The sequence below is a fragment of the Schistocerca gregaria genome, chromosome 10 (genome assembly GCF_023897955.1).
Source record: "Schistocerca gregaria isolate iqSchGreg1 chromosome 10, iqSchGreg1.2, whole genome shotgun sequence".
NCBI classification, from domain to species: Eukaryota; Metazoa; Arthropoda; class Insecta; order Orthoptera; family Acrididae; genus Schistocerca; species Schistocerca gregaria.
The window spans coordinates 142,424,549-142,546,444 of record NC_064929.1 but is presented as its reverse complement, the minus strand read 5'-3'; the positions used below and the strand labels follow the sequence as shown (position 1 = coordinate 142,546,444).

Here is a 121,896-nt window from a genome sequence, read left to right as displayed (position 1 = left end):
ATGTCCTTAGGTTAGTTAGGTTTAAGTAGTTGTAAGTTCTAGGGGACTGATAACCTCAGAAGTAAAGTCCCATAGTGCTCAGAGCCAAACAGATACTTTAAGATAGATGTAAACTATCCCAAGAAAGTTTCAAGAACAGGCTTTAAGTTATGACTCTAGGAATAAATGCTTTCTCTGAGAATTAGTTTGAACAATTTGTTCATGAGCCCACACGAATTGTAAACGGTTGCGAAAACACACTTGACCTCTGAGCCACATATAATCCTGATCTGATACAGATCGTCATGACGGATACAGGGATTAGTGAACGCAAGGTCAGTGTGGCGAGGCTCCAAACCATATCTACCAAAACCACTAAAAATAAACGCAAAAAATAACTATTTAAAGCTGCAGATAAAAATTCGCTTGATGCCTTCCTAAGAGTTCCCATTCCTTCCAAGCTAAGTGTAGATCAGATATGGCTCAAATTAAGATACAGTATCGACAGCAATAGATGGTCATACCGCTTAAGTTAGTAAAGAGACGGTACTAATCCACCATGACCGAGCGAGGTGGCGCAGTGGTTAGCACACTGGACTCACATTCGGGAGGACGACGGTTCAATCCCGTCTCCGGCCATCCTGATTTAGGTTTTCCGTGATTTCCCTAAATCGTTTCAGGCAAATGCCGGGATCGTTCCTTTGAAAGGGCACGGCCGATTTCCTTCCCAATCCTTCCCTAACCCGAGCTTGCGCTCCGTCTCTAATGACCTCGTTGTCGACGGGACGTTAAACACTAACCACCACCACCACCACTAATCCACCATGGTACAAAAAACACGTCAGAACACGGAAGCAACGAAAAAACCGTCTAGTAAAATCATCAGACGATCAACTCCATTTACAAAGACAGAATTTCTGTATGGTTCGAAAAGTGGCAGTTGGTCTACATATCCACATGCGTACAAAGAGAAATCCGATAACTTGTGGGTATGCGATAAATCGCACAAATCTAAGGGCTGTCAATTCGACTAAATGGCTCTGATCACTATGGAACATAACTTCTGTCCCCTAGAACTTAGAACTACTTAAACCTAACTAACCTAAGGATATCACACGCATCCATGCCCGAGGCAGGATTCGAACCTGCGACCGTAGCAGTCACGCGGTTCCAGACTGTAGCGCCTAGTACCGCTCGGCCAAACTGGCCGGCTTCGATTGAAAACTTCGGAATCACAATTACGAGCAATTTAAATTGGAAATACCACATAGATAATACTGTGGGGAAGGCAGAACACTTAGAAGATGCGACAGACGCACTAAAGAGACAGCCTACATTACACTTGACTGTCCTCTGTTGGAATATTGCTGCGCGGTGTTGGATCCTTAGCGGATAGGTGACGTAGGACATCGAAAAAGAGCAAATAAGGAAGGCTCGTTTCGTGTTATCGTGCAAATGGGGTGGGAGTGTCACTGATATGATACGCGAGATGGGATGGCACTCACTGAAACAAAGGCGGTTTTCCTTGCGGCGAGACCTATTTACGAAATTTCAATCACAAACTTTCTCTTCCGAGCCCGAAAATATTTTGTTGACACCCATCAACGTAGGGACAGATGATCATCATAATAAACTAAGAGAAATCAGAGCTCGAACGGAAAGATTTAGGCTTTCCTTTTTCCCACGCGCCATTCGAGAATGGAATGGTTAGAGAAGTACACTACTGGCCATTAAAATTGCTATACCAAGAAGGCGAAGTGCTACAAACGCGACATTCAACAGACGCGAAGAACATGCTGTGATATGCAAATGATTAGCTTTTCAGAGCATTCATACAAGATTGGCGCCGGCGACGACACCTACAACTTTGATCAAGGTCGGATTGTAGCCTATCGCGATTGCGGTTTATCGCATCGCGACATTGCTGCTCGCGATGGTCGAGATCCAATGACTGTTAGCAGAATATGGAATCGGTGGGTTCAGGAGGGTAATACGGAACGCCGTGCTGGATCCCAACGGCCTCGTATAACTAGCAGTCGAGATGACAGGCATCTTATCCGCATGGCCGTAACGCATCGTGCAGCCACGTCCCGATCCCTGACCAACACATGGCTACGGTTACCCTTGATGCTACATCACAGACAGGAGCGCGTACGATGGTGTACTCAACCACGAACCTGGGTGCACGAATGGCAAAACGTCATTCTTTCGGATGAATCCAAGTTCTGTTTACAGCATCACAATGGTCGCATACGTGTTCGGCGACATCGCAGTGAACGCACATTGGAAGCGTGTATTCGTCGTCGCCATACTGGCGTATCACCCGGCGTGATGGTACGGGGTGCCATTGGTTACACGTCTCGGTCACCTCTTGTTCGCACTGACGGCACTTTAAACAGTGGACGTTACATTTCAGATATGTTACGACCCGTGGCTCTACCCTTCACTCGATCTCTGCGAAACCCTACATTTCAGCAGGATAATGCACGACCGTATGTTGCAGGTCCTGTACGGGCCTTTTCTGGATACAGAAAATGTTCGACGGCTGCTCTGGCCAGCAAATTCTCCAGATCTCTCACTAACTGAAAACGTCTGGTGAATGGTGGCCGAGCAACTGGCTCCTCACTATACGCCAGTCACTACTCTTGATGAACTGTGGTATCGTGTGGAAGCTGCATGGGCGGCTGTACCTGTACACGCGACCCAAGCTCTGTTTGACTCAATGCCCAGGCGTATCAAGGCCGTTATTACGGCCAGAGGAGGTTGTTCTGGGTACTGATTTCTTAGGATCTATGCACCCAAACTGCGTGAATCACATGTCAGTTCTAGTATAATATATTTGTCCCAATGAGTCCCCGTTTATCATCTGCACTTCTTCTTGGTGTAGCACTTTTAATGGCCAGTAGTGTAGTTCGATGGTTCGATGAACCCTCTGCCAGGCACTTAATTGTGAATTACAGACTAACGATGTAGAATAAACTTCATCCCGCTACATATCGCTCCCGTTGGGATCTTGAAGCACAGAGGCATTTAAACAATCATTCTTCGCACGCTCCTTAGTAAGTGAATGGAACGGGAAAAGTTATTAATACAGTCGGACGTACCCTCCGATACCCACTTCACAGTGGTTTGTTAGCTGTAGATATAAATACTATTAGTGGTACAAGGTGCGCTCCGCCGTAGAACACTGTCATCTGCGGAGTATATATATGTAGGTCTTGATCACATGACTATTTTTTTTAGCTACATGCACAGTAGTAAGGCGCTTCGTTCACTTCACATATTTCGTAGTGTACGGCTATGGTGTAGAGAAGAGTAACGAAAACGTCACGAACAGCCGACGGTCACGTCTGTTCTGCGCGTGCGTCGTTTACCGAATGTCTCACTGCGCACGCGCCAAGTTGCTACAGCGCTTCGCTTCAATCCGCGTAAGATTAGTTTAGCCGTTGCGGGCGAGGCGGAAGGACGTAGAAGCTATCTGCCTTGGCCCTGTTGCGCTTCATTTCGGTAGAGCATTATCGCACGCGGACCTCATTTTTGCTGTGGTCTCAGACGGGCTTTCAGTTCTTGAGGCATGGAAAGGACAACAAATCACGTTACAGACATTTGGATTTAGTTGACAACAGCCATACGTCCCATAGGATGGGATTGCGTTTGTGTAACCTTCTCCGAGCAACTCGCTAAACACTGCGCATCCTGACGGATTAAGTTTTTACTACTGCAAGTGGGAGCTTTTTGAGGTGGGTCTGCCTTTAATATCGTCTAGTTCAATTTCTCAAAATTTTTCTGTAGCTAAGATTGTTGTGCGCTGCTCTTCTGCGTTTGCATCTATACTATGCAAACAACTTCAGTGTGTGGCAGTGTGTATTTCCCATTACACTACTTGTCAAAGCTTTTTTTCGCTCCACTCGCACATGGACCGCAGCAATAATAGTTACTTAAGTGCCTACCTGCGCGCTGTAACTGACCTAACCATGTCTTTGCGATATCTTCCGCAGAGTTCGTGGACAGTTGTTGTGTTTTCCTACATTCCTCACTTATAACTGGTTAATGAAATTTTATAACTGTGCTTTCGCGGCATAGTCTCCATTTCAGTATCTGAGTGGCACCCCTCCATGGTCAAACAAACCTTTGCCATTCGTATAGCCCGCCGCTGTGGCTGAGCGGTTCTAGCCGCTTTAGTCTGGAACCGCGCAACCCATGCCTCGGGCATGGATGTGTGTGATGTCCTTAGGTTAGTTAGTTTTACGTAGTTCTAAGTTCTAGGGGACTGATGACCTCAGATGTTAAGTCCCATAGTGCTCAGAGCCATTTGGACCATTCGTATATCCTTTTTTGTTTACATACAACATATACTTCTGTGTCGTATTTCTTACGGGCTCCCTCACGCTTGAACAATATTCTAGGACGGATCCGAGGAATGTTCTATAAGCGGTCTCCTTTGTGGACTGATTCCATTTCTTTAGTATTTTGCCTATGAATAGTAATCACTAACTAAAACAAAGATGTCATTTTTATTAACAAGTTTCCATCCAGGATTTGTACACTAAAATATTCATTGGAGAAGGAATGTAGAGCATAAAGTTAAAAAAGTTACTACTTACGAGAATCTAAGCACGGACTTGGCGGTTATAAACCTTACACTGTACGCAGGCACGTACAAGGTATTGTTGTTGATCAGTCGGTAATTGTGTACTTAACAGCGCTTGGCAATCTTAAGATTTTAAAAGCTTAATTTTTGGAGATCTTTTATTTATTTTTGAGAACTGCGTCACACTGCTGTAGGAAATCGATGTCCAGATAGTAACCTTCAAAAATGCTATAATTTGCATAAAAGCATTGCGAGAGAATGCGGTCAAGGGATCCACTTAAACATTTTCGAGGTGTCTTGAACACATTTTTGTTACTCTAGTATATCCTCAAGGTTTTCGACTTACGTCATTATTAAAGCTCGTAAAAAAAACAGACAAAACTGGTATTAATAGAAGTACAAGATATGTTACATTTTCTCCATTAAGTGTAACCATAATATGGAATGAAAAATATGGTATAAACCTCAGTAGAAACTTATCCAAAGGCTACATGGTGTCTTGTTAACATTCCTTAACAACAGGAAAATGCGATCTGCCTACAAGGATGAAAAAATTATACAAGTGGAATAAATTGAATTGCGGTGCTAAGGTCATGGTTTGCTGAGGCAATTATTTGTTACCAAGAATGTGTGTTTAACCAATTTCATCTTATAAATAATGGCATCAGTGAAGAGTACAGGAAGTTAACTATATAATTTTACAAGAAGTATTTTTAAAAATTAAATTGAAGTAATTATTGCGAATAAGAGGTGCCCCTGTACTTGTATGTCTGCTATTAAGAGTAAACTTTAATGAAACAGCGAACAAGTGAGTTAGTTTTATGTAGGAAAGCAATGGCTCAAAGCAAAATTGCTCCCCAAAAATAGACGCGAAATTTGAAAACGCCATACATCAATTTAACCAATAGTAAAGTAACAGGCATGCAGATAACGTTTTACAAAACTATTGCGAAATTAATAAATGACAATAATTGCACCATCACATTTGTACAACCTATCGTAATTGGTTTACATTTCTATACGTTACGTATTTTCAGTTTCATGGAATCTGGGCCGGCCGTTGTGACCGAGCGGTTCTAGGCGCTTCAGTCCGGAACCGAGCTGCTGCTACGGTCGCAGGTTCGAATCCTGCCTTTGGCATGGGTGTGTGTTATGTCCTTAGGTTAGTTAGGTTTAAGTAATTCTAAGTTCTAGGGGACTGTTGATCTCAGATGTTAAGTCCCATAGTGCTTAGAGCCATTTGAACATTTTTTTTTTTTCAATCATGGAATCAGAGCTGATCCGTAAAGATTAAAAACAAAAGTATAATGAAATATACCTTGGAATCATACGTATGATATGATAAATTATTATGTTATGTATCAAAACATAAGGGGGGGGGGGTTGGTGGAGTTGCGGTGAGGGGGACATGCCATCTCGGAATAATAAAACAATAAAATTGTTGTACAGACTTTTCAAAGTGTTTAAAATTTCAAAATGCTAAACTATGAAGGAAATCAGAGCGTCAGTCAATAAAGTGCCGTTGTTATTATAGGTAGATTGCGATCTAGTAGCGTAGGCGGCAGATGACTCACAGGCAACTGTATGGCGACACGATTCATATCGAATCCTGCTTTCTGAAATTATTTTCATTTTTACTGAGTTAATTTGTCCGTAAAACACAAAATTAATATACCGAACAGTACGATTTCTTCCGCTCTAAAAGTGCGCAGCATGTGGTTTCATTACCACTTAATATCCAGTCTATCGGCTACCATCTGCATCCTGCGTGGGAGAGAGCCTCGAGTCTCTAGATGTATCCATACAGGGTTGAGATCACTACGCCTTCGTTTTCGGAAAAAAAAACGATGTCAAAGGTTATGTTTGAGCGCTTTGCTACTTTCAATTGGTGTGTTGGAGCGGCGATTTGAGCAACTGTTTACCGAGCACGGAACGCGAGCGCAAAGCACCCTACTTAAATTTTTGTATTTTTCACGTAGATGTAAAACTAGTATAATAAAACTGTAAATTAACTTTAATTTGTGCAATACTTACACAACATCATAAATATAGGTAGGAATGATGCAGTATGCGATTATAGATAAAGATAACGCACTTGTTTTGTATTATCGTTCAGGCAGTCTCTTACCAGTAACTAATTACGTCGATACGAATTTTGATGGATACAATGCAAGTCACTTTCCCGGCGATTCTTATGCGAAAGAAATGTGAATGCCCTTTATTCAGTGTAGCTGACGTAGAGGATTTGTGTGTTTCGACTGATTTTACGACGAAACGCACTATCGAGACGGAGCTAACGAAGAGACTGCCTCAGTGATAACACACTCATGAGCCAGTAAATAACGACTTCTTGCTTAATAAGATGTTGGCCCATCTTTGGAACGGAAAAGCGCACCGATTCTGTGTGACGTGGATTCGAGAAGTCCTCAGCAGATTTCCAGAGGTAAGTGGGACCAGGCTACTAGACACAGGCCACCCAATTCACCTAAGATAGGGAATTCTCAGTCTATAGTCTCTCAGGCGTGTTTCACTCACCGGTTTCATATCAGGCGAATTCCATGCCCAAGACTTCAACGAGAGACCACTGTCTTTCTTCTCAAATCAATGCAGCACTATTCTAAACTTGTGAAGTGGGCAGTTATCCTGCTGGAACATGCCATCGAAGTTTGGCAAGGCATCTACATCGGTATTTACATATATACACTCACCAAAGACACGGTACGGTGCATGGAGGAGGGTACCTGATACCAGTATTTGTCATATGCTTTCACATCTTACTCTAGATTGGACCGGTTGATAACGACTGTCTACAGTGTGATTCGGTTACCCATAGGTTTTATGCAACCCGCAACGCCTTCAAACTTCACATAAGAGACTATAGAGGGTGGTCCATTGATCGTGACGGGCCAAATAACTCACGAAATAAGCGTCAAACGAAAATACTACAACGAACGAAACTCGTCTAGCTCGAAGGGGGAAACCAGATGGCGCTGTGGTTGGCCCGCTAGATGGAGCTGCCATAGCTCAACGGCATATCAACTGCGTTAAAAAAAAACCTCATTTTTAATACATATTCGTGTAGAACGTAAAGAAATATGAATGTTTTAGTTGGACCACTTTTTCATTTGGTGATAGATGGCGCTCTAATAGTCACAAACATTTGGCTCACAATTTTATACGAACAGCTGGTAACAGGTAGCTTTTTAAATTAACATGCAGAACGTAGGTAAGTTTGCTCATTTTATTTCGGTTGTTCCTATGTGATACATGTACCTTTGTGAACTTATCATTTCTGAGAACGCATGCTGTTATAGCGTGATTACCTGTAAATACCACATTAATGCAATAAATGCTCAAAATGATGTCCGTCAACCTCAATGCATAAGGCACTACGTGTAACGACATTCCTCTCCATAGTGAGTAGTTCGCCTTCCGTAAAGTTCGCACATGCATTGACAATGCGCTGACACATGTTGTCAGGCGTTGTCGGTGGATCACGATAGCAAATATCCTTCAACTTTCCCCACAGAAAGAAATCCTGGGACGTCGGATCCGGAGAACGTGCCGGCCATGGTATGGTGCTTCGACGACCAATCGACCTGTCATGAAATATGCTATTCAATACCGCTTCAACCGCACGCGAGCTGTGTGTCGGACATCCATCATGTCGGAAGCACCTCGCCATTCTGCCATGCAGTGAAACATCTTGTAGTAACATCGGTAGAACATTACGTAGGAAATCAGCATACATTGCACCATTTAGACTGCCATCGATAAAATGTGGGCCAATTATCCTTCCTCCCACATGGACATTAACCCGCCAAGGTCGCTGATGTTCCACTTGTCGCACCCATCGTGGATTTTCCGTGGCCCAATAGTGCATATTATGCCGGATTAAGGTACCGCTATTGGTGAATGACGCTTCGTTGCTAAATAGAACGCATGCAAAAAATCTGTCATCGTCCCGTAATTTCTCTTGTGCCTAGTAGCAGAACTGTACACGACGTTCAAAGTCGTAGCCATGCAATTCCTTGTACATAGAAATATGGTACGGGTGCAATCGCTGTTGATGTAACATTTTCAACACCGACATTTTTGAAATTCCCGATTCTCGCGAAATTTGTCTGCTACTGATGTGCGGATTAGCCGCGACAGCAGCTATAACACCTACATTGGCATCAACACGTGTTGCCCGTCATGGTTGACGTTTCACACGTGGCTGAACAGTTCATGTATCCGGCGAACGGTCTGGGCACTTGGATGATGTCGTCCTGGATACCGAGCAGCATACATAGCACAAGCCCGTGGGCATTTTGATCACAATGGCAATACATCGACTTTTTCCGCAATTGGTAAACGGTCCATTTTAACACGGGAAATGTATCACCAAGCAAATACCGTCCACTGGCGGAATGTTACGTGATACCACGTACTTATACGTTTGTGACTATTACAGCGCCATCTTTCACAAAGCGAAGTAAGTGGTACAACTAAAACATTCATATTTCTTTACGTACTATACGAATATCTAATAGAAAATGTTGTCCCTTTTTTTAAAAAACGCAGTTTATATACGTTTCACCTATTGCAGCGCCACCTAGCGGGCCAACCATAGCGCCATCTGGTTTCCCCCTTCAAGTTAGACGAGTTTCGTACTTTGTAGTTTTTTCGTTTGACGCTTATTTCTTTTGGCCCATCACGATCAATGGACCACCCTGTATATTCTCTTGCTCAGTACGTGCAAACTATTTGCCCTACAGAAAAAATGAACGGAACGTTTCTTTAGGAAATTTAATGTAGTAAAGTTTTCTACTGCGATAGCTTTTCACTAGAGGCCGCGGTTTCCGAATTATTCAAGGAAAATGTACGAAGGTGATCTTCAAACGCGGCTTTCTTGAATAACTCGAAAACCGTGGCCTCCAGGGAAAACGTATCCCAGACCGAAATTTAACTAAATTAAAATTTCTTTTAATAACGTCGTTTTCATTCTTTCTGTGCGAATAATAGCTTACGCCTTGAGGGTTGCATAAAACCCAGACGCAGGCGCAACTGAATCAACGTTGGCGGCTGTAGAATAACTCTACAAGAGTTGCAAGTGTCTGTTTTCCAAACTTTATGAATAATGTTTCGCGAAAAGAATGTCAACTAACCTCCAGAGATTCCTCTCAGAACTATTAATTTTAAAAATCAACAGCCCCAGTTGAACAGATTATCTAGATTTACTTAGGTTTCACTGGGGATAACCCAACCTTCTTCAGAATAAAAGTAAATACCGTTTGCACACAGTGGACATCGTCAAACTAAAACTGAAAACTATAAATTATCGTCAGACTGTAAAAACTTGTAGTTTTAGCTTGATGATGTTCACTATGGACAAACGGTAGTTACTTTATTCTGAAGAAGGTTGGGTAATCCCGGCTGAAACCTAGGTAATTCCAGGTAATTTGTGCAACTGAGGCTATTAATTTTTAAAATAAAAATTAATATTTATACAGTTGCTGACAGGGCCGCAAAATGTTGAAAATATTTAAATTCCTGTCTGAGTTCATGAACCATCTCCATAATAGTGGCGTATTGATCGAACCAGCCAGTAACAAGTCTGGCATCACGCATCTGAATTCGTAATGTCTTCTTTTAGTTCGACTTGGTGAGTATTCCAAGAACAAGAGCACTACACAAGAATGGGTTGCACAAGTGTTATGTATAAGGTCTCATTTGCGTATGAGCTACACAATGCTAAAACTTTCCCACTAAGCTAAAGTCAACCATTCGTCTTTCCCACTAGCCGACCGTTGTGGCCGAAGCGGTTCTAGGCGCTTCAGTCCGGAACCACGCGGCTGCTACGGTCGCAGGTTCGAATCCTGCCTCGGGCATGGATGTGTGTGGTTTCCTTAGATTAGTTAGGTTTAAGTAGTTCAAAGTTCTAGGGGACTGATGACCTCAGATGTTAAGTCCCATAGTTGTTAGGGCCGTTTGAACCATCTTTCCTAGTACCGTCCTTGTGCTCTCGTTCCATTTCATGTAAGTTTGAAACGTTACGCCTAGATATTTAATAGGCTTGGTCGTGTCAGACAGCACACCATTAACTCTGCATTCGAATACTGTTGTTGTTGTTGTGGTCTTCAGTCCAGCTCTCCATGCTACTCTATCCTGTGAAAGCTTCTTCATCTCCCAGTACCTACTGCAACCTACACCCATCTGAATCTATTTAGTGTATCAATCTCTTGCTCTCCCTCTACGATTATTACCCTCCACTCTGCCCCCCAATACTAAACTGGTGATCCCTTGATGCCTCAGAACATGTCCTACCAACCGATCCCTTCTTCTAGTCAAGTTGTGCCACAAACTCCTCCCCATTTCTATTCAATACCTCCTCGTTAGTTATGTGATCTACCCATCTAATCTTCAGCATCCTTCTGTAGCACCACATTTCGAAAGCTTCTATTCTCTTCTTGTCCAGACTACTTATCGTCCACGCTTCACTTCCATACATGGCTACACTCCATACAAATACTTTCGGAAACGACGTCCTGACACTTAAATCTATACTCGATGTTAGCAAATTTCTCTTCTTCAGAAACGCTTTCCTTGCCATTGCCAGTCTACATTTTATATCCTCTCTACTTCGACCATCACCAGTTACTTTGCTCCCCAAATAGCAAAACTCCTTTACTACTTCAAGTGTCTCATTTCCTAATCTAATACCCTCAGCATCACCCGATTTAATTCGGCTACATTCTATTATCTTCGTTTTGCTTTTGTTGATGTTCATCTTATTTCCTATTTTCAAGGCACTGTCCATTCGAATATTATACGATTGTTTTTCATACTCAGGTACATTAACTTTCATTTTTTCAAAGTTAGAGCAAGCTGCAATTCATTACACCAAACAGAAATTCCGTGCAAGTCACCCTGTATTGGTCTACATCAAGCAAGAAAGGATGCGGCTGGTGCTCAAAAACGTTAGCAGAGTTCGTAGCCGTCACGATGCCTTCGATTAGTACGACAGACGCCACGGAAGCCCAGGTGAATGTCCCACGTGCATTCTTCTCGCACCAGGTCGATAGCAATATCCGGATACGACGCCATCCAGGTGAACTGCTGCTAGAAACTTCTGCCTCAAACGCAGCCCAGTGCATTCAGTATTATGCAATGGCGGACATTCACCTGGGCTGCCATGAAAGCTGCGGTAGTAATCGAAGGCCCAATCAAAATAAATGCCGTGTGGCTACGGCCTCCCGCCGGGTGCAAGTCTTTCGATTTGACGCCACTTCGGCGACTTGTCCGTCGATGGGGATGAAATGATGATCAGGACAACACAACACCCAGTCCCTGAGCGGAGAAAATTTCCAACCCAGGCGGGGATCGAACCCGGGCCCTCAGGATTGACATTCTGCGGCGCTGACCACTTTTTTTTTTAATCTCATTATGTTCGCTTTTGTTCGTTGCATCTGCTCGGGGCGGACGTCGTAAGACATCCATTTATGTTCGTTTTCTTGATCGATTGACTAAGTTTTTTTATTACAGAGGGCGCGTAACCCTCTGACCGAACACGCTGAGCTACTGTGCCGGCTGCCACTCAGCTACCGGGGCCGAGCGGGAGATAAAATGGAATGATCACATAGTCTCAGTCGTGAGTAAAGCTTGTGGCAGAGTTCGGTTTGTTGGTAGAACTCTGGGGAAGTGCAATCGGTTTACAGAGGTGATTGCTTACAAAACTTTCGTGTGGGCCGTTCTAGAATACTGCTCAAGTGTGTGGGACCTGTCCCAAATAGGACCAGCAGGGGATATTAAACGTGAACAGAGAAAGGTGGCACAAAGTGTCATAGATTTGCCTGACCCGTGGGAGAACGAACTGGTAGATCCTTGAAAATAGATGTAAACTATCCCCAGAAAGGCTGTTTAGAAAGTTTCAAGAACAAGCTTTAAAAAATGTCTCTGAGCACTATGGGTGTTAACGTCTGAGGTCATCAGCCCCCTAGAATTTTGAACTACTTAAAACTATCTAAGGGGGCGGACGAAGGCCCAATGATAGCCGTGGACTAGGTCACTATTTTCGTGGACCACCTGCATCCCTTGATCACTTGACGTTTACCCCGCCAACGATGGGATATTTTACCAGGGTAACTGTTCGTGTCACTAGAACGGAATTCTGCTACTGTGATTTGAAGAGCATGATAGTGAAACAATGCCGGGCCACCAATTCTGAACTGACCCTTATGGAACCCAGCTGATACGCTGTCGGACAGCAGCAGCCGCCCAAAAGCTACCAGATCATAATTTGCGTGAATTGTCCTACCTGTGCGTAAAGACATCCGGCACGTCATACCTCCGGAAACCTACCAAACACTTGTCGAATCTGTGCGACGCAGTCGTTCCGAAGGTGGAACCCCCACCAACACACACACACACACACACACACACACACACACACACACTAAAATCAGGCCAGGTGTGAGTAGGATTCGTGCACTGAGGGTGCCAAACAAACTTAATGGTATATACTGAAGAGCCAAGGAAACTGGTATAGGCCTGCGTAGTCGAATACAGAGATATACAGGGTGTTTCAAAAATGACCGGTATATTTGAAACGGCAATACAAACTAAACGAGCATCGATAGAATTACACCGTTTGTTGCAATATGCTGGGGACAACAGTACATTTTCAGGCAGACAAACTTTCGAAATTACAGTAGTTACAATTGTCAACAACAGATGGCGCTGCGGTCTGGGAAACTCTATAGTACGATATTTTCCACATATCCACCATGCGTAGCAATAATATGGCGTAGTCTCTGAATGAAATTACCCGAAACCTTTGACAACGTGTCTAGCGGAATGGCTTCACATGCAGATGAGATGTACTGCTTCAGCTGTTCAATTGTTTCTGGATTCTGGCGGTACACCTGGTCTTTCAAGTGTCCCCACAGAAAGAAGTCACAGGAGTTCATGTCTGGCGAATAGGGAGGCCAATCCACGTCGCCTCCTGTGTGTTTCGGATAGCCCAAAGCAATCACACGGTCATCGAAATATTCATTCAGGAAATTAAAGACGTCGGCCGTGCGATGTGGCCGGGCAACAACTTGCATAAACCACGAGGTGTTCGCAGTGCCGTCTAAGGCAGTTTGTACCGCCACAAATTCACGAAGAATGTCCAGATAGCGTGATGCAGTAATCGTTTCGGATCGGAAAAATGGGCCAATGATTCCTTTGAAAGAAATGGCGGCCCAGACCAGTACTTTTTGAGGATGCAGGGACGATGGGACTGTAACATGGGGCTTTTCGGTTCCCCATATGCGCCAGTTCTGTTTATTGACGAAGCCGTCCAGGTAAAAATCAGCTTCGTCAGTAAACCAAATGCTGCCCACATGCATATCGCCGTCATCAATCCTGTGCACTATATCGTTAGCGGATGTGTCTCGTGCAGCAATGGTAGCGGCGCTGAGGGGTTGCCGCGTTTGAATTTTGTATGGATAGAGGTGTAAACTCTGGCGCATGAGACGATACTTGGACGTTGGCGTCATTTGGACCGCAGCTGCAACACGGCGAACGGAAACCCGAGGCCGCTGTTGGATCACCTGCTGCATTAGCTGCGCGTTGCCCTCTGTGGTTGCCGTATGCGGTCGCCCTACCTTTCCAGCATGTTCATCCGTCACGTTCCCAGTCTGTTGAAATTTTTTAAACAGATTATTTATTGTATCGCTTTTCGGTCCTTTGGTTACATTAAACCTCCGTTGAAAACTTCGTCTTGTTGCAACAACACTGTGTTCTAGGCGGTGGAATTCCAACACCAGAAAAATCCTCTGTTCTAAGGAATAAACCATGTTGTCCACAGCACACTTGCACGTTGTGAACAGCACACGCTTACAACAGAAAGACGAAATACAGAATGGCGCACCCACAGACTGCGTCGTCTTCTATATCTTTCACATCACTTGCGCCATCTGTTGTTGAAAATTGTAACTACTGTAATTTCGAAAGTTTGTCCGCCTGAAAATGTACTGTTGTCCCAAGCATATTGCAACAGACGGTGTATTTCTATCGCTGCTCGTTTAGTTTTTATTGCCGTTTCAAATATACCGGTCATTTTTAAACACCCTGTAGCTACACCTTCCAGGTACTCCTCTACATAGTCACCGCTCCGACGTAGACAGGTACAGGTACAGCTGCCCATGCAGCTTCAATACGATACCACAATTCAAGAGTAGTGACTGGCGTATTGTGACGAGCCAGTTGCTCGGCCACCATTCACCAGACGTTTTCAATTGGTGAGACATCTGGAGAATGTGCTGGCCAGGGCAGCTGTCGAACATTTTCTGTATAGAGAAAGGCCCGTACAGAACCTACAACATGCGGTCGTGCATTATACTGCTGAAATGTAGGATTTCGCAGGGATCGAATAAACGGTAGAGCCACGGATCGTAACACATCTGAAATGTAACGTCCACTGTTCTAAGTGCCGTTAATGCGAACAAGAGGTGACCGAGAAGTGTAACCAGTGGCACCCCATACCATCTCACCGGGTGATACGTCAGTATGGCGATGACGAACACATGCTTCCAATGTACGATTCACAGCGATGTCGCCAAACACTGATGCGACCATCATGATACTGTAAACAGAACCTGGATATATCCGAAAAATGACGTTCTGCCATTCGCGCATCGAGGTTCGTCGTTGAATACACCATCGCAGGCGCTCCTGTCTGTGATGCAGCGTCAAGGGTAACCGCAGCGACGATCTCCGAGCTGATAGTCCATGCTGCTGCAAACGTCGTCGAACAGTTCGTGAAAATGGTTGTCATCTTGCAAACGTCCCCATTTATTGACTCAGGGATCGAGACGTGGCTGCACGATCCGTTACAGCCATGCGGATAAGATGCCTGTCATCTCGACTGGTAGTGATACTAGGCCGTTGGGATCCATAACGGAGTTCCGTATTACCTTCCTGAACCCACCGATTTCATATTCTGCTAAGAGTCATTGGATCTCGACCAACGCGAGCAGCAATGTTGCGATACGATAAACCGCAATCACGATAGGCTACAATCCGACCTTTATCAAAGTCGGAAACGTGATAGTACTCTTTTCTCCCCCTTACACGAGACATCGCAACAGCGTTTCACCAGGCAACGCCGGTCAACTGCTGTTTGTGTATGAGAAATCGGTTGCAAAGTTTCCTCACATCAGTACATTGTAGGTGTCGCCAGCGGCGCCAACCTTGTGTGAATGCTGTGAAAAGCTAATCTTTTGCATATCACAGCATCTTCTTCCTGTCGGTTAAATTTCGCGTCTGTATCACATCATCTTCGTATATTACACAGTGCACATGTCGATAACAAAGCATAAAGTCTTTGCGAATCTCATTCAGAGTGGTCAGTTAGTAAGCCAGCCTCCCAGACTGCCATGTGGACAATGTAAGCAGGTATCAGCATGTGAGAGGGGGGCGTCTCGTTGGGCTCAGATAAGCCGATTGGGGTGTTCTTTGGAGCGATCGACATTTGATATTCAGCGACGTTGACAGGAATGGTCAGAAGGAAACGTTAGACACTAAGAGCCCGTATTAATCAATGTCATCGATCCGATGTGCAACTGGTGCTTCGGCGACCACAAGGACCGCTAACACTTTGTTGTCCGCACGTCTCGTACAAATTTATTCGCTTGGAGCCGGCAGCGCTAATTCGTATTACTTGGCTTGTCGCCGGCCCCTTGTCACCTTTCCGTTGATGACAAGCTTCAAACACACTAACTTTGGCGCGCTTTAATTTTTCCGGAAATACTCTATGTTGCCGTATCGTTCCACAAACTCCAATTTTATTTTTAAGTAACTTCTCTGCAAGCAATTTCTACACTGTTATAGTAATTATCAACGTAGAAGTGATGCCACATTCCATAAGAAGGTGTGAATAGTTCCATCACGAGGTAGGAGACGAGGTACTGGCAGAACTGAAGCTGTGAGGACGAGTCGTGAGTCTTGCTTGGGTAGCTCAGATGGTAGAGCACTTGCCTGCGATAGGCAGAGGTCCCGAGTTCGAGTCTCGATCCGACACAGTTTTAATCTGCTGGGAAGTTTAATATCAGCGCACACTCCGCTGCAGAGTTAAAAATCTCATTCTAGTTCCAGCACTTTTTTTGCTAAAGGTTGTCCAGCGTTAGAATATATCCTGAATGAGAAAATGATCCCGTATTCGAATCTCACAGCATCCGAATGAGTATGCCATAAATTCGTAATTTTCGACGGATTGTAAACTTTAATTTATAACCTTCCACGCCATGGTATCATTCCTTCATCATATGAGATGTTTTGACTCAGATTGAACGTTTCTTTAAACTTGTTGGAACAATAATAAATTACGAATTGCTCTTTGAATAGCCAGTCGGCATTATCCAGTTTATTGTTGCTGTCGGAAAAATGTCAAAATGATAATATTTGTCTGAATGGGTTGCGGAACATCGTTTTGCGAAATATCGGTGTGTCTACCAACGGATTCGTTGAACAGTAATCATCGACCCTTGCTTATTTTTTTCAATTCACACAAGGATAACAAGTCCAAAACATTTTCTATGTTTGGGTCAGGTAACGTCGACAAATTTGGCATTTTCATATCCACTTATTTTGTAATGCAATTTTGACTGTAATACTTGTTGTTTTTTTGCTAATATATTCAAATAGATCCTTCCCAATATATAATTCTACGATATCCACGACGCTCTGTGTATCTTTGGGAAATAGTTTTGGACCACGAGATCCTTCAAATGAATTATTAGTGCACAGTAAATCATAGTCTGTCTCCTTTGTCTGATTCATCCGAATCACTTGGCAACCGTAGCGTTCGCCGAATTACTCTTGGGTGTATTTCACTACGTTCCCACGATTCTGCTTCAGTATCACTTTTTTAATATCCATTGTCTTTTTCCCAATCAGCCAAGTCGTCGGGCATGTAAGACAAGACGTACGCACACTCGTCACACATAATCCAGTCGTCTCTTTTGTCTACCATGATGAAAGTGCACAAGTACTTATAAAAACGAAAAACTTGTTGACAGAACAAAACACCAATACAAGCAAAAGCACACGACACCACTGTGTTGTCGCCGGCCACTGAGCAATACTATGCTCACGACACCACTGTCGTGTAGCCGGCCACTGAGCGATACTTTGCTCACGACACCACTGTGGTGACCTCAGCCGCTGAGCGATACTATGCTCACGACACCACTGAGCGATACTTTGCTCACGACACCTTTATCGTGTCGCCGGCTGCTGAGCAATACTATGCTCACGACACCACTGTGGTGACCTCAGCCGCTGAGAGATACTATGCTCACAACACCACTGTGTTGTCGCCGGCCGCTGAGCGATATTATGCTCCCAACACCACTGTCGTGTTGCCGGCTGCTGAGCGATACTATGCTCACAACACCACCGTCGTATCGTCGGCCGCTGAGCGATACTATGCTCATGACAGCACTGTCATGTGGCTGTCTGCTGAGCGATACTATGCTCACAACACCACTGTCGTATCGTCAGCCGCTCAGAGATATTATGCTCACGACACCACTGTCATGTGGCTGTCTGCTGAGCGATACTATCCTCACAACACCACTGTCGTGTCGCCGGCCGCTCAGCGATACTATGCTCACGACACCACTGTCATGTGGCTGTCTGCTGAGCAATACTATGCTCACAACCCCACTGTCGTATCGTCGGCCGCTGAGCGATATTATGCTCACGACACCACTGTGTTGTCGCTGGCCACTGAGCGATACTATGCTCATGACACCACTGTGTTGTCGGCGGCCGCTGAGCGATACTACGCCCACGATACCACTGTCATGCCGCCGGCTGCTTAGCGGTACTACGCTCACGCCAGCACTGTCATGTCGATGTCCGCTGAGCGATACTATGCCCACAACAACACTGTGATTTCATCGGCCGCTGAGCGTTACTATGCTCACGAAAACACTGTGTCGTCGCCGGCCACTGAGCAATACTATGCTCACGACACCACTGTGTTGTTGCCGGCCACTGAGCGATACTATGCTCACGACACCAATATGATGTCGTCGGCTGATGAACGTTACTATGCTCATGCAACCGCTGTGTTGTCGCCGGCCACTGAGAGATACTATACTCACGACACCACTGTGGTGTTATCAGCCACTGAGCGATACTATGCTCTTGACACCACTGTGTTTTCGCCGGCCACTGAGCGATACTATGATCACGACACCACTGTGCTCTCGCCGGTGTTAATATGCCACTGATAGAAAGGGGTCTTAGTTGACAGTGTCCCTGCGCTAACTACCACTGACCTCTACACCAAGAATCCTATCTGCAGTGATGTCGAGCACAGTCCTCCTGGGATCTCACTGACTAGAGTGGAACAGTTTTCACTGTTGAGACCTGCTTCGAACAGAGTGCGGGTGATCAGTGAAGACGTGTCAGCAGACACCCCAGATGGCGGCGGGTTACCAATATGACCATCGCTCGCCATACCACCCAACAACCAGGGGCGATGGTCTAAGGTACGATTTGTTTCCATGGCAGGACTCCTTGCGTTGTCAACCACTGTACCCTTACAGCACAGTGGTACATCGACTGTATTCTATGCCCCGTTTTGTTGCTCTCCATAGCAAGGCATCCTAAGCTTGCGTTTCAGCAAGAAAATATCCATCCGCACATGGCAAGAGTTTCTATTGCTTGTCTTTGTGGTTCCCGAAGTCCACCTTGACCAGCAAGGTACGTTCGGATCACTTTGGATAGGACCCTCCAAGGAGGTCGGGATTATGAAGGTCTGACATGTCAGTTGGACAGAAGTTGGCATGACATCCCACACCATGATATCAAACAACTATGTCAATCAATGCCAATCCAAATAACTGCTTGCATAAGGGCCGCAGATAGACCAATGTGTTACTGACTGGCTCAATTTGTGAAGCTCTTTTCCTTGAATAAATTGTCCAATTCGTAAATGTTTGAAGTTATGTGTAAAGTTTGTTATAACATGCCAAGTGATCTCATTTTGAAATACTGGATGAATGAAGTTTGGGTAATTTACTTGACTTGAATTACACTGCCTGTAGACATATACAAAATCACACTTGTACATACAAACTTGCTTGTCTTACTGTGTTAAACCTTTAACATAAGATTATATGTCTTCATCAGTACATTATGACAGCATTTCAGTTTTTTAAAGCTCTCTCAGTAACTGTAAGAAACATAAACATTAAAAATTTATTCCCACCAGACGCTGTTGGATAGGCAACCTTACACCATAGACGTTGGCACGTGTTTGCCGTTTTGTCATTTAGAACTTCCTTTAACATGACGGAAGGTGCTCCTTGATGTGTTAATGCATCTCCTATCAACTAACCGTTCTTCTGGTCACTGTTCTCCCTATGCTGCTGTCGTCGCTCATTCAGTGGTTTGCAGGGTGGCACAAACCCTTCACTTTGTCCATTTAACAGTCCGCAGTTTCGAGGTTAAGTACATTACTGACTACATCTCTGCCACTCTCTGCCACTCCTCATTACTTGCCTCTTGATTTGACTCAGCAGGTGCTGCAATTCTTCCTAACTTTCACTGACCACGGCAATGCCATGCTTCCATCATGAATTTTAATCCTGCTCCCGATTCTTCCTTTTATTTCTGTCATTGCTTCTTCAATGAATAGACTGAACGATGAGGTCCGAAGCGGTATTCTATCTTATAGCCTTTCTAATCCGATCACTTAGTTCTTTATCTTCCGTTATTTTCGTTATCTTTCCCTTTTCTCACCTATTCTATATTATCGTTTTTTCTATATTGTTAGCACCATGTTTCTCCAAATTTTGATCACGTTGCAGCTTCTTACGTTGTACGTGGGCCGTTTGAAAAGTCTGTGCAAAAATAAAAAATACTTGCGTCTTTGGGGTAAACCTTTTTATTCTTCGACATAGTCTCCTTTTAGACTTATAGACTTCGCCCAACGCTGTTCTGTTTTGTTGATCCTTTCCGAATAATGGGAATTGTTCAAGTCAGCGAAGTAGCTATTAGTTGTTGCAATCACCTCCTCGTTTGAATAAAATCTTTGTCCGACCAACCATGTCTTCAAATTGGGGAACAAATAGTAGTCCTAAGGAGCCAAGTCTGGAGAATAGGAGAGATGTGAAACTAGTTAGAATCCTACTTCCATTACTTTTGAGACCACACATGATGAGGTGTGTTGGTGCATTGTCGTGATGGAAAAGGACTTTCTGCGCTCCAATCACAGGCGTTATTCTTGCAGCTCGGTTTTCAAAATGTCCAATAACGATGAATAATATTCACCTGTAATAGTTTTACCCTTTTCCAGATAGTCGATGAGGATTATCCCTTGCGAATACCAAAAGACAATCGCCATAATCTTTCCTGCCGAAGGAATGGTCTTCGCATTTTTTGCTGCAGATTCATCCTTGCTGTTTGGTATCAGGAGTATAGTAATGTATCCATGTTTCATCCACAGTGACGAAACGACGCTTAACGCCCTGCGGATTCTTCCTGAACAGCTGCAAACCATCCTTGCAACACTTCACACGATTCCGTTTTTGGTCAAGCGTGAGCAATCGCGGAACCCATCTTGCGGATAGCTTTCTCATGTCCAAATGTTTATGCAAAATATTATGAACACGTTCATTCGAGATGCCCACAGCACTATCAATCTCACACACCTTAACTCTTCTGTCATCCATCACCATCTCATCGATTTTATCAGTGATTTCTGGAGTCGTAACCTCCACAGGGCGTCCAGAACGTTCAGCATCACTTGTGCCCATATGGCCACTCCGAAAATTTTGAGACCACTTATAAATTGTTCTAATCGAAGGTGCAGAGTCACCGTAATGTTTATCAAGCTTCTATTTAGTCCCCTGATTCGGTTTTGCCTTTCATAAAGTAATGTTTAATCACTACACGAAATTCTTTTTCGTCCATTTTTTGACAATTACTCGACTTCCTTGATTCACACGAATGCCAAACACAAATAAATAGGCCAATATGGCTGAAACATGGTGTGCGTTCTTATCAAACATGCGACTAACCCAACATGTTTTCGATACGCCCCGGTGGTGCCATCTCTCGAACTTTGCACGGACTTTTCAAACGCCCCTCGTAAAATGCTACTTCTAGCCCGAAAAATGGGATGAAAGCTGAAGTTACTTGAGTAATTCGTACTTTCTACATAAAAATTTAAAAACCTGCATCAGTAACCGCCAGTCTCTTTAGTGCTTCTCAGATCTCTCTCTCTCTCTCTCTCTCTCTCTCTCAATCTCTTGTTCATAGTTTGCCGAAGTGGATTAATAAAGGCTGACTCCAGACTGTTTTAGAGCTTCCGCTTCAGAACTGGAATTAAATGAGCAGAGACGGTGAAAAGTTTCCGAGAACCCTTTCTGTAGAAATTATAAAGGGCGATCAGCAAGTTTGCGCTCGAAGGGCGTACAGTCCAGAATCGGTATGCCAATCAGGCAAAATTACCTTGAGCATTCAGGCAGTCATCCCACCGACGCGCAGTGTTGAAGATACCAGGATAAGGACAGGGCCTGAGTCGTGTTTGGATAGGTCAGATGGTGGAGCACTTGCCCGCGAAAGGCAAAGGTCTCGGTTCGGTACACAGTTATAACCTGCCAGGAAGTTTCAATGTTGAAAATACCCGTTTGGTAAAAGACTGTGTCCTGCTGCTTGAAGAAGTCCATAAATGCCTGATGCACACCCTCGTACAACAGGAATCGTCGACCCTTCAGTCCCATTTTTGAGGGTTGGAAGACATGAAAACCGCATGGGAAGAGATCAGGACTGTAGGGAAGGTGCTCGAGCACTTGAGTTGGCGCAACTTCCGCACTACAATATTTGCGGTATGGGGACGAGCGTTACCATGAGAAGGCAGCACCCCTTCTAGCATTCAACAGACATGCTGTCCCATTCTCCGACGGATCTCCAGCATGTCTTTGTCCTTCGTCATCCAAGAAACGAGAAACAGCACGTTGCTCTTGTTTGGATGCATTTGATACTAACGTCGCTATAGTTTACATTTCGGCATTTCGGTATGCACATCGGAAACATACAAATGCCACATTAATCCGTGACGCACATGCTGGCACAACTCAATTAATAATGACCTTAGGGATCTACTACACTGATGATCATAAATTAAGGATAACTACAGAATGTGGTGCCACACTACGTGGCACTACACAAAACTGGGGTTAATAGCATAGGCACATAGCGAACACACACGACACATATCTGTGAGTCCACGGTATTGGTCATGAGAAAACCGTCCCGAAACATATGTGCCACAAAACGCCACTGTTTTCTGTGCATGTACGTCGACATCAATATGGGATATGATCACCGTGCACACGTACACAGGCCGCACAACGGGCTGGCATACTCTGGAACAGGTGGTCGAGCAGCTGCTGGGGTACAGCCTCCCATGCTTGCACCAGTGCCTGTCGGAGCTCCTGAAGTGTCCTAGGGATTTGAAGACGTGTAGCGATACGTCGACCGAGAGCACCCCAGACGTGCTCCATGGGGTTTAGGTCTGGAAAACAGGCAGGCCACTCCATTCGCCAGATATCTTCTCCTTTCAAGGTACTCCTCCACGATGGCAGCTCGGTGGGGCCGTACGTTATCATCCATCAGGAGGAAGGTGGGACCCACTGCATCCATACTGGTGCAAAATGACGTCCCGATACACCTGACCTGTTACAGTACCACTGTCAAAGACATGCATGGGTGCACCCCACACCATCAAACCACGACCACCAGACAGGTCCCTTTCAAGGACATTAAGGGGTTGGTATCCGGTTCCTGGTTCACGCCAGATGAAAACCAGGCGAAAATCACTGTTCAGACTGTACCTGAACTCGTCCGTGAACATCACCTCTCACCACTGTCGCAATGACCATGTACTGTGTTCTTGACACCAGGCTTTACGGGCTCTCCTGTGACCAGAGGTCATTGGGATGCACCTTGCAGCTCTCCGGGTGAATAAACCGTGTCTGTTCAGCCGTCTGTAGACTGTGTGTCTGGAGACAACTGTTGCAGTGGCTGCGGTAAGGTCCCGAGCAAGGCTACCTGCAGTACGAGTACTCCGTAGCCGTCTGCGGGCACTGATGGTGAGATATCGGTCTTCTTGTGGTGTTGTATACTGCAGACGTCCCGCACTGTAGCGCCTGGACACGTTTACTGTCTGCCATAATCATGAGATCAGACTTTGTGGTACACGGAGGGCCGGTGTTACAACCTGATGCGTTTGACCAGCCTCCATTCTATGCCTCATAGCGCCATCAATGTGTGTTCTTTGAGCCATTTTCAACACACAGTCACCATTAGCGCGTCTGAAAACGTCTGCATACTTACTCGCTGCACCGTGCTCTGACATGCACCAACACACCACTGTGTATGCGGACTGCTGCCAGCGCCACCGTGCGACGACCGCAGGTCAAATGCACCGCATGGTCATACCCGGAGGTGATTTAAACTCGCGAACAGCCCACCCGAGCGTTGTTTCACCATGTATCAGCATTATCCTTAATTTATGAGTGTAGGAAGTCAGAGTGATGAAATGAACTGACGAGACGAAAGTCGTGGGATAGCGGTATGCACATATGCATCTACATCTACATCCATACTCCGCAAGCCACCTGACTGTGTGTGGCAGAGGGTACCCTGAGTACCTCTATCGGTTCTCCCTTCTATTCCAGTCTCGTATTGTACGTGGAAAGAAGGATTGTCGGTATGCTTCTATGTGGGCTCTAATCTCTCTGATTTTATCCTCATGGTCTCTTCGCGAGATATACGTAGGAGGGAGCAATATTCTGCTTGGCTCCTCGGTGAAGGTATGTTCACGAAACTTTAACAAAAGCCCGTACCGAGCTACTAAGCGTCTCTCCTGCAGAGTCTTCCACTGGAGTTGATCTATCATATCCGTAACGGTTTCGTGATTACTAAACGATCCTGTAACGAAACGCGCTGCTCTCCGTTGGATCTTCTCTATCTCTTCCATCAACCCCATCTGGTGCAGATCCCACGCTGCTGAGCAGTATTCAAGCAGTGGGCGAACAAGCGTACTGTAACCTACTTCCTTTGTTGTCGGATTGCATTTCCTTAGGATTCTTCCAATGAATCTCAGTAAGGGATCTGCTTTACCGACGATCAACTTTATATGATCATTCCATTTTAAATCACTCCTAATGCGTACTCCCAGATAATTTATGGAATTAACTGCTTCCAGTTGCTGACCTGCTATTTTGTAGCTAAATGATAAGGGACCTATCTTTCTATGTATTCGCATCACATTACACTTGTCTACATTGAGATTCAATTGCCATTCCCTGCACCTTGCGTCAATTCGCTGCAGATCCTCCTGCATTTCAGTACAATTTTCCATTGTTGCAACATCTCGATACACCACAGCATCATCTGCAAAAAGTTTCAGTGAACTTCCGGTGTCATCCACCAGGTCATTTATGTATATTGTGAATAGCAACGGTCCTATGACACTCCCCTGCGGCACACCTGAAATCACTCTTACTTCGGAAGACTTCTCTCCATTGAGAATGACATGCTGCGTTCTGTTATCTAGGAACTCCTCGATCCAATCACACAATTGATCTGATAGTCCGTATGCTCTTACTTTGTTCATTAAAGGACTGTGGGGAACTGTGTCAAACGCCTTGCGGAAGTGAAGAAACACGGCATCTACCTGTGAACCCGTGTCTATGGCCCTCTGAGTCTCGTGGACGAATAGCGCGAGCTGGGTTTCACACGACCCATGCTGATTCCTACAGAGTAGATTTCCAGTCTCCAGAAAAGACATTATACTCGAACAAAATACGTGTTCCAAAATTCTAAAACTGATCGACGTTAGAGATATAGGTCTATAGTTCTGCACATCTGTTCGACTTCCCTTCCTGAAAACGGGGATGACCTGTGCTCTTTTCCAATAGTTTGGAACGCTTCGCTCTTCTAGAGACCTACGGTACACCGCTGCAAGAAGGGGGCAAGTTCCTTCGCGTACTCTGTATAAAATCGAACTGGTATCCCATCAGGACCAGCGGCGTTAGTGACCCGTGCACAAGGTATGAAAGGGCGGCACATTCGTGGAGATGTATTTTGTACTGGGGCGATTAATGTGGAAAAGGTTTTCGAGGTGATCATGGCCGCACGACGGGAATCAACAGTCTTTGAACGTGGAATGGCAGGAGCAGCTAGATGTATTGGACATGCCATTTCGAAAATGGTCCGAGATCCACAGTCTCACGACTGTGCAGCGAATACCAAATTTCAGGCATTACCTCTCACCATGGACAGCATAGTGGCCGACGGCCCTCACTTTCACCAAGAGCAGCGGCGTCTGCTTAGAGTTGTCAGTGCTAACAGACCAGCAACACTGCGTGAAATAACCGAAGAAGTCAATGTGGAACACTGCGGCGAACGTTTCCATTAGGACAGTGCGGCGAAATTTGGCGTTAATGGGCTATGGCAGCACACGACCGACGCGAGTGCCTTTGCTAACAGCACAGCGCGGCATTGCCTGCGTCGCCTCTCCTTTGCTCGTGACTTGTTGAGCCCATGCGAAGGGCATGTTAGTGCTTCATACTCCGAGCTAGGGTGGCTGCGGCCGGACAAACTGCGTGACTACCACACTATGTGTCTACTTCACCGACTCCTCATCGCACAAGCACCCCAGTACCTAGCTCCAGAGATTAAAAACCTGTCATGCCATCATAATCGAAACACGAGGTCACTCTTATCTGGTATCCTAACTCTGCCCACTCACAAAACGAAAACTTTTGCAAACTCCTTCTCAGTTGCCGCTGTCCGCCTCTGGAATAAACTGCCCCTTACCTTGAGGAAAATTCAATCTCCTGTTGCTTTTAAGAAGAAGTTGAAGCATTTCCTACTACCATCCGCATAAAATTCTCCACAAAATTAGTGTGCAAGGCCAATCCTCTCATCTGCCAAATAGCAAAGCTAGCGTCTCCTATCTTGCTCCTGAGATGCCTTCCACTTCATCTATCTCTATTAGCCACGCAGTCTTCTTTTCCTTTATATTTTCCTTAATTATGTTTCTACATCTACATGACTACTCTGCAATTCACATTTAAGTGCTTGGCAGAGGGTTCATCGAACCACAATCATACTATCTCTCTACAATTCCACTCCCGAACAGCGCGCGGGAAAAACGAACACCTAAACCTTTCTGTTCGAGCTCTGATTTCTCTTATTTTATTTTGATGATCATTCCTACCTATGTAGGTTGGGCTCAACAAAATATTTTCGCATTCGGAAGAGAAAGTTGGTGACTGAAATTTCGTGAAAAAGTCTCGCCGCGACGAAAAACATCTATGCTCTAATGACTTCCATCCCAACTCGTGTATCATATCTGCCACACTCTCTCCCCTATAACGTGATAATACAAAACGAGCTGCCCTTTTTTGCACCCTTTCGATCTTCTCCGTCAATCCCACCAGGTAAGGATCCCACACCGCGCAGCAATATTCTAACAGAGGACGAACGAGTGTAGTGTAAGCTGTCTCTTTAGTGGACTTGTTGCATCTTCTAAGTGTCCTGCCAATGAAACGCAACCTTTGGCTCGCCTTCCCGTCAATATTATCTATGTGGTCCTTCCAACTGAAGTTGTTCGTAATTTTAACACCCAGGTACTTAGTTGAATTGACAGCCTTGAGAATTGTACTATTTATCGAGTAATCGAATTCCAACGGATTTCTTCTGGAACTCATGTGGATCATCTCACACTTTTCGTTACTTAGCGTCAGCTGCCACCTGACACACCATACAGCAATCTTTTCTAAATCGCGTTGCAGCTGATACTGGTCTTCGGATGACCTTACTAGACGGTAAATTACAGCATCATCTGCGAACAGTCTAAGAGAACTGTTCAGATTGTCACCCAGGTCATTTACATAGATCAGGAACAGTAGAGGTCCCAGGACGCTTCCCTAGGGAAGCTTCATACTCCGAGCTAGGGTGGCTGCGACCGGACAAACTGCGTGACTACCACACTCTATGTCTACTTCACCGACTCCTCGTCGCGCAAGCGCCCCAGTACCTAGCTTCAGAGATTAAAAACCTGTCATGCCACGAGGTCACTCTTATCTGGTATCCTAACTCTGCCCACTCACAAAACAAAAACTTTTGCAAACTCCTTCTCAGTTGTCGCTGTCCGCCTCTGGAACAAACTGCCCCTTACCTTGAGGAAAATTCAATCTCCTGTTGCTTTTAAGAAGAAGTTGAAGCATTTCCTACTATCATCCGCATAAAATTCTCCACAAAATTAATGTACAAGGCCAATCCTCTCATCTGTCAAATAGCAAAGTTAGCGTCTCCGATCTTGTTCCTGAGATGCCTTCCACTTTATCTATCTCTATTAGCCACTCAATCTTTCTTTCCTTTATATTTTCCTTAATTATGTTTCATCATGTCTCTCTATTCTTCTCCTCCCTTCACCACGAGTCTCCCTCATACTCCCTGCTGCCAGCACTCCTATCTAAAATCTTTCTCTTCAATAATGTATTTTTCGAGGTGTACCTTTCTAATTGTTTATCTCACTTTCTGTATTAGATATAGTTTAACATGCCTACTAAAACATATGACTGTAAAATAAGTAGAATGCCTGGTTAGATGTAAGAGAGGGCCCGATGGCCCTAATATTGCCAGGTTAAATAAATAAACGGGAGATCGGACACGACATTAAAAGATACCAGTATGCCAAGAATTTTGTCACTTCTGCATAATTTTTATCTTATGTCTAAGACTTTTGTAAATTTGCATCTGACAGATGTAAGTTCGTAGGCATCCACGATCGACGTTTCCGATAAAATAATTTTGGGCGCTGGGCTGCGTCATTGGGAACCGTTCTGAGCAGAACCGTAGCAAGCCGGTCGAAACATCTGGAATTGTTTTGGTAGTTTACAATGACGCTGCTCAATACGCAAAATTATTTTATCCAGAACTCTATTTCACTAATTGTAACAGTTTTTGTAAGCTAATCTCCTTTCGGACTGTACGGGCTGTTCACGAAGTCTCTCCCCGCAGTACAGTATGTTTGTTAGCCGCCCGTGCCGTATGCCGCAGTGATTATACCGAAATTAAACGCAGTGAAATACAAGTTATTAATTTATTGAATATTCATTTTTACTGGCAAATTTTCACATTAAATATTGAAATTGTCCCCCCTGTTATTGAATGCACGATTCAATTCGTCTAATCGCATTTCTTCTGTAACAGAAGCACCGAAAGTGGATATTGCAGTTTTCAATTCATCGATGGGTTTCGGACGGTTTTTATAGACAGTTGCTTTCGCTGCACCTCAGAAGAAAAAGTCAGGTGGTGTTAGGTCAGGCGATCGTGGAGGCCAAAGTCCCTGTCAAATTATGCAATCACCAAAAGACATCAGCAAACAGCGACATTGAAACGCGAGCTGTATGTGCCGTTGCACCATCTTGTTGAAAATAACCGTTCAGTATTTCACGTAACAGAAGTTCTCGTACGAATGTATACAGAAAATCACTGCAATATCGGTTGTGCGTTTAATGTTTCGTTGAAAAATACGGGACCCGTAATCCGACGTCTAGAAGTTGCAATCCAAACTCCTATTTTTACAGAATGAAATGGTTCCTCATGAATACACAATGGATTTTCAGTACTCCACATGCGAGAATTTTGCGAGTTCATGTACCCGGATAAATGAAACCACACCTCATCAGTGAAAAACGTTTGAATAGGAATATCCCTTCCATTTTGTTCAACGAAATTTTTGAAACATTGACAATAATGCAGTCTCTTGCCATTATCGGTATTTTTCAGTTCTTGCACGACTGTCACTTTATATGGGAAAAGTTCTAATTTTTTCCTTCCAGCTGTGTGGGCCGTTCCGACACTAACATCGATGTCCTGGGCGAGCTTTCTCACTCACTTGTTCGGACTGGTAGACATTTTATGGGAAATATCGAGTAGTTCATCCTCAGACAAAACGCTAGGACGACCATTTCTCGGTGCATCTGTCACTGAAGCCGTACTTCGAAATTTGTAAATCAAATCTCGCACAGTATCGCAATGTTGGAGTGTTGTCTACGGGAAAACTGAATTAAATGTTTGACGAAATGAAACCGCGTATTTACCACCAGCTTTGAACACTTGTTCGACTAAAACACACATTCTTCAATGGTTAGCATTTTGACACTGGTGAAAACGAAACAAAGGAAGTAAACTTAAACGTTGTTCAACACGAAACGACACACTCCAACGATACTACTGACCCTGGCTGAGAGAAATGGAACAGTGGAATGTTGGGAGAGTCCACTTGAAGGGAAGTAACCCAGGCAGGCAAACAATCATACGGTACGCACGGCTAACAATCATACAGCACTGCGGAGAGCTTCTGAAGACCCCGTATATGCAACATTTTTTGCCTTACAATATTTCATGAATGCTGAAGATTATATGGTTAGATCACATACCTAATGAGGAGGCATTGAATAGAATTGGCGAGAAAAGGAGTTTGTGGCACAACTCGACTAGAAGGAGGGATCGGTTGGTAGGACATGTATTGAGGCATCAAGGGATCACCAATTTAGTATTGGAGGGCAGCGTGCAGGGTAACAATCGTAGAGGGAGACCAGATTCAGAAGGATGTAGGCTGCAGTAGGTACTGGGAGATGAAGAAGCTTGCACAGGATAGAGTAGTATCGAGAGCTGCATCAAACCAGTCTCAGGACTGAAGACCACAAAAACAACAACAACAACGACAAGAATATCTTCATGGGTATTTTTTCTATTTATGTATACTACAGGTAGAACAACACGACTAGGGAATGGCCAAGAGAGGAAATACAGTTGACGTAGACATTTTACGCCCATCGATTTCGGAAACAAACTGTGATCTGCGAGCCAGATACTGCCGACGGATCGCGCTTTGATCTCGTTGACACACACGTATTGTATTCACAAATCGAATGGTTTCTGGCCTTTCAGCAGCACGTTGAACGACGCACGCTTCACGACGTTCGGGCAAGCTTCAAACCTGGAGGCTCTGTGATGGAACCTGGACGTCCAGCACCTTTTAGCTTAAGCTCCTGTAAATTTTGACCGAGTGCTCCTATCTCAATCAAAACGCGAGACAATCATGGTCCTGTGACCACGGTTAAAAGTGTTTAAAACGTCTCTACGGTGCACCGACGTAACGTTGCAAAGCGATATGAAATGGGAAGAGCAGGTGAGGACTGCAGTGAGGAAGGCGAATCGTCACCTTCGGTTTATTTGGAGAATTTTAGGAATGAGCGGTTCGCCTGTAAAAGAGGCCACACACAGGAAGCGGGTGCGATCTGTTCTTGAGTACTGCCTGAGTGTTTGGGATCCGTACCAGGTCGGATTGAAGGAAGACACCGAAGCATTTCTGAGGCTGGCTGTTAGATTTGGTACCGGTAGGTTATAGCAACACGCCAGTGTTACGGAGGTGCTTCGGGAATTAAAATGGCAATCCCTGGAGGGAAGGCGACATTATAATAAATGAAAAGCACCAGTTTGCTTCTGTTCTACAATATTACCTTTATTGTTAACCGGTTTTCGGCTTTGAAGGCCACCTTCAGACATTTACTGAGTACTGTCACCAAAGAAGTTACAATGATTGCAAACAACATTGGAAGAGAAGTAACACGTCTACAATGAAGCAGAAACATACAGTAAGTAACATCATCGACAGTGTGCAATGAAAAAGTAACAATTGAACAGTACGTAAATAGCAATGGAGTAGACAGGAAAACCATTATCACAAAATGGGAATAGCATGCCTACAAAACAGGATGATAGGACATCTGCTAAGACATGAAGGAATGACTTCCATGGTACTAGAGGGAGCTGTTGAGGGCAAAAACTGTAGAGGAAGACAGAGATTGTAATGCGTCAAGCAAATAATTGAGGACGTAGGTTGCAAGTGCTAGTCTGAGGTGAAGAGTTTAGCACAGGAAAGGAATTCGTGGCGGGCCGCATCAAACCAGTCAGCAGACTGATGACGAAAAAAAAAAAACAGTTTCTAATGATAAACAAAACTAATAAAATAAAATTAGTACTAGACAAGGCTACATCAGGAGGTATGAAACATGGTAAGTGATACACAAACCAATTAAAAGAAGAGACAATTGTCAGTGTAACTACAGAATACACAAGGAACTTAAGCAATATCAGTAATGTAAACAGAAATAAATAAATGTAGGAAAATGGAGGCGTTTGAGGGAAACTACAGTAAATGCAATCTTTGAAAGTGTGGTGGTACTGCATTTTAACACTAACATTATAATCGAAACAGTGGCTGTGTTACAGTTTAAAATAATTGAGCAAAGTAAAATATGAACAATATTTGATGAGACAACTACAAGGGGTGTTAAACCTGAACAGTAATACAAGTACCAGTTAAAAGAAAGCCTTAACTATTGAAACTACATTCTATATGGAATACGAAGACAACTTCAAAAAAAAAAAAAAGAACAGAAGAACTTAATGAATACAGGAAAATGGGAATATGTCGGAAGAGACAGTGTGGGAAGTAATGAACAACAGAGAAAATTATATGAAGTTTAGGTGAGGGAAAGTGTTGAGCTGTGTCTGGTCATTTAGGATGAGATCTGGACCATGAGCAAGAAATTTGTTATTTTCCAGGGCTTCCAGCAGGTTGAATTTATGGCCTTTATTCGGTAAGTGAAGTGCAGGAGACACTGGCTGTTAGTTGTGGCCCTCACTCAGTACATACTCAGCAAATGCAGAGTCTGAATTCTGCAACCTCCGGCTGTGTTCATGTTCAGCCAGTCTAGTTGATATGTCTCTGCCTGACCGACTGATGTAAAATTTGTCGCAATCAGAAGACGTGATTTTGTATAACCCACTGTTGGATAATAATTGGATGTTACCTTTGCTATTAAAACCGCACTACCTACTCCATTGTTATTTATGTACTGTTCAGTTTTTACTTTTTCATTGCATTACCACCACACTATAAAAGATGTGACTTCCTGTATGTTTCTACTTCAGTCTAGACGTGTTACTTCTCTTCCAATGTTGTTTGCAAGCATTGTAACTTCTTTGGTGATAGTGCTCACTAAATGTCTGAAAATGGCCTTGTAAGCCGAAAATCGGTTAACAATAAAAGTAATATTGTAGAAGAAAAGCAAATTGGTGCTTTTCGTGTTGTTCTACCAAGAGCCAATGGTAGATTCTGTTAACATGAGGGCAACATTATTTTCGAGAAAGTTTATCGAACCGGCATTTGAAGCTGACTGCAGAACGATTTTCCTGCCGCCAACATACATTGAGCGTATGGACCACGAAGGTGAGATACGAGAAATTAGAGGTCATACGGAAGCATATAAACAGTCATTTTCTCTCGTTCCATTTCCGAGTGGAACAGGAAAGGAAATCACAAGTAGTGATAGAGGATACCCGCCGCCACGCACCGCACGGTGGCTCGCGGATTATCTGCGTAGATGTAGATGTAGATGTAGAAATGCAAAATGTGGATTCTTGCAAAGTGTACAAGGCTGCAGAAAGGAGTGGAAAAGATAGATTGCATTGTCTGCGATTGGAGATGTAAGAACTAAAATATGTAAAATTTCCTTAAACTTGTGTTAGTAAATATCTTTCAGCTCATGGACATTGCTTATAAGATTTGTACCACTTGCGTATGTTTAGGTTCTTATGTTGGTAAAGCTACGTAGCGTTCTGTATGAAAATCGCTGACTGCGTTGTGTGCAGTCAGTGGTTGACTGGACTCATTGTTGGAGAGGCGAGGGTAGAGGGTAGAGGGGAGAGGGGGTAGGGGAGAGGGGGTAGGGGAGAGGGGGTAGGGGAGAGGGGGTAGGGGAGAGGGGGTAGGGGAGAGGGGGTAGGGGAGAGGGGGTAGGGGAGAGGGGGTAGGGGAGAGGGGGTAGGGGAGAGGGGGTAGGGGAGGGGGGGTAGGGGGGGAGAGGGGAGAGAGGGGAGAGAGTGGAGAGAGGGGAGAGAGTGGAGAGAGGGGGGAGAGGGGAGAGAGGGGGGAGAGGGGAGAGAGGGGAGAGGGAGCCGCCACAGTTTTGAGAGGTTACTATAAGCGGACGACCTCGACGTGTGTCCGTCTGAAAAAAGGACGTTTTTAAGACTGGATGTCATGAATTGATATACAGGGTGTTACAAAAACGTACGGCCAAACTTTCAGGAAACATTCCTCACACACAAATAAAGAAAAGATGTTATGTGGACATGTGTCCGGAAACGCTTAATTTCCATGTTAGACCTCATTTTAGTTTCGTTAGTATGTACTGTACTTCCTCGATTCATCGCCATGATTTCATACGGGATACTCTACCTATGCTGCTAGAACATGTGCCTTTAAAAGTACGACACAACATGTGGTTCATGCACGATGGAGCTCCTGCACATTTCAGTCAAAGTGTCCGTACGCTTCTCAACAACAGGTTCGGTGACCGATGGATTGGTACAGGCGGACCAATTCCGTGGCCTCCACGCTCTCTTGAGCTCAACCATCTTGACTTTCATTTATGGGGGTATTTGAAAGTTCTTGACTACGTAACCCCGGTACCAAATGTAGAGACTCTTCGTGCTCGTATTGCGGACGGCTCTGATACAATATGCCATTCTCCAGGGTTGCATCAGCGCATCAGGGATTCCATGCGACGGAGGGTGGATGCATGTATCCTCGCTAACAGATGACATTTTGAAAATTTCCTGAAAAAAAAAAGTGTTTAAAATCACGCTGGTACGTTCTGTCGCTGTGTGTTTCCATTCCATGATTAATGTGATTTGAAGAGAAGTAATAAAATGTGCTCTAACATGGAAAGTAAGCGTTTCCGGACACATGTCCACATAACATATTTTCTTTCTTTGTGTGTGAGGAATGTTTCCTGAAAGTTTGGCCGTACCTTTTTGTAACACCCTGTATATTAGTACTTTTGAACACTATTAAGGTAAATACATTGTTTTTTCTTTATTGAAATCTTTCATTTGCTAACTATGCCTATCAGTAGTTAGAACCTTTTATTTAGCTGGAAGTATTGGCGCTCCCTATATTTCAGTAGTTCGAGTAACGGAGATTTTTGTAAGGTAAGTGATTCACAAAAGGTATAGGTTATTGTTAGTCAGGGCCATTCTTTTGTAGGGATTAATGAAATTCAGACTGCGTTGCGCTAAAAATATTGTGTGTCAGTTTAGTGATTATCAGAATAAATAAAGAAAGAAATGTCAGAGTACGTTCAGTTTTGCTCAGCTGTTTGAAAATCTAATAACGTAAGATGTTTACCGGCACAGTCATTCATAATTTTTCGAAGTAGGTTATACAGTGTCTATATAAATTTATCAGCATTTCCTTTCTAAAAAAAATCATATACCAAGAACGTCATTCTGCTCTTGAGGTTGGTACTGTTTAAATTGTTTTGTAACTTACAGTTTAGGCTACGATAGTTAAAGTCTCAACAATGGTACTACACTACTGGCCATTAAAATTGCTGCACCAAGAAGAAATGCAGATGATAAACGGACATTCATTGGACAAATATATTATACTAGAACTAACATGTGATTACATTTTCATGCAATTTGGGTGCATAGATCCTGAGAAATCAGTATCCAGAACAACCACCTCTGACCGCAATAACGGCCTTGATACGCCTGGGCATTGGGTCAAACAAAGCTTGGATGGCGCGTACAGGTACAGCTGCCCATGCAGCTTCAACACGATACCACAGTTCATCAAGAGTAGTGACTGGCGTATTGTGACGAGCCAGTTGCTCGGCCACCATTGACCAGATGTTTTCACCTTTCTGAGAAATCTGGAGAATGTTCTGCCCAAGGCACCAGTCTAACATATTCTGTATCCAGAAAGGCCCATATGGGACCTGCAACATGCGGTCGTGCATTATCCTCCTGAAACGTAGGGTATCGCAGGGTTCGAATTAAGGGTAGAGCCACGGGTCGTAACACATCTGAAATGTAACGTCCACTGTTGAAATTGCCATCAATGTGAACAAGAGGTGACCGGGACGTGTAACCATCACGCTGGGTGATGAGCCAGTACGGCGATGACGAATACACGCTTCCAATGTGCGTTCATCGCGATTTCGCCAAACACGGATGCGACCATCATGATGCTGTAAACAGAACCTGGCTTCATCCGAAAAAATGACATTTTGCCATTCCTGCACCCTGGTTGGTCGTTGAGTACACTATCGCATGCGCTCCTGTCTGTGATGCAGCGTTAAAGGTAACCACCGCCACGGTCTCCTAGCTGATAGTCCATGCTGCTGCGAACGTCGTCGAACTGTTCGTGCAGTTTGTTCTTGTCTTGCAACCGTGCCTATCTGTTGATTCAGCCATTGAGACGTGGCTGCACGATCCGTTACAGCCGTGCGGATAAGATGCCTGTCATCTCGACTGCTAGTGATACGAGGCCTTTGGGATACAGCACGGCATTATTCTCCTGAACCCACCGATTCCATATTCTGCTAACAGTCATTGGATCTCGACCAAAGCAAGCAGCAATATCGCGATACGACAAACCGCAATCGTGATAGGCTACAACCCGACCTTTATCAATGCTGGAAACGTGATAGTGCGCATTTCTCCTCCTCACACGAGGCATCACAACAGCGTTGCACCAGACAACGCCGGTCAACTGCTGTTTGTGTGTGAGAAATCGGTTGGAAACTTTCCTGATGTGAGCACATCGTAGGTATCGGCACCGGCGCCAACCTTGTATGAACGCTCTGAAAAGATAATAATTTGCGTATCACAGCATCTTCTTCCTGTCGGTTAAATTTCGCGTCTGTAGCAAGTCATCTTCGTGGTGTAGCAATTTTATAGGCCAGTAGTGTGTGTACCATTTTATTAAACCTGGACTAGTATATCTCTTTCACCTCATGGAAATCGTTTATAAGAGTGTTACAATTTATTTACGACTCGTACTGTTTAGGAACCTAGATTTGGACCACTTGCATTTTCTTTTCGGTTTTTTTTTTTTTTTTGTCATCAGTCTACTGACTGGTTTGATGCGGCCCGCCACGAATTCCATTCCTGTGCTAACCTCTTCATCTCAGAGTAGCACTTGCAACCTACGTCCTCAATTATTTGCTGGACGTATTCGTATCTCTGTTTTCCTCTACAGTTTTTGCCCTCTACAGTTCCCTCTAGTACCATGGAAGTATTCCCTCATGTCTTAGCAGATATCCTATCATCCTGTCCCTTCTCCTTATCAGTGTTTTCCTCATTTTCCTTTCCTCTCCGATTCTGCGTAGAACCTCCTCATTCCTTACCTTATCAGTCCACCTAATTTTCAACATTCGTCTATAGCACCACATCTCAAATGCTTCGATTCTCTTCTGTTCCTGTTTTCCCACAGTCCATGTTTCACTACCACACAATGCTGAACTCCAGACGCACATCCTCAGAAATTTCTTCCCCAAATTAAGGCCGGTATTTGATATTAGTAGACTTCTCTTGGCCAGAAATGCCTTTTTTGCCATAGCGAGTCTGCTTTTGATGTCTTCCTTGCTACGTCCGTCATTTGTTATTTTACTGCCTAGGTAGCAGAATTCCTTAACTTCATTGACTTCGTGACCATCAATCCTCATGTTAAGTTTCTCGCTGTTCTCATTTTTACTACTTCTCACTACTTTCGTCTTTCTCCGATTTACTCTCAAACCATACTGTGTACTCATTAGACTGTTCATTCCGTTCAGCAGATCATTTAATTCTTCTTCACTTTCACTCAGGTTACCAATGTCATCAGCGAATAGTATCATTGATATCCTTTCACCTTGTATTTTAATTCCACTCCTGAACTTTTCTTTTAGTTCCATCATTGCTTCCTCGATGTACAGATTGAAGAGTAGGGGCGAAAGGCTACAGGCTTGTCTTACACCCTTCTTAATACGAGCACTTCGTTCTTGATCGTCCTCTCTTATTATTCCCTCTTGGTTGTTGTACATATTGTATATGACCTGTATCTCCGTATACCTTACCCCTACTTTTTTCAGAATCTCCAACAGCTTGCACCATTTTATATTGTCGAACGCTTTTTCCAGGTCGACAAATCCTATGAACGTGTCTTGAGTTTTCTTTAGCCTTGCTTCCATTATTAGCCGTAACGTCAGACTTGCCTCTCTCGTGCCTTTACTTTTCCTAAAGCCTAACTGATCGTCACCTAGCGCATTCTCAATTTTCTTTTCCATTCTTCTGTATATTATTCTTGTTAGCAGCTTCGATGCATGAGCTGTTAAGCTGATTGTGCGATAATTCTCGCACTTGTCAGCTCTTGCCTTGTTCGGAATTGTGTGGATGATGCTTTTCCGAAAGTCAGATGGTATGTCGCCAGACTCATATATTCAACACGCCAACGTAAATAGTCGTTTTGTTGCCACTTCCCCTAATGATTTTAGAAATTCTGATGGAATGTTATCTATCCCTTCTGCCTTATTTGACCGTAAGTCCTCCAAAGCTCTTTTAAATTCCGATTCTAATACTGGATCCCCTATCTCTTCTAAATCGACTCCTGTTTCTTCTTCTATCACATGAGACAAATCTTCACCTTCATAGAGGTTTTCAATGTATTCTTTCTACCTATCTGCTCTCTCCTCTGCATTTAACAGTGGAATTCCCGTTGCACTCTTAATGTCACCACCGTTGCTTTTAATGTCACCAAAGGTTGTTTTCCTGTATGCTGAGTCTGTCCTTCCGACAATCATATCTTTTTCGATGTCTTCACATTTTTCCTGAAGCCATTTCGTCTTAGCTTCCCTGCACTTCCTATTTATTTCATTCCTCAGCGACTTGTATTTCTGTATTCCTGATTTTCCCGTAACATGTTTGTACTTCCTCCTTTCATCAATCAACTGAAGTATTTCTTCTGTTACCCGTGGTTTCTTCGCAGCTACCTTCTTTGTACCTATGTTTTCCTTCCCAACTTCTGTGTTGGCCCTTTTTAGAGATGTCCATTCCTCTTCAACTGTGCTGTCTACTGCGCTATTCCATATTGCTGTATCTATAGCGTTAGAGAACTTCTAACGTATCTCGTCATTCCTTAGAACTTCCGTATCCCAATTCTTTGCGTATTGATTCTTCCTCACTAATGTCTTTAACTTCACCCTACTCTTCATCACTACTATATTGTGATCTGAGTCTATATCTGCTCCTGGGTACGCCTTACAATCCAATATTTGATTTCGGAATCTCTGTCTGACCATGATGTAATCTAATTGAAATCTTCCCGTATCTCCCTGCCTTTTCCAAGTATACCTCCTACTCTTGTGATTCTTGAACAGGGTATTCACTATTACTAGCTGAAACCTGTTACAAAACTCAATTAGTCTTTCTCCTCTTTCATTCCTTGTCCCAAGCCCATATTCTCCTGTAACCTTTTCTTCTACTCCTTCCCCTACAACTGCATTCCAGTCGCCCATGACTATTACATTTTCGTCCCCCTTTACATACTGCATTACCCTTTCAATATCCTCATATACTTTCTCTATCTGTTCATCTTCAGCTTGCGACGTCGGCATGTATACCTGAACTATCACTTCACTGACCCCTACTATATCTAGATTGAGCCTTTGCATTTCCCTTTTCAGATTTTCTAGTTTCCCTACCACGTTCAAGCTTCTGACATTCCACGGCCCGACTCGTAGAACGTTATCCTTTCGTTGATTATTCAATCTTTTTCTCATGGTAGCCTCCCCCTTGGCAGTCCCCTCCCGGAGATCCGAATGGGGGACTATTCCGGAATCTTTTGCCAATGTAGAGATCATCATGACACTTCTTCAGCTACAGGCCACATGTCCTGTAGATACACGTTACGTGTCTTTAATGCAGTGCTTTCCATTGCCTTCTGCATCCTCATGTCGTTGATCATTGCTGATTCTTCCGCCTTTAGGGGCAATTGCCTACCCCTAGGACAAGAGAGTGCCCTGAACGTCTATCCGCTACTCCGCCCTCTTTGACAAGGCCGTTGGCAGAATGAGGCTGACTTCTTATGCCGGAAGTCTTCGGCCGCCAATGCCGATTATTTATCAAAATTTAGGCAGTGGCGGGGATCGAACCCGGGGCCGAAGACGTTGATTATGAATCAAAGACGCTACCCCTAGACCATGGGTGCATATGTTTAGAGATGTAAGTGTGTGTGTGTGTGTGTGTGTGTGTGTGTGTGTGTGTGTAACTTTATCATAATTTCCTTTCTAGAAAAATCATATACCAAGAACATCATTCTGCTCTTGAGGTTAGTACTGCTTAAATTGTTTTGTGACTCACTGTTTAGGCTGCGATAGATCAAATCTCAACAGTGGTAGAATTGAGGTAACTCTCTCCTGATCGATAATGCACCTTAGGTATGGGGAGTAATATATGAGCTGCTGTTTGGAGTGTGTTCTCGCTATGAGCAATTTGATCAGCGAAGCAGTTCTTCTGTGAAACAGTCGATTTAAAATCGATCTAGTGGTCCCAATCGATGTTGGATTCGTGAGAAGAGCAGCGAGCGGAACAGGATTACGTCAGAAGTCGTCCACCCCGCCTTTGGCAGCAGTGTTGCTCGGACGTGTAGCAGCTCCTGCACGCGGTCGCGAGTCTAGGGCAGCGGCCATTGTCCGCCGTAAGCCAGAAAGCCGTCTGTTCTCCTTCCGCAATGGCCGTGGCGCGTTGCCAACTCATTTTCTGAGAGTCTCGGGACGCTGCGGCCGCCCGCTTTTATTTTTATTTGATGGAAGACAAATGTTGCACGGACGGCGCGAGGTGCTCGGGCGCGAATGTAGTTACCTGGCGGTAGGCGGCGACCGCTGCGTGCTCTGCGGTCGTTGCTCGGACCGCGACGGGTGGCGAATCGGCTGTAGCCGAATCGGGCGGGTGAGGAGCGGCCTCGAAAAGCAGTTCGCGAGTACCGGTGCGCCATCCAACAGTTCAGACTGGTGTGTCAGGACAGTTGTCACGGGCGCCTACTTATCTGTTCTTTCGGACACGTCCGAAAGAAGGTAACATCAGTGACCATGCAGCTTGTTAGCTACATACAGGCGTTGATATAAGCCAACGGGGACAGTGAAAAATGTGTACTCCGACCGGGACTCGAACCCGGGATCTCCTGCTTACGTGGCAGATGCTCTATCCATCTGAGCCACCGAGGCCACAGAGGATAGTGCGACTGCAGGGAATTATCTCTGGCACTCCTCCCGTGAGACACACATTTCAAACTTAATGTCCCGTAGTATATACGTAGCGCCCCTGCCTATTATACTCATTACCTGCGGCTTTTTGCCGATTCCACATAAAAGAAGATAGTCAAATTGTCGGTGAGCGTTATATATATCTGACCCGAAAATGTTAAACTGACTTCTGCGTAAAAAGTGGAAATACGTAAAAAGTGAAAATACATAAAGTGAAAATACGTAAAAAGTGAAAATACGTAAAAAGTGAAAATACGTAAAAAGTGAAAATACGTAAAAAGTGAAAATACGTAAAAAGTGAAAATACGTAAAAAGTGAAAATACGTAAAAAGTGAAAATACGTAAAAAGTGACAATACGTAAAAAGTGAAAATACGTAAAAAGTGAAAATACGTAAAAAGTGAAAATACGTAAAAAGTGAAAATACGTAAAAAGTGAAAATACGTAAAAAGTGGAAATATGTAAAAAGTGGAAATACGTAAAAAGTGGAAATACGTAAAAAGTGGAAATACGTAAAAAGTGGAAATACGTAAAAAGTGGAAATACGTAAAAAGTGGAAATACCTAAAAAGTGGAAATACCTAAAAAGTGGAAATACCTAAAAAGTGGAAATACCTAAAAAGTGGAAATACGTAAAAAGTGGAAATACGTAAAAAGTGGAAATACGTAAAAAGTGGAAATACGTAAAAAGTGGAAATACGTAAAAAGTGGAAATACGTAAAAAGTGGAAATACGTAAAAAGTGGAAATACGTAAAATGTGGAAATACGTAAAAAGTGGAAATACGTAAAAAGCGGAAATTCGTAAAAAGCGGAAATTCGTAAAAAGCGGAAATTCGTAAAAAGCGGAAATTCGTAAAAAGCGGAAATTCGTAAAAAGCGGAAATTCGTAAAAAGCGGAAATTCGTAAAAAGCGGAAATTCGTAAAAAGCGGAAATACGTAAAAAGCGGAAATACGTAAAAAGCGGAAATACGTAAAAAGCGGAAATACGTAAAAAGCGGAAATACGTAAAAAGCGGAAATACGTAAAAAGCGGAAATACATAAAAAGCGGAAATACATAAAAAGCGGAAATATGTACAAGGTTGAACTTGTAGAAAAATATATGCAGGCTCTACTTTTTAAGAATGGAATATTTAAACGACAAACGCAATAACCCTTGGGCGATCTGCCTTCTAACAATGTGTGAAGGATTCCTGACAGATTCATCTGCAACATAAAACTCATGTAATCTACATCTACGTAATTACTCTGCTATTCACAATAAAAAGCATGGCACTGGGTTCAATGAACCACCTTCAAGCTGTCTCTCTACCGCTCCACTCTCGAACGACGAGCGCTACAAACAAGCACTTAAATTTTTCTGTGCGAGCCCTGATTTCTCTTATTTTATTGTGATGATCATTTCTCCATATGTAGGTGGGTGCCAACAGAGAGTTTTCGCAATCGGAGGAGAAAAGTGGTGATTGAAATTTCGTCAGAATATATGGTCGCAACGAAAAACGCCTTTGTTTTAATGATTGCCACTCCTATTCACGTATCATGTCTCTGACACTATCTCCCCCATTTCGTGATAATACAAAACGAGCTGCCCTTCTTTGTACTTTATCGGTGGCATCCTTCAGTCCCATCTGATGCAGATCCCACACCGCACAGGAATACTCTAGAATAGCGCGGACATGCGTGGTGTAAGCAGTCTCTTTAGTAGACCTGTTGCACCTTCTAAGTGTTCTTCCAATAAATCGCAGTCTTTGGTTTGCTCTTCCACAATATTATCTATGTGGTAGTTCCAATTTTAGTTATTTATTATTGTAATCCCTAAGTATGTAGTTGAATGTACAGCCTTCAGATTTGTGTGACATCGCGTAATCGAAATTTACCTGATTTCTTTTTGTACTCATGTGAATAACTTGACACTTCTCTTTATTCAGCGCCAATTGCCACTTTTTGCACCATACTGATATCTTATCTAAATCATTTTGCAAGTCGTTTTGATCGTCTGATGACTTTACAAGACGGCAAATGACAGCATCATCAGCAAACAATCGAAGACGGCTACTCAGATTGTCTCCTAAGTCGTTAATATAGATCAAGAACAATAGAGGTCCTATAACACTTCCTTTGGGATCACCGGATATTACTTCTGTTTTACTCGATGACTTTCCGTCTATTACTACGAACTGTGATCTTTCTGACAGGAAATCACGAATCCAGTCGCACAACTGAGGCGATACTCCGTAGACACGCAGTTTGGTTAGAAGACGCTTGTGAGAAACGTCTTTACAAAAAGTTTTCTCCAATGAATGCAGACACATTGACTGTCAGTGTAACAATTATTACTCAATAAATGAGATAAAGCACAAAGGTTAGTCATACATTCCTCCTTTAGACTTGTAGGCAGCATCTGGAGCGAGCCACAGGTAGAGGAAGACCTCGCTTCGTTACTTTTTTTATTTCAGAAAAAATTGAAAGGTTTACAGATCATCTTTAGCATTTATAATATACATTGTATCTGAATTGCAACTAACATTCATTCTCTAGTCTGACGCTCTACACACAAGGGGTTATTCAAAAATAAGGAACAGATTTCAAAAGTGTATTTCTTCCAAACCTGAAATACAATTCCAACATTCCTAGAAACAAGAAACTTCACATTTTTACCCACTGAGTGTGAGCATCATGAGGTACACAACAAATATGAGAACGGTGGCTCATTTCCTGCCACAGACGAAACAGCTGGTCTCTCGTTGTCGTTGTTGTGGTCTTCAGTCCTGAGACTGGTTTGATGCAACTGTCCATGCTACTCTATCCTGCCCGAGCTGCTTCATCTCCCGGTACTTACTGCAACCTACATCCTTCCGAATGTGCTTAGTGTATTCATCTCTTGGTCTCCCTCTACGATTTTTACCCTCCATGCTGCCCGCCAATGCTAAATTTGTGATCCCTTGATGCCTCAGAACATGTCCTACCAACCGGTCCCTTCTTCTAGTCAAGTTGTGCCACAAACTCCTCTTCTCCCAATTCTATTCAATACCCATTAGTTATGTGATCTACCCATCTAATCTTTATCATTCTTCTGTAGCACCACATTTCGAAAGCTTCTATTCTCTTCTTGTCCAAACTATTTATCGTCCATGTTTCACTTCCATAGATGGCTACACTCCATACAAATAGTTCCCGAAACGACTTCCTGACACTTAAATCTGTACTCGATGTTAACAAATTTTTCTTCTTCAGAAACGCTTTCCTTGCCATTGCCAGTCTATATTTTATATCCCCTCTACTTCGACCATCATCAGTTATTTTTCTCCCCAAATAGCAAAATTCCTGTACTAGTTTAAGTGTCTCATTTCCTAATCTAATTCCCTCAGCATCACCCGACTTAATTCGACTCGTTGTAATTTATGAAAATACGACTGTGTGGGAGCCGTGTCAGTGGAATGGCGTTTTCCAGTTACATACTGCCTAATGCCCTCTTATAGAATACTCGCTGTTCTACGTAGCCGGTGGAGTTGTGCGATTTTACTGCACAACGACAGAGGGCGCACAGAGCAGCACATATAATTACTTCGGCAAACGAGCACGCCCTCTGGCAATGTGTGTGCCATTATAAGTGGGTACACCACGCATGCGCCGGCGCTGCTTAAACAGGAGAGCCAGCAAGCACTTGTTTATGGCTAGAAAACTCCGGGCAGATATACTGAGACAGCAAGTTACGACATCCGGCCGCTCGCCTAAAATTTCGTGGAACAACTTTGAACTTAGCCGCCTGCTTACGTGAATGTCTGAAAGAACACACGCTGTTGGCGATCCACGTCTGTGCGAAATACAGGGTGGGGCAAGATACGTGTTAGAAAGTTTCCAGCTACGACCTCATAATATGGAGCGCTAAGTTCTTGTTTTCATACTTACGCTTTCCTTCTGAAGCATTGAGTCTGTAGGATCTTGAACATTATTTCCGATTGTAGAACACGTCTGCACAGTGCAGAACCAAAGTCCGGGAGCGTCCCGGATGCATCTTTGGATTTGTCTCTCACAAATAACACCATAAGAAATTATTACACTTGTTGAGATCGGGACTATAAGGGGGCCACACCGCACCGTGTCCAGTGATTGCTAAGGTGTCCAGGAGGCTACGATCTTATCTCTGAAGGTCTCCTGAAGACGTTCGCAGTACGGTGTGGACGTTTTACATCCAGTAGTTCATTGACTATTCAGCCGCGTTGTGCAGCCAGTAAATATTCTTGCTCCAGTATCTCTCTCTCTCTCTCTCTCTCTCTCTCTCTCTCTCTCTCTCTTCCTCTTTCTGTTCGCTATGACAGGTCCCACACCACACCGCAATGATACGTTAAAAAGTAGCCTACAATGTCTATTTCACTTTTTGTTACTTTATAGTGATGACGATAAAGTCTTATGCAAACGTAACACCATTCCACCTTCCCCACCTTTCACTGTTTATAAACAATAGAATCATACCTTCAATATGTCAGATTGGCAATGCATTATTCTTCCTGTTAGCTAGATTGTGCACACAAAGAAGGGTTTAGGTTATTATTCTTCGCTTGTAACACAATTTTAGTGTTGTTTTAAGCCCATATTATTACCTCTGAGAGTAACGGTTTATCACTTATATATACTCCCATTTTATTCAAATGTCTGATACTGATCTGTAATGGAAATAACCGTATGTATATAACCTCATTTCTACTTGTTTGTACCATATGAACTGCTAATGTCAAGTTAAAGTGCCTCTTAGTGAACATGAACGAAATGTAACTACTTTTAATGAATTCATGATTTATATAATATGTTTATAATATATTTATTTTGTACAATAGCTCACAGACTACTGATGCCTCACATTGTTTGTTTGATGTATGGAGTGTTATATGGGGCCTGAAGATAGCGTTGACGCAACGTCGAAACTAGCAACCAAATAAATGTGAAATCTTTAGTACAGCTGGATTACTTTCATTTTTAATAAAATTACATGAAACGTCAAGGAACTTGCTGTCAGTGAATTAATCATTTTCGTTTGCTTAATGTTATCTGCGCGCATTCGTTTGGATTACTTTCTAAAAGCCATAACTCTGTAACCAATTACAACTGGACTCATGTTATATGGTATATTTCACTCTAAATACACTGGTGTCCAAAATTTAGGCAACAAACCGCTTTTCCACTTCCTGTGTCCAATTCACGATATAAGCATACAAACTGTCAACAGATGTCCGTACGATCGTGTTCTATACGGAAGTTGACATTCCGGTCAACGGAAAACCATGATAAGGATGGCGTCTGGGCAGCTATCCAACGCAGCACACTTTGCCTGGTAGTCCCACATCACAATGGCGGTGTGCACAGTCACAGAGAAGACGGCTCCCAGACTCCATGCGATGAAGAGCCATGGGAAGAATGGGAGCAGGCACTCGCCAACAAATGTGGCCTGATAGCTTAATGTGAATCGTTCTGTTGTTTCTCGGATGTGGCGACAGTTTATAGAGATCTACATTTACATATATACTCCGATAGTCACCAAGCGGTGTGTGGCGGAGGGTACAATTCGCTCCAAAGTCATATTTTCCCCCCACTGTTCCACTCGCGGATCGCACGAGGGAAAAACGACTGTCTGAACGCCTCAGCACGAGCTATTATTTCCCTTATCTTTGAATGGTGATAGTTGTGATATTTGAAAGTTGGTGGTAATAATATATGCACTACATCCTCGGCGAATATCGGATTTCGGAATTTAGTGAACAGCCCCTTTAGTTTAGCGCGTCGTCTGTCTGCAAGAGTGTCCCACTTCAAACTTTCTATGAGATTTGTAACGCTCTCGCGATGGCTATTTATTTGTTTATTTATTTAACCTGGCAAGATTAGCGCCATCAGGCCCTCTCTTACATCTAACCAGGCATTCTACTTATTTTACATTCATATGTTTTAGTAGGCATGTTAAACTACATCTAGTACAAAAAGTGTAATAAACAATTACAAAGGCACACCTTGAAAAATACATACATATAGAGTTCATATTCGTAGATCGTAAGTACTGTTATAGTTAGGCATTATTGAAGAGACAGAGCCGACCGCGGTGGTCTCGCGGTTCTAGGCGCGCAGTCCGGAGCCGTGCGACTGCTACGGTCGCAGGTTCGAATCCTGCCTCGGGCATGGATGTGTGTGATGTCCTTAGGTTAGTTAGGTTTAAGTAGTTCTAAGTTCTAGGGGACTAATAACCACAGGAGTTGAGTCCCATAGTGCTCAGAGCCATTTGAACCATTTGAAGAGACAGATTTTAGATAGGAGTGCTAGCAGCAGGGAGTACGAGAGAGACTGATGGTGAAGGGAGGAGAAGAATAGAGAGACATGATGAAACATAATTAAGGAAATATAAAGGAAAAGAAGATTGCGTGGCTAAATGAAGAGAAATGCATCTCAGAAGCAAGATAGCTTTGCTATTTGACAGATGGATTGGTCTTGCACATTAATTTTTTACATTAATTATGTGTACCAGTCACAAATCTCCCCGCTCTTCTTTGGACCTTCTCGATCTCTTGAATCAGACCCAACTGGTAAGGGTCCCATGCAGATGAACAATACTCTAAGACTGGACGAACTAACTTACTGTATGCAATTTCCATTGTTGAAGGACTGCATCGCTTCAGGATTCTACCAATAAAACGCAATCTACAGTTCGCCTTTTTCCCCCTATACCAACATGTTAAACGTTCATCTCTTCTTTTTTCTCCTACTGTGTTTCTCACTGACGATCAATATAGCCGACTCTCACTATCGTCTGGACATTTCTCAGGCATTTCAATGGCGAGCACATTGAAGATCTGTGAAAGGTAAATGAAAACATAACTATAAAAAGTACGCTACGGCCTTATGTGGTTGGTTGGTTGGTTTAAAAGAGGGGGGAAGGCGCCTAACTACAAGGTCATCGGTCCCTTTTTCCGAAGGAAACAACGCCACAGTTGTGAGAATGAGACAATGAGACACTACAAAACATAATTAAATAAAAAACCACAACAGCGACTTAAGGACAACACACACTTAAATTGACAAAAGGGGACACGAAAACCACAAAGACGCAAGAAATTATATGCATGCATATAAGCAATATATCCTTGTAAAATCGTATGGATCGGCCGTGATGGTGAGTGCTTCTGGGCGCTACAGAAGTTGTCCCATAGTGCTCAAAGCCATATGAGCCCATATCGTATGGGTATTAAGCAAATAAATATTTTACAGTCCTATGTGTAATATAAAATTCATCCTGTTCACTTGCATGTGCACTACTAAGAAGAGTGTGGCTACTACGGCCTGTGAAGGCTTCGTGGGTAAGTTGTGCAGCAGAAACGATTCCAATGCACTGGTAATTTCGACAGACATCATGATCTATGTATATTTTCAGCACAACAACGCATCATAGCAATCGCTTCGAATGTACAGGGCTAAGGAGAAAGTGAATACCATGCCTCATGAGAGATTTGTAGAAAATTAACACAACTGGACAATCTTAGCGCATTTGGCGAAGCCACACAGACCGTCACGATCAATTAAGATCATTTTCCAGCACAACAATGCACGATATCACCAGCTCCATTTGTGTAGTGTTAATCAGAGTTTCGTTAAAAGGCTCTAAATGGCCCTGAGCACTATGGGACTCAACTGCTGTGGTCGTCAGTCCCCTAGAACTTAGAACTACTTAAACCTAACTAACCTAAGGACATCACACACATCCATGCCCGAAGCAGAATTCGAACCTACGACCGTAGCGGTCGCACGGTTCCGGACTGCGCGCCTAGAACCGCGAAACAGTGGAAATGATAGTCCTGTACCGGCATAAGAAGATGACCGCCGTGACCTATACATTTCATTTTCGCCGTGCGGGATAGCCATGCGGTCTTAGTCACGGTTCGCACGGCTGTCCCTGTCAGATGTTGGTGTCCTGCCTTGGGCGTGTGTGTGTGTGTGTGTGTGTGTGTGTGTGTGTGTGTGTGTGTGTGTGTGTGTGTGTGTGTGTTTGTGTGTGTGTGTGTGTGTGTGTGTGTGTGTGTGTGTGTGTGTGTGTGTGTGTGTGTTTTGTCCTTAGTGTAAGTTAGTTTAAATTAGATTAAGTAGTGCATAAGCCTAGGGACTGAACACCTCACCAGTTTGGTCCCATACTCGTTACTACAAATCTACAAAATTTCATTTTCCACTACAAAAATCAATGATGCCTCATACCAAAGCGCCAGATGCACACTGCTAAGAACGATGTCGCTACCAAGGTTAGTGATGGCATGATGGGAAAGATGCACAGCTTATATGAAACTTCCTGACAGATTAAAACTGTGTGGCTGACCGAGACTCGAACTCGTGACCTTTGCCTTTCGTGGGTAAGTGTTCTACCAACTGAGCTATCCAAGCACGACTCACGACACGTCCTCACAGCTTCAATTCTGCCAGTAGCTTGTCTCCAATTTTTCTAGTTTCACAGAAGCTCTTCTGCGAACCTTACTTAAAAACTGGCTGTGAGCACTATGGGACTTAACTTCTGAGGTCATCAGTCCCCTAGAACCTAGAACTAGTTAAACCTAACTAACCTAAGGACATCACACCATCCATGCCCGAGGCAGGATTCTAACCTGCGACCGTAGCGGTCGCGCGGTTCCATACTGTAGCGCCTAGAACCACGCGGCCACCCCGGCCGGCGAATCATACAGAACTAGCACTCCTGGAAGAAAGGATATTGCAGAGACATGGCTTAGCCACAGCCTAGGGGATGTTTCCAGAATGAGATGTTTTCACTCTGCAGCAGAGTGTGCGCTGATATGAAACTTCCTCACAGATTAAATCTGTGTGCCGAACCGAGGCTCGAACTCTGGACCTTTGCCTTTTGCAGGCAAGTCCTCCACCTACTGAGCTACCCAAGCACGATTCACGACCCGTCCTCACAGCCTCGAATCTTCCAGTACCTTATCTCCTACCTTCCAAACTTCACCGAAGCGCTTCTGGCAGAGGACTTGCCCGCTAAAGGCAAAGGTCCCGAGTTCGAGTCACAGTCCGGCACACAGTTTTAATCTGCCAGGAAGTTTCATATCAGCGCACACTCAGCTGCAGAGTGAAAATCTCATTCACAGCTGATATGATTACTGTTTCATTGCAAGAGACCGACAACCACGATGGCCTACACATGTCACTTTCCAGCACAACAACGCATCGTAGTTCCATGTGTACACTGCTAAGAATGGTTGTGAAGACTTGTGAGGGGCTGATGAGAAAGTCGCACAGCAGAAACAGTGGTGCTGGAGCGGTAGAGCATGCCGGCCACCACAGGTTGATAGTTTTCTGTGGCTTGCAGATGCGGCGCGGCGGCCTGCCGCGGGATGGATGAGGAGTGGCTGGTGGTGGCCGCGTGTGTCGCCGTGGCGTCGCTCACCGTGCTGGCCGTGGTCGCCTGCTACGTGCGCGTCCTCTCCCAGCTGTGCTGCTCCACGCGGGACGTCCGGTGCATAGGTAACCAGCCCCTCCACTACACCACACTCCCACTCTGCTACCGCTGGCCTTTCCACCTGCTGTTGTCGCGGCATTCTGTCCCAAGACTGGACTGATGGGTCTCTCGCTGCTACTCTCTCCTGTGCAAGCCCCTTCGCATTTGCTTAACTACTGCACCCTTCTTCAGTCTGAACCTACGTGCCCACCATATTCAAACCTTAGTCTACCTCAAAAATTTGGCTTAACCACCGGTTCCTTTCATTTGGCTTAGAGCATGCGGTAGACGTACTCCAATAAAGAACGTTTCCCACTGCACGCAAACGTCCCGCGATGGTGAAATAATTCCATTACATTTACCAATTCTCGAGTACACTGACGTACTCTGTCTTCATCAAACATTGCAGGTCTTCCTGAACCTGGAGGATCACAAAACGATCCTTCTCAAGACGAGAAAACCATTTCCTTGCCGTGCTCTGTCCGATGGCGTTATCCCCATATACGGAACAAATATTTCTGGCTCCCCGCGATGCTGTTTTCCCCACTATTGAAGTCAAACAGAAGAATAACTCGGAAATGTTGCGATTTCTCCACTTAGCACTCCATTTTCTAGCGTGCAGGGCTGCAGTCACTACATCAAAGTCACAAAATGGTAACTCAAACAGCAACGGAGAACTAGAAATAAAAGATGGCAATCGATAAATAAACCCATACCAGCCAGAATATATTACGTCTCTCTACTGTAATTTATTAGCTGGGATATTTATTTATTAGTATTGACTGTTGCGTAAAAACCAATAGAGGCCTTAATAAGAAAATTGATTTGTAGGTGGCCAAAATAAATCTTAAGTTATGATTTACTTGAGCGCCAGGCTCCCTACAAATTATTTCAAACGCTCTTAGCGTAATCGAATTCCGGCCCTAGTCCACTGACCTAGAAATAACTGCATCTCTAAAAGTATTTAGTTTTTTCCGAAATAAAATTATTGAACTTTCCCACTTTAAATTACTTAACGATTTTTATTATGCTGGCTATTGAAGTAATCTGCTCAAAATGGCAATTTTAAATATGCCGCGTAATACCGGCCAATTGTAACCAGTCCAAGATTACCGCTGCACGCTTCGCAGCAACTGAAAAATGCTAAATAACTTTTTTAAATTGACACTTTATGAAGAGGGGCTTGTATTTGTTTTTAAATGACACAATGCACTCACTTTTATATATATGTCTTTCCACCAAGCACAAGATACACACTAACTAATCTCTAAGCAAGGAAAAATAAAAAAACAGAACAAATGCTATCGCTATACGTAATCTCTGCAATACAATAGCGATAGTATCTTAGCAGAGTAACAGCAGAAGAAAAATTGAATCTAATTTTTCAGTTCATATATAAGAACAAAGATCATAATAACTGCATCTCACGTTATACACTACGATTTCATATAATGTCTTTTTTACATTACGATCGACATAATATTTCCTTGAAATTAATTTGATAAATTTGTCCGTTTAATATTCACTTAATATTATTCACAGTCACTTTTTTTAGTCTTTTCACATCTACTGTCCTTAATACACTCCTGGAAATGGAAAAAAGAACACATTGACACCGGTGTGTCAGACCCAACATACTTGCTCCGGACACTGCGAGAGGGCTGTGCAAGCAATGATCACACGCACGGCACAGCGGACACACCAGGAACCGCGCTGTTGGCCGTCGAATGGGGCTAGCTGCGCAGCATTTGTGCACTGCCGCCGTCAGTGTCAGCCAGTTTGCCGTGGCATACGGAGCTCCATCGCAGTCTTTAACACTGGTAGCATCCCGCGACAGCGTGGACGTAAACCGTATGTGCAGTTGACGGACTTTGAGCGAGGGCGTATAGTGGGCATGCGAAAGGCCGGGTGGACGTACCGCCGAATAGCTCAACACGTGGGGCGTGAGGTGTCCACAGTACATCGATGTTGTCGCCAGTGGTCGGCGGAAGGTGCACGTGCCCGTCGACCTGGGACCGGACCGCAGCGACGCACGGATGCACGCCAAGACCGTAGGATCCTACGCAGTGCCGTAGGGGACCGCACCGCCACTTCCCAGCAAATTAGGGACACTGTTGCTCCTGGGGTATCGGCGAGGACCGTTCGCAACCGTCTCCATGAAGCTGGGCTACGGTCCCGCACACCGCTAGGCCGTCTTCCGCTCACGCCCCAACATCGTGCAGCCCGCCTCCAGTGGGGTCGCGACAGGCGTGAATGGAGGGACGAATGGAGACGTGTCGTCTTCAGCGATGAGAGTCGCTTCTGCCTTGGTGCCAATGATGGTCGTATGCGTGTTTGGCGCCGTGCAGGTGAGCGCCACAATCAGGACTGCATACGACCGAGGCACACAGGGCCAACACCCGGCATCATGGTGTGGGGAGCGATCTCCTACACTGGCCGTACACCTCTGGTGATCGTCGAGGGGACACTGAATAGTGCACGGTACATCCAAACCGTCATCGAACCCATCGTTCTACCATTCCTAGACCGGCAAGGGAACTTGCTGTTCCAACAGGACAATGCACGTCCGCATGTATCCCGTGCCACCCAACGTGCTCTAGAAGGTGTAAGTCAACTACCCTGGCCAGCAAGATCTCCGGATCTGTCCCCCATTGAGCATGTTTGGGACTGGATGAAGCGTCGTCTCACGCGGTCTGCACGTCCAGCACGAACGCTGGTCCAACTGAGGCGCCAGGTGGAAATGGTATGGCAAGCCGTTCAACAGGACTACATCCAGCATCTCTACGATCGTCTCCATGGGAGAATAGCAGCCTGCATTTGCTGCGAAAGGTGGATATACACTGTACTAGTGTCGACATTGTGCATGCTCTGTTGCCTGTGTCTATGTGCCTGTGGTTCTGTCAGTGTGATCATGTGATGTATCTGACCCCATGAATGTGTCAATAAAGTTTCCCCTTTCTTGGACAATGAATTCACGGTGTTCTTATTTCAATTTCCAGGAGTGTATTTGAGAAAGGACACTAAAAATACCAACAACGCTGCGAACTTACGCACCAACATATTACATGGGAAATAATGACGACTTGTCCAGTCCTTAGAGAATGTTCAGCAAACAAGAGACGAATCTCCTAAAATGTAGAAACACGAACAAAAAAAAAAAAAATAAGCCACTAATAATCATGTAATGCGTGCAGACAGACAGGGGTACCGCGCCAAACATTACCGCTCTATTACAGATGGACTTCTCGTGGTGCAAATGGAGTATTTGCACCTTTAATCACGTGCGAATTTGCTACGAGCGTTCTTTCGCGAATGTCTTGACACAAGCTGAACGTGACAACGCGAAGCTTCCAAAGTGGTGGAAACGAACACACGTAGCATGAGGGAGGCACCAACTACCACACTACACCCATTCGTGAAGTGAAGGCTACCGGGAACTGCAACGAACTGAGACTGCAGCGAGCGTCTCTCAGTAGTTTTGTTTCCACGGACGCCACACAGAAGCGTGATTCCACTACCTCATCATCATCATCATCATCATCATCATCATCATTTGATTATGCCTTTCAGCGTTCAGTCTGGAGCATAGTGGTTCATGGTGCCGGTTCCTGTAGTCATGTCCTAGTTCATGAACCACGGGCAACGTATAAGTGGCCAAGTAAGTTGTCCCGACAGTCGGGATACCAGTTACTTTGTAATAAGGTTGGGCATCTCGGACATATTCTGAGTCGTGGTCACCTTTGTGCTCAGACGGCAAAGACTACCAAATCCACCGGTTAATCCCTCAACCGTTAGGGGTAAAACCCAATGGGACTCGGGGCAAGTAAGGCTAGCAACCTGCTTCCCTGGTACTTTAAATACGATGCTGGCAACAATCAGAGCGTGATTCCTCCTACAGAAAAAAGTTTGTGTAGCCAGCCCAACTGGGATGAAATGATAATTAAATCAAGAGCCTAAGCTGCCGACAGGCGTTCATATACATCAACGTGGTCACTTGAAAATGTGTGCCCCGACCGGGATTCGAACCCTGGATCTCCTGATTACATGGCAGACGCTCTATCCATCTTTTTTTGGTACATTTTGTTCCTTGTGTTTGGTCCCTGCGGACGTCACTTGATATCCGGTCAAGTTCGTTTGTTGACCCTTCAAATCAGTTTCTTATTACAGAGACCCACCAGCTCTCTGGCCGAGCCGGCATCCATCTGAGCCACCGAGTTCACAGAGGATAGCGGCACTGCAGGGATTTATCAACTGCACGCTCCCCCTGAGAGCCACATTCCCAGCTTAGTGTCCACACGCTACATTCGTAGTGCCCCTGTCCATTACACTCATTACTCGCGGCAGACATTCTTCTCGAGTCCCGTAAGAGTTCGGGCAATGCGTGTGCATCCAGCACAGACGAAAAAGGTCAATGGCCGGTTAGCTGTAACTATATGGAGATGGTATCTGTTCTTTCGGACATATCCGATACCATGAGGTACCATCTTCATATGACCTAACTGGACGTTGCAATGCAGACAGTTGCTGTGCCTTTCTGTCGAGGGGCAGTTCGGCCTGGCTAACGCTCAGGTTGGTGGTAATGCGGTGACTGCAATTGACGGCCCCTGAACGTTCTGCACATTTACTCATCTATATCTTATGTATCAAATGTTTGTTAATCATGAAAAGTCCTCCATCCTCACTGTCTGATTGTCCTGTACTTAGGCAAGCTATCGGTGGTTTCAGTTAGCTATGTAATATTATGTCCAATGTACATTCTAAGACAGAAAAGAGCGACGCAGCATGAAGAAATTACCCAAATGGGACGGAAATCGGTAGGTACGCTGTACTTTACAGACAAACTAACGATTAGAATTTCAGAGAAACTGGATGATTTATTCAAGAGAAAGAGCTTTAGAAACTGAGAAAGTCAGTAATGTGTTAGTCTACCTGTGACCCTAATGCAAGAACTTATTTAGTTTGACATTGACTGACAGAATTTTGCAAAAACAGGTATATGTCTGATAGGGTAGCCGCAATCAGTGATTTTAGAGTGTTACTTGTAATCCGTCTTGACTGCAAAATGTTTATTCATATGGCCGGTTTCGGTTCTTCTAGAACCATCTTCAGATCTGATATTTCAGTTACAGGAGTAACCCAACCCGTCCAAATACAGCAACTTTCACATGTGACGCAGCATGTGAAAGTTGCTGTATATGGACGGGTTACTTCTGTAACCGAAATAGCAGATCTGAAGATGGTACTAGAGGAACAGTATGGATAAAAATTTTGCAGTCAAGACGGATTACAAGTAACATTGACAGAACTGTTGGATATCATCCTGACGGATACCGTGCCAGTTTCTGTCCAATTGGCACGTTAGATCTCGAAATCTAGAGTTGTTTGGAGGGTCTTGCTCTTAATGCTCCAAACTTTCCCAGTTGGGGAGAGATCCGGCAACTTAGTGGTAGAAACCAGGAATGGTGGTCGAGGTTGGCTTCTGTTTTCTTTCTCTCTCTCTTTTTTTTTCCCCCACAGCAGTACCTCTTCGGTTGTCATCAGCGGCACCCATATAGCACTATATTTCATCGACAGTATTCTAAGACCCGTTTTGTTGGCTTCATAGGGAGCCATACTGGGCTTACGTTTCAGCAAGATAATGACCCCCATCACCCGGCAGGAGTTTCTATTGCTTGCCTTCGTGCTCGCCAAACCCTACATTGACAAGTATGGTCGCCGGATCTCACGCTAGTCGAGAACATTTGGAGTGATATAGACGGATCCTCCAATCGCCTCCAGATTTTGACGATCTAACTCGCCAATTGGACAGAATTTGTCACCATATCCCTGAGGAAGACATTCAACAACTCTGTCAATCAATACAACACCGAATAACTGCTTGCATAAAAGCCAGAGGCGAACCAACGTATTATTGATTTCCTCAATTAATGAAAATATTTCTCTTCACTACATCATCCAATTTTTCTGAAATTGCAATTATTTATTTGTCTCTACATGTCCATTACATCTACCGGTTTTCGTCCCATTCGTAGAATTCCCTCGTGATGCGTATTTTTTTGTCTTAGAGAATATAAATAAGAAGATTAAATTGGTCACCTTTTTAACTAACTAAGCCATTCCTCCTACAACTGAATTCGTAATTATACACTCATGCTCACAATTTAAGAATAAGACTGATACATGGTGAAACAACGCTCCGGTGGGCAGTTTGCGGGTTTAAATCACCTCGGGGTATGACCATGCAGTGTATTTGACCTGAGGTGGTCGCACGGTGGCGCTGGCAGCAGTCCACATACGCAGAGGTGTGTTCGTGCATGTCAGAGTACGGTGCATCGAGTAAATGTGCAGGCGTTTTCAGACGCGTGCTAATGGTGACTGTGTGTTGAAAATGGCTCAAAGAACACGTATTGATAACGTTATGAGGGATAGAATAGTAGGGCGACTGGAGGCTGGTCAAACACAGCAGGTCGTAGCACGGGCCCTCCGTGTGCCAGAAAGAGCGATTATGGCAACGATTCCAGCAGACAGGAAACGTGTCCAGGCGCTACAGCACGGGACGTCCACAGTGTACAACACCACAAGAAGAACGATATCTTACCCTCAGTGCCCACAGACGGTCACGGAGTACTGCAGGTAGCCTTGCTCGGGACCCTACCGCAGCCACTGGAACATTTGCCTCCAGACACAGTCTACAGACGACTGAACAGACATGGTTTATTCTCCTGGAGACCTGCAAGGTGCATTCCACTGACCCCTGGTCACAGGAGAGCCCGTAAAGCCTGGTGTCAAGAACACAGTACATGATCATTGGAACAGTGGTCCAGGTTATGTCACGGACGAGTCCAGCTATAGTCCGCACAGTGATTCTCGCCGGGTTTTCATCTGGCGTGGAACAGAAACCAGATACAAATCCCTTAATATCCTTGAAAGGGACCTGAATGGAGGTCGTGGTGTGATGATGTGGGGTTGGATTATGATTGGTACAGTACACCCCTTCATGTCTTTGACGAGGGAACTGTAATAGGCGTATCGGGACGTCATTTTGCACCAGTATGACCATATTTTCAGTGGTGCAGTGGGTCCCACCTTCCTCCTCATGGATGATAATGCACGGCCCCACCAGGCTGCAATCGTGGAGTACGTTGAAACAGAAGGTATCAGGCGAATGGAGTGGCCTGCCTTATTCTCCAGATCTAAACCCCATCGAGCACGTCTGAGATGCTCTCGGTCGACGTATCGCTTCACGTCTTCAAACCCCTAGGACACTTCAGGGGCTCCGACAGGCACTGGTGCAAGAATGGGAGGCTATACCCCAGCAGCTGCTCGACCACCTGATCCAGAGTATGCCAACCCGTTGTGCGGCCTGTGTACGTGTGCGTGGTGATCATATCCCATACTGATGTCGGGGTACATGCGCAGGAAAGAGTGGCGGTTTGTAGCACATGTGCTTCGGGACTGTTTTCTCGACTAATCACCTGTACCGTGGACTTACAAATCTGTGTCGTGTGTGTCGTGGCACCACATTCTGCACTTGTCCTTAATTTATGAGCATGAGTGTACAAGCAGTCCGAATTTGTGTTTGGAATTTCAGTTATAATTTTATGTATCTCTCTCTCTCTCTCTCTCTCTCTCTCTCTCTCTCTCTCTCTCTCAGTAAAGGAGTAGGGCAAGCCAGCTGCTGAGATTACCACCTGCTCTACCTGTCTCCCGGAAGTCTCTAGCTTACAAGTTACTTTAACTGATACAGCGTTTGTGCTCCGATGTTTACGAAAGCTGTGTGCTTAGTGTGTTCTCTGTTCTGCAGGCTGGTGCTAAGCCTTTCCTGAAGACGGCATCTGGTGTTGGAAACGTAGAAGCACGGCGCCGGGTTGGTGCGACCAGGATGGCACCGGCTCACCGCCAGACAGCGGCATCGCAGCCAATTCGTCGGCTGGAACACCTCTGGACAGGAAGAAGTCTTCCAGCGTGTCGGCGATGAACGCCAGACCGCGCGTCCGCTACTATGCGACGCTTTCACGGTGCAGTGTGCGTAATGAGACTGTGGACCCTGTAGATGGGATTCGATCCTCGTGGGGCGCTGAGTTCTCACGAGTCCGACAGCGCACCTGCAGCAATGGTGAAAGCCTAAGACGACGGAACTCTAAGTGCCTATCTACACGCTCCTTATGCCGTGCGCTAAAGAAGAACGCGACAGTATTTGTGTATTTAAACGTACAGCAGTATTAAACACAGAGCTGTCATGGCGTCAAGTCTGGAAACAGAGTATGTAGTTCTTCATTTGTTTGGAACTGCTGCAGTATAGACCGTGGTATTGGACAATGCGAAAAGAAGAAAGCTGTGGTAATGTGAAAAGTACTGAATGATCAGACGGCAGGATAGGGGAATCGAAAAGACTCATTCGAAAATATTCTCAGAGGACGAATCTTCGTCTTAAATCTATTTGAGAATGAGTGACTGTAATGACCGATTCGTAGTAAACATTAGAGTCGCTGTCTTGATTCCTCGAGGCCGAGTCGAGAAAACGATGTATGTTATGGGTAAACATCCGTTCGTTGTCATTCTTAGGTTTTTATTTCAGACACCTATTCCGTAGCGAAAGCTCCATCATCTGGCTTTTCACGATCTACTCGAGGTTTTTCGTCATGACGTAGTTAAGCAGTCGCAGTTGCATAATCTATTTTGTGAGAATCTGCTTCACTACTTAGATTAAATTCGCCGCGAGCTACCAACGAAGCAGGTTCATGCAGCTGCGACTGATCCACATGATCACTACGGAAATCTCGAGTAGACCCTGAAAACCCTCATGATGGGGCTTACACCGAAACATACGTAGGGGAAATAAAAATTTGGAAAACCGAAATGCAGGCAGCAACTAGACTTTCATTAACCAAATATAAATCTATCATTGTGTCAGTGTAATACGTGAAGCAATTTCGGATACTATTAAAAAAAAAAAAAAACACAACCGGGAGGCTGTCATCATATTATTTCCAGCACAACTACCGAGCGAGGTGGCGCAGTGGTTAGACACTGGACTCGCATTCGGGAGGACGACGGTTCAATCCCGCGTCCGGCCATCCTGATTTAGCTTTTCCGTGATTTCTCTAAATCGCTCCAGGCAAATGCCGGGATGGTTCCTTTGAAAGGCCACGGCCGACTTCCTTCCCTAATCCGATGAGACCGATGACCTCGCTGTCTGGTCTCCTTCCCAAAACCAACCAACCAACCAACCAGCACAACTTCTCTTTAAAGTTCCAATGGCACGACTTTACTATCATGTTTTAAAGCACCGCATATTTCATTCACTGCGGCTATACGTTTGCTCTACACTCTGCAAGGCACCTTACGGAGTGTGGCGGTGGGTGTTTTGCGCTCCGCCAACAGTCTCTCGCTTTTCCTGCTCTGACCGCGAATGACACGCGGGTAGAACGAATATTCGTAAGCCTCCATGTAGGCTCGAATCTCTCCAGTTGTACCTCCGTGGTGTGTCCGCGACGTATGAGAAACCAATACGTTCGTTGTCTCTTTTAAGAATTTACGCTTTCAGAATGGCGTACACTCCTCAGCGATACACAACGCCTCTCTTGTAGCATCTGCGACTACAAATGGATGAACATTTCCGCGACGCTGTCGCACTTACTGAATGATCCCGGGAGCAATCTCATCGCTATTCTATCGATCTGCTCTATTTTCTACAGCAAACCCGCTGGAGAAAATGACAGGCAACTATCGGTGGAATGACGGTTTTTAAGCTATCTCCCTAGTGGGTAGAACACATTTTGTGTGATTTCTCTCAAAGAATCTCAGTCTGGCATCTGCCTTTCCGGCGATTGTAACTATAAGGTTTGTGTCAGTCATTGCACACACGTACACATTTTAACTATCGATTATACTGGTTTCAATTTCTAAGTTATTATCAATATCGCTATAAAATAATAAACAGTGGAGAGAAACACAAATGTAAACATTGCATTATGAAAGTAATTGTACAGGTATGTATATGGGACAAATTTGGTAACCGTAACTAATAGATCCTTCTTTGGCGTCAGGTGGTTAAAAACCACACAATCTCTCGACCGGGCTCTTCTCGGCCAGTGTCAAGTGGTGTTTTGAGGCATATTTATTTCTACAGCTTCTTTTATGACGCTATTCCAAAGCCTCTAAGTCCTCTTAACTATAGATGTTTCTTCGAAATTAATCGGGTATTCTGTCATGGCTGATTTTTCACGACAACGTAAGCCTAAACAACTCCTTCTTCACGATGCGTACTGTTTGGTCGACGTAGCAGCAGCGACATAATGCTATCTTATAGAAGTCAGAATGCTTGGAGTGTAGACCGTCCTTCACCGGCCCCGTGAGCCGTCGTACTTTTGCTGGGGGCCTGAACACTGATGAAATGTTGTGTCTCTTCAGAAGCCGAGTAATCATTCCTGACACTGTTCCACAGAAACACAGGTTTCTTGTTCTCCTCTTCCGTGGTGTTCCTTTGCGTGCCTCGCCCGAAATAGTGTGTATTATTTGGCGGTGACTGTAGTCGTTTCCCACAAGACTTTTCGAAGGTGGCTTAGTTCTAGTGGCAGGTTTTCAGCGACTGAGGTGACTTTAGCCCGGTGGACGAGGCTGATCAGAACGCCAGATACCCAAGAAGATTTTATTAATGGGTATCGCCGCGAGACGATGCATTCGTACATCGGTAGCGTAATGTATCTTGGCCGACGCTTGCATCAGACTAAGGTAGGAGCGAACGTATCTTGACGGCTCGTACAAGAGCACTCAGCAGCAGCACTCAGCACTCCGTCTAAAGGCCTCAAGTGGCCCATTGGGACCGTCCGACCGCCGTGTCATCCTCAGATGAGGATGCGGATAGGAGAGGGTTGTGGTCAGCACACCGCTCTCCCGGTCGTTATGATGGTTTTCCGTGACCGGAGCGGCTACTGTTCGGTCGAGTAGCTCCTCAATTGGCATTACGAGGCTGAGTGCACCCCGAAAACCGGCAACAGCGCATGGCGACCCGGATGGTCACCAATCCAAGTACCGGCCACGCCCGAGAGCGCTTAACTTTGGTGATCTGACAGGAACCGGTGTATCCACTCCGGCAAGGCCACTGCCGTAGTATAGGACTGAGTTACCTTTTTTATTTACTGTAATATGAGTTAACCACAAAGGGGCGGGCTGCTAGTGGAAACCAAGTCGCTTCAGCCGAAGATTTCACACATTTAAGCGATGTCTTAAAATATAAAAAAAGATGAAACTACAGTTTTTTTAAATAGACTTTTTTGGGCGAAAAAGCACTCTGTCTTCAGGCCACGAGTGGCATACCGGGACCATCCGACCGCCATGTCATCCTTAGTGGAGGATGCGGGTAGGAGGGGCGTGGGGTCAGCACACTGCTCTCCCGGTCGTTACGATGGTTTTCTTGACTGAAGCCGCTACTATTCGGTCTAGTACCTGTTCAATTGGCATCACGAGGCTGAGTACACCCCGAAAAATGGTAACAGCGCATGGCGGACCTGATGGTCACCCATCCAAGTGCCGACCACGCCCGACAGCGCTTAACTTCGGTGATCTCACGGGAACCGGTGCATCCACTGCGGCAAGGCCGTTGGCCTTTGGTGGATAACTGTCACGAATTTTAAAGCTTTTTGGATGATTTTATATTAGAACTAGTATACAGTTACCCAAGGCAACGTTAACACATTGCCGTCACCACAATGGTGTTGTGAGCCTAGTATCGCGCAGTGGCAGGCGACAGCACTTTAGTATCTTTTTCATTCTGTTGGTGTTTTGTTGAGGTGACAATAATCTACACATGTCAACAATTTTTTTGTTTTTATACGCACTTGTGCCCTTTCATCATGGCAGTCGAAAGAGACGGTACTATTATTTAGGCGGAGTAAAACTTCGAGGTTGCCACTACATCGCGTACGTCTCATCATGGTCCGGTTGACAGACTTTCTGGTCACATAAAGTAACACCAACTAATGGGCCTACGTATTTCCGAAACCAATAAACGAAAAACGAAGAAACTGCTATGTATGTTACAAAAACAGAAAAAAAGAATGTGCAATCTTGTGGAGTTGCGTTACATCTGGGAGTAATAGAGTGTTTAACTGAATGAATAAATTCAAGAAAGGACCCTATATTATCTGTAACAGGTGAATATGTTTGGATGCTCTATATTAGAGACTTTCAATCACTTTCGTAAGGGATGCATCGCTGACTTAACGTACTTCAATTTTCAGAGAGTTGCTGCTATTTCTGAAAGTACTGATGCACACGAGACTCGAAACGTTTCATTTTGTGCTGCTGCAAAACTGCTCAGATGTTGATGAGAACTGTTGTGTGATGTCCTTAGATTAGTTAGGTTTAAGTAGTTCTAAGTTCTAGGGGACTGATGGCCATAGATGTTAAATTCCATAGTGCTCAGAGCCATTGGAACCATTTTGTTGTTGTTGATGAGAACACCATATAGACCGGTATCAGGATTCACCTGCATTCAGCGTATGGCACGCAAGGCTAATAATGTAGTGTACCAAATGCCGGAAAAATCAAAAACTTTGGAGCACTAAACAACGAAATCCTACAATTCGCGCTCATACTAAGTTAATAAGCTGCATTTAGCTCTGAACAAACAACTATAGCAAATTTCCTTTAGTACATAAAAAGTCGGTAAACAGCATGTGGTTGCTGTTTGTTCATAAATCAAATTGCTAAGTTATAGTTACATATATAAATGAGACATTATGTTTGTAATGTAACTCATGGAGGAGGCGCTGTAATCAAAAGTGCCTAAGTTTACCACCACAATGGCCGCCGAGGCACTTTTTAGATTGTTCGCTGTTCCCAGCAGGCCACATAAGGGACTGTGGCCTTGCAATTTTCACAGCAGTGAGTGTTGCAACTGCACATGTTAGACTCGACTTAGCAGTTCACGATTATCTCTGGATTACCATAGCGACTGATCAACAGCTACCTATAAACGATCTGACATACAAGTTTCTTAGCTGCTATTTAATAATAACTACTAAGCCCTCAACGATCTATACGTAAATAGAACCTGCAGCCACAATATGAGTTTATAAAATAAAAGTGTGTGTGAAATCTTATGGGACTTAACTGCCACGGTCATCAGTCCCTAAGCTTACACACTACTTAACCTAAATTATCCTAAGGACAAACGTACACACCGATGCCAGAGGGAGGACTCGAACCTCCACCGGGACCAGCCGCACAGTTCATGACTGCAGCGCCTTGGACCGCTCAGCTAATCCCGCGCGGCTACCGAAGACAATCAAAATAAATATATGAAACAATCAAATTTTGTATTTATTTACGTATGTATATCTCTGAAATTTCATCAGTGCGGGGAAAGTGGGGAAACAGGGTTGAGAACCTATCAGAAGTAACGATAAGATTAGTAAAATGTAATGATTTATAACCTCCCGATAATGTCAAGAACGGCCGGCGACAAGCCAAGTAATCCCAATGAGCGCTGCCGGCGCCAAGAGAATAAATTTGTGCGAGATGTGCGGACGGCATGATGAAGATGCTGGTGGTGTATCAAAATAATGATGATACGGAAGTGGAACGATGAGCAAGGCTGTTGGCCACTGCGGAACCGCTGCTAGTCATTAAAAGTCATTGAGGGGAAGCAGCAAACTGGAATGGTTGCGTAAGGTGTGGCGTTCTTACTGCGGCTAGAAACAAGGATAAATCTCAGGACGAATTTGGTGATTGGGTAGTAGGAGTTTGTTGAAGTTGCGGTGTGCCAGGATGGATATGGCATGGGAAGGGAGAGTAGAGAGGGGGGGGGGGGGGGGGGTTGCATGCAAGGCGGGATACGGATGCAGTGTGGTTGCAAGGTGCCTGGGTTCCTGAGTAGTGGTGAGGGTGAATGGGTCCGGCCAGCGGAAGTCCTTACACAGCCATACATGTCTGTCCGAGCTAATGCAATTTGATTTGCGTGAGTGATTTAAAGTTAGGTTGAGGTAAAATAATACAGCAGATGAGAGGGCTTTACATTACGGAAGAGCAGTCCAGAATTATCGAAAAACGTTTTAGAGAATTAGTAAGTAATTTTCACAGGCATGGCGAGTAATCGGATGACGTAGTTTCGGAGGTGGTCATGTTTGAGAACGTGTCGGAGACGTGCCCGGCGCCGATTGATGGAATCGACGCCACCCCACTGGTCGGGAAGCATAGCGATGGCAATCGAAGGCAGCGTCTGCGATGCCTTTTGATGCTGTAGAGAAGCGAAAAAGGTTCTCGTGGACGAGCCTGATACAGGTTGCTAAGCGCCCACAGTTGTGTTGGGTTGCAGAGCGTTTCTTCACTGTTCCTTGTTTTGTACACCAAATGATGATGACTGATAAGAAGAAGCTGATCTAGCCAATACAAAAGTGGGGTTTGCGTTGACTGAAACAAACTTTCTAGTCCGGGTTAATCAGAACACGGACTCTTTCCGCCAGCAACATGGCAAATATGAACAAATTTCCTGCGCTTAGTTCTATGTGATCGCTCTTTATATCGCCCCCTCCGCGAACTCCTGCCGCTACTACGATGTCGAAACGACACGTCTTTTGTCTATACTGTTCACATGAAATATTCACGGCGGTTTTTCACCTAGTTCTCCTTGTCTCGAAATCACTTTCGTCAGCACGGTCGATAATATCTCCAGTAAACACATGTGTCTTGTCTTGCCGTTCTTCCTGAAAGCCCATTTGCGAGCAAAGATTTCGGTTTCTGTCGGCAGTATCCGTCTATCATCGGGTGAGCTTTCACATATGGACACAGTTTTGCCTTCTTTTCCGTCATACATGAAAAAGTAGGCTTGAGGTAAGAGGTTGAGACAGCCTGTGAAACTTTGCATTCTCTTGTCGTACGCAATGAGGAGCGTGTATATAGGCACTAAAGCTCGGTAAGAGCGAAAGATATGGCCTATCATAGCGACTTAACTGCAGTAACTGTTGAAGACAGTTTTGAACGAACTGCGCGAGAAAGTATATCTCGCGCTAAGTGCCGTAACAACAACATATCGTCAGAAAGAAACTTCTGTACTCTTGATCAGTGATTTGTATACTTTTCTACTACACTGCTTAATTTTTCCTTCTGAACAAATGTTGTGTACTACGTTATGCGATACTGTTGGGTCAGTTCTGAAGTAGCAAACAGTAACAAACAAAACGGAAAAGGACAGTAAAGGGGAAACTTGAAATGAATTGGAAACATTGTTTCTGCTACTACATTATGTAATAAAGTACTTTCACTGAACTTGTTGAACTTACTTGATTTCTACCGAAACTAGCAACCTCTCATCGCATCCTCAACCCCTCCCGATTCTTTAAACAATCTCCCATGTTTTCAGGAAGGCTACATTTTTACGCATCTCAATGTTTATGACATGATATCTTCTGAACTATTTCTCGTAGAATGATGTAGTTTTGTAGGTATGTTCAGTGGGATATACCGAGGTCATGGGATAACTCCTGATGTCGTGCCGGACCTCTTTTTTCCCGGAGTAGTCGAGCAACGGCGTGGCATGGGCTCAAGTCGACGTAAGTCCCCTGAAGAAATATTGAGCCACACAGCCTCTATAGCCGTCAATAATTGCTAAAACGTTGCTGGTGCAGGATTTCGAGCACGAACTATTATGGCCCATAAATGTTCGGTGGGATTCATGTCGGGTGATCTGGATAGCCGTATCATTCGCTCGAACTGTCCAGAATTTTCTCCAAAACAATCGTGAACAATTGTTGCCCAGTGACATGGCGCATTAATATCCATAAAACATTCCGTCGTTGTTGGGGAACATGAAGTCCATAAATGCCCGCAAACGGTCACTAAGTAGTCGAACAGAACCATTTGCAGTCGGCGATTCGTTCAGTCGCACCAGAGAACCCAGACCAGAACATACAAACACAGCCCACACAATTATGGAGCCACTACGAACTTGTACAGTGCCTTGTCGATAATTTGGGCCCATGACTTCGTGCGGTGCGCGCCACGCTCGAACCCTGCCATCAGCTCTTACCAACTGAAATCTGGAGTCATCTGACGAGGACAGGCGATGCAAGCGGTCCTGCTGTCATATTCGATTAACGCCAGATTTCGCCGTACGCTCGTTCTGCGTCCTATGTTGGTGCCGTTATTTCACACGGCGCTGCTTGTCTGTTAGCAGAGACAACTATACCGCTGCTTTCGGTCTTTAACTGAAGCCCGTCGGCGACTGCATTGTCCGTAGTCATAGGTAATCCCTGAAATTTGGTATTCTGAGCACACACTTGATACTGTGGATCTCGGAATACTTAATTCCGTAGCCATTTCCGAAATGTCCCATGCATCTAGCTCCATCTACCATTCCGCGTTCAAAGTCTGTTGATTCCCACACCGGTAGCATTTTTACACAGCCACATGTGTACATGGCTACAAAAATGGTAGCTCTGCCAATGCAATGCCCTTTTGTACGTTACGTACGCGATACTACCTCCATCTACAAGCCTGCATATCCCTGTCCCGTGGCTTCTGCCACCACTTGTTTTTTCACGCTATAAAGCCTAATAAAGTGCGCTTTAAATCTTTTCATGCAAGTTATTTTGTATCTGACGTGCCCAATATTTTTCAGAACTTTCAGATGCAGACTCCCCGTTTGGTTTATGCACACTTTTCGTTGTACGTGTTTAGTCTGTAGGTACGATGTTTAGGTTTTTTTATTGGTAACGCCGCCGCCACGTAGCGCTCTGAATGAAAATCACTGGCTGTGCCGTGTGCAGTCTGTGGCTGGTTTGCATTGTTGTCTGCCACTGTAGTGTCGGGCAGCGGCATCTGGATGCTAACAGCGTGTAGCGTTGCGCAGTTGGAGGTGAGCCGCAAGCAGTGGTGGACGTGGGGAGCGAGATGGCGGAGTTTTGAAATTTGTAAGAATTGGTGTCATGAACTGATATATACACTCCTGGAAATGGAAAAAAGAACACATTGACACCGGTGTGTCAGACCCACCATACTTGCTCCGGACACTGCGAGAGGGCTGTAGAAGCAATGATCACACGCACGGCGCAGCGGACACACCAGGAACCGCGGTGTTGGCCGTCGAATGGAGCTAGCTGCGCAACATTTGTGCACCGCCGCCGTCAGTGTCAGCCAGTTTGCCGTGGCATACGGAGCTCCATCGCAGTCTTTAACACTGGTAGCATGCCGCGACAGCGTGGACGTGAACCGTATGTGCAGTTGACGGACTTTGAGCGAGGGCGTATAGTGGGCATGCGGTAGGCAGGGTGGACGTACCGCCGAATTGTTCAACACGTGAGGCGTGAGGTCTCCACAGTATATCGATGTTGTCGCCAGTGGTCGGCGGAAGGTGCACGTGCCCGTCGACCTGGGAGCGGACCGCAGCGACGCACGGATGCACGTCAAGACCGTAGGATCCTACGCAGTGACGTAGGGGACCGCACCGCCACTTCCCAGCAAATTAGGGACACTGTTGCTCCTGGGGTGTCGGCGAGGACCGTTCGCAACCGTCTCCATGAAGCTGGGCTACGGTCCCACACACCGTTAGGCCGTCTTCCGCTCACGCCCCAACATCGTGCAGCCCGCCTCCAGTGGTGTCGCGACAGGCGTGAATGGAGGGAAGAATAGAGACGTGTCTTACTTCAGCGATGAGAGTCGCTTCTGCCTTGGTGCCAATGATGGCCGTATGCGTGTTTGGCGCCGTGCAGGTGAGCGCCACAATCAGGACTGCATACGACCGAGGCACACAGGGCCAACACCCGGCATCATGGTGTGGGGAGCGATCTCCTACACTGGCCGTACACCTCTGGTGATCGTCGAGGGGACACTGAATAGTGCACGGTACATCCAAACCGTCATCGAACCCATCGTTCTACCATTCCTAGACTGGCAAGGGAACTTGCTGTTCCAACAGGACAATGCACGTCCGCATTTATCCCGTGCCACCCAACGTGCTCTAGAAGGTGTAAGTCAACTACCCTGGCCAGCAAGATCTCCGGATCTGTCCCCCATTGAGCATGTTTGGGACTGGATGAAGCGTCGTCTCACACGGTCTGCACGTCCAGCACGAACGCTGGTCCAACTGAGGCGCCTGGTGGAAATGGCATGGCAAGCCGTTCCACAGGACTACATCCAGCATCTCTACGATCGTCTCCATGGGAGAATAGCAGCCTGCATTGCTGCGAAAGGTGGATATACACTGTACTAGTGCCGACATTGTGCATGCTCTGTTGCCTATGTCTATGTGCCTGTGGTTCTGTCAGTGTGATCATGTGATGTATCTGACCCCAGGAATGTGTCAATAAAGTTTCCCCTTCCTGAGACAATGAATTCACGGTGTTCTTATTTCAATTTCCAGGAGTGTATATATATTATGACTATTAAGGTAAATACATTCTTTGTTCTCTATTAAAATCTTTCATTTGCTAACTGTGCCTATCAGTAGTTAGTGACTTCCGTAGTTTGAATGTTTTAGTTAGCTGGCAGTAGTGGTGCTCGCTGTATTGCAGTAGTTCGAGTAACGAAGATTTTTGTGAGGTAAGTGATTTGTGAAACGTATAGGGTACAGGGCCATTCTTTTGTAGGGATTGCTGAAAGATTGCGTTGCGCTAAAAATATTGTGTGTCAGTTTGAGCACAGTTATGTATAATTTTTCTAAGGGGACGTTTCAAGTCAGTTTTCCTTCAAAGATGCTCCCGTTGGCTGAACCGACACCAATCGACGCAGAGTGGAGAGGGACAACAAGGAAATGCCCGTCGAGGTAGGCGGGCTGTGATGACAGAGGTGCTACGTGCGAAAGCGACCCTCGTCATATGGTTCACTTACTGTACAGGGAATATAAAATTCAAGCGAATGTTAATTTGAAAGCTGCCATGTAAAAAAAACAACAATGAGGACCCACTCGTGTGCAGATGGACTCTCGAACATTTAAGTCATGAGCAGGACTGATAATTGGTGTAGATATGGTTCGCTACGCACAATATTAGCGAAACATCAAGGTTCAGCTGGAAGAAGGGTGGAAACGACAGAAGCAGCTGGCAAGGGGGAGACGTAGCACACTGGAGACAGGTGCAGCTGGCAGCGTTGGAGACCATTTAGACCATCGTGCTCACGAGGATAGTACACATTACTTCACTTGGTGTGTGTGTGTGTGTGTGTGTGTGTGTGTGTGTGTGTGTGTGTGTGTGTGTGGAAACAGACTTTTCGAAATGGAGAAAGATGATAATTTTGGAATAAGTGACGAGAAACAAGGGGAGAAATTTGAATGAGTGGTGAATTTAGTTTTGAAGTATCAAAAATTAACGAGATTAACTATCCAATTTCAACGTCTAATAGTTGTGGATCAATTATTTGACAAGTTTCGGTGGAAGCTGATCTTAAGTCTGGACCGTTTCTTATGAACGAAATGAAAAGGAAGTCAGCATTTGGAGCTTATGTTAAAATGGGCCAGCTCATGTTCTGGATATAAATATCCGAGCAGGTATCTGACCATCATGTTAAACTGATACCGTTTACTATTACAGAGCTGGAAAGAGGGGTAGGATTAGAGACGCATAACCACAAAGATGTTATGTCGATAATGATTCTAAAATGACATTGATTTTAAAATGTGACTGAAGCAAAGGGGGTCTCTATCCCCACTTGCCTTCAACCTTGTCATGGAACACATGATAAAAGAAACCAAACGTGCAACAAATCGAAATATTGCAGATAAAGAAATATACTGGCCTATACAGATGACATCGTTTTAATTGGAAATTATAGTGGTGAAACTGAGACGTCGTTTAAGAAGCTAAATGAAAGTGCCATGAAAATAGGATTTAAAATTAAAGAATAAAAAGGAAGAATACGTTATCATTCGAAGAGAAGATATGACCACACCACAATATGATAACCTTCACATAGAAAACTACACTTTCAAGAGCACTCAGAACTTCAAATGTCTTTGTATCAATATAAACGACTGCAATAAAAGACAATAGAAGACCCCTTCTTGTGGCGGTGTGCTGTAGGTCTCTAGAAGAGCGTAGCGTTCCAACGGATTGGAAAAGTGCACAGGTCATCCCCGTTTTCAACAAGGGACGTCGAACAGATGTGCAGAACTATATACCCATATCTCTAACGTCGAACAATAGTAGTAATTTGGAACACGTGTTGTGTTCGAGTATAATTATTTTTTTGGAGACGAGAAATCTACTCTATAGGAATCAGCGTGGGTTTCGAAAAAGACGATCGTGTGAAACCCAGCTCGCACTATTCGTCCACGAGACTCAGAGGGCCATAGACGAGGGTTCCCAGGTAGTTGCCGTGTTTCTTGACTTCCGCAAGGCGTTCCATACAGTTCCCCACATTCGTTTAATAAACAAAGTAAGAAGAGCATATGGACTATCAGACCAATTGTGTGATTGGATTGAGGAGTTCCTAGATAACAGAACGCAGCATGTCATTCTCAATGGAGACAAGTCTTCCGAAGTAAGGGTGATTTCAGGTGTGCCGCAGGGGAGTGTCGTAGGACCGTTGCTATTCACAATATACATAAATGACCTTGTGGATGACATCGGAAGTTCACTGAGGCTTTTTGCGGATGATGCTGTATTATATCGACAAGTTGTAAGAATGGAAAATGGTGCACGGAAAGGCAATTGAATCTCAATGTAGACAAGTGTAATGTGCTACGAATACATAGAAAGATCCTTTACCATTTAGCTACAATATAGCAGGTCAGCAACTGGAAGCAGTTAATTCCATAAATTATCTGGGAATACGTATTAGGAGTGGTTTAAAATGGAATGATCATATAAAGTTGATCGTCAGTAAAGCAGATGCCAGACTGAGATTCATTGCAAGAATCCTAAGGAAATGCAATCCGAAAACAAAGGAAGTAGGTTATAGTACTCTTTTCGTCCACTGCTTGAATATTGCTCACCAGTGTGGGATCCGTACCACACGGGGTTGATAGAAGAGACAGAGAAGATCCAACGGAGAGCAGCGCGCTTCGTTACAGGATCATTTAATAACCGCGAAAGCGTTACGGAGATGATAGATAAACTGCAGTGGAAGACTCTGCAGGAGAGACGCTCTGTAGCTCGGTACGGGCTTTTGTTACAGTTTCGAGAACATACCTTCACCGAGGAGTCAAGCAATATATTGCTCCCTCCTGCGTGTATCTCTCGAAGAGACCATGAGGATAAAATCACGGAGATTAGAGCCCATACAGAGGCGTACCGACAATCTTTCTTTTCACGAACAGTACGAAACTGGACTGGAAGGGAGAACCGATAGTGATACTCAATGTACCCTCAGCCACACACCGTCAGGTGGCTTGCGGAGTATGGATTTAGGTGTAGATGAAGTCCAATGACAAACTACACTATGCAGCCTCAACAAAGTTTACTTTTCCCTCCAAAATTTTCTATGCTCCAAATTCATGACCATGAAAACCATGTTTAAATACCAACACAATCATCAAGCGAGTGCAGCTATACGGAGACGAAGTATGAATCACGACCAAAGAAGAAGTGAACTAACTGTCAGCCTTCTAAAATTAAATGTACACAAAAATCATTGGGCCAACATTTGACTAACCAATACAAAGATGGGTTTGGAGATCCAACGAAGGACTAGTTAAGCTAGCCAATTAACTAACGGCAGTGAACAACGCCAAAGCGAGGTATTCACAACGCGTAGGCCATGTTGTCAGAATGTACCATGGCACAATAATCTGTCACACGTATCTACACCTACATACATACTCCGCAATCCACCATACGGTGTGTGACGGAGGGTACCTCGTACCAAAAATACCATCTTCTCTCCCTGTTTCACTCCCAAACAGAACCAGGGAAAAATGACTGCCTATACGCCTCTGTACGAGCTCTAATCTCTCTTATCTTATCTTTGTGGTACTTCTGCGAAATGTAAGTTGGCGGCAGTAAAATTGTACTGTTGTCAGGCTCAAATGCTGGTTCTCTAAATTCACGAAAAGAACGCCTCCTTTCCTCCAGAGACTCCCACCCGAGTTCCTGAAGCATTTCCGTAACACTCGCATGATGATCAAAACTACCAGTAACAAATCTAGCAGCCCGCCTCTGAATTGCTTCTATGTCCTCCCTCAATCCGACCTGATAGGGATCCCAAACGCTCGAGCAGTACTCAAGAATAGGTCGTATTAGTGTTTTATAAGCGGTCCCCTTTACAGATGAACCACATCTTCCCAAAATTCTACCAGTGAACCGAAGACGACCATCCGCCTTCCCCACAACTGCCATTACATGCTGGTCTTACTTCATATAGCTCTGCAATGCTACACCCAAATATTTAATCGACGTGACTGAGTCAAGCGCTGCACTACTAATGGAGTATTCAAACATTACAGGAATCCTTTTTCCTATTCATCTGCATTAATTTACATTTATCTGTATTTAGAGTTAGCTGCAGTTCTTTACACCAGTCACAAATCCTGCCCAAGTCATCTTGTATCCTCCTACAGTCACTCAACGACGACACCTTCCCGTACACCACAGCATCATCAGCAAACAGCCGCATATTGCTATTCACCCTATCCAAAAGCTCACTTATGTAGATAGAAAAAAAGAGCGGGCCTACCACACTTCCCTGTGGCACTCCATATGATACCCTCGCCTCCGATGAACACTCACCATCGAGGACAACGTACTGGGTTCTATTGCTTAAGAAGTCTTCGAGCCACTCACATATTTGGGAACCAATCCCATATGCTCGTACCTTAGTTAGGAGTCTGCAGTGGAGCAGAGTCAAACGTTTTTCGGATGTCAAGGAATATGACATCCGTCTGATACCCTTCATCCATGGTTCGCAAGATATTATGTGGAAAAAGGGTGAGTTGCGTTTCGCAGAAGCGATGTTTTCTAAAGCCGTGCTGATGCATCGACAGCAACTTCTCTCTCTCAAGGAAATTCATATGTTCTGGAATCCTGCAACAAACCGATGTTAAGGATATTGGTCTGTAATTTTGAGGATCCGTCATTCTACCCTTCTTATATACAGGCGTCACCGACCTTTTTTTCCAGTCGCTCGCGACTTTACGTTGGGCAAGAGATTCGCGATAAATGGAAGCTAAGTAAGGAGCCAATGCAGTAGAGTACTCTCTGTAAACCCGAATTGGAATCCCATCAGGACCTGGCGATTTATTTATTTTCAACCCATTCACCTGCTTCACAACCCCAGGGATGTCTATCACTATGTCAGCAAGAAGATGGAAAGCTCAAGACAACCTGGGAGCGGACGGCAATACGAGATGAGCTCGGAGTGCGGAGTGCTGCGTATGACTGAATGTGAGGAAGCAGCACAAGGCAGGAAAAACTAGTGACAGGTACTGAGAGCAGCACGGGATCGTCACCTAACAAAGAAGCCAACGAAGTGAGTGAGTGAGTCTTAAATATACGAAGTGGATTGTAATATAAAAGGGGTCAATTCAGACATCAATAGTAAAGTGAATGGATTGAGGTCAGGAATGATTAGGTTAGTTTCTGGGATTAATCAAGTGTTTATTAACCAGTCTGAAGATCTTGATGTTAAGTTAGTGAGTTTTGAAGAGGAGATACAGGGGGAAATGGGGCACAATTTGTAATTTCAGAGATTCAGTGACAAATGGTACGTCACAGTTAATGATAGCTTGAAGGGTCAAATTTGTCACGTAAAAATGAATGTAATGGTGCTATAGTAACTGTGAAAAGCAAGGTAACAAAACTACTACTGAAGGTAGTAAACAGTTTGGAGAATAACTACATCCTGAACTAAATGAAGTGCTGGCACAAGTAAATAATGTTGAACAACAGTGTAATGATGACCATGTATTTTGGCATCATCATCATCATCATCATCATCATCATCATCATCATCATCATCATCATCTATGATTATGCCTTTCAGCGTTCAGTCTGGAGCATAGCCCCTTTATAAAATTCCTCCACGATCCCCTATTCAGTGCTAACATTGGTGCCTCTTCTGATGTTAAATCATTCTTAACCGAATCCAGGTACCTTCTCCTTGGTCTGCCCCGACTCCTCCTACCCTCTACTACTGAACCCATGAATCTCTTGGGTAACTTTGCTTCTCCCATGCGTGTAACATGACCCCACCATCTAAGCCTATTCGCCCTGACTGCTACATCTATAGAGTTCCTTCCCAGTTTTTCTTTGATTTCCTCATTGTGGACACCCTCCTGCCATTGTTCCCATCTACTAGTACCTGCAAGCATCCTAGCTACTTTCATATCCTTAGGGTTAACCTTGTTGATAAGGTAACCGGAATGCACCCAGCTTTCGCTCCCATACAACAATTGGTCGAAAGATTGAATAGTGCACAGATAACTTAGTCTTGGTACTGACTTCCTTCTTACAGAAGAGAGTAGATCGTAGCTGAGCGCTCACTGCATTAGCTTTGCTACACCTCGCTTCCAGTTCTTTCACTATGTTGCCATCCTGTGAGAATATGCATCCTAAGTACTTGAAACCGTCCACCTGTTCTAACTTTGTTCCTCCTATTTGGCACTCAATCCGTTTATATTTCTTTCCTACTGACATTACTTTCGTTTTGGAGATGCTCATCTTCATACCATAGTCCTTACATCTCTGATCTAGCTCTGAAATATTACTTTGCAAACTTTCAATCGAATCTGCCATCATAATTAAGTCATATGCATATGCAAGACTGCTTATTTTGTGTTCATATATTTTAATCTCACCCAGCCAGTCTATTGTTTTCAACATATGATCCATAAATAATATGAACAACAGTGGCGAAAGGTTGCAGCCTTGTCTTTCACCTGAAACTACTCTGAACCACGAACTCAATTTACCGTCAACTCTGACTGCTGCCTGACTATCCATGTAAAGACCTTTAATTGCTTGCAAAAGTTTGCCTCCTATTCCATAATCTCGTAGAACAGACAATAACTTCCTCCTAGGAACCCGGTCATATGCCTTTTCTAGATCTATAAAGCATAGATACAATTCCCTGTTCCACTCATAACACTTCTCCATTATTTGCCGTAAGCTAAAGATCTGGTCCTGACAACCTCTAAGAGGCCTAAACCCACACTGATTTTCATCCAATTGGTCCTTAACTAATACTCGCACTTTTCTTTCAGCAATACCTGAGAAGATTTTACCCACAGCGCTGATTAAAGAGATACCTCTGTAGTTGTTACAATATTTCCTGCTTCCATGTTTAAAGATTGGTGTGATTACCGCTTTTGTCCACTCTGATGGAACCTGTCCCGACTCCAGGCCATTTCCATTATCCTGTGTAGCCATTTAAGACCTGACATTCCACTGTATCTGATGAGTTCCGACTTAATTTCATTCACCCCAGCTGCTTTATTGCACTGCAATCTCTTGATCATTTTCTCCACTTCCTCAAATGTGATGCTATTTCCATCATCATTCCTATCCCTTTCTACCTCGAAATCTGAAACATTACTGATCGTATTTTCACCTACATTGAGCAACTCTTCAAAATATTCCATCCATCTGCCCAAGGCATCCACAGGATTCACCAGCAGTTTCCCTGACCTGTCCAAAATACTTGTCATTTCCTTCTTACCTCCCTTTCGAAGAATGCTAATTACACTCCAGAATGGTTTTCCAGCAGCTTGACCCATAGTCTCCAACCTGTTTCCAAAGTCTTCCCAAGATTTCTTCTTGGATGCTGCAATTATCTGTTTGGCTTTGTTTCTTTCTTCAACATAATTTTCTCTGTCTACCTGAGTTCTAGTATGTAGCCATTTTTGATACGCCTTCTTTCTCCTTTTACAAGCTGCCTTGACTGTGTCATTCCACCAAGCTGTTTGCTTCTTCCTGCTTTCACACACTACTGTTCCAAGACATTCTTTAGCCACTTCTAGTACTGTGTCCCTGTACCTTGTCCATTCCTTTTCCAATGACTGTAATTGACTACATTTAACTACTTGGTACCTTTCTGATATCTCTGTTATGTATTTGTGCCTGATTTCCTTATCCTGAGGTTTCTCCACTCTTATCCCCCTACATATGGACCTGACCTCCTGCACTTTCGGCCTCACAATCCCAATTTCACTGCAGATTAAATAATGATCAGTGTCGTCAAAGAATCCCCTGAATACACGTGTGTCCCTCACAGCCTTCCTGAATTCCTGATCTGTTATTATATAGTCAATGACAGATCTGGTTGCCCTGCCTTCCCAAGTATACCGGTGAATGTTCTTATGTTTAAAAAAGGAGTTTGTGATTACTAACCCCATACTGGCACAGAAATCAAAGAGTTGTTTCCCGTTCCTGTTGGCCTCCATATCCTCTCCAAATTTACCCATAACTTTTTCATACCCTTCTGTTCGATTTCCAATCCTAGCGTTAAAATCACCCATGAGCAGAACACTGTCCTTGTCCTTTACTCTAACAACTACATCACTGAGTGCCTCATAAAAACTATCCATCTTGTCTTGATCTGTCCCTTCACAATGCGAATATACTGACACAATCCTAATTTTCTTGCTAGACACTGTCACATCCATCCATCTATCTATCTATTTTGGCAAACAAAAAAAATTATAGATGTGAATCGTTTCGTGTGCAGGTGAGTGCGAGCGTGGCTAACACGAAAAGTAACTTAACGGAATTTAGTTCAACTAAAAGTGGTAACATGCAGGAGCATGAAGGAGACTAAAAGGAGGAGAAGAAAACTGACAGTAATGTTCATGTCAACATAAATGGTGTTGCAGAATTACGGTATCTGAAATTGCATATATTACCAGTAGTCATTTCCTGAGATTTGACTGCAACAAAAGTGTGCACCCCAAGGAATTCTGCATAGGTCGTATCATGATAAGTAGAAAATTGGTTTTATAATATAAAATTTCATGGGAGAAGCTTGTGTTTCTGGAAAGTTAGCTGTATATAAATGTGGTAGCATAGTAAGTTTTGAAGATGCTTTCTTTGAGGAATATTATAGTAAATTAAAACAAATAGAACTGCTGTATAACTTACGGTCAGGCGAAAATGACAATTCTGAGGAAGATACCTTAAGAGATTTGTACAGAAATAAGTGACAACTTTGTCTTTTACCAACACTAAGTTACAAACTGAGCAGAGAATTATGTAGGCAGTAAATAAGTTGCTTTGAAACTGGTGAAATAAAACAATATTTGCATTCAGAGATGACTTCAGTAAGTTCACTATCGAGAGAGAGAGAGTAGAGCAGCTGCTTAAGGGGGCGTAGAACGCGAATAGGAATTATAGGCTTCCTGCTAGACCGAATGAGAAGTGGACAGAGGCACATGTAAATCGGAATCAAAGAACTGATAATTGAAGAGGGGGTTACAGACGACGAGAGGGCTGAGTTGGAAGTATGGAGTGAGAGTCACCTACATCAACAACCAGGTGAGTGAGCAGTACGACGTCCCAGGTGACCAACAGAACGTAATGACAGAGTTACTGTCTAATTCTACGATGAGAGAACCAACAGTAGTCCTGTTTTGTAAATAAAACTGCCTTTTCCTGCTGCTACTTAATTTATTTATCCCACACGCGTTTCGCCTTATCTTGTTCTAAGGCATCATCAGTGGGATCTGTAAATATACAGTTTTGTTAGTTCTATATTATTAAATAGTTAACTTCGCGATTTTTTTGTTGTAAAAAACTAATTACTTACGATTTGCTGATCTGCGTTTCCTCACACGTGGTCTGAAGATCGCACTACCACTTTTATTACTGCCATATAATCACATCTTTACCTTCTGACCTCCTTCACACTGTTCACCATGTTTCTCACTCTTTTTTGTGGTCTTCTATTGTTATTTTGACACTCAATATAACTATTTCACCGGACACTGCTTTTCACGACCTAAATATTGCGACTTAATTACGTGTTTCCTCGTCTTTGGCATATTTACCTACTTGTTGCCAACCTAACAAAGTATGAGCTATGTGTTCAAGACTAACTTCTACTCAAGATGTTTATTCGTGTGCCCGTATGAGAGAGAGAGGGGTAGATTCGATGTGTGGTTTTGTTTTCCTTCTTTGAGGTTCGTGGTTTGAATTGTGAGAGAGAGCTGGATTCGATGTGTAGTTTTGTTTTCCTTCTTTGAGGTTCGTGGTTTTAATTGTATGCTGTTGTACTAGCTGTAAGCGAATTGTTGAACACTTTGGTGACAGCTGAAATATTGAATACTGAAACGAAATGTCAAATACCCATAGTTTTCAACCACTCGCTAACAGCTTGTACAACATCATACAGTTCAAACCACGAACCTCGAAGAAGGAAAACAAAAGCACTCGTCGAATATCTCTCTCTCTCTCTCTCTCTCTCATACAGACACACGGTATAAACATCTTCAATAGAAATAAGGAAGTTAGGCTTGAACACATACTTCATACTTCGTTAGGTTGGCAACAAGTAGATAAACACGCCAAAGAGGAGGAAACACGTAATGGGGTCGTAATACTGTGTCCGGTGAAATAGCTATATGGAGTGGAAGACAAACAATAGAAGACCACAAAAAAAGAGTGAGAAACATGGTGAACAGTGTGAAGGAGGTCAGAACGTAATGTTGTGTTTATATGTCAGTAATTAAAGTGGTAGTGACATCTTCAGACCAGATGCGAGGGAATGCGAATCAGCAAATCATAAGTATTTAGTTTTTTTTTTCAAAAAACTCGTGACGTGAAATGTTTAATAATCTAAAACTAACAAAACTGTATCTTTATAGATCCCACTAATGCCTTAAGATAAGGCGAAACAAGTATGAGATAAATAAATCAAGTAGCAGCAGGAAAAGGCGGTTTAATTAGGAAACAAATATTTATATGCTTGCTGCGGAGGATGGCCACACAGACAAACTTGTTAATAACAGTCTGTGTGTGTTCGGCGGTGACTTCCTCTCTAGGGATGACGATGATGCATGACCGGATGGAACAGCGCACGTGGTGGAGAGCTTGGAACTAGAGGATACAGCGTGCCCGTCCCCCAGACTTAGGTCCCAAGGAGCACCTATGGGTTGAGTTGGGAAAGATTTATTGCAACAAGTTCACATGCACCAGCAACCATTCACCAGTTGTCAGCCGATGATGATGATGATGATGATGATGATGATGATGATGAACATTGGTTTCTGGGGAGCTCAACTACGCCGTTATCAGCGCTCGTGAAAATTCCCAAACTTGGTTCAGTCCAGTCTAGCCACTTGCATGAATGACGATGAAATGAGGAGGACAAGACAGACACCCAGTCATCTCGAGACAGGTGAAAATCCCTGACCCCGCCGGGAATCGAACCCGGGACCCCGTGCTTGGGAAGCGAGAACGAGACCGCGAGACCACGAGCTGCGGACAGTTGTCAACCGACCTGGTGGAGGAATACACGCCCTGCCACAAGGACTCGTTACCATCTTAGCAATCGCGTCCCGCCTCTTCTAATGTCGAGGGGATCATCATAAATCGCGGTCTGCGAATAAAATTGTCATTTCTCTTCGGCTCGCTGAGTATTTTTTCAGTTACCGCTTGCACCTTACTGTAACCTTTTTACGTATGGTCCAAGTTTCATAGACCTATGTTACATGGTACTGACATATTATGCGGAAGTTACTTTCGTCCTTAAGTTTTGTGGGCCTGTTTGGTCATTGTAATTGCCCGTCTTGATCGCTGTTATGTGTCTATTTTTTTAATAGCCCGTAACGCGTTTCGCCAAGAGCCATCATTATAATTTGTGAGGTAAACAGAAGAAATGAAAAATAATTTTTGTCATCAGTCTACTGACTGGTTTGGTGCCCCCCGCAACGACTTCCTTACCTGTGCTAACCTCTTCATCTCAGAGTAGCACTTGCAATCTACGTCCTCAATTATTTGCTTGACGTATTCCAATCTCTGTCTTCCTCTACAGTTTTTGCCCTCTACAGCTCCCTCTAGTACCATGGAACTCATTCCCTCATGTCTTAGCAGATGTCCTAACATCTTGTCCCTTCTCCTTATCAGTGTTTTCCACATATTTCTTTCCTCTCCGATTCTGCGTAGAACCTCCTCATTCCTTACCTTATCAGTCCACCTAATTTTCAACATTCGTCTACAGCACCACATCTCAAATGCTTCGATTCTCTTCTGTTCCGGTTTTCCCACTGTCCATGTTTCACTACCATACAATGCTGTACTCCAGACGTACACCCTCAGAAATTTCTTCCTCAAATTAAGGCCGGTATTTGATATTAGTAGACTTCTCTTGGCCAGAAATGCCTTTTTTGCCATAGCGAGTCGGATTGGATGTCCTCCTTGCTCCGTCCGTCATTTGTTATTTTACTGCCTAGGTAGCAGAATTCCTTAACTTCATTGACTTCGTGACCATCAATCCTGATGTTAAGTTTCTCGCTGTTCTCATTTCTACTACTTCTCATTACCTTCGTCTTTCTCCGATTTACTCTCAAACGATACTGTGTACTCATTAGATTGTTCATTCCGTTCAGCACATCATTTAATTCTTCCTCACTTTTACTCAGTTTAGCAATGTCATCAGCGAATAGTATCATTGATATCCTTTCACCTTTTATTTTAATTCCACTCCTGAACCTTTTTTTTAGTTCCATCATTGCTTCCTCGACGTACAGACTGAAGAGTAGGGGCGAAAGGCTACAACCTTGTCTTACACCCTCCTTTATACGTGCACTTCGTTCTCAATCGTCCACTCTTATTATTCCCTCTTGGTTATTGTACATATTGGGTATGACCCTTCTCTTCCTATAGCTTACCCCTACTTTTTTCAGAATCTCGAATAGCTTGCACCATTTTATATTGTCGAACGCTTATTCCAGGTCGACAAATCCTATGAACGTGTCTTGAGTTTTCTTTAGCCATGCTTCCATTATTAGCCGTAACGTCAGACTTGCCTCTCTCGTGCCTTTACTTTTCCTAAAGCCTAACTGATCGTCACCTAGCGCATTCTCAATTTTCTTTTCCATTCTTCTGTATATTATTCTTGTTAGCAGCTTCGATGCATGAGATGTTAAGCTGATTGTGCGATAATTCTCGCACTTGTCAGCTCTTGCCTTCTTCGGAATTGTGTGGATGATGCTTTTCCGAAAGTCAGATGGTATGTCGCCAGACTCATATATTCTACACGCCAACGTAAATAGTCGTTTTGTTGCCACTTCCCCTAATGATTTTAGAAATTCTGATGGAATGTTATCTATCCCTTGCCTTATTTGACCGTAAGTCCTCTAAAGCTCTTTTAAATTCCGATTCTAATACTGGATCCCCTATCTCTTCTAAATCAACTCCTGTTTCTTCTTCTATCACATCAGACAAATCTTCACCCTCATAGAGGCTTTCAATGTATTCTTTCCACATATCTGCTCTCTCCTCTGCATTTAACAGTGTAATTCCCGTTGCACTCTAAATGTTCCACCGTTGCTTTTAATGTCAGCAAAGGTTGTTTTGATGTTGTTGTACGCTGAGTCTGTCCTTCCGACAATCATATCTTTTTCGATGTCTTCACATTTTTCCTGCAGCCATTTCGTCTTAGCTTCCCAGCACTTCCTATTTATTTCATTCCTCAGCGACTTGTATTTCTGTATTTCTGATTTTCCCGTAACATGTTTGTACTTCCTCCTTTCATCAATCAACTGAAGTATTTCTTCTGTTACCCATGGTTTCTTCGCAGCTACCTTCTTTGAACCTATGTTTTCCTTCCCAACTTCTGTGATGGCCCTTTTTAGAGACGTCCATTCCTCTTCAACTGTGTTGCCTACTGCGCTATTCCTTATTGCTGTATCTATAGCGTTAGAGAACTTCAGACGTATCGCGTCATTCCTTAGAACTTCCGTATCCCACTTCTTTGCGTATTGATTCTTCCTGACTAACGTCTTGAACTTCAGCCTACTCTTCATCACTACTATATTGTGATCTGAGTCTATATCTGCTCCTGGGTACGCCTTAAAATCCAGTATCTGATTTCGGAATCTCTGTCTGACCATGATGTAATCTAATAGAAATCTTGCCGTATCTCCCGGCCTTTTCCAAGTATACCTCCTCCTCTTGTGATTCTTGAACAGGGTATTCGCTATTACTGGCTGAAACTTGTTACAGAACTCAGTTAGTCTTTCTCCTCTTTCATTCCTTGTCCCGAGCCCATATTCTCCTGTAACGTTTTCTTCTACTCCTTCTCCTACAACTGCATTCCAGTCGCCCATGACTATTACATTTTCGTCCCCCTTTACATACTGCATTACCCTTTCAATATCATCATACACTTTCTCTATCTTTTCATCTTCAGCTTGCGACGTCGGCATGTATACCTGAACTATCGTTGTCTGTGTTGGTCTGCTGTTGATTCTGATTATAACAACTCGGCCACTGACCTGTTCACAGTAACACACCCTCTGCCCTACCTTCCTATTCATAACGAATCCTACACCTGTTATACCATTTTCTGCTGCTGTTGGTATTACCCGATACTCATCTGACCAGAAATCCTTGTCTTCCTTCCACTTCACTGACCCCTACTATATCTAGATTGAGCCTTTGCATTTCCCTTTTCAGATTTTCTAGTTTCCCTACCACGTTCAAGCTTCTGACATTCCACGCCCCGACTAGTAGAACATTATCCTTTCCTTGATTATTCAATCTTTTTCTCATGGTAACCTCCCCCGTGGCAGTCCCCTCCTGGAGATCCGAATGGGGGACTATTCCGGAATCTTTTGCCAATGGAGAGATCATCATGACACTTCTTCAACAACAGGCCACATGGCCTGATGATACACGTTACGTGTCTTTAATGCAGTTCTTTCCATTGCCTTCTGCATCCTCATGTCGTTGATCATTGCTGATTCTTCCGCCTTTAGGGGCAATTTACCACCCCTAGGACAACAGAGTGCCCTGAACCTCTATCCGCTCCTCCTCCCACTTTGACAAGGCCGTTGGCAGAATGAGGCTGACTTCTTATGCCGCCAATGCTGATTATTTATCAAAATTTAGGCAGTGGGGGGGGAAATCGAACCCGGGACCGAAGACGTTTTGATTATGAATCAAAGACGCTTCCCCCTTTTTTTCTGCTTTTTGTACTTTTATTTCATTTTATTTTTATACAAATGTATAAAAGGAAGGCCGTTCCTCTTCGGCTACATAAGCAGAATAATGGGAAGTCGTCCCGTTACGATAAAGGATGCTCCATATTATAGCCCGCTGCGAATTTTTCTATGACTGTCTTCTCGTTGCTGTGTTGTTTCCGCTGTTTGTTCAAATCTCATAAAAAAAAGGAACTGGGAAGAGGTGCTATGGTTATCATCTCATGTCATCGATAATCCAGCTGTTAGGCGGATTATGGAATGCGCTCCAAAGGAAATTAGAAAAATATTGCCTATATTTAGGGTTCTTGACGATCGCACAATGTCGTTCGTTGAGGTAATACCAAAAATCGGGTACTGTCTTTTCGCCATTACCGAAGAGGTAGTGAACAGCGTGGCCGCTGATCCACGTCACAGAGTTCGTTTTTGCTCTTGGGAGCAGCAAGATCACACCGGCCGGCAATAATTATAATATTCCGAGTGTTTCAAAAAGAATACACGTATTACAAAGTATTATTTTCTCGAAACTATCGATCGCTGCGCCTCGGCTCGGCTATTGGAGAAACGAATACATGGTCTAACTTACATTAATAGCCGCTTAATGTCAGTTGTCTTCTGTTTTGCTTGGTAACCAAAAAATGTTCAAAAGTGTGTGAAATTGTATGGGACTTAACTGCTAAGGTTATCAGTCCCTAAGCTTAGACACTACTTAACCTAAATTATCCTAACGACAAACACACACACCCACGCCCGAGGGAGGACTCGAACCTCCGCCGACACCAGCCGCACATTCCATGACTGCAGCGCCTTAGACCGCTCGACTAATGCTTGGTAACCGTCATACGTTTAAAATGGCTACTCCGCAGCAGAAATCATTTTCTGTTCTCTAGCATGAAAAGTGCAATTCCTCCATTACAGTGTAAAAGACGTTTCAGGCTGAGGTACCTAATTGACCTCCGAATGGGTGGAACATTCGCAGATGGCATCGACAGTTTCTGGATACAGCAAGTGTGTGTAAAGCAATGAGTCCTAGCTGCACTATTGTTTCTGAAGAAAGTGTTGCACCATTTCAAACTGCTTCCCAATGTAGTCCTTCAAAAACTCGTCGTACCACTGGGTAGTTATAACCGCCCACGACAACAATTTGGCGTGTTTTGAGACGTCGCTTGGTTACGTAGCAGTACAAGTTACAGCTGTTACAAGATCTGCGTCCTGATGACAAACGCAAACGTGTGGCATTTTGTAACGAGATTCTTGATGCTATAGACAATGGTAACTTTCACATCGTGATGAAGCGTCTTTCCATGTTAGTGGTCAGATTAACAAACACAATTTTTCGAATTTGGGGCCTACACACCGCACATGCAGCCATTGGGCATGTACGAGATTCGACCAAAGTCAGTATGTTCTGCACGATATCCCGATCATCCGTTTGCGGCCGATTCTTCTTTGATGGAAACACGGTTAACGGTCAGCAGTATCTCACTATGTTACAAAACTGGTTGTTCCCGAGGCTGCACAACACGACGGGGAACCCCCTCACTGGAGTCGCCAAGTGCGTGAATATCCGAATGAAACTCTACCGAACCGTTGGATTGGTCGTCAAGGAGCTGTCGGCTTAGCATGTCTCATCTGGGCTCCACGATCACCGGATTTGACACCCCCTGACTCCTTCTTCTGGGATTTCGATAAAGACAACGTTTATGTACCACCATTCCGACAGAACCAGGAAGAGTTGAACTGGATCCGTACTGCCGTAACATCAGTGACAAAGTACACGCTTGCCCGAGAATGGGAGGAATTTGAATATCGATGTGATATTGTTCTTATCGCTGATGGAGGACATGTCATGTTGAATATCTGTAATCTGAACTTGAGAGGTTCGTAAATGTGTGTGTAAAGTTTCATATTCGTATGTCTTATGGTTTAATAACTATATGCATTCGAAATATGTATATTCTCTTTGCAACACCCTGTATTTTACAGAAGCAAAATGAAGACATTCCACGTGTAAAAAAATTCATACACCTTATCTCGCCGGTTACACGTGCACATGTGCAATTACTAGTGGTTATCAGTGACACAACATAAATAATGCACTGTCTATAAATTGAGCATACAGTCACATAAAGAAGGAATTGATAAACATAATGAAGAGGACTTGTGACGTTAAAAAATTCGGATTTATTTCACATGTGAAGCATGCACTTATTTCATACAAATTAATCTGTAAAAATTAAAATGGACCTGTTATAAAGTGGACATGTTATTTTGAATTTTGTAAGTTATCAATGTGCAAATATCAGCCAGAGCAAATTATGTTATTGTCTTTGCCTCTATGCACTCTGATACATTCTTGGTTCAAGAGGGGTAGGTGATGGACGTATTCAGTAGGGTTTCGTTGTTGTGTGAAATTTCATGGGAGAAGCTCGTGGAAAGTTATCTGTAGATAAATGTGACAGCTTATTAAGTTTTAAAGATGCTTTCTGTCAGGAATGTGAAACGGAAAAAAAAGTGAACTGCTGAATAAGTCTTGTAAAGTACACCATGGCTGAATATGATGTATATATTGGAAAGTGAAGAGAATATAAATTTTGATTATTATTGTTTCTGAAGAGAAGTAGTATGAGGTGAGACTGCAGCACCGCGCAGCTAGTCTGAATGATTGTCAGCTAGTTAACTTGCTCAGAGCTGAGAAAGAGACCACCCACTTCCATGAATCATGAATGAAGAAATCGAATGATTAAGCTGCTTCATTTTTATAAAATTGATCTGTTATCATTGCATACTTTTCAAATCACTGTTCACTTTGTTACGCATCAATGTTGTGTGTGAAGATCAGTCGAAATTTTACCTTGTCGTTTTGGACACGCAATTCATTCTAAAATCGTTGTCTTGGAATATCATTTCATTGGAGTAGTTGCTCTCCGCATCCCACTATTTAAAGAAGGTCTACATTACCACAGTGCACCATGTGGTATGCAACAGTATGAATATTTACTTAGAAATGGATACCTAGCTTAGCGGCTTCCTGGCTGATGTTTCCTCCTGTGCTTTCGAGAATTCTGCAACAATGTTGTCAAGACGCGAGGTAAGTGGAAATTTTGACTAGGGCCGGATAACTGTTTTACTTCAGATACGCATTTAATACGAAGACCAGTTGTATTCAGGCCAGTTACAGTTCACTTCAAATTAGGTTCAGTTTAGTCAAAGGCTAGCCTACGAGTTTAAGTTGGATAACAGTTTCTGGGTACATAGTTTTGGTAATACGTAGGCTTTTACAGAGTGGAAGGTAAATTTGGGCAAAAACATATAGGAGGGAGGTTACAAGTTGTCCTGATAACACACTTTAACGTATGCCTGTAACTGTTAGTTATTACCTTACCTGGGAGGTATTTAAAGCTGCTCTGCAACCTCATTTTTAGGACACAAAAATTACTTTATATTAAAATATATAGCAAAGGATTACCACATTAAAACACGAAGAACCTTAGCCTTTGGTACCATCGCCATCTCGCAGCTGTTGTGTTTACTTCTGACGCTGAGATTACAAACGTGACGGAAAGGTGGAACTTTTAGGTGCCTCGACATGATAGAAGATATGGAAATCTTTGTTCACGGCAAAAAGAAAACAACAGTGACAGCTTCATGAACAGAAATTACAGCTGTCCGTCGTCCATAGTGTGTGCATGGACCGTGGGCCTTCGCAGATGTAGCCACGTTTAGCAGATGCGGCGCCAGAAGCAAACTCTACAGCCGCGAGATGGGGTGGTAGAGAAACCCACAGTTCTTTCTGTGTTAATATGTTGATGTCCTGGTATGCATTACAACTTAAAGCTACTAAAATGGAAATACGCTGTGTAATGCCCTGCTTAATCCGAGGACAGGACAGGACAGATAGAATAAGTTGTGGAAAGGGGCCAAAATAAGGGAGAGTCAGTTACACTCGAACATACAACTTCATAATTTGATCAAAGATTACAAGAGCCCCAAAAACAATTTTAAACACATAGCTTTAATCTTTGGGACTTGATTACCCGCTAAAAGCCACTAATTTATAAACGGCTGAAGGCCAATAACTTAAAATGCAAGCAAAATCTGAAATTTAAAAGCAAGCCTTATCTTAAAACAGTTCTTTAGTTAGGCTGAAGTAAACAAGCTAAATTCAAATCGGCTGAAGGCCTTAAAAAAGCCTTAATAATTTAAAACTTTTAAAGTGCCAAAACGCTTACTTGAAACAGTACTTTAAACTAGGCTGAACGCCTTAAGAGAAAACCAAATCTAATTTAAAACACAAAACCGGCTAGAAGCCATACAACTACCAACAACAAGACCAAATTTAAAAAAATAAGGCAGTACACCCAAGGGCGCTCAGACGTATCGGGGGTCGACCTGTAATTCAAACACTAATGCTCGCTTAGGTGAGACAGGCAGTCGGACCAACCATTCACGACCCGACGGCAACGCAACCGACCGACAATCAGCGCACTCACCGACAAGATACAGGGTGTTTCAAAAATGACCGGTATATTTGAAACGGCAATACAAACTAAACGAGCAGCGATAGAAATACACCCTTTGTTGCAATATGCTTGGGACAACAGTACATTTTCAGGCAGACAAACTTTCGAAATTACAGTAGTTACAATTGTCAACTACAGATGGCGCTGCGGTCTGGGAGACTCTATAGTACGATATTTTCCACATATCCACAATACGTAGCAATAATATGGCGTAGTCTCTGAATGAAATTACCCGAAACCTTTGACAACGTGTCTGGCGGAATGGCTTCACATGCAGATGAGATGTACTGCTTCAGCTGTTCAATTGTTTCTGGATTCTGGCGGTACATCTGGTCTTTCAAGTGTCCCCACAGAAAGAAGTCACAGGGGTTCATGTCTGGCGAATAGGGAGGCCAATCCACGTCGCCTCCTGTATGTTTCGGATAGCCCAAAGCAATCACACGATCATCAAAATATTCATTCAGGAAATTAAAGACGTCGGCCGTGCGATGTGGCCGGGCACCATCTTGCATAAACCACGAGATGTTCGCAGTGTCGTCTAAGGCAGTTTGTACCGCCACAAATTCACGAAGAATTTCTAGATAGCGTGATGCAGTAATCGTTTCGGATCTGAAAAATGGGCCAATGATTCCTTTGGAAGAAATGGCGGCCCAGACCAGTACTTTTTGAGGATGCAGGGACGATGGGACTGCAACATGGGGCTTTTCGGTTCCCCATACGCGCCAGTTCTGTTTATTGACGAAGCCGTCCAGGTAAAAATAAGCTTCGTCAGTAAACAAAATGCTGCCCACATGCATATCGCCGTCATCAATCCTGTGCACTATATCGTTAGCGAATGTCTCTCGTGCAGCAATGGTAGCGGCGCTGAGGGGTTGCTGTGTTTGAATTTTGTATGGATAGAGGTGTAAACTCTGGTGCATGAGACGATACGTGGACGTTGGCGTCATTTGGACCGCAGCTGCAACACGGCGAACGGAAACCCGAGGCCGCTGTTGGATCACCTGCTGCACTAGCTGCGTGTTGCCCTCTGTGGTTGCCGTACGCGGTCGCCCTACCTTTCCAGCACGTTCATCCGTCACGTTCCCAGTCCGTTGAAATTTTTCAAACAGATCCTTTATTGTATCGCTTTTCGGTCCTTTGGTTACATTAAACCTCCGTTGAAAAATTCGTCTTGTTGCAACAACACTGTGTTCTAGGCGGTGGAATTCCAACACCAGAAAAATCCTCTGTTCTAAGGAGTAAACCATGTTGTCCACAGCACACTTGCATTTTGAACAGCACACGCTTACAGCAGAAAGACGACGTACAGAATGGCGCACCCACAGACTGTGTTGTCTTCTATATCTTTCACATCACTTGCAGCGCCATCTGTTGTTGAAAATTGTAACTACTGTAATTTTGAAAGTTTGTCCGCCTGAAAATGTACTGTTGTCCCAAGCATACTGCAACAAACGGTGTATTTCTGTCGCTGCTCGTTTAGTTTTTATTGCCGTTTCAAATATACCGGTCATTTTTGAAACACCCTGTAATTTCCACTTCACCCGAACAGGGCACAACAGGGAGTTCAACGGAACAACGTAGAAAATATTGACGCCCCCAACCAATCATACGCAGAGCTGTCAAAGTACACACCGTGCTGGACAGCAACAACACGACGAGGAAACCACCCTGCCTGAAATTTACGTCAATTCCCAGGCAGGTAACCGGAACGTCAACGGCCACAAGGCAGAAAAAATGGTTCAAATGGCTCTGAGCACTATGGGACTTAACCAGTGAGGTCATCAGTCCCCTAGAACTTAGAACTACTTAAACCTAACTAACCTAAGGACATCACACACATCCATGCCTGAGGCAGCATTCGAACCTGTGACTGTAGTGGTCGCGCGGTTCCAGGCTGAAGCGCCTAGAACCGCTCAGCCATGTCGGCTGGCTCACAAGGCAGAATATTCCGCTGGTCAATTCAGATAACCAAATAACCAAATGCAGTGAAACTGCACCGGAGGGTGGCTAGAATTTTCGCACATCAAAACCACGTTGTTGCCCGCGGGAATGTCCCAACAGCCGACAACGAACTCCACACGACACAATGTGAACAGTCTTGACTTGCTGGTAGGTTAAATGAAAACTGTACTTTCGTGTCCAGGGTCGGTGAGCCACGGACCTCGTAGCAATGGGAACAGCGCCACACTCTCTGACACCCGGTAGAGACCGCCAGCGGGCCCGGCCAATCTACACTCCTGGAAATGGAAAAAAGAACACATTGGCACCGGTGTGTCAGACCCACCATACTTGCTCCGGACACTGCGAGAGGGCTGTACAAGCAATGATCACACGCACGGCACAGCGGACACACCAGGAACCGCGGTGTTGGCCGTCGAATGGCGCTAGCTGCGCAGCATTTGTGCAGCGCCGCCGTCAGTGTCAGCCAGTTTGCCGTGGCATACGGAGCTCCATCGCAGTCTTTAACACTGGTAGCATGCCGCGACAGCGTGGGCGTGAACCGTATGTGCAGTTGACGGACTTTGAGCGAGGGCGTATAGTGGGCATGCGGGAGGCCGGGTGGACGTACCGCCGAATTGCTCAACACGTGGGGCGTGAGGTCTCCACAGTACATCGATGTTGTCGCCAGTGGTCGGCGGAAGGTGCACGTGAACGTCGACCTGGGACCGGACAGCAGCGACGCACGGATGCACGCCAAGACCGTAGGATCCTACGCAGTGCCGTAGGGGACCGCACCGCCACTTCCCAGCAAATTAGGGACACTGTTGCTCCTGGGGTATCGGCGAGGACCATTCGCAACCGTCTCCATGAAGCTGGGCTACGGTCCCGCACACCGTTAGGCCATCTTCCGCTCACGCCCCAACATCGTGCAGCCCGCCTCCAGTGGTGTCGCGACAGGCGTGAATGGAGGGACGAATGGAGACGTGTCGTCTTCAGCGATGTGTCTTCAGCGATGAGAGTCGCTTCTGCCTTGGTGCCAATGATGGTCGTATGCGTGTTTGGCGCCGTGCAGGTGAGCGTCACAATCAGGACTGCATACGACCGAGGCACACAGGGCCAACACCCGGCATCATGGTGTGGGGAGCGATCTCCTACACTGGCCGTACACCTCTGGTGATCGTCGAGGGGACACTGAATAGTGCACGGTACATCCAAACCGTCATCGAACTCATCGTTCTACCATTCCTAGACCGGCAAGGGAACTTGCTGTTTCAACAGGACAATGCACGTCCGCATATATCCCGTGCCACCCAACGTGCTCTAGAAGCTGTAAGTCAACTACCCTGGCCAGCAAGATTTCCGGATCTGTCCCCCATTGAGCATGTTTGGGACTGGATGAAGCGTCGTCTCACGCGGTCTGCACGTCCAGCACGAACGCTGGTCCAACTGAGGCGCCAGGTGGAAATGGTATGGCAAGCCGTTCCACAGGACTACATCCAGCATCCCTACGATCTTCTCCATGGGAGAGTAGCAGCCTGCATTGCTGCGAAAGGTGGATATACACTGTACTAGTGCCGACATTGTGCATGCTCTGTTGCCTGTGTCTATGTGTCTGTGGTTCTGTCAGTGTGATCATGTGATGTATCTGACCCCAGGAATGGTTCAATAAAGTTTCCCCTTCCTGGGACAATGAATTCACGGTGTTCTTATTTCAATTTCCAGGAGTGTATATCCCACCAAGAATTCCTCGCTGCACCACGCCAACCATCCGACTCCTCGCACATCTCCCAGCTGGAAACTATAAGCGCCAGGTCAAAGATAGTCCAAGGTGTGAATATCGATACACACCACTGCTGCTACCCGTGGAAGGAGAGGATAACAGCATAATCGCGATAACCGCGGGATACTACAGAATCGCAATGAATGTTTAATACAGCGCATAGCGTGACCCAGCCACAGCTCACGTTGCAATATACCTCTACATACCATACGGTAGATGGTTGGAGAATCATCATCATAGTGACAGGTAATCTGCAAAAACCACTTCATATTTGTTGGCCACTGATGAGTCGTATATAAAACTGGAGTTAACACCCTCAGAGTCATTTATGGCCTAATGATGGTGCACTGAAGCACAGAAACTGGTAGCATAACACTGTAAGGACGGATGTAGATGTTCCATTATAATACATGTTTTACGTGAGTTTGACTAAGTACTGATGCAACGTTTGCTATATTTTTGTTTGCACATTTTTACCTTTCTGATGAAAAAAAATCGTTTCACAGCACTATATCATAAATCTGTATTGTTTTCCTTATTTTTGCTACAGCATCCCCCTGTCTCCCTTTAAAATCAACTATTTTCGCGTAAAACGTGCGCTGGACATTGCCAAGTTCAATTTTGCTATAAATTCTGTTTATTTTTAAGTAGCAGATAGGAGAACAGCTACATAGAAGGAAAATGTTTTGTAGGTGACATTGCTATTCATATGTCTCACCCAGTTTCTATATGGTTTACCGCTTCCGGTTTTTAGGGGAATGCAGTAATACACTGATCACATACGTAAAGAAAGCCATCGTTATGAGGTAACGCTCAATAAGTAAGCAACACACATACCGTACAAGTAACGCAAGTACGACTTTAACTGACCGAAGCTATTATGAAACCTACCGTAGTCTACGCTTCCTTTTGACAGCATATGGCCTGATGATGGTGCACTGAAACACAGAAACTGGAAGCCATAAACTGTAAGGACGGCTGTAGTTGTTCTACTACATTACATGTTTTATGCAAGTCTTACAACTCGATCCGTATTACTAAATGAGTAGTCCGAGGCGGAGTCCTAGTTGTAGGTTGGCTATCTAACAGTTTTCAGGAGCAAAAAAAAAAAAAAAAAATTTTAAATGCTGTCATGATCTGCTCACGAAGAGATGTAATCTGATATCAAATACATAAATCAGTGAGATAGCCATGTACACAGGGTAATTCACGAAGGTATGCAAATATTGTAATATGTTATTCTACAAGTAAAACTAAAGAAAGAAGTGTGTATAAACATACATCCTCAGATGTTACGGATAATAAAAGATTTTTCTTGAAATTTAGAAACTTCTCTAATATCAATCAATCGAGAAACTGTGCGAGATTAAAGTACAGCACGATTTCCATTTATTTTGTTGTTATTGGTCTGGTGAATCTAATAAAACATGTCCCAGGCGTGTATTTGCATTAGTTTTCCACAACATCCAGAGAAGCAAAGATTATAATACAAGTAAACTTGTTTAATTTCCATTAACAATGTAGAAACGTTTACGTCATTGTTGCCAACGTTAGTGAGTTGTTTCAGTTGTTTCCTAACCTTGAAAGGTGTTAATTTACTGTATTGTTCAGTGAAAGAACATAAGAATAACAGTGTATTTAAGTGAAACCACATGGTAACTGTTGTAGTTTGGGTATTATTTATGAAATAGTTTCAGATAACATCACCATCATTTTTCCAAAATTAAATTCTCTATAGCCTCTGTTGAAAACTTTGTGCAATTGTCTGGAATTTAAAAAACAAATTGGACCAACTAGTTGATAAATTAAACATTTTACGAAATTACTTCTTTGAATCTCTGAGTGTTCTGGAAATCTACTGCAGATACATATCTGGGACATGTTTTATGTGATTCACCAGATCAGTAACAACAAAATAAATGGAAGTCGTGCTTTAGTTTAACTTTATACAGTTTTGCGATGGCTTCATATTAGCGGAGTTACTAAATTTCAGGCAAAATCATTTACTAGCCGTAATTCCGTAACTAAACATTTGTGGACCTGTGATTACCTGAACTTATTTCTTTAGTTTTACTTGTAGAATGAAGTATTAAAATATTTGTCTATCTTCGTGGACCACCCTGCCTAAGGAAGTATTTCTTCCTGCCCGAAAATTAACCGGATTTTGTTCATCCAGTATATGTCACGTAGCGAGTTCCAACAAATTTTACACATAATTTCAACCCTTTTAGAAACTTCGCCTCGACACCACCTACAAAATAATGAAAGGAAAAAAGGTTATCGCTTAATATATTTTCGCTGTCCATTCAGCAAAACTTTAGCATCATGCTGGCTGTCTTCATTCATTACTTCTTTACTAGCAACTCCTTTCGCAACACATTTCAGAGGCAGCATGCACATATAACACTGAACTTACTTAGAAAATGATAGCATTGTACGACACAGTGTGCAGAAGATATGACGTCATAAACGCTGAGATGTGCTAGACGGATGTTTTCCGAAAATTGCTGGCCACAAATGTCCTTCTTCAGCGCTCCAAAAATACGCGAATTAAAATGGTTCAAATGGCTCTGAACACTATGGGACTTAATTTCTGAGGTCATAAGTCCCCTAGAACTTAGAACTACTTAACCCTAACTAACCTAAGGACATCACACACATCCATGCACGAAGCAGCTTTCGAACCTGCGACCGTAGCGGTCGCGCGGTTCCAGACTGTAGCGGCTAGAACCGCTCGGCAACCGAGGGCCGGCAATATGCAAACCACATGCTGTAAAATCGGGACTGTATGGAATATGTGTAAGGGTAGCGAAACTTGTGCAAGGTGGTGGGAACAACATTGGCAGGATGTGGGTGGCATTATCCTGCAACAGAATGATGCCGTGCATCAACAATCCTGGGCATTTAGGATTGACGGCGTGATTCAGGTTTTACTGGGAAGCCCTTACACATCTACCATACCTTCCGAGCCTCCTTTAAAGGGATTCTAATATTTTTGGAGACATGAAGAAAGAGATTCGTGGCTGCCGATTTGCTTTGGACGAAGATGTGCACGCCCGGATACAATCATGGTTCCATAGTGTAATGGTTCTTTATTTACGTGACCATTACGGCACTCCAACCCCTGTTCTCGATACCAGTAATATCGTACTACTTTTCTGCGAAGTAACAGACATATTTTTGTGACAATATTCACATTTGGTTTTATTAATGTATAGGTGCTCCGATGTATCGATATATTACAGTGGTATGGTTCTTGTTTGTATTCATTTCTGTGAGGCTGTCACAATCTTTGACTTACTCGTAACCGTTTTGGCGCGAATGCGCACAGAGCAGTCTTTGTTTCACTTTGCAGAAGTTGTTATTTCGCTTTTTAAAAGAACAGTCAAGTATGGTGTTTGATAAAGTGGAAATTAAATATATGAAGATTGATACAAAACTGTTTTCTTGTTTATGTGACAATTAAGAAAAGTATATGTGAATTTACAAGAAGTTTAATAAAAATGTGGATCGTGAATACCAAGTCAAAAATTATTTCTAACATACCATTGTTCTGATCAGGGATTGTTTGATCAATAAGAATTTCCTGAAAAGCGCATTTGTTAGGTCTTCAAATATTGCTAAAATACAGATCTGGACCTTCTAGCAGTCGAAGTGGAGTCACCCTAGAATCAACAAGACGAGCCATAACAACTTCGACGAAATCTACGTGGGAATCCATTCAAGATAAGTGCCAAAATTAATGACCTTTTTTTTACAGTGACTTCATTATTTCTATTCTGAAGTTATCATCCACAGCCAATAACTTCGTTGTTGCTCGATAAAGCGAAGATATTCTGCGTGAGCTACATTACTAATATGATTTCTAACATACTTTGCAAGTGGTGGTATTGTTAGAATAGGCAACCGCAAACATTTTTCTATTAAGGCACTGAACGTCTTATCCCACAGCGGAGTAAATTTATTCCTAGTTGTGGCGATTACTTTTCAAATAATAAACAGTTTACTTACTTTTTTTTCCAACTATCGTATTATGATTTGATTGCCCCTTATACATGGCTCTTCCGTTATTGTTTAAGCAATTAGTGATAACTGGTTTACAAATATTATATTTTTGACACTGTCTTCTTTTTTGGCGAATATACTCGTGGTATTAAGGTAGCGTTCTCGCTTCCCGCTCACGGGGTCTCGGGTTCGATTCCTGGCGGGGTTAGGGACTTTTCCTGCTTCTAGATGTGTTATTGTGTCGTATTCATAATCATCATCATCATTCATCCTCATTACGGTCGGAGGAAGGCAATGGCAAACCACCTCCGCTAGGACCTTGCCTAGTAGGGCGGTTCGGTTCATAAAAAAATGTTTCAAATGGTTCAAACGGCTCTGCGCACTATGGGACTTAACATCTTAGCTCATCAGTCCCATAGAACATAGAACTACTTAAACCTAAGTAACCTAAGGACATCACACTCATCCATGCCCGAGGCCGGATTCGAACCTGCGACCGTAGCGGTCGAGCGGTTCCAGACTGAAGCGCCTAGAACCGCTCGGCCACTTCAGCCGGCCGGCGGTTCGGGTCTCCCGCATCGTCCCCTACGCTCCTCGGAGTATGGAACCTCAACATCATCATCATCATATGTAACTGGCAGAAGTAAAGCTGTCAGGACGGGGCCTGAGTCCTGCTTGGGTACCTCAGTTGGTAAAGCACCTGCCCGCGAAAGGCAAAAAGGTCCCGATTTCGGTTCTCGGTCCGGCACACAGTTTTAATGTGCCAGGAAGTTTCATATCAGCGCACACTCCGCTGCAGAGTGAAAATCTCATTCTGGAAACATCCCCCAGGCTATGGCTAAGGCGTGGCTCCGCAATATCCTTTCTTTCGGGAGTGCTAGTTCTGCAAGGTTCGCAGGAGAGCTTCTGTAAAGTTTGTAAGGTAGGAGACGAGGTACTGGAAGAAGTAAAGCTGTGAGGACGGGGCGTTAGTCATGCTTGGGTAGGTCACTTGGTAAAGCACTTGCCCGCGAAAGGGAAAGGTCCTTAGTTCGAGTCTCAGTCCTGCATTCAGTTTTAATCTGCCAGGAAGTTTCATATATAACTCCTGCTCCAACACACATTGTTCTGCACTACGCCGTTTCAACGAAGCCGGTCGCACATTAAACAATATTTTAAACAGGTAAATTTACTTGTATAGTGTCGTTCACCACATATGTCGAAGTTGTAGAACGACGGCGAACAAAAAAAGTGTTACAGCCATGATTTATTCAGAACTGACTTCAACCCACAAGGAGTGCTCAAGTGTAATTAATTCATGGAAATGGCAAACTTGTAGAGGGAGCAGGGTCTCACTAGGCGACACGGCGCTGTACGCGGCGTGTTTGCGTGAAGGGAAGTTGGGGAGACGGCGGCGAGCGACGCAAATCCCTGTGTAAAGTGGCCACATCTCACAGCGTGGTGGGTGCAAAACCACGACGCCGGCTTGGCCACAGCTGTTCACACAGCGCATCCTCAAGCACTTGCTACTAACCCCCAACACGTTACGGCAAAAACCGTCTACAACCACACAGTACCAACACCTTTGTATGGAGTATCAAGTACAGCGAACGAGTCGGAAATTGTCACCCACACTATTCTTCGTCTACTATTATTTGGCATCCTCGAACTGCACTGAATGGAATGCTCTTCAGTGATAAAATCCGCTTCCGTTATAAATCGGTTTCAGGGCCTTTGTCCCATGCTCAGGTTCATATTAGAATGCAAGTGAAATAATGGATGCATAACTGTTAAAATAAATGAAAGCAGTGCATCCCTAGTACGTGACATGTGAAACGCCCGCTAAGCGCGCAAGGCAGAATGGGTGATTAGGATTGTGGAAAGGGTCAAATAAGGTGTTGGTCAGGTCTACTCAAAATTATGATTTATTATAATTTAATAACGCCTTTAAACCAAAACGGCAAATAGACGAACCTTTAGAACTACGAGTTCCAAAAAGGCAATTATTTCACGGCTGAGGGCCTCCAAACAAGAAATCTTAAAAGTTAACAAAATAAAGATGCAGTTAAAAGAGCAAATAAAATTATTAAAATATATCTGGTATCACAACTAGGCTGGAAAGTCTCAAGGCCAAAGTAGATACAACAAATGTATGCAACGTGTAATACAAGCGGCTGAAGGCCACAACTAAATTTTAAAATTTTAAAATATATTACCATAATTTTTTGGAAGAAGATCACAATGTTTTTGCTTAAAGGATATTTTCAAGAATAAGGTTTTAAACGGCTTTAGGCATACAATTGATTTCCATAATTCGAAAATATATAAAGTCCAGTAATAACAAGAATTTTTAAATCTTTGGCTATGATAGATTATACACAGAGAATTAAACACCGGTGAGAAGGACCTCCAGGGAGGTCGGTCTGCTTTCGTTCACTGAGGTGAGACAGGTGATGAGCCCAGCAACACTTGATCCATCAGAACCGAACCAGGGGACAGCCACTGGCCGACCGGCTCAACGACTTTCTTGCCACCAATCGGTACATGGAAACTTAAACACAAAAGGTTACAAACGTGATTATCCACAATGAAACATGTATTAGCTGTCGAAACTACACACCATGTTGGAGAGCGACAACAGGTGAGGAAAGACGCTGCCTGAAGTTACGTTAGTGGCCAGGGCAGGTAACCGGAACACTAATGGCCACAAGACAGAAAATTTCGCTGGTACACTCGGATTGTAGTCAACCAAAATAGTTAATTGCATCGCATGGCGGCTAAATGTCAGCAATAGAAACACTCGGTGTTGCTCACAGGATAACCTCCCCAACAGTGAACCACCTAAATTAACCACAACATGAATGGACGTGGCTTCGGTACTTAACACACCGCTGAACTTTGACGCTCTGGGTCGGTGAGCCACGAAGCTCGTAGCGATCGGACAGCTCCACACACGCTCAGACACTGCGCAGGGACCGCCAGCGGACCCAGCCGACTGCACTGCATGGAGGTAAGTTCCCTGGTCCGTCGTACTGACCGACCGACTCCTCTCAGTAATAGTCAGTGGAAGTAACGCCAACTACACACACAACCTGACAAACACTGCACAAAGACCTGAACGATACCCAACGGTATCTAAGCACGCACCAAGACAAATCGGGAGTCGATGTCCACCAAGACAAATCGGGAGTCGATGCCCACCAAGACAAATCGGGAGTCGATGCCCACCAAGACAAATCGGGAGTCGATGCCCACCAAGACAAATCGGGAGTCGATGCCCACACACACACACACAAACACACACACACACACACACACACACACACACACACAGCCGACTCATGAGCGATCGGCGAGCCAAAACGCGTCGTCTGGCAGGACGACCACCCGACGATCCACCAGGACCGTGGCCCGGCTCAAGTGGTGCGTGGTGGCAGTGATCGGGCGAGCCATTTCGACGCAGACCTCACTGCTGCTCCAACCCGACTGCACTGGTGCCGCACTGCATCTCCCCGACTTGCAGGTCCGGACTGCGCTCCAGACGCGTCCCAACTGACTGGCAGCCCCAACTCGCAACCCGAACTCGCTTACGACAGATGACTGGGAAGTAATAGCAGTCGAGCAAAGATACTACAACAGGGGATATACCGATACGCGCTGCTAGCGCCGGTAACAGTCAGGCAAAGCAGCAACTCAGAGACAGTAGTACTTTAACGTAGTGAGGTGGAAACGCGTTTAAAACAGGGTGTAAAATAGATGATGGGGGGAAACATGAGCCATACACGGCTCAACATGAAACAGGATATCCTCTTCAATCCTAGGTCTGCCAGAAAGCCTAGGATCACAACAGTCCGGACTTCAAGTGTGTGCCACACACAGATCCGCATGAAGAAAGAAGGGCGGTCTACCGAACACACTGCTGCAAACACACCACCGGAAACGTATCAAGCACAACCCAAAGCTTCACCACTACTGTTACTATGTGGTAGTCAGGTTACCTTCCATTAGGAAAGTGGGTGCACTCAGCGACTGTTACGTCATTTATAAATGATAGAGCGCAGCAATCAGTATCCTTTTTCCTTTTCTTTTCTCTTTTTTTTATGCAGGTTTTATTACGCAAATCCTGATTTCGGCTAGTGCCTAGCCACTATTAACGTTCTTTTAATACTACTGTACTGTGACTGACGTCCGAACAACAGGGAAGTAATATGCATCGAGGTTAAAAAATAGTGCATTGATAATGGCTAGGCATTAGCCGAAATCTGGATTTGCGTAATAAAACCTGGAAAAAATACTGATTGCTGCGCTCTGTCGTTCATAAAGTAGTGGTAGCAGAGGTACTGTCAGTATTAAACATACTAATTCCTGTGTCAGCCCCCGTTAGCTGAGTGGTCAGCGCGGAGGAATGCCGGGTTTGATTCCCGGCTGGGGCAGGAGATTTTCTCAGGTCATGGACTGGGTGTTGTGTTGTCATCATCATTTCATCCCCATCTCCGATGCGCAAGTCGGCAAATCTGTAATAAGTACTTGCGCTCGGCGGTAGAACTTCCCCGAATGGGGGACTCCAAGCCCACAATGGCGCACGTTCACTTCCATCTCTCCATGTACTAACTCATGTTGTTGTTGTTGTTGTTGTTGTTGTTGTTGTGGTCTTCAGTCCTGAGACTGGTTTGATGCAGCTCTCCATGCTACTCTATCCGGTGCAAGCTTTTTCATCTCCCAGTGCGTACTACAGCCTACATCCTTCTGAATCTGCTTAGCTTATTCATCTCTTCGTCTCCCTCTACGACTTTTACCCTCGACGCTGCCCTCCAATACTAAATTTGTGGTCCCTTGATGCCTCAGAACATGTCCTACCAACCGATTCCTTCTGCTTGTCAATTTGTGCCACAAACTCCTCTTCTCCCCAATCCGATTCAATACTTCCTCATTAGTTACGTAATCTACCCATCTAATCTTCAGCATTCGTATGTAGCACCACATTTCAAAGACTTTTATTCTCTTCTTGTCCAAACTATTTATCGTCCATGTTTCACTTCCATACATGGCTACACTCCATACAAATACTTTCAGAAATGACTTCCAGACACTTAAATCTATACTGGATGTTAACAAATTTTTCTTCTTCAGAAACGCTTTCCTTGCCATTGCCAGTTTACATTTTATATCCTCTCTACTTTGACCATGATCAATTATTTTTCTCCTCAAATAGCAAAACTACCTTACTACTTTAAGTGTCTTATTTCCTAATCTAATTCCCTCAGCATACCCGACATAATTCGACTACATTCCATTATCCTCGTTTTGCTTTTGTTGATGTTCATCTTATATCCTCCTTTCAAGACACTGTCCATTCCATTCAACTGCTCTTCCAAGTCCTTTGCTGTCTCTGACAGAATTACAATGTCATCGGCGAACCTCAAAGTTTTTATTTCTTCTCCGTGGATTTTAATACCTAATCCGAATTTTGCTTTTGTTTTCTTTAGTGCTTGCTCAATATACAGATTGAATAACATCGGGGTGAGGGTATAACAATGTCGCACTCCCTTCCCAACCACTGCTTCCCTTTCATGTCCCTCGACTCTAATAACTGCCATCTGGTTTCTGTACAAATTGTAAATAGCCTTTCGCTCCCTGTATTTTACCCCTGCCACATTCAGAATTTGAAAGAGATTATTCCAGTCATCGTTGTCAAAAGCTTTCTCCAAGTCTACATATGCTAGAAACATAGGTTCGTCTTTTCTTAATCTAGCTTCTAAGATAAGTTGTAGCGTCAGTATTGCCTCACGTGTTCCCATATTTCTACGGAATCCAAACTGATCTTCCCCGAGGTCAGCTTCTACCAGTTATTCCATTCGTCTGTAAAGAATTCGCGTTAGTATTTTGGAGCCGTGACTTATTAAACTGACAGTTCGGTAATTTTCACATCTGTCAACGCCTGCTTTCTTTGGGATTGGAATTATTACATTCTTCTTGAAGTCTAAGGGTATTTCGCCTGTCTCACACGTTTTGCTCATCAGATGGTAGAGTTTTGTCAGGACTGGCTGTCCCAAGGCTGTCAGTAGTTCTAATGGAATGTTGTCTACTCTCGGGGAATTGTTCCAACTTGGGTCTTTCAGTGCTCTGTCAAACTCTTCACGCAGTATCATGTCTCCCATTTCATCTTCATCTACCTCCTCTTCCATTTCCAATATTGTCCTCAAGAACATCGTACCTGCATAGACCCTCTATATACTCCTTCCACCTTTCTGCTTTCCCTTCTGTGCTTAGAACTGGGTTTCCATCTGATCTCTTGATATTCATACAAGTGGTTCTCTTATCTCCAAAGGTCTCTCTAAATTTCCTGTACGCAGTATCTATCTTATCGCTAGTGAGATAAGCCTCCACATCCTTACATTTGTCCTCTAACCATGCCTGCTTAGCCATTTTGCACTTCCTGTCGATTTTATTTTTGAGACGTTTGTATCCCTTTTCGCCTGCTTCATTTACTGCATTTTTATATTTTCTCCTTTCATCAATTAAATTCAGCATTTCTTCTGTCACCCTGGGATTTCTACTAGCCCTCGTCTTTTTACCTACTTGATCCTCTGCTGCCTTCACCATTTCATCCCTCAAAGCTATCCATTCTTCTTCTACTGTATTTCTTTCCCCCATTCTTGTCAATTGTTTCTTTATGCTCTTCCTGAAACTTTCTACAACCTCTAGTTCTTTCAGTTTATCCAGGTCCCATTTTCTCAAATTCCTACCTCTTTGCAGTTTCTTCCATTTTAATCTACAGTTCATAACCAATAGATTGTGGTCAGAGTCCACATCTGTCCCTGGAAATGTCTTACAATTTAAAATCTGGTTCCTAAATCTCTGTCTTACCATTATATAATATATCTGATACCTTTTAGTATCTCCAGGGTTCTTCCATGTATACAACCTCCGTTCATGATTCTGAAACCAAGTGTTAGCTATGATTAAGTTGTGCTCTGTGCAAAATTCTACTAAGCGGCTTCCTCTTTCATTTCTTAGCCCCAATCCATATTCACCTACTATGTTTCCTTCTCTCCCTTTTCCTACACTCGAATTCCAGTCACCCATTACTATTACATTTTCGTCTCCCTTCACTATCTGAATAATTTCTTTTATTTCATCGTACATTTCTTCAATTTCTTCGTCATCTGCAGAGCTAGTTGGCATATAAACTTGTACTACTGTTGTGGGCGTGGGCTTCGTGTCTATCTTGGCCACAATAATGCGTTCACTATGTTGTTTATAGTAGCTTACCCGCACTCCTATTTTTTTATTCATTATCAAACCTACTCCTGCATTACCCCTATTTGATTTTGTATTTATAACCATGTATTCACCTGACCAAAAGTCCTGTTCCTCCTGCCACCGAACTTCACTATTTCCCACTATATCTAACTTTAACCTATCCATTTCCCTTTTTAAATTTTCTAACCTACCTGCACGATTAAGCGATCTGACATTCCACGCTCCAGTCCGTAGAACGCCAGTTTTCTTTCTCCTGATAACGACGTCTTCCTGAGTAGTCCCTGTCCGGAGATCCGAATGGGGGACTATTTTACTAATTCATAGTCAGTGTTATTTACTCACATTGTCTCTACAGACACTGAAATCATTTTATTACTACCGTATTTGTCATATTACTTTTTTCGAAAAACTACGATGTCAGAGGAGTGTGAAAAACCCCATTCCAGTATAAGAAAGGGACTGATGGCCCTAATCAGATCAGGTTAAATACATACATACACACACACACACACACACACACACACACACACACACACACACACACACATACATACATACAGACATACATAAAATAAATAAAAATTCGATGAATTAAAGCTAAGACAGAGGCTTCCCGACAATGATTCTTCTCACAAGGGATTCGCAAGTGGGAAGGCGGGATCAGTTAGTGGAACCAAAACTACCCTGCACTACACGCCTTCAGGTGGCTTGTAAGGTACTGATGTAAATGCAGATGCAGAAGAACTATTATAAAACCGTAACAGCAACAAATGTAGAACAGGATCAATAGTAAGAATGTTAGCATAATTCCAGCGCGTTTAGTTTACATTTGTGACGTCACGTGGTCTTGGTCATTGACTCAGTGACGTCATTACATCAGTGACGTTAACAGGCTACGCGTCCTTCCGACTATTCCCTTTCCCATTCTCCTACCTCAGAGCGAAGTATTAAAAGGAGGCAGAATGTAGATTCAATAACTAACTAAAAACATTTTTTAAAAAAAATCCAGCCAACTAAGTAGTACTCTGCACCGTAGGCGCATCTGCCTTGTCTCCAGCCAGTCAGAGTGTAGTATTTAAATGTGACTAGATGCGAGTAGGGCACTCTGAGGGATCCGTGAAAACCTAAGTATATACACAGGCGTTTCGTCCATTCCATAAATCGAGGATATCAACGATTCTCGCCTTTTGTCAACATTAGACTGGAAAGACATAGGACCCAGAAATTCCAAGAGCTTCGTGACTTTTGTAATCTGAAGTTAGAATTCCGATGATAAATAACAAAAGCAATAATTTTCATGTGATCTATAAAATTAGTAATAAACGATTTTCAGATTTTTTCCGCAATTCATCCACGAAAGAAGACGAAGTCAATATTCCAGAACAGCTGTTAGCATGAGTGAGACATAACTAGGTATCTTAGTTGTTGCGAAACAACTCACTTAAGAAAGGCAAATCTACTGGTCCAAATAGTACACCAATCAGGTTCCTTTCAGAGTATGCAGACACAATAGCGCCTTTCTTAGCAATCATATACAACCGCTCACTTGACGAAAGGTCTGTTCCTAAAGACTGGAAAGTTGCACAGGTCACGCCCAATATTCAAGAAGGGAGATAGGAGTAATCCATTAAATTGCAGACCCATATCACTGACCTCAATTTGCAGTAGGATTTTGGAGCATATACTGTACTCGAACATAATGGATCACCTGGAACAAAGTGACTTATCAACCGCCGGCTACGGTGGCCGTGCGGTTCTAGGCGCTTCAGTCCGGAACCGCGCGACCGCTACGGTCGCAGTTTCGAATCCTGCCTCGGGCATGGATGTGCGTGATGTCGTTAGGTTAGTTAGATTTAAGTAGTTCTACGTTCTAGGGGACTCATGACCTCAGATGTTAAGTCCCATAGTGCTCAGAGCCATTGGAACCATTCGATACACAACCAACACGAATTCAGAAAATATCGTTCTAGGGCTACACAGCTAGCTCTTTATTCCCATGAAGTAATGAGTGCTGTCGACAAGGGATCTCAGATCCATTCCATATTGCTATATTTCCAGAAGGCTTTTGATAATGTTCCTCACAAGCGATTATTAATCAAACTGCGTTCATATGCAGTATCGTCTCAGTCGTGTGACTGGATTCGTGATTTTCTCTCAGAGAGTTCACAGTTTGTAGTGATAGACAGTAAATCATCGAGGAGAACGGAAGTGATATCTGGCGTTCCGCAAGGTAGTGTCATAGGCCCTCTGCTGTTCCTGATTTGCTTAAATGATCTAGGTAATAATCTGAGCAGACCCCTTAGATTGTTTGCAGATGACGATGTAATTTATCGTCCAGTAAAATCATCAGACGATCAATTCCAATTTTTGTATGGCGCGAAAAGTAGCAATTAGCACTAAAAAAAGGAACGTGCGAGGTCATCTACATGCGTACTAAAAGAAATCCGATGAATTTTGGGTATACGATAAACTGCACAAATCTAAGAACTGTCAATTCGGCTAAATACCAAGGAATTACAATTACGAGCAATTTAAATTGGAAATCCCTTATAGATAATATTGTGAGGAAGGCGAAACAAATACTGCGCTTTGCTGGCAGAACACTTAGAAGATGCGACAAACCCACTAAACAGACGGCCTACATTACACTTGTCCGTCCTCTGCTGGAATATTGCTGCGCGGTATGGGATCCTTACCAGGTAGGATGGACGGAGGAGATCGAAAAATTGCAGAGAAGGGCAGCTCCTTTCGTGTTATCGCGCAATAGGGGTGAGAGTGTGACTGATATGATACGCGAGTTGGGGTGGCGTTCACTGAAGCAAAGGCGGTTTTCTTTGCGGCGAGATCTATTTACGAAATTTCAACCACCAACTTTCTCTTCCGAATGCGTAAATATTTTGTTGACACCCACCTACGTAGGAAGAAATGATCATCATAATAAAATGAGAGAAATCAGAGCTCGAACGAAAAGATTTAGGTGTTCCTTTTTCCCACGCGCCATTTGAGTGTGGAATGGTAGGAAAGCAGTAAGAAAATGGTTCGATGGACCCGCTGCCTGGCACTTAAGTTTGAATTGCAGAGTGACCTTGTAGATGTAGATGTGCTTGTACTGTGAACCCTTGTGTCTTGGCAAATAGCATGATTCTAGCTAAGTGGGAAGTACCCTATAGGTTTTGATGAGTGAGTTTGCGGATATCAACATATGTGACATGCATTGCCGTAGATTTTGACAGCACTGGCTCGGAAGCTGAAGTTTTTTACACCACATAGGGATCAAAGACCTTATTATGAGACAAATTTCATCTTGACATCCCGTACTAGTTGCTCAGAAAAAGGGCTATTAACAGTCGAATAGATAGACAGACGGACAACAGATCCTGTAACGGTTCCCTTTTTACCTATTGAGGCACGGAATGGCTCCGAGCTGCATTATTTCCCTGCTGTTTAAGTAAAATTGGCAGAGGTTGAAAATACTGCTGCAGTTGTTCTGCGCTCATAGGCAGCACACCACGCCTGGTACACGTGGCGTCGGGGACCACAGCACAGCTACGACACCTGAGGATGGACTTATAGAAGTCCGAAACCGGTCGTGTGAAAATAAAGTAATTTACGACTGGAGCGGTATTTTCAACCTCTGCTATAATGTTCAGTTGCAGATGTTCGTCCAACAGGAATGGTTGCAAGTGAAATTCACAATTCACACACACACACACACACACACACACACACACACACACACACACACACACACACACAATGTATGTATTTTATTTTCTAGCACACTTTTCAAAAAGCGGGAAATTGGTCAAATTTTAAGCAAAAGTTATAAACTTCCAATCACAAAAACATAAAACCACTATTTTTCACGAAATGTCTAAATTTTCCAACAAAAGAAGTAATGCAAATGGGTACCGAAAGTAACTGAACGCAAATAACCGTTTCTCAAACATATTCACTATTTTTTCCAAGTAACGTCACTTTTTTAGAGCTTTCTCGCAATTTTTAGAGCACTTTCACCATTTTTAGAACACTTTCGCTATTTTAGAGCATTTATCTCATTTTTCAAAACCACCCAAATATTTTTCAATCATATTCCTAGTACTTCAAACGAAAAAAAATCATCACAAAATACGACGAAAGTATAAAAACTTTTCCTCTACTGAATATTTTAGAAGTTACACATTTTCATGACATATGTTGTTGAAACTTCCTGGCAGATTAAAACTGTGTGCCGGACCGAGACTCGAACTCGGGACCTTTGCCTCTCGCGGGCAAGTGCTCTACCAACTGAGCTACCCAAGCACGACTTACACCCTGTCCTCACAACTTTACTTCTGCCAGTACCTCGTCTCCTACCTTCATATATGTTGTTGTCGTAAGGGCACAGTGTAATAAGTGAGGGTAAACGAACAAAAGATTAAGGTAAATGAACGATAAGTGAAGGTAAGTGAAAGTAAATGGATGGTCTTACATTTGATAATATAGTTACCTTAATCATGATTGTGTTTAAACGCTCTGTGTATCTCACTGTATTCTAATATTTCAGTAACATCTTTCGAATTAAACCAAGGATTACTATTTTCATCGACAAATAGAAATGGTTTCCTATGCTTGTATGTAAGTTTGCTTCAATTACCTTATTTTTCATTTGTTTACCTTCATTTAGAACGGTGAGTCAGCATGATGACTGAAGATGTGTTCAGGAAAATAAAATAGATACTTTACTATGTGTATGTTATATAATAATTAGTGGTGGAAACGTTGATATTTTCATATTATTGATGATTTTGTCCTTGAAATGTTACAGAGACGATTGGAAAATACCTGGACGGTTTCCGAAAAATTGTGAAAATGCTCGAAAATGGTGAAAATACTTGTAAAATGGTCACTTACGTTCAGCTGAGCTATAGTTTTTGTTGGTTACTTTATATACATCGTGAAAAATCATGGTTTTGATGTTTTTTATACTTCAGTTCTTATGACGTTTGCTTAAAATTTGAAGATTTTCAACCTTTTGAAAAATCAGCTAGAACATAAAACTTGTATCTACTCACACTTCGCAGTATACTAATGGCCCGCACTCTCCTCCAATCACAGCCTAATAATATAGCGGCATTTAAAGTGAAAGCGGCAATTACGGTGAAGCTGTACGGCACTAAACCAACCAATTATTTTTATTACGTTTACTGTATTTCAGCATATAAAATACGTAATGTCACCTGAACTGGGTAAAATGAGGCTAAAAATATTATTACTGGCAACAAAAATCATTTATGGATCGGTTCGCCAGTCACATAATGAATTTCATTGGAAGCTCTATGTAATTCGTTGCGAAATAATAGAACGAGTACAGGACACACTCTCCATAAATAGCTGGAAGAGCAGTACAAAGCAGATCACGGCCCACGGTCCACGGTCGCAACCACATCACCACCTACACTAATAAATTAATACCATCACAACTGAAGCAAATCAAAATATGACAGCTAAAAAAAGATCACCTCAAAACTAAGTACCACAATGGTGTTGTTATAATTATCATACTACCTATCCCAAAAGTAAGGTATATTTTTTGTAAGTAGAGAACGTTTTGTGGCTGTTGGTCACACTGTTTTGAAGAGGCGCTGAGGCGCCCTGTCTTGGCTTGGCAGCCGTTTAGAATGGAGCTCGCACTGCAAATTGTGAGAAGCTATGCGGTTTTTGAACGCAAAGGGCACTGCGACGATTGAAATCCATCGCCAACTGACGGAAGTGTATGGTGAGTCGTGCATGGATGTCAAAAATGTTCGTAAGTGGTGTAGAGACCGAAATTCACGACGAGCGAAGGAGCAGGAGACGTCAATCTCTGAAGAGCCAGTGTTGAAGGTTGAGCAAAGCATGCGTGAAGTTTGGCGGGTCACCCTGGATGATCTCTGCGCGTCGGTTCCTGAGGTTTCCCGAAGCAGCGCTCACAGAATTGTAACGGAAGCACTGAACTGCCGCAAGATCGGTGCCACGCAAGCTGACTGAGGACCACATGCGGAAACGGGTTGTTGCTTCCCGCGCATTTCTTCACCGCCTTGCAGCCGAACAGGGCTATTTTGTGGACTCATTTGTCACGGGTGACGAAACCTGGGCACACCGCTTTACACCTGAGATCAAACAACAACAATCAAACAACAACAAACAATCACGCCAGTGGCGCCATCCTTCTTCGCCAAAGCCGCGTAGTTGGCGAAGTGGTATGACATAGCGTCTAAAAAATGGTGATTATGTCGAAAACTAGCTAAATGTTTAAGCTGTAAACTGATGTTAACTATTGTGAAAATACACTGCTCTATAGACTTATAAAAAAATAGGACCTTACTTTTGGGATTACCCTATGAGAGAGCTTTAAGTGTCCAAAAATGGCTCTGAGAACAATGGGAGTTAACATCTGAGGTCATCAGTCCCCCAAACCGACGATGGCCCTGCGATGACTACAGTGAACTCCTGCTCGAATGGAATGAGACTGCAATCAGCTCATGTTCGAGTTGGGCCCACCACATTCCTCCACTCTCATGGACTGAGTGTTGTCCTAAATACAGCTGCTCCTACTTTCTGCCGTACAATCAGCGTAAGGAGAATATCCACGGGGCCGGCATCCTCTGGCAGTGCTTCAGTTGCCATACAGTAACCGTGTGGAGAATGGCAGCATGGCTTCTAGGAAGTCGGCTGCCCGATTTGATGGGCTGTAATGTGGGTGGCTAGCAGAGTAGGCGTAAGTCAACGATACACCATGAAATATCTCTGGCCTAAACTATACCCTCGACACACTGCACGTTAAACGCCTCATTGGCCTGTCAGCGTCCTGCATTGAAAAGGAACCGTAATTCGTCACCCCCATGCTACACACTTCCAGCCAGCTATTCTCCAGCCAGCTACACTCCAGGAAATGGAAAAAAGAACACATTGACACCGGTGTGTCAGACCCACCATACTTGCTCCGCACACTGCGAGAGGGCTGTACAAGCAATGATCACACGCACGGCACAGCGGACACACCAGGAACCGCGGTGTTGGCCGTCGAATGGCGCTGGCTGCGCAGCATTTGTGCACCGCCGCCGTCAGTGTCAGCCAGTTTGCCGTGGCATACGGAGCTCCATCGCAGTCTTTAACACTGGTAGCATGCCGCGACAGCGTGGACGTGAACCGTACGTGCAGTTGACGGACTTTGAGCGAGGGCGTATAGTGGGCATGCGGGAGGCCGGGTGGACGTACCGCCGAATTGCACAACACATGGGGCGTGAGGTCTCCACAGTACATCGATGTTATCGCGAGAGGTCGGCGGAAGGTGCACGTGCCCATCGACCTGGGACCGGACCGCAGCGACGCACGGATGCATGCCAAGACCGTAGGATCCTACGCAGTGCCGTAGGGGACCGCACCGCCACTTCCCAGCAAATTAGGGACACTGTTGCTCCTAGGGTATCGGCGAGGACCATTCGCAACCGTCTCCATGAAGCTGGACTACGGTCCCGCACACCGTTAGGCCGTCTTCCGCTCACGCCCCAACATCGTGCAACCCGCCTCCAGTGGTGTCGCGACAGGCGTGAATGGAGGGACGAATGGAGACGTGTCGTCTTCAGCGATGAGAGTCGCTTCTGCCTTGGTGCCAATGATGGTCGTATGCGTGTTTGGCGCCGTGCAGGTGAGCGCCACAATCAGGACTGCATACGACCGAGGCACACAGGGCCAACACCCGGCATCATGGTGTGGGGAGCGATCTCCTACACTGGCCGTACACCTCTGGTGATCGTCGAGGGGACACTGAATAGTGCACGGTACATCCAAACCGTCATCGAACCCATCGTTCTACCATTCCTAGACCGGCAAGGGAACTTGCTGTTCCAACAGGACTATGCACGTCCGCATGTATCCCGTGCCACCCAACGTGCTCTAGAAGGTGTAAGTCAACTACCCTGGCCAGCAAGATCTCCGGATCTGTCCCCCATTGAGCATGTTTGGGACTGGATGAAGCGTCGTCTCACGCGGTCTGCACGTCCAGCACGAACGCTGGTCCAACTGAGGCGCCAGGTGGAAATGGCATGGCAAGCCGTTCCACAGGACTACATCCAGCATCTCTACGATCGACTCCATGGGAGAATAGCAGCCTGCATTGCTGCGAAAGGTGGATATACACTGTACTAGTGCCGACATTGTGCATGCTATGTTGCCTGTGTCTATGTGCCTGTGGTTCTGTCAGTGTGATCATGTGATGTATCTGACCCCAAGAATGTGTCAATAAAGTTTCCCCTTCCTGGGACAATGAATTCACGGTGTTCTTATTTCAATTTCCAGGAGCGTATTCTCCAGTTTCTGTGATGTTTGGACCATTAAAGATTTGCAGCTTTATGTGACACTGTGATGGCTTTTTCCCAAGTACCTGACTCCAAATGTCCACTGCATGCCCCTCAATTGACACCCAAAGAATGATTAACACGGACCTGTATACAAAGAGTTACTGGATTTGAAATTCATTGTCACTGACAAGGAGTGACACCCATCTCCTGTCCCTGTCACTTAGGATCTTACACTGCGTTAAGGTATTTTCACACTACGCCAGCGAGCGACTTCCAATCGCTTCGTTGTCTGAGATTACCTTAGTGTTTATGGGCGGCAAATCGGAGCCACCGAGGCGCTTGGTCTTGGTTGCGGTTCGGTCTGCTGTCGGTAACGTCAAAGCGATGGCCGCTGGTTGGCTTTGAGACTCTCTCGTGGTGTGGCATGTTCGCTGATTCATTAGCGATCTGTTGTGTCTCTGGAACGGGAGTGTATTCAAGTTTTTCAGGATTTTTCAGGACAAGTCGCACTTAAATATGTTTTATTGATTGTTTCGCTCTTTAATTTAACAAAAGCGTCACCAGAAACTCTGGAGTTTACAGTTTGAATCACATTATTTGGCTGTTAAACTAAAGAGCGAAACCAGTCAATAAAAAATCCTGAGTACTGTGGCTGTCGTGAAAATCTTGATTCCAGCTTTCGCTGTTCCCACAGCAGGTGGTAGTGATTGGTTTATGGGGCGCTCAACTGCGCGGTTATCAGCGCCCGTACACTTTCCCAATCCGAACACAGTCAAATCGCGCCACGTTTCTAGAATTATGGTGGAATGAGGAGGAGAACACAACGACCAGTCTCCAGGCAGAGAAAATCCTAAACCCGTCTCGGAATCGAACCTTGGACCCCATGACTAAATCAGGATGGCCGGACGCGAGATTGAACCTTCCTTCTCCCGAATACGAGTCCAGTGTTAAGGGTTGGATTGGATTGTTTGGGGGAGGAGGTCAGACACAGCTAGGTCATGGCTCTCATCGTATTAGGAAAGGAAGGGGAAGGAAGTCGGCTGTGTTCTTTCAAAGGAACCATCCCGGCATTTGCCTCGAGCGATTTAGGGAAACCCCGGAAAACTAAATCGGGATGGCCGGACGCGAGATTGAACCTTCCTCCTCCCGAATACGAGTCCAGTGTGCTAGCCACTATCGTTCTGAACTTTACGAAGGAATAAATATAGTGAGAAGTAGCAGTCAAAATGCCTAGCACCTTGAGCAAATGGATGCCAGATGATCGTGAGTGAAGGCCACGTATTACGCCTGCAGCACGTTTTTGAGCAATTAAGACGCGGTTTCTCGGAGATGAGTTACCCCAGAACATTACTCAATATGACGTTATACAATAAAAACACGCAAAATATGTGATTTTGTAGATTTGTCCCTCCACAGGATTTGCAATGACTGGAAATCCAAATGTGTCTGAACTAAATTCTCTTATGAATTCCAAAATGTGTTTTTCCAGTTTAAATTCTCATCAATATGAGCAGCTAAAAATTTTGAAATTTCTCCTGTACTTATTGTTTCCTCATCATGTATGCTACTTACCATTGGTGTAGTTCTTATAGACGTGCATAACTGAACATGCATTGTTCTCGGGTTATCAGCCGAGATAAGGCGTCGTTCTGCAGCAACGCTTCGACAAGTTTCCTAGGCGAAGCGTCGGTTTCATTTCCAGTTGGTATCTTTATAGGCGCTGGACCGCAGGTTCCTCTGCCTCATCTACAATGGCTCGGTCAATGGCGTACCTCCGGAAGGGGTGTAGAGGAACGTGGTGGGGCGAATCCCCGGTGTGTAGGACGGTCCTGGCGCTACCTGTCTGTTCTTGACTTATTCTTGTTGGCGCTACATCCGAAGAAAAGCTCAGTTCGAAACCGCTATAACGGTTGACGGAATCATCATAGACCACCATCTCCACTGCTTCTTTGACAGTCAAGAGCCAGTTCGTCCGGCACGTTAGTCGAGGCTGTGCTCCGCCACTGCAGATCTGTCCGTTTGGCCGAGGCGACCGCTTCCGAGCTGCACTGCGATATAAGCCTTTGCGACTGGCCCATAAATTGCTTGCCACATTCGGCGCTGATGCTGTAGGCTCCAGGTATACTTAGTTCTAGATCGGTTTTCATTGAGCCAAGCATATTTTTCACTATATACGACGAGCTGAAAATGGTTTTATAGTGTTGTTTTTCCTCCAATATACTCGCAATCTTGGTCTTCGGTGACCAAGCATACGGAAGTAACGCCAGACGCTTTGTGTCTTCTTCCGGATCCTCTTCTTTCTCCTTCCTGTTCGACTGGAGAGAGCGTCTTCTCTGTTTCCGAGTAGCCGTTCTCGCGAAAGGTCTCCGTCAGATGCCGCAAATCGGGGTGGGGGGCGGGGGGGGGGGGGCAGACTCTCCTTTTCGTATATGTATTGTGGTCTGTGCACCAGAGTGGTGAGCGCAGGCTTGAGTACTGCTGGATAATGACATCTACTGTGGTTTACGTACAAGTTTTTGCGGGTCTTTTTCCTGTACACAGAATCTGCCAACGTGTTATCAGTTTTCTTCCCTATCAACAAATTGAAGAAAGGCGGGAATTTGTTTTCTTCTACCTCCATGGTGAACTTTGTATTGTCTCTGTGCTGTTAAGGTGCTCATTACATTCCTGCAGGTTTCCTTAGACTTGTGCCGCACGAAAAATGTATCGTCTACGAATAGTTAGAACGCCTTTGGTCTCAGACGCAGTTTGCTGGAAGTGTTCCATAGACAAGTTTGCGATGGCTGGCCAATGGGGGATCCCAAACCATCTCGATGTAATCGCTGGTAGATATCCCACCACTTTCAAAGTACACTACTGGCCATTTAAACTCCTGCACCAAGAATAAATGCAGATGATAAACGGGTATTCATTGGACAAACATATTATACTAGAACTGACATGTGTTTACATTTTCACGCAATTTGGCTGCATAGATCCTGAGAAATCAGTACCCAGAACAACCACCTCTGGCCGTAATAACGACCTTGATACGCCTGGGTATTGAGTCAAACAGAGCTTGAATGGCGTGTACAGGCACAGCTGCCCATGCAGCGTCAACACGATACCACAGTTCATCAAGAGTAGTGACTGCCGTATTGTGACGAGCCAGTTGCTCGGCCATCATTGACCAGACGTTTTCAATTGGTGAGAGATCTGGAGAATGTGCTGGGCGGGGCAGCAGTCGAACATTTTCTGTATCCAGAATGGCCCCTACACTACCTGCAACATGCGGTCGTGCATTATCCTGCTGAAATGTAGGGTTTCGCAGGGATTGAATGAAATATAGAGCCACGGGTGGTAACACATCTGAAATGTAACGTCCACTGCCGTAAATGTGAACAAGAGGTGACCGAGACGTGTAACCAATGGCCTCCCATACCATCACGCCGGGTGATACGCCAGTATGGCGATGACGAATACACGTTTCCAATGTGTGTTTGCCGCGATGTCGCCAAACACGGATGCGACCATCATGATGGTTCAAATGGCTCTGGGCACGATGAGACTTAATATCTAAGGTCATCAGTTCCCTAGAACTTAGAACTACATAAACCTAACTAACCTAAGGACATCACACACATCCATGCCCTAGGCAGGATTTGAACCTGCGACCGTAGCAGTCGCGCGGTTCTAGACTGAAGTGCCTAGAACCGCTCGGCTATCGCGGTCGGCCATGATTCTGTGAACAGAACCTGGATTCATCCGAAAAAATAACGTTTTGCCATTCGTGCACCCAGGTTCGTCGTTGAGTACACCATCGCAGTCGCTCCTGTCTGTGATGCAGCGTCAAGGGTAACCGCCGCCATGGTCTCCGAGCTGATAGCCCGTGCTGCTGCAAACGTCGTCGAACTGTTCGTGCAGATGGTTGTTGTCTTGCAAACGTCCCCATCTGTTGACACAAGGATCGAGACGTGGCTGCACGATCCGTTACAACCATGCGACTGCTAATGATACGAGGCCGTCGGGATTCAGCACAGCGTTCCGTATTACCCTCCTTAACCCACCGATTCCATATTCTGATAACAGTCATTGGATCTCGGCCAACGCGAGCAGCAATGTCGCGATACGATAAACCACAATCGTGATAAGCTACAATTCGACCTTCATAAAAGTCGGAATCGTGATGGGATGCATTTCTCCTCATTACACGAGGCTTCACAACGACGTTTCACCAGGCAACGCCCGTCAACTGCTGTTTGTGTATGAGAAATCGATTGCTAACTTTCCTCATGTCAGGTGTCGCCACCGGCGCCAACCTTGTGTAAATGCTCTGAAAAGCTAATCATTTGCATATCACAGCATCTTCTTCCTGTCAGTTAAATTTCACGTCTGTAGCACGTCATCTTCGTGTTGTAGCAATTGTAAGACAAGAGCGATGTATTTGAGGACAATATTATGGAAATGGAATAAAATGGGAGATACGATACTGCGTGAAGAGTTTGACATAGCACTGAAAGACCTCAGTCTTTCCCCGGAGTAGAACTACTGACGGCCTTGGGAGAGCCAGTCCTCACAAAACTCTACCATCTGGTGAGCAAGATGTATGAGACAGGCGAAATACCCTCAGACTTCAAGACGAATACAATAATTCCAATCCCAAAGAAAGCAGGTGTTGACAGATGTGAAAATTACCGAACTATCAGTACTAACGCGAATTCTTTACAGACCAATTGAAAAACTGGCTGAAGCCGACCTCGGGTAAGATCAGTTTGGATTCCGTTGGAACACGTGAGGCAATACTGATCTTACGACTTATCTTAAAAGAAAGATTAAGGATAGGCAAACCTACGTTTCTAGCATTTGTAGACTTGGAGAAAGCATTTGACAATGTTGACTGGAATAATCTCTCTCAAATTCTGAAGGTGGAAGGGGTAAAATACAGGGAGCGAAAGGCTATTTACAATTTGTACAGAAACCAGATGGCAGTTGTAAGAGTCGAGGGAGATGAAGGGGAAGCAGTGATTGGGAAGGGAGTAAGACAGGGTTGTAGCCTTTCCCCGATGCTATTCAATCTGTATATTAAGCAAGTACTAAAGGAAACAAAAGCAAAATTCGGAATAGGTATTAGAATCCACGGAGAAGAAATAAAAACTTTGAGGTTCGCCGATGACATTGTAATTCTGTCAGAGAGAGCAAAGAACTTGGAAGAGCAGTTGAATGGAATGGACAGTGTCTTGAAAGGAGGACATAAGATGAACATCAACAAAAGCAGAACGAGGATAATGGAATGTAGTCGAATTAAGTCGGGTGATGCTGAGGGAATTAGATTAGGAAATGAGACTCTTAAAGTAGTAAAGGAGTTTTGCTATTTGAGGAGCAAAATAACCGATGATGGTCAAAGTAGAGAGGATATAAAATGTATACTGGCAATGGCAAGGAAAGCGTTTCTCAAGAAGAGAAATTTGTTGACATCGATGATAGATTTAAGTGTCAGGAAGTCGTTTCAGAAATTATTCGTATGGAGTGTAGCCGTGTATGGAAGTGAAACATGGACGATAAATAGTTTGGACAAGAAGAGAATAGAAGCTTTCGAATTCTGGTGCTACAGAAAAATGCTGAAGATTAGGTGGGTAGATCACATAACTAGTGAGGAGGTATTGAATAGAATTGGGGAGAAGAGGAGATGTGGCATAACTTGACTAGAAGAAGGCACCAGTTGGTAGGACATGTTCTGAGGCATCAAGGGATCACAAATTTAGTATTGGAGGGCAGCGTAGAGGGTAAAAATCGTAGAGAGAGACCAAGAGATGAATACACTAAGCAGATTCAGAAGGATGTAGGTTGCAGTAGGTACTGGGAGATAAAGAAGCTTGCACAGGATAGAGTAGCACGGAGAGCTGCATGAAACCCGTCTTAGGACTGAAGACCACAACAACGACGACGACGACGACGACGACGACAACAACAACAACGACAACGACAGTGGCCATTCCGAATTATGCGTATCAGGGATTCGATAGTTTGCTGGTAGGTTTGTGGAGGTATGCGACATTAGATTTCTACGCACAGGTGATGTAATTCACATATATAAGGGGCCGCTGATTTCCGTACTCGGTGATGTCGTCCGATAGCGACCCAGATGGGTTCCATACGATTTTGGTCGCCGAGACACGCAAGTGAGTTCACTATAACTTTCCTCAAAGCGCTATAGCACGGTTCTGGCTCCGAGACACGGACAATCATATTGCTGAAAGATGTCGTCGTCGGGGAAGACATAAAGGCCGGTGGGACGCAGGTGGTTTGCAGCTGTCAGCGAGTCTTAGATTACTACCAGAGGTCCCATGCAAGCGCAGAAGAATGTATCCCATAGCATAATACTGCTCCCAACATCCTGCGTTCGTGACGCGCTGCACGTTTCGATCCGTCGTTCAATTCAATGACGGCGTTTGTGGAGGCGACCATCGACCTAGCGTAGCAGATGTTTGATACTCCCGAACAGCCAACACATTTCCATTGATCAACAGTCGAATCCCCATGGTCCCGTGCCCATTGAAATCGTAATTTACGATGTCTTTGTCGCAGCATGTGAACGCGTATGGGTGGTCTGCTACTGAGCACCATGTTCAAGAATGTACGAAGAGCGGAGTGCTGAGAAACGCTTGTGCGTGGACCAATGATCTTTCGGCAGAAATGCCCCACATCCCCAGACAAGTCCCCGAACCCCACTTTCTGTGGACGTCCAACCTTTTAGCGCCTATTGGTAGTTTCACTATCCTCCTACCTCTTTCCGCAGACGCTCACGACAGTAGCACGTGAACATTCGACCAGCTTCGCCGTTTTCGAGATACTCGCTCATAGTCTCTGCTTAATAATAACCTGCCTTTTGTCAAAGTAGCTTATCTCAGTAGATTTCCAAATTTGCAGCCAATATCTTCACTAGGGTGATCCTCCGTGAGTGTGTGCTTCGCCTACATACTTTTGTTACCGCGTCACGTGTCCGCAACGACACCCGGCGTCATCCAAAGCCGCGACGGTCAGTGGTCATAAGTTTCGTGTGATTTGTGTAAGCTGCGTCTTGTAGTAGCTTCTCAGTCTTGTGCCAGTACTCAACTGATCATTGCATTGTCTTTGTCAGCTGTTGCAAGATTACATTTTCTCGGAGATTGGCGGCTAGTATGGCCGAGCGCTTCGAGGTGCTTCAGTCTGGAACCGCGCGACCGCTACGGTCGCAGGTTCGAATCCTGCCTAGGGCATGGATGTGTGTGACATCCTTAGGTTGGTTAAATTTCAGTAGGGAACTGATGACCTCACATGTTAAGTCCCATAGTGCTTATAGTCATTTTGAACCATCTCGGAGGTCGTGTGTCGTCCTGTGTTGTTAGTTTCCGACATTTTTGCTTTGGCAAGGACGCTGAAGGTCTCCCTTCTGACCTCTTTGACGAAATACGACGGACGCAACTGGGCCAGCCGTTGCGTATGAAGCAGAGCAGCCTGCTTACCAGCGTTTATAAAAATACGAAGTGGACATGAACTCGACGCTTTGGCTAACAATGACGAACAGGAAACTTGTCGAAACGCTGCCGCAGAATGACGCCTTGAGTCAGCTAATAACCCGAGAAGACTTCACCATCGAAATTCGGCGAGATAGGCTGCACTCCTGAATGTGATGTATCCTTTTAAATTTGAGAGTGAGACCGTTAGCAGAAAACAAGTCAATGATACTTTAAAAGAACAATTTTTTATCATTTCCTCTGTTGGTGTGTGTATCGTGGATTGACTACAATACCACTGTCACCCACAAAAAGAACAAATTCTTTCTGTTGTATATTAGACGGAAGATCGTTTAGATGCGGTTTGCATTCGCCTTTGTCTTCTTCAAAATATCCTGGAGAACGTCTTTAACTCTTCATTTAGAGCTGTTGATCGATTGCGCTTTGTGACACCACAACTTCGACATGCCGACTACTTTACTTTGCCTCCTCGCAGCGGACGGGTCAAATCAAGACCGACCCAAAGGAAGGCTTCGGCGCTTGTTGGTGACGTCACGTCAGCTAGGCACGGCGAACGCCAGGTCTCTCTCGGACAAGCTGACAGGATTCGGAATTCCTTCACCGATGATCTACTGTATCAGTACCCTGATTACTCAAAGAACGATCTACGTCCGTTTCAAAGGTACCATGATCGGACCTTTTTATGACTCCCAGGGTTTGCAGCAAGGTGCAATTTTAAGTCCTCTCCTGTATACTTTATATACGCACGATCTAGAACGCGTACTTACTCCCCCCAGAAAAATCCTACAGTATGCAGATGATGTATGTGTTTATTCTACCGCTGCTTCATATCTTCAGGCCAAAACGGCACTAACCACAACCATCGCACACACCGATGAGTGGCTCTCTATCAATGGGCTGGAGACCTCGGCTGAGAAATCAGCAGTCGTTACCTTCTCCAAGTCGACGACAGCTCGCACTGAAGATCACATTACCTGTGGCAAGTACACCTTCCAAATAAAATCTCACGTTCGATTTCTGGGGATGATTTTTGACTCTCGGTTAAGCTGGGCGCCCCACATCCGATCCACCGTTACCAAGTGTGAAGAAGGTTTAAATGTGATCAGATCACTCACTCGTGTCTGGTGGGGAGCGCACCAGAGTGTTTTACTAACTGTGTACCGAGGGATAATTGGCTCTCGATTGGACTACGGCTGTCAATTCTACCGCACTGCGTCAAAGATTCAGCTCCCCAAATTAGATACTCTTCAATATACAGCCATTCGTACCGGTCATGCAGCCATGCGATCGACGCCCACCAACGCCGTTTTAATAGAAGCAGGGGAGATGCCCTTGAACATTAGGCGCCAAATGTTATCGGACAAATTCTACATTCAAGGCATGGCCATTATGGACAGTTCCGTCTGTCAAAGTAGAGACTGCATTTATCGACTGTGGATTGCATCCCACAGAAGGAATAAACTGCCAGCCATTTGTGACCAAGTGTCAGCTGTCATACATTCTATACGGCGTTCAGCGTATCTACCTGTTTTTGAATATTATCTTCTAACGCTCTGCTCCCAGATCCCAGTCCATTATTTAAGTACGACCTGGCTGGACAGTACCAATGTCAACATTGGCTTCAATCGACTCGGTCAAGCACAATGGCTGTGTATATACCGATGGCTCTAAAATTCCGCAAGAAGAGTGTACAGGATGCGCTTTTTTCTGCCCTCAGATCCAGATCCGTAAAACCTTCAAACTGCCTACGAGCACTTCTATTTTAACGGCGAAGACAGTGGCAGTTTTGGAAGCACTTAAGTTTGTCTCTAGCACTTCCTTCCCCAAGATACTGATAGTATCTGACTCGCAAAGCGTTCTTAAAAACATTCAGTACAGTCGATGGAACAAAACAACCAACTGTTATTCTTGGATGTGACATCTGCATTATTCGCAGCACATGCACGGGCCGGACGATCCATTTGTTGTGGGTACCTTCCCACTCTGGTATCGTCTATAATGATGAAGTTGATGCATTAGCAAAACAAGCGGCAACCTTAGGCACCGTCCTGGATCTGCACCTTCTTTATACAGACTACTTTCGTGAAGTCAACGATCACGCAAGACAACAATGGCAGAAAATGTGGAACGTTTCTCACAGACAAAAGGCGGTTATTGCCCAGTGCTACAACCTCGGTTTCCTTCATAGCCTTGGTTCATGAGGACGCATCTGGACCTATTCACGATTTCTACCATCGTAAGGCTCCGCTTCAATCATGCCTCTTTCCCACAACATCTACATCGGATCAACGTTTACAGTTCACCAGCATGTGAGTGTGATCCTGAGTCAGAAGCTGATGTCAACCACATCTTACTTATGTGCCCAAAATTTGACCGTCAACGGTTAGTCTTTCTGAAGACATTGCTGGGTATGGGCTACCATCTTCCTCAATCAGCTTCTTCTCTTTTGTGTACTAAAGACGTTCGTCTATATAAAGTGATAGTTAACTTCATCAAGAGTACTGGTTAAAATCTGTAGGTTTTAATGGTTACGTAAATTGTAAGTATGTCTTACTGATGAAGATATTTCAGAATTGTTGTGAATTGTAAGTCAAGACACTTTTAATTATTTTCCAATTCAATTCAATTTTTAAAATATTGTGTACAAAACTGTAACAGTTAAGCTTTTTATTCTTGTAAATATGCATTTCTGTATTTGTTTATTCAATTATGTGTACATTGTCACTATGTGTTGTCGATGGCTAAATTGAGTACACACTCAAAGGCCAAATAAACAAAAAAAGCCAGGTCTGTTGCAGGCATACTCATAATGGTGGTGTATCCCTCTCTGACACAGGAAAATGTGAAACTATTGGCGGTAGTTGACCAACACACATTGTTCCGAGAGCTTTCTGCAATCAATTAATTGTGCAGTTCATTACACTTCTAAACAAATAGAGTACTTCTGGACTTAAATTTCCACCTGTTTTAAGGATTGACATACAAAAACAACTTCACGGTCCAGCAGCAACAGAATTTGTGCTTCTTTACCTTATTTGTAAATCTGACAAAATTACGTTTGTACTGGGTTGCTTTTACAAGAAACTGTGAACATATTGGTGCTCTTCTTTTGGTGTCTTGGTTGACTATGGGGTGAGGAACACTGAATGTTAATGAAATATCTTGCGATTGTACACGTTTGGGGAGGGGGTGGGGGACAGATGAAGAGGCAAAAGAGAGATACTTGTTTTATCAAATAAAATTTTTTTATCTTATAA

General features: G+C 44.2%; 1 long non-coding RNA gene and 1 other non-coding gene across 2 annotated transcripts; one reads left to right on the top strand and one right to left on the bottom strand.

Moving 5' to 3' along the window:
• Positions 1–3,415: 3,415 nt before the first annotated feature.
• LOC126293538 (uncharacterized) lies at positions 3,416–64,060 on the top strand. Its single transcript, XR_007552301.1, has 3 exons — positions 3,416–3,719; positions 50,142–50,296; positions 58,075–64,060. It is a non-coding gene; the product is annotated as an uncharacterized LOC126293538 (long non-coding RNA).
• On the bottom strand, positions 40,688–40,761 carry Trnat-cgu (transfer RNA threonine (anticodon CGU)). Its single transcript has one exon. It is a non-coding gene; the product is annotated as a tRNA-Thr (tRNA).
• Positions 64,061–121,896: the final 57,836 nt, after the last annotated feature.